The 144,179-nt window shown below is 35.2% G+C and overlaps 2 protein-coding genes and 2 long non-coding RNA genes across 6 annotated transcripts; 3 read left to right on the plus strand and 1 right to left on the minus strand.

Moving 5' to 3' along the window:
• The first annotated feature begins 2,395 nt into the window (after positions 1–2,395).
• On the plus strand, positions 2,396–61,092 carry BPHL (biphenyl hydrolase like). 2 transcript variants are annotated; one of them, XM_074270642.1, is made up of 7 exons: positions 2,396–2,509; positions 15,252–15,355; positions 17,794–17,960; positions 22,575–22,728; positions 24,957–25,088; positions 29,643–29,766; positions 58,547–61,092. In XM_074270642.1, exons 1-7 carry the CDS (start codon positions 2,421–2,423, stop codon positions 58,632–58,634), a joined length of 858 nt encoding a protein of 285 aa, XP_074126743.1. In that variant the 5' UTR covers positions 2,396–2,420; the 3' UTR covers positions 58,635–61,092. The 2 variants fall into 2 exon arrangements, with proteins under 2 accessions (XP_074126743.1, XP_074126753.1); XM_074270652.1 differs by lacking the exon at positions 2,396–2,509 and adding an exon at positions 13,971–14,198.
• On the plus strand, positions 48,016–56,838 carry LOC141544453 (uncharacterized). Its single transcript, XR_012482607.1, has 2 exons — positions 48,016–48,568; positions 56,255–56,838. It is a non-coding gene; the product is annotated as an uncharacterized LOC141544453 (long non-coding RNA).
• TUBB2A (tubulin beta 2A class IIa) lies at positions 59,833–63,929 on the minus strand. Its single transcript, XM_074270629.1, has 4 exons — positions 63,613–63,929; positions 62,158–62,266; positions 61,718–61,828; positions 59,833–61,091 (listed from the first exon to the last, which is right to left on the minus strand). Exons 1-4 carry the CDS (start codon positions 63,667–63,669, stop codon positions 60,031–60,033), a joined length of 1,338 nt encoding a protein of 445 aa, XP_074126730.1. The 5' UTR covers positions 63,670–63,929; the 3' UTR covers positions 59,833–60,030.
• Positions 63,930–78,797: 14,868 nt separating this feature from the next.
• LOC141553159 (uncharacterized) lies at positions 78,798–86,967 on the plus strand. 2 transcript variants are annotated; one of them, XR_012485294.1, is made up of 4 exons: positions 78,798–78,892; positions 79,651–79,700; positions 83,435–84,099; positions 85,165–86,967. It is a non-coding gene; the product is annotated as an uncharacterized LOC141553159 (long non-coding RNA). The 2 variants fall into 2 exon arrangements; XR_012485292.1 differs by lacking the exon at positions 78,798–78,892 and having other exon boundaries at positions 79,597–79,700.
• The last annotated feature ends 57,212 nt before the right edge of the window (positions 86,968–144,179 follow it).

Below are 144,179 nucleotides of genomic sequence, written 5' to 3' on the forward strand. Positions count from 1 at the left end.
ATAAAATGAGAAATACATTGCTATATTAAGCAGAAGTGTTCCAAAATTAGAGAATTACCCAAATAGAGATTTAATGCCTTCTCTCATGTAATACATAATGAAATATTTTTGTTTAAGAGATGGACATAAACATTCTTCCAACACCTGGGAATTCAAGTCTGACTGAAATCCCATTGAAAACCACTTGTTCTAAACATAGGAATTTGGGTTTGTTTTTAAATTATTATTCCTACTAGTGAAGTAAAGATTTTTGTTTTAATTGTTTAAGAGGAAACCAAGAGGAAAAGATTATAAGTAGAAATTCTGATGTTTAAATGTCAGTAGTTGCAAAGTAATTCAACTTGTACTTAATGTTCGTAAGAAATCTAAAAACCAAAAAAAAAAAAAAAAAGTAAAACCCTCAAAAATCAAAAACCAAGTAAACAAAAACTTATAGGCATTTTGAGAATTTACCTAACAAAATGCATACAGTAACTACATAACTGCAATTACAAAATAATTTACAAATTATTTTGGCACATGTATAGAATGCTCTACTGATGCAATTTTATCATGTGAGAGGGCTTGGACAGTCTCCTTCAGCTAGAGTTGTAGTGATGTGTAATGGAAATTACTTGGAAAGAACAACATGAATAGACATTTTTTAACTAATACCAATTTGCTAACCATATTGAGAGAAGAAATCTTTGTATTGATTGGGTAGCTTGATATATGAGTATAGAATTTAAGGGGAGATAAGCTTTAAAAAGGACTAAAAGCTAAAGAGACCCCGCTATTATTTTTGGCTGGCCAGCTCTTGGTTTAACTCCTTTGCTCATGAAGATTACTTTGCAGGTTGTGTAGATGACTGATTATATAGGAAGTGTAAAGGGAGAGATTGGAAGCAGAGAAAACAATTAGACCATTGAAAAAATAAAGATGGGGCAGCTAGGTGGCGCAGTGGATAGAGTACACTTAACACTGCCTAGCTTAAGTCACAACCCCAACTGCCCTCAAAAAAATAAAGACAAGAGATTATGTTCAAAACTATTTGTTGTAGCAAAAAGCTAAAAGTGGGTTCATGCAGTTTGAGATATGAACAAATGATAGTATAAAAATGTAATGGGATATTATTGTTATGAGAAATTTTTAAATGGGATGGATTTAAAAAAACCGGAGACACCTAGTTCCCAACGGGAGAGTTCATTCATTCTGCTGTCTGGAGTATTCTAATCTGCGTAATTTCTGATTTCTGTTCTAGTCCAGAACTTGGACAGATTCTGGGATGGACTTTTGCATAACTATCATTTAATGGGAAGGGAGTCTTGTCTATAATCAAGATATTACAATCAATATATGATGATGGACTCTGATGGATGTGGCTCTTCAGCAATGAGGTCATTCAGGCCAATCCCAAAAGCCTTGTGATAGAACCATCTGCATGCAAAAACACTTTTTTTGTTGTTTTCTTTTCCTTTTTGATTTTTTTTTTTGTGCAGTATGATAAAAGCTGCTTAGAATAATTGCACACTTTTAACCTTTATTGTATTACTTGTCTAAGGGAGAAAGAGAGAGAAAAATGGAGAACGCAAGGTTTTATAAGGTTGAAAACAAAAAAGAGGTAAAAGTCAAACTATTTTAGTTTGAGCCTAAAAATCATTCCCCTAGATTAACAATATCGAGGGGGCCAAATACACAGAAGCCCCGGATTTCTTTAGTACAGCGGGGCAAATATCTGTTACTCATGCAGATAGGCACCAATTCAGAAATTTTAGTATAGTTCCGCGCTCAGACTTTAAGTGCATCGCTCGGGATCACAGCCAGTACTCTCTGAGGCGGGACTTGGGCTCAAGGAGCGCTACCCCCAGGCCGCTGCATCTGCTTCCCCAAGCTGCTGCTCATTGGCTACGTACTCCCTTTGTATCATACTCTATCTAGCTGAGTGTAAAATTCTTAAGGCGCTTAATTCTATTTAACAGTGCGAGTATACAGTCACGAACACCTTTCTCTTCGAAAACGTTCCCGGAAAAGAGACGGGGCGTGAAGAGGGTGCCTAAGGTTAAGTCTGCCACATGACCCTCCCGTTTCCAGTTCATTCTTTTCCTTCCGGTGGTCATAAATAGATTCATATGTTAATGAGCTAGAAAAAAAAAAAAAAAAGCTTTCCCGAATGGAAGATAATGGCCGTGACTTAGCAGGGAACAAAAAAGGGGGATTTAAAAAAAAAAAAAAAAAAAAAGCCAGGAAAGGCCAAACTCCGAAGACAGGCCAGCCTGTTTGCAACTTGTCTAACTGGGCGGGCTTACGTTTAGATTAGTTTGTACTGGAGGTGTTGAGGAATAATGGATGTCTCCTGCCTAGATAACCAGATGGGGGCGGAGCAGAGACCAGTTGGGAGGAGGTGCCATGCGCATGCGTTTTAAGCAGAACCTGGCGCAGACATGGCGGCAATGGTTAACCGGGCCTCCCTTCGGCTGCGGCTCCTCGTCTCCTGGCTAAAGCCCCGAGCCGTGGCTGCAGCCGCCTACGGGTAAACACGCCTGCCTTCTCCATAGTTAGGGACAAGGAGAGGGTTTTGCCGTTTTGGGGCTGGGGGGGACAGCGTAGTACCTGGGGTTAGGGGCTTCCTTCCCTTTAATCTCTCCCGATTGTGTATAGTTATGGGGGGAGGCGGCGGAGAGCCCTACGCATGCGCGGTGAGGGAACTTGCGCCCTAGCCTGCTTTCCGATTGGCGTAGCCGCGGAAAGGGAGAGACCTCCCCCCACCCCCACCCGCTTGTGCTCGTTAGTGAACCTTATCCGTGTTCATTTTAGCTGGGCTTTTCTGACAGCAAAGTGTGTTGTTGCCTAAGGGGAGAAAACCTTGGATCTTGTTTGCATTTTAGATTGTAAGTTCCTTAAGAACAGGGGCCGTTCACTTACATTCCCAGCCTAGTGCCTGACACTTAGATGCTTAATAAAGTGCTTGTTGGCTGACTGTCCCTTGGACCAGACGTGTAATTTAAGGCTCCCTTTCTTTGCCGTAAGACCCGAGCCAGTCTAGCTCTAGAGCTCTGATTTAGGGAAGAGGCGAAGGTCTGTGTACTTGACCGTGGTCTTGTGTCCCGTGACCCAGAGGAGGAAATGAAATGGATAGTTTATTTTGTTTGTTTTTGTATTTCTACATTAATTAACTACAAAGTATCAAGTATTCTCTAGAGCCATGGAATCTAAAGCAGTTTAGTGAGATAGGCATTTTACTTCTTTTTAATGGTATTTTATTTTTTCAAATATATGTAAAGATAGTTTTCCAGTATTCATTTTTGTAAAAAAAAAAATTTGTGTTCTAAATTTTTCTTCCTCCCTCATCCCCCAAATAGCAAACAATCTAAATATATGCAATTTTTAAAAACATGTTTCCATATTTGTCATTTGCACCAGAAAAATCAGACCAAAAGGGGGGAGGGGAAAGCATGAGAAAAACAAAAACAAAACAAAGCTTGATACACGGATTCTCTCTGGATGTGATTGACATTTTCAATCCCAATTCTGTTGGAATCACCTTGCATGTGATAGGCATTTTAACCTAAATAAAAGAAAAGATGTCTGAGTTTCTTCCCAGAGGAATTATGGGGTTAACTGCTTCTTTTTTTTTTTTTTTTTTTTGCAAGTAATGATACCATGTTAATAATTATGTCTTTTGATGTTCATTCTTTCAATCTTTCAGTTATATTGACTTCTTGATCTCATGGACCATAGCATATCTGCCCCTTCTACACTCCCTCTCAAGTCTGTCCAAGCTCATGTTCATCTCTTCTGTGACACTTTCCATCCATCTCAACTTATGCTGTTCCTTTTTCTTTTTCCTTCAATTTTTCCCAACATCATTTTTTTTTAAACAGCGGAATACCTATTTTGCACTGGAAGAAGCTGAGATTAGGAGAGGTTAAATGACCAGGCAATGTCTGAGCCAGAATGCTAAAGAAGGCTTATCACTACCTGTCTCTTAGTGCAATGAATTCTTTAACTAGCGTGGTTCTTGAAGACTTTGTGCACCTGAATGACTTGGGTTGTTTTTGAGCCTTCCCAGTGGGTACAGTTGCATAACAGATATATTACTAAGATATATTGTCTTGTAGTGAGTGCTTGAATTAACTAAACCTTTGGTACAGACAGCCAAAATCCCTACAAATATTTATGAAGCATCAGGTTTTTTGCCCCTCACAGTGCTAGGCAGAAAGTCCCTACTGTTAAGAAATTTATATCCTATTAGAGAAAGAATATGTACATAAAGTTAAAAAATACAAAGTAATTTCTGGGTTGTGGAGAAAACACTGGAAGCTGGTTGGAGGAATCAGAATAGGCTTCCTGTGGGCTACTACTAAATAAAATTAGTCTTTGAATAATTCCAAGAGTATAGGATAGGTCTTTCCTAAACTATTCCATCATTTATTCCCTACCTTGTAAGTATCAATGCTTCATGAATTCTAACTTCATATAAGTTATTTTCATAGTTATAAATTATTGGGATTTTAATATAATTATTTTTACGTTTCAGCCAAAGTAATCTTTATTCTGTTTATTTTGAGTTTGGCTGGTTAACTAATAAATGGATCATGGCACTAATAAGACTACAGTTAACATAGTCAATCTTCCCACTTGGTGGTTTTATCTATTCCATGACCACTAACTGGATCTTTAATTCTTGAGTAATTAAAATTTATGAACTTTTCTGTTTTATTTTTACGAGATGGTCAAAAAGTAAAATATGTACAAAATCAAAAACCCTCACCACTTAGTTCTTAAACTTACACACCTCCCATGAACTCCATTGGCATGAGCCTTCTCTTCTTTTTCCCTTATAATACTTCATTTGATCTCATCAGCACCCACTGATTTAATTATCAACCCTGCTGATGATTTTCAGATTTATCTATCCCGCTTCAGTCTGCCTGCCCCAACTCTCTCCCCATTCGCCCATTTTTTATTCAGTCACTGAAATGATTTTTCTAAAGCACAGGTCTGATCATGTTAGCTCTCTCTGGCTTCCAGGATCAAATGCAAAATTCATTAATTGGCATTCAAAGCCCTTCATAACTTAGCTCCTCCTACTTTTACAGTCTTTTAACATATTACTCCCTGACATATTACTCTTTGATGTACTGTGATTCAGTGACTCTGATCTACTGGCCAGTTCCATAAACAAAATGTTCCATCTTTTACTTCCAGGCATTTTTTTTTTTTTTTTTGGCTGACTCCCATGCCAGGAACATTCTCCCTTCCCCATTTCACTTACTGACATCTTTAGCTACTTTAAGGATCAAATAAAATCCTACCTTCAGAAAACCTTCTCCAACTCCTTTTAATTGCAGTGCCTTTCCTCTTAGTTGCTTCTTATTTTTTCTGAATATAGATTTTTTTTTGATAAATATTCATTTAATGTTATCTCCCTTGTTTTAGGTTGGAAGCTCCTAGAGGGCAGGGACTATTTTTTTTAACCTATTTCATATCTCCAGTGCTTAGCATAGTGCCTGACACATAGTAGGCACTTAAATAATATTTATTGATTGACTGAAATCAATGAAAAACCGTGTAGAGAAGTTCTTATTTAGAAAGAAATTTAGAGATCATGTAGTATGTAGCAGAACAGAAATCTCCTCTCCCTTTCTTTAAATATCTCCAATGAGAAATGATTTATTACTTCTTAAGACAATCCATTCCATTTATGGATAGTTTTGATTTTGGGGAGTTTTCCCTTACAGCAAGTCTAAATTTCTCTCTTTGCAACTATTACCTTTCGCATCTACTTCTGGCTTTTAGAGCCAAACAAAACAATATATGTTTTGTCTATTCAAATAAAATGTAAACTTTCTGAGGGATAAGAATATTTCATATTTGGCTTTCTGTCTCAGACACTTCAGAGTGGTGCCTGGTACCTAACAAATGTTAATTGATGTCACCTGTTCAATTATCTCTTTTGTCAAAATACCAGTTTCAGCTTTTCCTCATTCTAGTCACAAAATGCGCTAGTTTTGTATCTCTTATCTTGGCACAGAATTGACATTTGAGAATAAGCAAACGGTAAGACTTTTTATGTCTAAGTATGACTTTCTGCAGTCTCTGTTTGTAAAAATATGTGGCAATGTCTTCCCCTAACCCCTGTTAACTCATTCAATGTCCATTTGAGCAGCTTATTTTATTTTGGATCTTATCTGTTCTAGGTAGCCATCTGGTTCTTGGAAATATTTTCCTTTGGGAATTCTGGAATAGGCCTAATCTGCTTCTCTGGTCCCAATTTACTTATAGGGGTTCTTTAGTTAACTAGTCATGGAGCTAACTTTATTAACAGCAAGTGATATGACCACCAAATTAAAAACCCATAATTCAGTTTTTATGTTCCACTTGCTCTTTCTGTTTTTACCTGAGCCTTGTATCTGATAATGGTATCTACTAGCTGAAAGAAGAATCTTAATGAGCTCTTCTCCCTCTTAATATTATGAGACAGAGACTTCAAAACAAAAAAAAATTTGGAATTCAAAATCTTATAAAAAATGAATGTTGGAAATTATCTTTACATGTAAATCATACCATTTACAAATGGTACGAAAGGAAAAAAATGCCACTTACAAAAAAAGAATCAGACAAGCAAATGTATTCTTAGATTATATGTATTAAATTATATCAATTATACACTAAATTTTTCACTTTTGATCTTGAAGATAATTAAGAACAAGACTAAAAAAGTAAAAAAAAACACTGAATATCCTTTAAGTTCAATTGAATATACTTTAAAATTTTTCTTCCTTTTCTTTCTTTCCTCAAGAAGGCAAACCATCTGATGTAGGTTATACATATGTAATTATATTAAATATTTCTACATTAATTATGTTATGAAAGAAGAAACAGCAAAGCCACGGGAAAAAAAAAAAGTGAAAATTGGTATGCTTCAATCAGTATTCTGACTCCATAGTTCCTCTTTGGATGTAGATAGCTTTTCCCATCATATCATTGTTCTTAATAGAAATATTTGAAAGCCAATCATGTGGGTATTTCCATCCATCTTAATTCTTATTGTAATCTTGTTTCTTTTCTCAACATGAATTTACTACATTGAAGTGACCTTATAAATGTGATAGTAAGATAACATTTTCCCCATTGAAGTTGAAACAAAGTGACCATAATTTCAAAGTAGTAAAATTTAAAAATTAAGGTCTTTTTACTTGCATCCTAATATAGTAACTCAGAGATGCAACAAGATTCATCATTTAAAAACAAAAACAAAAAACCACAACACTTTTATAGTTCATCTACCCTTGTGATAGAAGTTTGCTATGAAAAGAAAAAGGAAGATCTGTTTTTTTTTTTTTTTTTTTTTAAATGATCAAGACTGTCTCTTCAGAAAAGAAATAGCACAATGGGGAAGCTAGGTCAAGAGGCTCATGCCAACACCTTTGCAGTTCCCTCAACCTTTCTAGGAACAGATATCAACCTAGAGCACTTCTGGAATCACATTCCCTTTGAGTAGCACATGGCATTTCCCTTGAATGATTAACAAAATAATTCAGGGAATCATTCTTGAAATAAAAACTCCAAACAATTTCAAAATATAATCCCAAGAATGCTTACCTCAGATATCAAGCTTCATTAATCACATTTTAGGATTAGGTACAGTCATTATCATTATTTCTTGTAGCAGCAGATAACAATAAGCACACACAAGATGTTATTTTAATACATCCTACAGAAGAAATCAGTCATTAGAAATTAAGAAAATAATCACATTCTTTAATTGCACACAGTGAATACTTGATTGATAATTCATTTAAAATCTAGGGAAGCACTGGCCACTATAGCTTCCATGCTGATGGATATCCATTTTTTAAGGAATTACATATTAGCCTCCAAGGCAAACAAATACAATCTTTTAATCTGGGGCTTATTAATATTTAGTTAAATATTCAACTCATTCTCCAGATATAATATAATTTTCATAACCAATCTATCAGATTTTTTAAAATTCTTCATAAAAGTAACTTGTCAGCCCTCTCACTTCAGCTACAAGAGATCCTAGTTTCTCATTAAAAACTACTACATTATTGTAGAATTTCACAACCTGGCTATTAGTAAGGCTGGTAAGATTTTTTTTGACCTTGCCCAAATAGAAGATTAAAAAAAAAACCTGATAAATCCCCAAAGAACTTCACATGCAAAAGAGAAAAGGTCTCTGGTCCTTTTTTCAATCAGTTAAAATATTGTTAATTTTAAGGCAAAATATATTCAATTAAATATTTAACAGTTTTTAAATATTATGGCCACATTCTCTAATAGCTCAGTTCATTAATAGCATCCAGAACAAAAAGAGGAGTTAGTTAGTACATCACTCTTGAGATGTCATTTTTCAAATTTTTATCATTTATTATATAATTATTTCCCCACAATCATAATACAAGAAAAATTAATGGTCTAATAATAAGTAATAATATGGATTTTTAAATTAATGTAAAACTTGTTGCCAGTCAAATAACTTTTTTTGAATATGCTTCCAAATCATCTTAAATGAAAAATTACTGTATGTGTCAATTCAGTGTTATATATTAATTTCATTAAAATATCAGTAGAGAATAATTTTGAAACAAATTTTTCTTATTCATGACATTTCTAGAGCACATCACTTTAATGCCAAATATCAAGTATATTTGCATTTAAGTGTGATTTATTTATAGAGGATTAAACATCACAGTTACCTAATTAGAATACATTTCACTTTAAATGAAATAAGACTACATTACAATTTAATTTTTGGACAAGCCCAATCAAATCAAATCAAATCTAGATTTAAAATCACGAATGGTATTCAAAATCTCAGTTTTCCCAAGGACTACAAGCACCCTAAGTTTTTCATAAGGTCCACTATTTTCAGCTACTTTATTTCTAATGATTTATGATGGCAGTCTCATTCTCATCTTCCAATTCTGGGACTTAAGCAGCTCTTGTAAAATATAAAATTGTAAACATAATGATATAATTGTAAATCACTCACATAAAGATTGAACCCTTATGGTACTTTCAGTACAGATATTTATTATGCTATATATTAAATTTATTAATTTTTATAAATGTCATAATTTGATAGAATGTTATCAGTCTCAGTATTTGGCTTAGTTTTAGTGTGGAACTCAAGTAGGTGGTTATACATGTGCAATCATATTAAATATTTCCATATTAATCCTCATTTAATCTAACCCTTTGATTTTACACATTAGGCCCACAGTTAGCAATTAAATCAGGGGATGTTTTAGGATCATAAAACGTTAATGGTGAACCTCTGAAATCATTTAGTATAACTCCCTCACTTTATGGGTGAGGAAAATGAGCACCTTGCTATGGACTGGGATTTCAATGGTTCCTCTTGGTGAGGAAATTCCCTTTATCAATTCAGATTTATAATTTGCCATTTATTGTCTTTAAGAGAGTTATCTGGGGGCACCAAGTGCCTTGTGAATTGCTATTATATGGAGTTATTAATTGAGACTAAAGGACTAGGACCATGGAGGGCCTTTTGAGTTCAAGTGGGGAGAAGACGGGCTCGGCTCTTTGGATACTCACTGGGAAAGGCCACGTTGGCAGCAAAGTGGAACTAATGTTTCAGTCACACTTTAGTAAGGCACAGGATGTATAGAAATAAATGGTGATGAGTGACAAAGGCAGAATGTGGGGATGGGATGGCATGAGGAAGAAAGCAGGCAGTCAATAAGGGAAAGAGAATGGGGAGAACAAGGGGCAAAAAGAATTGGGAACTCAGCCAGTAGGGATTCATAGGAGAAGGAGGAATGTTGGGGGAGAGAGGGAAAGTTTGAAGAAGTTTACGGGATTTGGATGGAAGAAAACATCAGTTCATTAAGATCCACATCATTTCAAAGTTAGCGGCAACACCTGATGTTCTGCTAGTCTTTGAATGGCAGGAGGTTATTTGAGGCCTCCAGATCACAGGCAGTTAGCAAAGCCAAGGGATCAGTACAGCAAGGCCTAGCTGGCTTTCCCTGGTGTAGTACATAGTCTCAGGAAATTGCTTTTAGTAATTTATGATTTAACTTGCAAATAACTATTCTGCTCTCTTCATCTTTGGGAGAATCTGTAAATTCTAGGTTCCCCCTTGAAATCTTAACTTCTTGCCTTTGTTACTTGTTACTAGTTTTTTTATAAACTTACTACATTAATTAAAAGGAGAACCAGAAAGAGAATTTTAGCACAACTTGCCTTAAACAACCAGTATGTGTTAGGGGCAGGATTTGGGCATAGGTCCTCCAGAAATCAGCTCTGTCTACTTAGCATCCATAAACTCTCTTATATGTAAATTATTGATGAATGTTTGTTACACTTAAATAAATTCAAAGTCTGGTGCTTTTTCACTGCCTCTAGATATGTTTGAGTGAAATAAATAAGCCCAAGCCTAAAAAATCTAGTTGTTGTGAAGCATTTTAATGAATAAACTGTGAAGGAAAACAGATTCCCCGTTTGCCTTCCACTTAGTAGGCCTTCAGTAAATATTTGTTGGATCCATGGATGTTGACATCTATTTATTGTTATTGTTACATAACATTCTAGTTTTGGAACTCTGAAAAAACTCTAAATCTCAGCTCTGGGAATTGTTATGTAATCATCTTCCTCAAATAAGCAATATTCTTTCCATTTCCAGTTCCCTTAACATTATTTCTTTAACAAAGTTGCCCAACAAGCTGAGAAACAGCAACTGCTACTGTTGCCTACTTTTCTCTTGCAGTCACAAAACACTCTAGACTTACTGGAGAGACAAGGAGTGTAGAAGAGGTAAAATGTAAAAATCTTCAGGACTGAGCATACCTTTCTGCAATCTGTATTTGTCAGGCTGTGTACAAACTGTTAAGGACATAGTATGAAATGGCAGAGGTTGTGGATGATGATCCAGTTTGGGAGAATTAGGGCAGGGTGAAAATGATGAAGTTTTTGATATAGACTTGTAAGAGAGGAAGGAAAAAAGGTAGAGATTGAAGGAGAAAAAGATAAAGAGAGAGATCCCCTTTTAAAAAATGTTCCCTCTAAAATTACAAATGATTACCAACATTACATATTTTCTACTAAGCTTCCACTTCTAATTTCAGCTTGAGATTTGATTTTTTATAGAAAAAGTTTAAACTGTCATAGAATGATTATTAAGTTGAGTGGTTTTAAATGTTTTAAAAAAATAAAAAAAATAAAATATGTTCCCTCTCCCTTTTTGTCCTATTTAGAAAATTAGATGTCTTATATGTGATCTCATAGATACAGAATTGGCTGTCACATCAGACAGCATCTAGTCTAAATTTATTTTGCATATGAGGAAACAGGCCTAATCCTAAGCCTTAAGGGAGAGATTAAATGATTTGCCCAAGCTTATGTAGGCAGTAAATTTATGTGGTTAGAGTCTCACTTCCTGTATCTTATGAACTAGTGCTTTTTCTGCTACATCTTGTGTTAAAGTAATAAACTCTTATTATAGATCCAGCAAAACTATAAATTCCTTTCTATGCATTCATTGCCCTTCATCATTTCATACCCTACCTTTGTGGGCTTACTACACTTTCCTTCTATGTACTTCTACTACTTTCTTCTACCACTACTTGACTTCTATGTAATGGCAAGCTCCCTGTGGTCTCCTGCTCTTGCTTTATCTGTTTCCTATTTCTCAATTCTCTCTTCAACCTCTCATATATTGCCCACCACTTAAAACCTGATTTCTCTGATGCCCTACCCCTCTTCCTTCATTATATCACAGCCTCCTCAAATTTCATATAATATTCTGTTTACATTTCTATAAAGCATTTATATATAATTTGCATTGTAGGTATATGTTTTGTGTTACAATCCCATGAGTTCTAGGAATGTAATCCAACTTTTGTTTGCTTTAAAATTTTAATATCCCTACAATAGCCTGGCACAATGTTTTACAGGTGCTTAAAAATGTTTGAATTGATTTTAATGAAAGTTTATCATGTGGAGTGTGCCTTAATTTAATTTTATTTTATATAACATACCTAAGGTCTCTATAATCTTTTCAGCCAGGAAATTATTTCTAAAGCTTTGACAGTCTAGTGGTGCTAAATGAATCCCTTCTCAAAATGTTTTTCACTGCATAAAATACATTATAAAAATAATAATATTTAATAATAATAAAAATAATAATACATAAAATAAGTTACAAAGGAAATCAATTGTGTTGAAATATAGTTATCAAGATAGTTTTCTAAAAGTACATGGATCCCAGGCTAAAAACTTTCTGTTCTAAAATATGTAAAATTAAGTGTTGGAAAGGTGCTATATTTGTACTTCACAATTTATTTTATACTTTAAAAGTAAATGTAATAATATTTTAACTCAGTCATTTTTCCTGTTTTGTTTTCTGTAGCTAATCCATTTTATTTAGTTGTAGATGATTTTAAAATCTTTATGTATTTATTGTAAAGTATTTATTTACATTGACTTCGAAGTTCTCAAAACAATTCTATTCAGCAAATATTTATTAATGTTAGTTTTATAACATATTAAGGACATAAAATGAGTAGGTTATGGGCTGGATAATTACTTGGTAGTTGGTTAGCTACTGTCATTTAAAAATAACTTTTTCTTAGACTTTTTGTAGAAAATGAACTCTTAATCATTTACTAAATTTCATTATCTATTACTCTCAAATCATCTTTTTGTAATTTTGCTGAAATTCTTAATAAAAAAATTTCTGTGAAAATATATTTGTATTATTTTCTTAATGGAATTAGTTGAAATTAGAAGAAATTATGTTTTATTTTTAAAATGTTTTAATAATTGTTTAAGGGAAAACAATATGGGGGACATATTTTCATGACAGAAATAGGAAGGACAGACAGGAGAAATAGGGAATAAGAAGATTAAGACTGATTCTGTATCATTTTCTTGCTGATCTTATTTACAATTAATTGATTTTGTCCTGTAATTGTTTAAATTACGGTTCTTTGTTTCTGAACTTAGTTCAGAAATCAGTTAGCCTATAATGGGTTAATTAGAAATATAGCTCTCTTGCTAATCACTGACATATTCTTGCCTTAAGGAATTTTACTAGTATTGAAAAATATGTGAGAAAGTAAGAGGGCAGGGCCTTATATCTTATCTCCATCAAATTATACTTGAAGGTCTGATTTGCTGTCCAAAAGTTGGGGCTACTCACTGGATGATAAGTACTTCTTAGTTTCCTGACATAATGGGGAAAGGATCATTGCCAGCCCCCATTATCAAACTTACAACCAATCACATTGCTCTTAATCCCATAATGTCATCTATCCTGTTTTCTTTTGTTAAATTCTAATTGTGACAGGAATTAAGACTGAAAGTTACATTTAAGGCATTTGGTTTTATATACTTTGATAAATCCATTTGAAATATACTTTTCACTAGAACTGACCCCATGTGTCATTGATAGACCCATTGAATAATCACTCTGGAATTTAACATAAGCATTGTTGGGTATTTCCTCCCCTTCCTTGTCATTAAGACTGGAAATTGAGTTTCACATACCATTGTGATATAATGAAGGATAGAAAAGAAAAACAATATCCAGGTGCCTGCCACTTTGAGTTCATCCTTGTCCAAAACTATCCTGGAGTAGAATTATGTTATCTCCCTTCCTGCCTATACCCTCATTAGAAGTCCCTATATCCAAGAATGGTCCAAATCCCTTCTCTGACAGGAGCTGAGCCAAGATTGTTAAATACTAGGTTAACTCCTCTCCTGGCTCTCTCTCTCAAGTAAAGACAAGAGCTGTAAAATGTTAGACTAATTGCCTTCGAAGCTTCTAGGTCCTGGTTGCAAACCCTTTAAAAGTTCTCTGCCTCAGTTCCTTATTGTCAATGATTTTTGAACATGAGTTCTATTCAGTTGGTTAGCCTAAACTCTCCATATTAAAAAGATTAGTTTAGATCTGTCTTTCTTCAGTTTCTATGGCATTGCAGCATGTCATTGCTTTAGGGCTAGCCTCAAAATCATTCTGGGACCCATACAAATAACCTGTAACCCTTCAGAAATCCTTAATCCTCTCTTCCAGGTTGCCTGGACTTACTGGCCCTCAAGAGAATCAACACAGTGATTATGGCACTGAATATATTTCTTAGGACCTGTCCCAATCAAACTCAGTATTCCTACCTGCCAAGAATAACCTCAGGGTTTCTGCCTGGACACACACATCTAGTTATGCAGTGGTGCCAAAGCTTTGAGTTGAATTAAGTGACCTCTGAGGTCCCTTTTCATTTTAAACCTAGTTCAGTCACTTATCACTTGTCACCAAGAAAACTCCTATAATCTAATTGTTCTAGCATTCAGTCTGTTCCTCTCTATCCATACTCTATATGGTTGCTAGATTACTATTAATAAAACAAAGGCTGAGTATCCTGTTTTAAGAAGCTCCACAGCTCTCTTGCCGTTCCTTTAAATAAATTCAATTGGGCATTTAAAGTCTTTGGCCATCTATGAAGGATAGACTTCAGGCTATTTCTTCATTCTTAATTGGAATTCGCTTCCTTTTTTTCCTCTTTAGGTAAGATACTTAGCGATTGTGTGATATGGTAGACACTGGCACAGAACCACCCAGTATGGCGTGCTCTCATCAGAGAAGGTGCTGTGCTCTGTTAGCAAAGCAGAATTGAACTAGCTACAAGAAAACACGAAATATGCAAAATTAAAGAAGCTACCCCAACTGATCATATGGACTATTTGTGTCCAATTTGTGGCAGAGCATTCTGAGCTCAGGTTGGTTTGATCAGCCATAGTCAGGCACATTGTCACTCAAATTCTAGCAGTGATGTCATTTTAGTTGTCTTGGAAAACAAAGAACAACAACAGTACAGCCTCAAACTTGACCAATTCCTCTCAGCCCTTAGTTCTCAGAAATATACATATCTATGTTGCATTAAATGTTTCTCCCCAAGAGAATTTAAGCATCTTATTTTATCCCTGTATTCTAAGACAGGACCTGACAAATAGTAGGTGCTTACAAAAATGTTTGCTGAGTGAATAAAGCAAAGCTTTGGAAGTTTCTTATTTCAGTGGAGGTCTTTTTACTGATTCCTCACTCTCTGTCATTCAGTGCTCTTTTTATTAACAGAGAAAGAGAATTAGATTCAAAAAAGTAAGAATTAATCCTTGCTAAGAAAAATAAGAATTGATGATTACTATAATATATAAAACAGTAATTTTGCCATGTTAATTGATACTAATGAATAATTTTCTTTTGTGGATGGGAATTGTTCTTCCAGTACCTCAGTAATGTCTGCTAAAGTGGAAGTGAATGGTGTTCACCTGCATTATCAACAAACTGGAGAAGGAAAGCATGCAGTTTTGCTACTTCCTGGAATGTTAGGTGTGGCATTTGGACTTTCATTAGAACTCTTTTATTTGCATGTTTTAAAACACAATATGATTATAGTTCTATTTGCCAAATATTATCACTTTCATCATCTTCAACAAATTTTTATTAATGTTTTCAGCCATGAAATTAATGTTTTAGAAAAATATGTGACTTTCTAAAGTGTTTGAGACTTTTTGAACACTTGATTCTACTATTAGAAATAACAGTAAAATATTAATTATCCAGAATTCTTTCTGGGAAAGGGAATAGAAAATCATAATTAATTAAAATTGATACTTAAATGATGGTTAAACACCAAGCCCTTTCAATTCTAACCTTTATTGAAAATCTAAAATATTAAACTTTTGCCTTTCCAGAAAAGGAATGGAATCAATATTTTTTTGGTTAAAGAGAATATTTCAGAACTCAAGAATTTTTTTGGAAAAGAATGTTAAAAATTGTTTTTATACATGGAAATTTTATACATGGAAATTAGAGGAAACTAATGTGCATATGAGACAGAACCTTCGGACAATAAGAATTTCTAGTGTGGTTGCTAAAACTCTTGATTTGTAATCAGAAAACAAGAGTTCAAATCTCCATTCTTCAGTGGACAGGGGAAATAGCATTGATGTAGTCAGAGAACTTGGGTTCATATCCCACCTCTGATAACTATCTTGGTATAAATCACTTTATTTCTAAGTCTTAGTTTCCTCATTTATATCAGAAAGGATGTTGGATTAGGTGGCTTTTAGGATACAGCCCAATTCTAATTCCTGTGAACAAGAAGAATAGATTGTGTTTTGAGTTAGTAAGTCATTTGTCACTGGAAGTGTTCAAACTATTAGATTCCTGCAGTAAAAGGATTAAATTAAGGATTCTTCTAAGTTAAAATACTGTGATTATTACAAGCAATGATCATTTTTTAACATTTGATTTTTTTGGTTTTGGTCAGTATATAGCCGTAATTTTATGGGACATTCTATGAAAGTAATCATCAGATCAGTACATGATTATATTGATTTTAAATAGTGTTTTAAGCAGCTTTAATACAGTTTTTGAAGCTTCTGATGTGAAAGAAAAATGCTACAAAGTTCCACAAATATCTGTGTCAGGGAGTAACTAACTTAATATTTTTTTGGGGATTGATCTTGAGTGAATGTCAGTTAGAATTACCCTGAGAAATTTTTGGCATGATTCAGATTCAAATTCAGATTTCAAATGTGGAATATCTCTTAGAATGAATAAATGAAAAAAAAAAAAGAATGAATTTTTTAAAAGTGGAATATATACTTTAGGACAGAATCAGATCCAAGCTTCCACCAGTATAGGTAGCAGTATTGAGGTAGCAGAGTCAGATAGCATCTATCTTTAATTATGATATCAGTAATGGTCTACAAATAGATTTTCTGAAGTTAGGATAGATAATATATAAACAAGGTAGAATGATCCCCTGGTACTTATGATAGCCGAGTATCCTGGATAGTACATTTTGGTAGAATATCCAAATTTAGAGATTGGTACCTATTTATGGATTGGTCTGTGAGGGCTCACACAGAAATGAAATAGAGTTATTTTTAATTCTTATTTGATATCAGTTTGAGTTCTTCTAGTTTGTATTTTTACACAAATCTGTGAAAAGAGTATGAAAAGTATGATTGTAACCAGAGGCCAGACACCCTAAATATGTTGGTATTAATGTCAAGCATTGACAAATAGTGACAAAAGCTGAATAAATAGGTTGGGAGTGATAAGAATTCACCTCACTGTAGTTTCAAGAATATCTTGGTATAATTTTGCCTATTGGTATATATGAATTTGCTCAGCTTTCTCTCTAAGAGAGTCTAAAAATGTTAGTTTTCTCTAGTTTCTTAGAACTTTTCCTTTTAAATATTTTAGCCAGTTATTACCAGGAAAAAAAAAAAAAGATAATGTAAGGCTAGCCCAATTTGCATAGTAAAATTTTTCTGAAAGTTTAAAAGAGGGCATTCTCATTTTGAAAACTATCTCTTATTTATCAAATTCTTAATCATATAATTTTGTATGTCATTTTGTTGAGAAGCATCCTATTTCTGGTAACTACTTTAAAAATTTTTCAGTGTAAAATTATGTTAGTGCTGTAACTCCAGATCTGCTTTTATTCTGTTACAATAATTCTAACCTAAGTAAATCAGGATTAGTGATTATTCAAGGTCCTGAAAAGATACAGGAAGTCATTAAGGAACCATCAACTAACTCCTCTAAAGAACTGTCTTTCTCAAAATAGCCATTGGGGGGAGCCCTAGACAAGATTGTAGAGTAAACAAATAATCCAGGGAATATCTATTTATGATGACACTAAATTGCAGTTAGATCTTTATTTTAAAGATGTTTCTGTACCTATCTTTAAAAAAAATGCTTTATATATAATTAAGTTGCTAATTTGTGAGTAACAAAGTGACTATTTTTAGGAAGTGGACAAAGTGATTTTGGACCCCAGCTCAAAAACTTGAATAAGCAGTTGTTCACAGTAGTAGCCTGGGATCCTCGAGGATATGGACATTCCATCCCCCCAAATCGCGATTTTCCCGTGGACTTCTTTGAAAGGGATGCAAAAGATGCTGTTGATCTGATGAAGGTAACGGGATTGGCAAGGGAGGGAAGAAAGAACTTTTTTCATTTGACTTTTGTTCAACTCTGTCTTAAAAAACAGCCATCTATAGTCAAACCACTCAAGATAGATGATTGTCACACTAAAATATGAGTAGAAGAAATATTCCACAACTTCCATTGGTGGTTACAAAGGAAACACTTCTTGTAGTTCTGCCCTTTAGAATCAGAAAATAACATCTATTATTTGGCACATATAACTGATTCATATATTAGAAGATTTTATACAACATTTATATATTTTTACTTAATGAATATAGAATCAGAAAATATAATAAATTTATGAACTTTGTAGATATCTGTTAACCAGATCAGCTGGAGCCAAACAGAGCCAGTCAGAGACAGGAGAGTCAAGATGCAAACAGAAGTTTAATTTCAAAATGAGAAAAACAGCCCCCAAGCAGACATACATGTGTTGGAGCTCTGCCCCTAGTAGAAGTAGGGGGATGGGGATGAGCTGAGATAGTGTAGGGAGATCTCAATAATTCTATCTGTGGCTGCAAAGAGCAGCAGCCCTGATAATGACAAGTAACAGTAACATTGTGATAAATTTGATTCATAGAAGGACTTTATACTTTTCCAAGCTCAGAGACCTGATGCTGGGAGGAAACAATTCTGGGACTGTGTAGGGGCTAAATTCATCCACCGTGCAAAGGATTATTGTTATGCCAGGCTCAAGGCACAGCCTGCTTGCTGAGCCTTAGCTCTGGGAAAGAGGGTATCTCCAAATATCTTGACATACCTATTCCGAAAAAGAAAGCTGCCTTTTCAATAAAAAAGCTTTCATTCTAATCATTAGTACTGAAGTTTTCCTCAGCTCCAATATGATCAAATGTAGACCTTTTGTTTTTAGTGTTTTCTTCTTATTTAAATCCCTTTTACTTATTTTAGAACATTTCCTTTGTTTCTATAAAGGGCTATCTACAATAGCACTATCTCTTTCTTCTTTCCTTTTAACTTTTACTGTCTGGTTTCTTATCTCATAATTTGGCAGAAATAGCTCCCTCCCAAATTACTAAGGATCTCTTAACTGATAAATCTAATTGTCTCTTCTCTGTTCTTATGATGTTGAAAGACCTCTGGTACCTCACTGGATAGAGCTGTGGTATTAAAATCAGGAGGATTTTAAATAAATCTTAAATTTAAATAAATTTTAAATAAACCTTTAAATAAAATAAGTTCAAATTCAGCAGAAATACCTTCTAAATCTGTGATCCTGGACAACTCACTTAACCACTGATTATCTTAATTTCCTCAACTATGAAATGGGGATAATGTGGTAATATTTGTATAATGCCTTGAGTATACTGTCTGGTACCTGATAAATTCTATAAAAATGCTTATTCTTCCTTCCTCATTTCTTAAGCTCTTTTTACCCTTCAACACTGTTGATCACCCTTCTCCTTGATGCTTTCTTTTCTAGGTTTTCATGATTATTCTCTCTTTGTTTTCCTTCCTACCCATCTGATCTTTCCTTCTCTGTCTCCTTCATCCTTACCATGAATGTTAATATAAGGATTCTCTGAGGATCAATATTGTGCCTTCTCCCCTTTATACTGTTTTATTTGGTTGTCTCATCAGCTCCCATGATTTCATGATCATCTCTATGCAGATCATTTTCAGATCTACTTATCTAACTCTGTCTTCTTCTATCTTGTCTCATATCTACATCTTTAAATATATTGAACTGGATATTCAGCAAACTTTTTCAACTCAATATATTCAGTACCAGGACTTCAGCTCCAAGATTTCTGCTCTTCCTAACTTCTCTACTATAGTTGAGGGTCCTTCTAGTCACTCAGGCTCAAAGCCTATGTGTCATCTTTCAGATTCAATTTCACTTACCTATCAAGTCCTGTTGTTTCATCTTCATGATATTTTTCATATATACCCCCCTTTCCCTCTGATTTTGCATCCCTTTAGGGCAGGCCCTCATCCCCTCATGATAAGACTATTGATAGCCTGCAGGATAGGCTTCTTGCCTCAAATCTTTCCCCACTCCAAGTCATCCTTAAATCATCTGTTAGGGATAGGGAATGTCCAATCTTCAGACTACATAAGAACCTTCAAATCATTTGCTAAGGCAATCACAGTAACTAACCTCTCTGCTTGAGTTCTGTAAGTTGATAATCTTGTATTGTTTTTGAATGATGTTATAAATATCCAAATGACCTTTGGCAGAAGAAAAAAAAAAAAAGTCCTCCACCCCTATGTTAAATTGATCTTCCTAAAATGCAGATCTGATTATATTATCCCCTTCTCCTCCAGTCAACTCCAGTGGTTCCCTTTTACCTCCTGGAACAAATATAAAATCCTTTGTTTGACTTTCAAAGCCCTTTATATCTTGGCCCCTTCCTTCCTTTCCAGTATTCTTAGAACTTATTTCTTTTCAGATACTCTTTGTTCAAGTTAACTCTGGTATCCTTGGTGTGGCTGACCTAGGACATTGTCTACTAGCTCAGTGTTTTCTCTGGTTGTCTCCTAATGCCTTTAACATACTCCCTCCAGATATCTTTCAAAAACAGTCCTGCCTTCCACCAGAAACCTTTTCCCAAGCTTCCTAAACCTTAGTGATTAAGATTATGCCCACATTATCCTATATTTATCTAGTTGGGTCTTCCACATTAGTCTATGATCATCTTGAGAGCAGGGACATTTTTTGCTTTTCTCTGTATCATAATGCTTAATACAATGCCTGGTAGTGTATGCTTAAAAAAAGCTAGTTGAGCATTTCACTTGTTGAGTGATTAGTCACTTCATAATTACTTGTTCAGAGGGAATAAATTTGTTATACTTTCTGTACAAAGCAGTTTCCCTAAACCTTAGGAGATGCTGTAGTCTTACCATAGCTTCTTATTTATGTAGGGGAAAAAAATGTATAACTATATCAACATTGATAACCTAACTTTATGTTCTACAAAGCATTTTACTTACATAAGTCATTACAAATGAGTCTTACTAGATTATCCAGAAAAGCCATAAGTGACTTGTCCACAGTGAAAAGCTACTAAAAGTAACTGACATGGGTTTTGTCCTCATCTTTTCTGATGTCCCTCACAAAAATATTTCAGTTGACTGGAACATGTGGTAGGTGTACCCATGGATTACAGTTAAAGGGCAACTTCCCTATTCAGTTTACAACTATCTTTAGTAACTTCTGTTTTGATCTAAATTCCTGTTCTCTTTGGGCAGTAAGTAATTATAGTCTGTCCTCCAGAGACCCAGCTTGCCAGTTTTCCAATTTCCCCCTAGATAAGGAAAGATTTCTTGTAAAACATTGAACCTCTTAGTGCTTAGGTAATATCCCTCAGGCAGTTTTTTTTTGTAAACAGGCATCTAGGTTCAGACCCAGAAAAGTGTTAATATGTTTCCTTTTACTAATGGAAGCTGAAACTTCCCCAAACATGCTATTACTGGTAGGAGCTACTTCTAAACCTGACAGGAGAAATAAACTCCTTGTCTAAAGAAAACTTGAGTCAATAAAAATTCTTGTTTGTTCTTTCCTTCTTTCCCTTCCACCTCATGCTAAAGCTATTGCCATTTTACTACATAAATAGAAAAATTAATTTTCTATATAACCATTCTTTATGACTTTATCATGTCCCCTAACCTTTGACTTTTATATGTAACCTTGGGGAATAGTGGGGAATTTTAGACTTTTGTTTTATAATAATATATAGAGGGTCTGAAAAGAATGATTTTGTGGCATATATCATTGCTTGTTGTCAGAATTAAAGCCAAAGATTAGAATTTCACTTATGCAAATATACAAAAAATTCATAATTTATAATATTACAAGGGGTTTTAGGTCTGTTTAAATTTATGGGTTTTTTAAAAAGAGCAAAGATTTTCCTTGTAGATATATTTAATGAATTCTTTTCAGCTACCAAAATAATTTGTATTAGATGATATATGCAATGTATTTTTCATAAATATAGATATTACCTCAAACCCAGAAATAATCAAAAGCACAAACTAAGGTCATTCTAGAGTCCTAGAATTCAAAGAAACTAGAATTTGTCCCAGAATTTTTTCAGAAAGAAATGATTGGAATGTAACTAATTATAAAGAAAGCTATAATACTCAATTGTATCAAATCAAAGTTGATGTTGAACATGCTATTTTGATTGATGCTCAAAAACTTCTTCCTCTACTTCGATGAGTCTTCTTTTATGATTTAATTCTATCAGGTGTTCTCTTTTCAAAAAAGTAACTTGTAGCTCTTACATTTTACACATATGGGCCTAATTTTCAAACATTGTAATTCACTAAAACTCCCAAATAACTATCTTATTTACCTTGAAAAGATGCATGCTTGTATGAGCAAGGATTTAAAAGGCTTTCTTGTCTAAGAACTATTTCAGTAAACTCCAGATTCCTTCTCTAAGTAAGAAAGACCATTTTTCTGCTTACTCTTCCCTTTAAAAAATTCTTTTTTTTTTCCCTAGCCCAGGATTATTCATGAAGTATCCAAGCACTTAGATACACTCAAGTAACTGGAAATTAGGAAATTTTTTCTTCTTCGCCAATACAGCAGAAAGACCAATAACTTCTACTGTACATTTTGTTTTACCAATCACAGACACTGAAATTTAAAACAGTTTCTTTGCTGGGATGGAGTGATGGTGGGATAACTGCACTCATTGCAGCTGCAAAGTACCCATCTTATATCAACAAGTTGGTAATTTGGGGAGCAAATGCCTATGTTACAGATGAGGATGAAATGATTTATCATGGTAGGTTAAATAAATTTCCATAACAAATGAAGCTGTTCTCTTTCCATCTCATTTTTTATCTATGGTAATTGATCTTTTAACACCTGTGCATCTTATTCCCTAGTTTTAAAGTAGAAATAATATCCAAAAAATAATTACACTAGATCAATGATTTAAATTTTGCATTTTTTTAATTTTGAAAGTATAATTAGGAAAAGGAAGTATGAAGTGGTAGAAAGTAGGCAAACCTTAGCGGCAGGAAGATCTGGTCTCAAGCCCTGCCTCTCAGACATAGAAGTTGTTAGTAGATTATTTAACTTGGTATTCCCCAGCAACTCTTTTAAACTGTAAATTACAAATAAATTGCAAATAGTCCCCTGGTATCATCAGTAAAGAAACAATACATAGAAAGATTAAGATTCTCCTAAGATCATATAGAGGAGAAATAACAGAGCCAAAATGCTAGGATTTAAACTCAGATATTTTCATTCCAAATCCAATTATAATTATCCCTCTCCTATTACCATTAAGGAAAGGGCTATGAGTTCCTTAAATGAAAAGCAACCATTGAAATTGACATTATACAAATTAATTATTTAGATGTTTGTGATAGCATACATTCTTAAAACCAGTGGCTCAATTATCAATTAAAAGGTTTCCTAATTTATTTATCCATTTAACAAATATTAATTAAATACCCAAGATTCAGAAGACCTGGATTCAAATCTTGGCTTTTCTACTTAGTGTTGGCAATCTTATAAAGTCACTTAACTTTCTAAAAGTTTAAATAGGGTCTTTAATACATGGGAATGACACCTTTCCCGTTTTGTTATTTGTTCCATCAGGCATTTCATATAACTTAACATCTGGTAGGTCTTTAACTGAAATATTCCATTCAACTCGATTTCTTCATCAAAAAAATATATATTGAATAAAATTATGTCCAAAGTTCCTTTTGATTTTAAATCAGTAATTATGTGTGCAAATCACCACGCTAGGCAGTGAAGATTTAATTTTGAATTATCTTCTAGCCTTGTTCCCCTTCTCCCTCTTCATCTCCCCCCAATTCCCTGATACCCATCCCCACCCCTGAAATCCCCCCACCACTTTCAAATTGTACTTTTGGACATACAGACTTTAAAATGTGTTTAGATATGTACATTTATTCTATTAACATATTTATTGAATATTTGTTAGAAGGCTAACACTGTGCTGTGCATTTTATACTTTTTTATCAGTGACATGGAGAATTCGTATAGGCATTGTCCATTTTTAGATGGTGGAGAAGAAGTTCTTTTTCAGACTTCCATGTTAACTGTATTCAGTTAACAATATTCTGGCTCTTAAATATCTTTATTATTACGGAAATTTGTCATTGTAGTTTTGTGTGAAGAGCAAAAGAAGCAACTGAACTTGACTCTTTTTTTTTTAAAGAAATGTAACTTTTTGTTATAAATTTAGCCTCCTTATGTTATATACCCTCTTGTGAACAGTTATAGGTAGGTACTTTGTACATGTATATTTCTTTGGTGGTAAGAAGTAGTTTTTGTTCTTTTTTTTCTGTATTAAATACTATATTAAAATAACTAGGTCTTTAAAAAGTCTTTTTTAAAATTAAATTAAGACTATTTCAGAATTGTGATTAAAATGTCATCTCAGAAACTGTAAATATTATACTTTTTTCTATGTATCTTTTTTTATTCATTTTAAAAACAGGACTCATGACACAAAAAGGTGAAGAGCCTGCCTTCTAAGTTATTGAAGCCAGCATCAAGAATCCCCATTATAATATCTGTCTCCTTTACAAGTAGTTATACAGCCTGTTTTTGAAGGCATCTAGTAAGAGGGAACTTGTCTCACTATACCTTAATTTTTTAAAAGTTTTTAATGAATTTTATTTTCCCCAAGTGCATGTTAAAACAATTTTAAGTTTTGAGTTCCAAATTATTCTATCCCTCTCCCCTCCTGAGATGGTAAGCAATCAGATAAAGTAAACTAAGTCTTAAACATACACACACACACACACACACACACACACACACACACACACACACACACACACACACATATATATATCTTCCCCTTTTACTCAAGTGAGAATAATTAAAGACATTTTTTCCAGTATAGTATATTCAATATAGAAAATCTATTCCAAAGACTCAAGGGTCTTTGTTTTAGGCCAAAGTTTCCTATTTGTAAGTTACATATTACAACTAAGTTGTTGTTTCTTTTTGGATTTTTTTTTTCAGGTATCAGAGATGTTTCAAAGTGGAGTGAGAGAACAAGAAAACCTCTGGAGGCACTATATGGATATGAATACTTAGCCAAAACCTGTGAGAATTGGGTGGATGGAATATTGCAGTTTAAAGATCTACCAGATGGTAAGTTACATGAAATGCCTGATAAAACAAATAACAAAATAGAAAATTTACATATATTAAATATCCCATTTAAACCCTTAGAAATAGTAGAGAAAAAGCTGCCATTATTATCTTGTAATAATTCATAGGTCTTTTTAAAACATAATTTCAGTAATATTAAAAATGGTTTGTAATGTTCTTTTGTCCGGTTTTCCTGGAAGTCTCTGGGGGGGCAGCCGTCGTTTCAGTTCAGTAAGAGCCAGGTGTTAAAGTCCAAATCCTTTATTGTCTCCTTACCTGGAGCTGGTCAGCTTTCTTAGAGGCCTTCTGGAATCTTGGATCAGTGGAGAAAATGAATGAGGAGAGCCTGCCACCAGGAGCCTGATCAAAGATCAAATGAATCCCCACCTACCCACCCACATTGTAAGCTCAGGTCCTCCTGACTTCAGGGCTGGTGCTGTATCCACTGTGCCACCTAGCTGCCCCACATTGTAAGCTTCTTAAGGACAGGGACTGTATTCATTGTTATCCTTAGTGCTTAGCATAGAACCTAGTAAATAATATGCACTTAATAAATATTTATTGGATAAGATTGGAAAAAAGATTAAAGCTAGACTGTGGAAGTCATGAAATTTCAGGCTTAAGATTATGTCTTAGACATAATGGGGAACATCTTCTAACGTATCTTATGCAGAGAAATGACTTGATCATTCAACCTATACCTCAGGAAGATTATTATTTTTTTTATTTAATAGTTTTTATTTACCAGATATATACATGGGTAATTTTACAACATTGACAATTGCCAAACCTTTTGTTCTGATTTTTCCCCTCCTTCTCCCTCCATGGCAGGTTGAACAATACATGTTAAATATGTTAAAGTATAAATTAAATACAATATATATATATATATATATATATATATATATATGTCCAATCAGTTGTTTTGCTGTACAAAAAGAATCAAACTTTGAAATAGTGTACAATTAGCCAGTGAAGGAAATCAAAAATGCAGGCAGACAAAAATAGAGGAATTGGAAATTCTATGTAGTGGTTCATAGTCATCTCCCAGAGTTCTTTGGCTGGGTGTAGCTGGTTCAGTTCATTACTGCTCTATTGGAACTGATTTGGTTCACCTCATTGTTGAAAATGGCCACATCCACCAGAATTGATCCTCATACAGTATTGTTGTTGAAGTATATGATGATCTCCTGGTCCTGCTCATTTTACTCAGCATCAGTTCATGTAAGTCTCTCCAGGCCTTTCTGAAATCATCCTGCTGGTCATTTCTTACAGAACAATAATATTCAGGAAGATTATTTTGACAGCTCTGCAGAGAGATTAAAGATTTTGTAGGCTACTGCCATGGATAAGGTGAGAGGGGCTGAGGTCCTGAAATAGTAACGCAGCCATGAATGGAGAAAAAGGGACAAATACAAAAGATAGAAAGGTAGAGTTGATATGACTTGGTAACTCATTGGATATGAGAGATTAGATAGAGGGAAGAGTCAAAGGCTATGAAGTTGGGATTCTGGGAAAGATAGTGGTTCTTTTCTCTTCCATTTAATCTAAAAAAGAGAGGTCATATCTCACCCTATGTTATTTTCACCTCAACAGCCACTTCTGAGTTAGAACAAGACTTCTCTCTTGTATCCTTTTGAAGGAAAAAATTCTCATTAAAGTATATCTCTCTGCCATAGTTGTGATTTTTTTACCTTTCCATCTCATCTTTTCCCCACTTGCTGGGTGTTCTGTAGTATATATTTATAACATTATAAATTCTGCTTATGCCCCTTTTTTCATACCCTTCCCCAAAATCACCCTTTGGATTTCCTCACCTGAGAATTGCCCCAGAATACCAAATGCTCTTCTGTACCTAATCTTCTTAATAAGATATACCTTAAAGAACTGTTTTCTAATTTTTCTTATTACTCATTGATGTCAATGAGGTCAATTTTGCTCTCTTGTATTAGAAACTTTAGGTTGTTATCCATGTTTTGTACATTTGTATATAGGATTCTGTGCCATTGCTTTTATTGATGATTTTTTGCTTGAATTTTTTGAATCTTGCGAATTGCTTCTTTTTTCTCTACATCGCAGCTACTCTGTATTGTATCTAATATGGTAGACTTACACAGGTAGGTTCACTCTCTTCATTGCCATTTAAAATTCTCTTGATTAGCTTTGTAAGAATCTAAGCAAATACATTTTACAAATCCTTGCCAGATCCACTCCATTTCTGGCCAAGAACTCTTCTATGATATTTTAAGCTATGGTCCAGAAATCTAAAACCTACTCTTGGATACTGTCTTCTTAAAAGCTGTTTTCTTCTCCCTTGTGTTGTTATCTATAACTAATAAACACTACAGATATTGTCTGAATGGACCAAACAGTGGGATGATCACCTCCCTAATCTTGTCTATTATTTCAGGCTTGCATTATTGGTTTTTGTCTATTGTCTTATACTACTGACTTACTAAACTTTAGTCCAAAAGAGCTTTATATCTTTTTCATATTAGTTACTCTTTTAATTATTTCTCCTTATGTTGTATTCGTGAAAAAGGTAATACACCTTATTTTAAGAAATTGTTCATTTTTTAATGTTACTGTGGAACATCTCCCTTCCCTTTAGGTAATAGGGGCAGAGTTTACCATCTGAGGTCTCTGATTTAATATCATCAGAGGTACATGCTATTCATTCTTTCAAGGGACATCTCCCTGAGTTCAAGTTATTCTGAGAGACAGTGAGATAGAAAAAGAGAGAATTATTCATATAACCTAATTGTAAATTAGTAGTTCCCAGGAGAAATTTTTAACTTCTCATCCTAAAATTTCAGAGACATAGCATAGTCACTGAAATGCAAAATCCTTGAGAGTCATCCTACTATATACATTGATCTTAAGTAATAATATGCTCACAGATGATACTATTGACTTAATTTAGAAAAAAGACTTAGAAAGTACCAGCAGCAGTGATAGATGGCAAAATAAAAGTTTTTTTCAATTCTAAACAGATGGAAGGAAGGTGGTCAGAAGTAAGAAGAAAGAAGTTATTAGCCATGGTGTTTCCAGGAATTAGTCTACTGCTGATCAGACCCTTCATCCAGTTATACCAACTGTAGTGTGTATATGTGTGTGTGTATGTGTGTCCATGTATATATTGGCACAGTAGAAGGAGGACTGGGTTTGGAATCAAGAAGATTTATCTGATCTCAAACACTTACTAGCTATATGATCTTGGAGAAGTCATTTAGCTCTGTTTACCTTAGTTCCTCATCAATAAAATGAGCCAGAGTTCACAGTTTTGAGAGGACCTAAAACATTACTTTGGCCTTTAATTTTACTTAAGTTTGAGTTACATATCTAACAACTGAGTTGATATACTATTGAAAGAAATGAATTAGAGTCATATTAGCATTCTAAGTACAAATGAAGCAACATAAAAGAGCTTATAACTAGATGGAAGGACAGCTCTAAATCTGACATGTGAATTGGCATGATTTCTAACTCACTGGATAATTCATTGATATTCTGTGTCTGCTTATGAAGTTGCTTTCTTAAATGCAGTTCCGGCTGTGCCATTTATTCTGCTGATTCAGGTTTTCTTTTTGTGCTCAGCCATTTTTCTCATTATCCCCTCCCCCATTTATTTTTAATATTTTTTCATTCATATTTTTCATTTCATTCATTAACATTTTTCATTCTTGACTTTTATGATTCTTTGCTCTCTGTAGCTCTCACCTTTTTTGGACTTATGATTTTCTTATTCTTATTAATTATTATCTGATTTCGTTAAATACAGCAGTTAATCCATATGAGCATATCTTATATGTCTTCTAAACTGCATTGCTTCTAGTTCTTTAATTGTTTCAGTTATTTTATGTTGTTTTATGATTTTCTTGACCTTGCTCATTTTCCGTTATAGTTTTTGTTGTGTGTATATTGGATTTCTCTAAGTTTCTCTTCCTTCTCTTTTGGACTTCTCTATCTTTTGTGGGTTTGTGACTTTTCACTCTGCTTTTTTGGATAAAAAATCTTTTCTCTTTCTCCTTAATCTCCTTGATCTCTCTGTACCAGATGACACTTTTTCATTTAGTATCTGTGACACTCCATGCTTGTGGTTCACCTCCTTGCTTTCTGACTACTGTTTGTCTTGATTTTTCTGATTCCTTATCATCTTCTTGCCCCTGCTTCCTATAATCAGATAAATTTTATTTGTGCCATTGTCACAGAAAAGCACCAAAAATGATCCTGAAGCTCATTAGGTTACTCTAAGAAGGATTTAGATTGGGAGGAAGAGGTAGAGGTGCCAAAAAGAAATTCCAGATGTGGGTGTTCACAAAGTCATGTAAAACCTTTTTTTTTCTATGAAACATAATCAGGGATACAAAGTTTTCCTTTACCCAACCAGCTAGGAATCAGCATTTGCTACAATTCTAACTAGTCTATTAGTCACTAGTAGTAATAATGTGGAGAATATATGTGCTCCCAAGTAAATTTCCTGTAATGACTAGCATTTAAATAATTGATATTGGTTATAGTTAGAGCATAATTTTAATTTCATTTGTTTTTCAGGTAACATTTGTCGACATTTGTTGCCCCTTGTCAAGTGTCCTACTTTAATAATACATGGTGAGAAAGATCCTTTGGTTCCACGTTTTCATGCAGATTATATCCATAAACATGTTAAAGATTCATGGTAAGTCATTATTCATGGTTTTAATAATCCATTGCTAAATGTATAAGAAGAAAAATTTTTAAAAACTGTTATAAGGAAAAAACACAGTGAAAAAGATTAATATTGTCAGTACTGCTTTCTTTAAATTTTTACAATGAATCAACCAATAGCATTATCTAGTGGGCTTCAAAACATCCTCTTCTTTGTGGGTCTTGGTCTCAAAGTCTGTAAACTGCATTCAAGTACCACCTCTGAAAAAATATTATTTGACCTTGGGAAAAAATCTTGGGGAAGTTTTTTAACTTCTCAGTGGCCTCAAACAATTCTCTGTAAACCCATAAGTTACAGAGTAGGAGCTGATCAGCATTGGCTGGGGAGGCTTCATGACTGGGCATTCCTTATACCAATGAACTCACACAGGTCCAGGCCAAAAACAAAAACAGCAGTATCCATGAAAAGCAGCCCAACTGCCTTCTAGGTAAAACTATTTAGAAAAGCATGTCACTCCTTTGAAGGCTTAATCTCTGGTATGTATGGACAACATCCACGTTGTTTTGTTTACCTCATATTCTTAATATTATCAACTCTGTTTTGGCTTCAATTACTGTTTATTATCTGCAATAACTAACAATATATGTTTAAAAGATATTGGGGAAAATATGTATGTATATTGAAGGCTATTTTTTAAAAGAAATAAACATTTTTAAGTAAGGAAAAAAAATGGTTGTTATGTACTTATTTCTTCAAGAAAATTCTACTACTGTGAACCTCACTTTAACATTTTTTCTCTTTTTCATAGTATATTTAAATATCCTCTCTTACTGACAATTAGATGTTCTTAAGCTTCGAAATTATATGATTTGGTTTTTTTAACTCCCACGATAAATTCAATGTAGTCTCTTAAAATTTTAAGTTCAATAGGAATCAGTTTGCAAAATAAATCTACTGTAGAAATTCCATTCTAGATCTATTTTCTAGCAGCAGAATAAATTGATATACTGTACTCAAAATTCAGATTTTTTTAAAATAAGAGTTTAATTTTGGAAGATAATTTTCAAATTGAAATATACCCTGAAATAAGTTTTGAGCATATACCACTAAATATCCTAGGAGATAATCTATGAGCATATACCATTAAAAGTTAAGAGTTGCCTTGCCATTAAAAAAAAAAAAGGCTTTGAAATAATATTGTGTTGACCACCCACTCCACCATGTAGGCCTTCCACATCATATAGCAGAATATGATAGTCACTCAATTGACAATCATTTATTAAATGCCTATTTTATATATATATATATATATATATATATATATATATATATATATATAGAGAGAGAGAGAGAGAGAGAGAGAGAGAGAGAGAGAGAGAGAGAGAGAGAGAGAGAGAAAGTACACAGGCACTGTGCTAAGCAATGGGGATACAAAGAAAGGAAAAATAAAAATATCCCTCCTCTCAAAGTCTCATTAGACTGTCCTATTATAGTCTAATGGGAAAGACAACATGCAGACAGATATATATAGGATAACTTGGATATAGTCTCAGAGGGGATGAGTAGGTGGCATAGGGGATAAAGTGCTAGACCTGAAGTCAGGAAGGCTTGTCTTCCTGAATTTAAATCTTATACTTTCTAGTTATATGATCTTGGCAAATCATTTTACTCTCTTTGCCTCAATTTTGTCATTTGTAAAATGAGTTGGAGAAAGAAATAGCAAATAAACCTCTTTAATATCTTTGCCAAGAAACCCCCAGAGAGTAGATGTGATTGAAAACTAAACATCAATACAGTCTCAGAGAGAATGCCTTGAGACTCAGGTCTGGCAATAGCTTTTTGAGAAGGTAGGACTTTGGCTGAGACTTGAAGGAAAGCAGAGAAACAAGAAGAAATAGATGAAGTGGGGGAGTATTCCAAGCATGAGAAACAGCCACTAAAAGTGCTTGGAGATGGGAGATGGAGCATCAGTGTGAAAAGAATCAGTGTCATGAGACTACAAAGGATGGGAGGGAGTGGAATAAGGTAAAGGAAGAATGGAGAGATAGAAAGGAGCCAGGTTATAAAGAGCATTAAAGGCCAGAGGATTTTATATTTGATTCTGAAAGAACTGAACTAGAGCTGATTGATTGTGGGGAGGGGAAGAGGTAATATGGTTAGACTTTAATTTTAGGAAGATACATTTGATAACTAAGTAAAGGATTGGAATGAGGAGGAAACTAGACTAACTAGAAACCTGTAGCAATAGTCTAGGTGTGAGATGATGAGAGCTTCCATTAGAGTGAGTGTTAGAGAAGGAGATGAATACAAGATATGCTAGTAAAATAGAAACTGTAGGACTTGGCAATTTACTGATTTGGGGATTGAGAATGAATTTTAGACATGTTAAGTTTAAGAGGACTGTAAGATATGCATTTTGAAATGTCTAAAAGGCAATTGGATTTGAGAGACTGGAGGTCAAGACAGATTAGAACTGGATAAATAAAGCTGAGAATCATTTGCCTAGAGATGATAATTTAATTTATAGGAATTGAGATCCCCAAGAAAAATAACTTAGAGAAAATGAGGGTCCAGGATAGAGCCTTGGGGGACACCTATGGTTAATGGGTGTGACATGAATGAAAATACAGTAAAAGAGACAAAAGGAGGGGTCAGGTAGGTAAAAGAAAAACCAGAAGAGAGCAATATCATGAAAATCTAAGCAGAAAAGAGTATCAAGGAGAAAGAGGTGATTGACAGTACCAGAGGTGGCAGAAAACTCAAAAAGGATGAGGGCTAAGAAAAAGTCATTAGGTTAGGCAATTAAGAATTCATTGGTAACTATGGAGAAAGGTGCTTCAGTGGAAATATGAAGTCAGAGGCCAAAAGGCAGAGAGTAAAGAAGGGAATGAGAGAAGTGTAAGTAGAGGCAGCATTTGTAGATAGGAGGGGGTTAGCCACCAAAAGGAGGAAAGATATAAAATGATAGGAGAGAGAAAGTCAGGGTTTTTTTGATGGTGGGGATGGAAATGGGCAAAACAGAAGAGATGGCGGTAGTTTTTTGATCCATTTTTAATCCAAAATGAAGAGTTAAATTACTAGTTACCACATTATATTTTTGAATTTTTTTTAAATAAAAGAATACTATACCTCTCTTAGAAGACTTCTAAGATTCTTCTGGTTCTAGATTTATCATCTAAATAACAACAAGGGCATATTGAAAAGTCATTTCACCTACTAAGATGGCACAGAATTATAACAAGGTCCCAGTATATTTATTAACATGGTAGTCTAATTACAATCACAATTTGAACTGTGGTATATTAAGGTAGACTAGGAGTCAGAAAGCCTAAATTCTAGTCCTATAGTTTTTATTTACTGGCCATTTGATCTCAGGCAAATCTTAAGTTCACTGAGCTTCATTTTCCTTATGTGTGAAATGAGGAAACCATCTGCCCTTTCTATTTCAGAGGATTTGCGATGAAAATCAAATGAATGATTTTTTGGTTAAAAAAAAAAAAAACCTCTTTGGAAACTATAAACCACTCTATAGGTATGAGGTTTTATGGTTCTTATTCTTTTTTTTATTATAGCTTTTTATTTACAAGATATATGCATGGGTAATTTTTCAGAATTGACAATTGCAAAACCTTTTGTTCCAATTTTTCCCCTTCTTCCTCCCACCCTCTCCCCCAGATGGCAGATAGACCAATACGTGTTAAATATGTCAAAGTATATGTTAAATACAATATATGTATACATCTTCATACAGTTATTTTGCTGCACAAGAAGAATCGGACTTTGAAATAGTGTACAATTAACCTGGGAAGGAAATAAAAAATGCAGACAGACAAAAATAGAGGATTGGAAATTCTGTGTAGTGGTTCACACTCATTTCCCAGAGTTCTTTCGCTGGATGTAGCTGATTCAATTTATAACTTCTCTATTGGAGCTGATTTGTTTCATCTCATTGTTGATGATCTCCTGGTCCTATTCATTTCACTTAGCATCAGTCATATAAGTCTCTCCAGGCCTTTCTGAAATCAACCTATCATTTCTTATACAACAATAATATTCCATAATATTCATATACCACAATTTATTCAGCCATTCTCCAATTGATGGGTGTCCACTCAGTTTCCTGTTTCTGGCCACTACAAAGAGGGCTGTATGGCTCTTATTCTCAAAAAATTTATGATATATAACAAAAATAAATTTTGTTTAACACTTTTATCAGGAACTTGTCTAACAGCATAGATCACAAAATCTGTAGATGACACAAACCTAAAAGGAATAATTTACATGCTAGATGATGGGAGTCAGGATCCTGACTACTAATAGGTTATAACATTGAGCTTAATCTTATAAAATTTAATTTAATATAAATGGTCTTAAAATTGTTGTTGCTGTTGTGTGTTCTTCATTCTTGAAGAGGACCATGGCATTAGGGAAGTGATACCATGATATGCAAATGAATTGTATTTAAGTGAGGAAGGGCTGGGTCATCAGACTCATTTTCCCCTCTGGAAAAAAAGTGAAATCTGAGTCCAGTGGCAAGATATAGGTCAGGATGACATGGTTTTATCCTTCGTTTCAAAAGCTAGTTTCGCAAATACAAGATGGAGGATGACAAAAAAAGTTTGTTTGGAAAATATTAGGGATTTTAGTGGACTACAGATATATGTATGTGTGTAGATATACACATCTCTGCCTCTGTCTCTCTGTATATCTACATATGTATATATCTCAACACGAACATAAGACATTCAATAAAGGGAGGCAGGAGGGAACCTCATGCAAATCAGCTTTATGCTACATTAAGGGAGGAATAGTTTCCAAAGGAGATGAATAGTCTTTAGTGTATCTACTATCAGATGAGGCCACTAGGTGGTAAAGTAGATCTAGTACTACATCTGAAGTCAGGAAAACTCTTTTTCTGAGTTCAAAAGACACTTACCAGCTGTGTGATCCTGGGCAAATCAATTAGCCCAGTTTGCCTCAGTTGCTCATCTGTAAAATGAGCTGGAGAAAGAAATGGCAAACCACTCTTGTCATTGCCTAGAAAATTGCAGATGGAGCCAAGAGGAATCAGATATAATTGAATGATTGAACAACAGCTGTCAGGTGATCAAAGTTAAGGTAATGTATTCAGTTTTGAAAGTTATATTTTAGGATTTCCATAAATTGGTGATCATCCAGAGAACAGCAACCAGGATGAGTCAGGACCTCAAGTTCTTGTCATAACATGGATCAGATAAAAGAAATAATGATGTCTTAAAGAAAAGAAGATTTAGAGAAACTAAATCTTTTACTATATCTTTTTTAAGGCTTTGGCTACAGGGTAGCAGCCAGCTGATATAATCTGACAGTGCCATTTTGTTTCCATTAGGTTTTAGGACTAGACTTAAATTTGACAGCTACATCAAGTCTAACTACCTTGTATCTATACTTCTATACTCAGAATGAGTCATAAGCCTTAGTTACAGAACAAAAGAAGGTTACCTTCTTAACTAGGTGGCGAAGAATAAACAAAGGGCCTGTGTTTCTATGGGCAGCGAAGTGGGTAGAGCGCTGGACTTGGAATCAGAAAGACTCATCTTCATGTGTTCAAATCCTAGCTCAGAAACTTAATAGCTGTGTGGTCCTGGGCAAGGCACCTAACCCTGTTTGCCTCAGTTCCTCATCTGTTAATGAACTGGAGAAGGAAATGGCAAACCACTCCAGGATCTTTGCCAAGAAAACTTTGGGCTTATGAAGAATCAAACATGCCAACACAACAATTTGATTTCTGTTCTGCTTTTTGATAATGCTGAGACATTTTCTAACTATAGGCTTGAAGATCCCTGGGCTAGGAAAAATTGACAATCTTCCTGTATTGCTCCTAGAACTTGTCTTATGCTGGGAACTAATGGATATAAGGGATACACAGGTCTATATCTATCACAAAAATTTATGAGAAGTAAGATTAAATCTGTACAATCCAGGCTTTGGCAAATTAAATACATTATTACAGATTCCTTTGACAAGTGGAAAAGGCAGGGTGGAAGGGAGAATAAGAACTGGGAGGCCATCCACATCCTTCCCTTCCTTTTGCCTTCCATACATTCACATTTTTGACCAGAGTTCTGGCCATCCAAGCCAGTAGTCCTCTTTTTTTTTTTTTTTAATTTAACATATATTCTATTTTTATTTATTTTATTTTTATTATAGCTTTTTATTTACAAAATATGTGCATGGGCAGTTTTTCAGCATTGACAATTGCAAAACCTTTTGTCCAACTTTTCCCTTCCTTCCCCCCACCCTTTCCCCCAGGTTGACCAATACATGTTAAATATGTTAAAGTATAAGTTAAATGCAATATATGTATACATGTCCAAATAGTTATTTTGCTGCCCCCAAAAAATTGGACTCTGAATTAGTGTACAATTAGCCTGTGAAGGAAATCAAAAATGCAGTGGACAAAAATAGAGGGATTGGGAATTCTATGTAGTGGTTCATAGTCATCTCCCAGAGTTCTTTAGCTGGGTGTAGCTGGTTCAGTTCATTACTGCTCTATTGGAACTGATTTGGTTCATCTCATTGTTGAAAATGGCCACATCCATCAGAATTGATCATCATATAGTATTGTTGTTGAAGTATATAATGATCTCCTGGTCCTGCTCATTTCACTCAGCATCAATTCATGTAAGTCTCTCCAGGCCTTTCTGAAATCATCCTGCTGGTCATTTCTTACAGAACAATAATATTCCATAATACTCATATACCACAATTTATTCAGCCATTCTCATTGAGGGGCATCCACTAGTTTCCAGTTTCTGGTCACTACAAAAAGGGCTGCCACAAATATTCTTGCACATGCAGGTCCCTTTCCCTTATTTAAGATCTCTTTGGGATACAAACCCAGTAGAAACACTGCTAGATCAAAGGGTATGCACAGTTTGATAACTTTTTGAGCATAGTTCCAAATTGCTCTCCAGAATGGCTGGATGTATTCACAATTCTACCAACAATGTATCAGTGTCCCAGTTTTCCCACATCCCCTCCAACATTGCGCATTATCTTTCCCTGTCATTCTAGCCAATCTGACAGGTGTGTAGTGGTATCTCAGAGTTGTCTTAATTTGCATTTCTCTGATTAATAATGACTTGGAGCATCTTTTCATATGGCTAGAAACAGTTTTGATTTCTTCATCTGAGAATTGTCTGTTCATATCCTTTGACCATTTATCAATTGGAGAATGGCTTGATTTCTTATAAATTAGAGTCAGTTCTCTATATATTTTGGAAATGAGGCCTATATCAGAACTTTTGACTATAAAAATGTTTTCCCAGTTTATTGCTTCCATTCTAATTTTGTCTGTATTAGTTTGTTTGTACAAAAACTTTTCAATTTGATATAATCAAAATTTTCTATTTTGTGATCAATCATGATCTCTAGTTCTTTGATCATAAATTCAATAGTCTTTTTAACTTTTATTTCTGCCTCTGGGTTTGAGATTGGGAAACATCTCTCCTCAGTCATTTTCATTTGCTCCAAAATTGATACTACCCCCACTGCCAGGCCTCCTTCCTCACTTTTTGGTATTTTTTCTTCTCTGCTAGTGTGCTCTTTTCAAGTTCTGCCTCCATCCCCAAAGTCCTGTGAATCATCCTAACTTTGAATGTGTTACATAATTCCAAATCCTTATGTAGGTCCAGGACATTTCACATTACTCCCTTCTCCCTGCAGAGAAGGAATTTCATGTATAATAAAAATTATTTCATTCAACATGTATGACCACTTTGGAGATAAACAATTGTTCTTCTAGATATTATATTTGATATAGAGTTTCAGAGAAGTCTAGACTATTTAGCCTGGAAAAAGAAAAGACTCAGAAGGTGCTAGCTATCCTGAATTATTTAAGGGTTCCATATAGAAAACAGGTTATTAAATTTGTTCTAATTTGCCCTCAGAAGGAATAATTAGGAATAGTGAAAATTGCAAAGAGCCAGATGTCAGCTTGTTGTAAAGAAATTCTTCCTAACTGTTAGCACTACCTAGAAGTGAGATGGGCTGCCATGGGAAGAATTGAATTCTCTGCCCCTTTGCCCAAATAAAAATGTTCAAGTCAAGGCTAGTCAATCTCTTTTTAGTATGTCATAGAGAAACTTCTGTTTCAGGTATGACTTGTACTGATTGGCCACTGAGAAGCCTTCTATCCTTCCAAATTCTATGATTCCATGATGCTAAGTATTTGAATAAGAAACTATAGCTGGAAGTTACAGGAAGGCAGATTTTAGCTTAAAGTGAAAGGAAAAAGAGAATTATCCAAAAGTAGACTGAGTTACTTAAGTAGGTAATGGGGTCCCTCTTCCTTTGAGTTCTTCAAGTCATTCATAAAGATTTTTTTTAAAAATTTTAAAATAGTATTTTATTTTCCCAAATACATGTAAAGATAGTTTTCAACATTCATTTTTGTAAGAATTTGTTTTATATTTTTCTCCCTCCCTCCCTCCCTTACCTCTCCCCTCCCTAAGAGAGTAAATAATCTTATATAGGCTAAATATATGCAATTCTTTTAAACATATTTCCATATTTGTAATGTTGTGCAAGAAAGATCAGACCAAAAGGTTGAAAAACCAAGAGAAATAAAAAACAAAAACAAAACTAACACACAAAAAAGGGAGAAGGATACTATGCTTTGATCCATATTCAGTCTCTATAGATCTCTCTCTGGATGCGAAGAGCATTTTCCATCCCAAATCTTTTGGAATTGCCTTGAAATGTACTGTAATCATATAAAAATATATATACAGAATAAATGCAAAGTAACTTCAGTAGGTGATGAAGGATGGGAGGAACTAATAATTTGATCAGGAAAGGCTTCCTGTAGGAGGTGGTCCCCTATCTTCAAAGGCTAATAGGCAGAGATAAGGTGAGAACATTCCAGAGGAACAGAGTTGAGAGATGAAATGTTATATAAGGGTAACAGAAAACCAGCCAGTTTGTCTGGAACATAGTAGTGCTTTATCAGTCTAGAAATATGGGTTGGACCCAGACAGTAAAGGGCTTCAAATGCCAAACAGAGGAGGTTGTATTTATCTTGAAGGTATGAGAAATCCACTAACATTTCTTGAGCAGATGAGTACCATGGCCAGACCTGTATTTTGGAACTATCAATTTGGCGCTTGTGGGTGGGAAGGATTAGAGAGACTGGATGAAAGGAGTCCAACTAGATCATTTGGGCATTAATCTAGTCCAATGGTATCAAGTTCAAATAGAAGTGTGAATCACTAGACTCTACTTAAAGATTTCTATAGCCCTAATACTGATTTTAGGCTGAATATTTTACACACATACATATATGGATATGTGTAAAAACATATGTATATATGCATGTTTATATATTATGTCATGTCTATGTGTATGTAACATTTGTGGTATTCTCGATATGTTATCTGCAGATATATGTATGTAGAAACCTACATATTATTAATATAGCAACATATTAAAATCTGATATTCTAATCTGGTTCAGGCTATACCTGGGAGTGTTCCAGGCCCATTCTTTTAATACCTTTTATCCCATCAGTAGATGATGAGGCTCTGAACTAGAGTAATGGCTGTATTAATATGAGGAAAGCTGTGAAAGATGTAGACTTTCAGATCAATAATAAGTGAGGACTCCTGATTAAATACTGACTGAATGAACTAAATGGACTCTCTCTCTTTCTTGAAAGTCTTAGGAAACCAGGTCTAATTAATGTGTCACAGTAGATACTGTATTTTATCATAAAGAGATGAAACATAGAAGGCCAAATAGTAAAGCAAGCAGGAACCCTATGGATAATTTGAAACAAAGTTAATCTGAGGTCATATATCTTATGATGTTTGTGTGTGTGTGTGTATGTGTGTGTGTGTGTGTGTGTGTATCTTCCATATTGGAGAGAACAAGAAAAGCAAGATGAGTCCTGACAGTGGTTTGAAGTGGGGGTCCAAAGAGTCAGTCCAAAATAGGTCAAGGTGTGGCATCCAGATATTCACGATAAAATCAGAGTTGAGAAGTCTAGATGGGTCCAGATATTTTAAAGTTAAACATAAGAATGCCAGGTATCGAGGGCAGAAGTCAGCATCCAGGATTAAAGCTAAGTATGAATGAACTGAGTGCTCACAGGGACCCTGGAAATAGTATCTCAGGTACAAGTGAATGAATTCACATAAGAGGGATAGAACTCTTGATCCTCAGAGAAGAGCTGATTCCCTTCTTTCCTCCTTAGTTTAGGCATTCAAGAACTGACAGATGGATAGACAGGTAAACTGAATGCTTGTGGGAAGTGATTTATGGCCCAGGAAGGCCTAGGTTTTTTGGAGTGTTCTGACATAGCTAGAGTGAAGATGAGCTAGGTGTCCTGTGGACATGCTCTGAATCCTATCCTATGAAGTTCAGAATCTGGAGAAGGGCCACTTCCTGTGGCATCCTAGGAATTCTCTGAATTGTTTCCAGCTAGCTGGTAGAAGCCAAGGCCAGTCAGTAAGCACCCACTCTAGCCTAGTCTAGACAGGACTGAGCTGAGCTTCAATAGCTTACTAACCCAGGACCAATTTGTAAACATTTTACATTAAACCACCTGGGGATAACAGAGACCAGTATGCTGGCAGAGACAGAGACACTGAAGAAAGTATAGCTTCCCCTACCCACCTCTATGAATCCAGATCATCCTTAGGTCAGTGTGTGATGGATGATCCCACTCCAGCTGCCCTTAGAAATACTCGTTACCACTCCCTACCACCACCACACCCTCCCTTCCCAGTACTATTTTTAGCTGTCTTTAGTCTCAACCATTAGCTTCTATGGTTAGAGTAAAACAGTTCAAAATTCCACTTATGGTCATGTTTCAAGGTAGACATGAAACAGAAATAAGCAAAGGCCTTAAGAATTTGAGTCTTTTGGTTTAAAAAAAAAATCCATCTCTTCCCCTGAACTAGTATTAGCTTGATTTTTGCCAAAAATTGTTCCATTTAAGACAAAAAAATTGAAAAGTCATTATAGTTTGTAAGTAAGTATTGATAATTATAAATATTGCATTTACTTGCAATTATTTCATTGTACAGGGTTTGAATTGTAGTAAACTCATATAAAGATGACAAGCAAAGTTTATCTTAGACTTTGGTAAAATGACCTTTCTGCTTACCTACTAAACTAGTATTCTAGAAATGGTTACTATTTAGTACTTATTTAGGTAAAAGTAAGAGATAGTGATAATTTTCTAAGTGAGTTAATTTAAAGCAATTTTTTGCTGTTAATTCAATAAATGTTTCCTTTATAAAATATTGTAGTAGAGATTTTATGATATGGACAGTGAGGTGGCACCGTGGATAATATGCTGGACCTGGAGTTAGGAATACTTATCTTCCTGAGTTTAAATATCCAGCCCTAGACACTTACTAGCTTTGTGATTCTGGGCAAGTCATTTAACTATTTGCCTCAGTTTCCTCATCTGTAAAATGAGCTGGAAAAGGAAATGGCAAACCACACTAATATCTTTGCCAAAGATGGGATCACAAACAGCTAGACAGAACTGAACAACAACAAAAGAGATACTGTGAGGGATATAAAGATGAATAAACTAAAGTATCTGCTTTCAAAGAACTTAAAATTTAGTAGGGGAAATCAAACATCGACAAATAAAAAAATTGAGTATTAGTGATATGAGAGTTCAAAAGTGGGAGATTTTTTCAGTTAGGGAAATCAAAAAAAGTTTAAGAGAGGGGGGCACAGTGGACAGAGAGCTGGGTCTGGAGTCAGGAAGACCTGATTTCAAATTCTGTCTCAGGCACCCACTCACTTTGCCAGTCTGAGCTAATCACTTATCCTCCGCTTGCTTCAGTTGTCTCAATTGAAAATGGAGATAATAATAGCACCTACCTGTGAGGACTCTTGTGAGGATCAAATAAGATAATATTTGTAAAGTATATTTCTAAAATATTAGCACAATACACAGTACAAAGCAGTGCCTATTTAAATAGTTGTTGATCATTCACTTAGGCTTGACTTTTTGTGCCCTCTTTTATCATCACACATTGGACCTTTGACCCAAGATCCTTATCTTCATATGTCACACATTTTAATACTGTCCATGGGCTTTTCTTGGCAAACTGATTTGCAATTTTTTTTTCCTCCAGTGGATCTCCTTTTGTCAGAACTTTCCTCTGTGACTGTCCATCTTGGGTAATCCTGAATGACATAGCTCATAGTTTCAATGAGCTACATTACCCTCTACTATGACAAAGCAGGGGATGGTCTTTATTTAGTTTATTTAGTACTTTATTTAGTACTATTTATATAGTACTTTATTTAGTACTATAATAAATGCAAATTAGTACTCCTTTTTTCCCTCTTCTTACTAGTCTTTCTACTACTGCTTGTACTAGTAGTGAAAGCATTTGAATTATACAGTGAAGGGTAGACTTTGGGCAGTTATAAATCAAGAAATCATTCTTACCTATGAATGAAACCACAGTGGAAGGAGGGAAAGTATGGTATGGTTCACACATTGCCCCATCATAAAAAATGGTAACTTCCTTCAATCATGTTTGTTCATTCAATCAATTCCTGCTCCTAGAGCTTTCTTATCCTAGGTTGTTTATCAACTTAATAGCTTTGCCTCATTCTTTAGAAAGAACTTCCTACTTTGAATCCCTGACTACTAATAATACCTTTGGTCAGACAGAGTGGTTTTGATCTCTCCATGCTGTGTTACACTGGACATATCCTGACCCAGCCATTCTATCCCAGAAGAAAACAGTTTCATTTGTGAGGAGAGGTGGGAGCAAAAACACAGTTTGGAAATCTGAATCCAATGTGACTCTCATATAGGATATGTGTCTCTGGGTTAGGTATCAGTGGAAAGGTACCTTGGTGGTGCAGAGGATGGAGACCAAATATGTTAGGGTTAGTCATAGCACCTAAGGTCATATTCTTATTCTTTTTTTTTTTTCAGGATTTAATGGGTCTTTTTTTTTTATTAAGTCTTTCTTAATTTTTTTATTATGGCTTTTTATTTACCAGATATATGCATGGGTAATTTTACAGCATTGACAATTGCCAAACTTTTTGTTCCAATTTTTCCCCTTCTTCCCCGCACCCACTCCCTCAGATGACAGGTTGACCAATTCATGTTAAATATATTAAAGTATAAATTAAATTCAATATATGTATACATGTCCAAACAGTTATTTTGCTGTACAAAAAGAATCGGACTTTGAAATAGTGTACAATTAGCCTGTGAAGGAAATCAAAAATGGAGGAGGATAAAATAAGAGGGAATTCTATGTAGTAGTTCACAGTTGTCTCCCATAGTTCTTTCCCTGGGTGTAGCTGGTTCAGTTCATTACTTCTCTATTGGAACTGATTTGGTTCATCTCATTGTTGAAGAGGGCCATATCCATCAGAATTGATCATCATATAGTATTGTTGAAGTATACAACAATCTCCTAGTCCTGCTCATTTCACTCAGCATCAGTTCATATAAGTCTCTCCAGACCTTTCTGAAATCATCCTGCTGGTCATTTCTTACAGAACAATAATATTCCATAACATTCATATATCACAATTTAATCAACCATTCTCCAATTGATGGACATCCATTCAGTTTCCAGTTTTTGATCACTACAAAGAGGGCTGCCACAAACATTCTTGCACATGCAGGTCCCTTTCCCTTCTTTAAAATCTCTTGGGATATAAGCCCAGTAGTAACACTGCTAGATCAAAGGGTATGCACAGTTTGACCACTTTTTGAGCATAGTTCCAAATTGCTCTCCAGAATGGCTGGATGTATTCACAATTCTACCAACAATGTATCAGTGCCCCAGTTTTCCAACATCCCCTCCAACATTGCGCATTATCTTTCCCTGTCATTCTAGCCAATCTGACAGGTGTGTAGTGGTATCTCAGAGTTGTCTTAATTTGCCTTTCTCTGATTAATAATGACTTGGAGCATCTTTTCATATGGCTAGAAACAGTTTTGATTTCTTCATCTGAGAATTGTCTGTTCATATCCTTTGACCATTTATCAATTGGAGAATGGCTTGATTTCTTATAAATTAGAGTCAGTTCTCTATATATTTTGGAAATGAGGTCTTTATCAGAACCTTTGACTGTAAAAATGTTTTCCCAGTTTATTGTTTCCCTTCTAATCTTGTCTGTATTAGTTTTGTTTGTACAAAAACTTTTAAATTTGATATAATCAAAATTTTCTACTTTGTGATCATTAATGATCTCTAGTTCTTCTTTGGTCATAAATTCATTCCTCTTCCACAGGTCTGGGAGGTAAACTATCCTATGTTGCTCTAATCTATTTATAATCTCATTCTTTATGCCTAGGTCATGAACCCATTTTGACTTTATCTTGGTGTATGGTGTTAAGTATGGATCAATACCTAGTTTCTGCCATACTAATTTTCAATTTTCCCAGCAATTTTTGTCAAACATTGAATTCTTATCCCAAAAGCTGGGGTCTTTGGGTTTGTCAAACACTAAATTATTAAAGTTATTGGATTATTTTGTCCTTTGAACGTAACCTATTCCACTGAACAACTAGTCTATTTCTTAGCCAATACCAAATGGTTTTGATAACCTTTGCTTTATAATATAACTTTAGATCTGATACAGCTGGGCCACCTTCATTTGATTTTTTTGGTCATCAATTCCCATGAGATTCTTGACCTTTTGTTTTTCCATATGAACTTTGTTGTTATTTTTTCTAGGTCATTAAAATAGCTTTTTGGGAAATCATTCTAGCTTCCCTGGCTTCCTTCAAAATTCCAACTAAAATCCAACCTCCTACAGCAAGCCTCTCCCAGTCTCTCTTAACTAGTGTCTTCTATTATTTCCTATTCATCCTGTGTACAGCTTGTTTGTTCATATCTGTTTGCCACTTGAGAGTTTAGTACTTAATGAATGTTTTTTGACATACTAAGGATTTATTCTATATGAAGGATATATTCTATACATGAAGTGACAGAGGGCCATTACAAATTTTGAGCAAAGTTATATTTCTGATAAGGATTTATTAGAAAGATCCATTTAGGCTTGGTGTGATATATAGGAAAGACTGAAGTGGGGAGAGACTGGAGGAAAGGAGACCAGTTAATAGGTTACTGCGATAGTCCATCCAAGTGAGAGATAATGATTGACTAAATTCAGAGACAGGAGTAGGAAAGGAGATAACATTGTAATTTTGAGTAGCAGCTCAGAAGTTACACAATGCTAGACTCAGAATCAGAAGGCCTGAATTTAAATTCTACTTCAATATTTCTTTAGCTGTGTCCTTTAACCTCTCTCAACCTTGGTTTCCTCATTTGTAAAATGGGGATAATAATAGCACTTAGTGTTGTAAGGTTGAAAAGAGGCAATATATGCACAAAGCACTATATAAGTGTTAGTTTTTTGGGAGGCTGCTATTGTAATGCCTTTTATATTCCTAGCTTAGCATAGTGCCTTATACATGTAAAATAAATATTTAGTGAAGTAAATTGTATTCAGTTCCAAGTGCCATATATATTTTAAATTTTTATATATTTATATATATATACATATTTATAAAATATAAATAATTTTACATTTTATGTAAATTTATATAATAAATTTATTAAAATTTAATTTTTATATATTTTTATTTTTAAAGCATATGCATGGATAATTTTTCAACATTAACCTTTGCATAGCCTTGTGTCATATTTTCTCCTTCTTTCCTCCACCCCGCCACTAGATGGCAAGCAATCCAATACATGTTATATATGTTAAAATATGTTAAATCCAACATGTATAAACATATTTATACAATTCTCTTGCTGCACAAAAAAAAAACATAAAAAGGAAAATAAATGAGTAAGAAAACAAGAAAGCACCATATTTTTATAAGTACATTGATAATCTTGAGTGTGCAGAGGAAGATGAACAAGATGATCCCTTGACAGAGCATGTCATATAAAGATCAATTGAATGAATGAATAGATGGAGGAATGAAAAAACATTACTATGTGCTTTCTATATATAAAACACTGGGCTAAGCTTTGTGATACAAATGTAGAAAAGGAAGACAGTGGCTGCTCTTAAGGAGTTCACATTCTAATAGAAAGAGACAACTCATAAAGCAGATTTCATCTGCAATTCAGATAGAAAGACTCGGTGATTCCTAGAGTGCATTGGCACAAAGCTAATAGTAATGTACCTCCTTTCCATCAATAAAAACCATATCCTTTTCTGACAGTGCCAAGGACTTTGTGGTGAGAATTTATTTTCTGAGTTTCTTGCTGCACATATTCTCAAGGATTCTTCCCATTAATCATGGCTGAAAGGGTCACAGTTGGTGATATAGGAGTTTTTTGAGTCTTGGATGCATAGTCCTGGTTGTTTTCCTTAGAAAAAAAAAGGAACTAGAAGGGTACAAGATTATTGAAGGTGAGGTAAAGATCATCAATTTTAAAATTTAGGGAAAAACATAATAACTATCTTCAAGTATTTGAAGGATTATTAAAGATTTAAAGAAAGAATAGAAGAAATATTAAAATTGATCCTGGGACATGAAATAAAAAGCAATAGATGGAACTTGTAGAATGTCAGTTTATACCTCAAAATACCAATCATATATGTAGTTTTGAGTTACTATTGAATGGGATGGAGAGCAAAGTTGCAAGGGTTAAATATAAATGAGCATTTATGCTCTCTTATGAAAGAACCATAAGGCTATTTTAACAGTCAGCAAAATAAGTAGTCAAATGATTCACGCAAATCTATTAAAATGAATTTGTTAAAACATTGAAAATAATTTATAGGTTTTATGATTGGAGAATGACTGAATACATTATTCTATGCTGGTGTAATGATATTTTTAAGATGGTTCATTAATGCCTCTTATCATTACTGCTATTTCCTAATAATTACTTTCCAACAAAACTACCCCTCATTACAAGATACAGTTAATCAAAGAAAAGCAATATGTTGATGATATCAGGTACTATTTGGCACATTTCATGCCAATAATCTAAAATCTCTTTACAAAGAGGAGAGCAGTATGGTTTATCAGTTTTCTAGAATGATTGCATAATATAATAAAACATCATGTTGTTATAAAAACTTATAAATATGAAGCATATGATGAGATGTGAAAAGAGGGTTAGATTTGAAGTCAGAAGACCTGTCATCCCATTTCTGAAACTTGTTTTCTGTATGACTTTGGAGAGGTTATTTAAGTAAACTATTTTGAACTCCAATCTTCTTACTTGTGAAGTAAGAATTTTTTTTAATTTATCATTTACTTACTCTATCTCTAAAGTTTCTTTTCTAAATCTGGGATCCCAAATGATGGAAGGTAGAATCAGCAGAATTGTACCTCTGTACATATTGACTACCATTAAGTAAAAAGGAGAGAAGGAAATCATAGCCTAAGCTGTGCAGTTTCAAATAACTCAGGAGAGAGAATAGAACAGAAATATCATCTCTTAATTCATTTGAATTTGTTAAATTTTAAGATTTTTGTATTAGATTTTTAATTCCTTTTTTGCATGCTTATTTGATTTTTTTATTAATGGTTATTTATAATAATTAGTATTTATATTGTTCTTTAAGGTTTATGAAGAGCTTTATATGTGTTATCTCATTTGATCTTTACAATAACTCCGTGAGATAAATGCTAGTATGTCCATTTTTACCAGTGATAAAAATGAGGCTGAGAAGGTTATGACTTGCCCAGATTGTACAATTTGTAGCTTGGCACAGGCTTTGAACGTACACCTTCCTTACTGGCAAGTCTAACACTCTATCTAGTGTGCCGACCTAGCTGCCTCAGCTCTTAATATTTTTAAATGTATTGAGTAGTTGAAATTACAAAGCGGATGTCATTTAAATTTATACATAGGCCATGCATTGGTGTTGCTGTGGATAAAATCTGGGCTTGGAATCAGGAAGTCTTCTTCCTCTTTATGATTCAAATGAGTCACTAGATACTTAATGTTATGTAATCCTGAGCAATCATGTAATCTTGTTTGCTTCAGTTTCTCATCTGAAGAATGATAGGAAGAATGAGAAACTACTTCAGTATCTTTGCAAAAAAAAAAAAAAAAAAAAAAAAAAAAAAAAAAAATATATATATATATATATATATATATATATATATATATATATATATATATATATATATATATTATATAGGGTCACAAAGAGTCAACAAACAACAATTGGTAATGAATAATGTCCAGTTTGGGATAGTTGCTTTTTTAGTGAGTAGTGAGGAAATTGTTAAGATGATCCTTAGGATTTAATGTATTGTTTGTCCTCATCAGTTTTATTCCTTTGCTCCATTTGCAATTATTTGCCTTAAGTGAAAATTTGCCTTAATATGAAAAAAGGAAAGATGGCATTATAGAACTTTAGTTTCTTCTGCTTTCAAGATGAATGTCTTAGAATCATTGTAGGATTTACCCAGAAGCAAAGTAACCATTGTATTTAATGGCATAATGAGCTGTTTTTCATTTATTTTCCTGTACTAGAAATCTCCTGTTTATTCTCAGAACCCTATTCATTTTCAGACAATCCTTATAGGTATGCTGGATCAAGCAGTATAATCACAAAACTCAAGGAAATCTACATAGGTTATTTTTGTTGTGTGAGGACATGACAATGCCATGACATGCAAGTGAATTGTATTTGAATGAGTGACAACTGTGCAAAGTCACCAGCCTTCTCCTTTCAACCTATCTGGGTCCAGTGGCAAGATACAGATCAAGAGGACTGAAGATGAGCCTGGATTCATGGGACACCTTGACCTTGGTCTTTAACTAGTTTGATCGAAGCCACACCCATTCTTTGATTACAGGTAGATAACAATAGAGGCAAATAACTGCCTCTTTCACCGGGTCAGAAAACCACAAAAGTAAATAAATAAAAATAAATATTGGAGAGGAAAACTCAGAGTTTCTGGCCAGAAATGATTGCCATTTGCATTCATTCTGAGTCAGTCAAGACCCAAATAATAACCAAATGGGATCTATGTAAAACTCTAAAGTGGGCAAAGTGCTTTATATTTACTTTCTTACTTAATTTTCATAACAGCTTTATGAAGTAGAAAATACAAGTATTATTATCACTGCTTTACATGTGAGAAAATGGAGGTACAGAGGGGTCAAATATTTTAAAACTGGTTCTCACAGCTGAGTGATATATGAATCTAGAACTCTCTTGATTCCAAACCTTTCCTTTCCTTCATTTCATTGTGCCATCATTCTCAACTCTAAGTAGCTGTAAGATCTAGTTACATGCCTTTAGCATAATAATGTGAACATAGTTCTGAAGTGAAGTTTATTCACCTTTTGACAACTATATAATTATAGCTATATTCTTTTATGTCTTCAAAGGAATACAAAATAACAGGCTCTTTTTAAAGTCAAATTCAGTCTTTTGTCTGAACATGATGGTACTACAATAAGAGCCTTTGATTAATAAAAAAAGAAAAAGTATTAAGAAAGGTAATTTTATCATATTTTTGTCCTTTCATTCCAGAGGTCAGCTGTATTCTTGAATAAGACATATATCTTAGAACCATGTTATTAATTTTTTTCATCTCCCTTTATACTCTTTAAATTTATTGAGGACCCTCACAAAACTTTTATTTATATCTATTGATATTTACTGTTCACTGAAAACATCTTAGAATTATTACAAAAATATTAGTTTAACTTAAAAGACTTCTTAAAAGGAAATTAGGGACCTTCCCAGATCATATTTTGAGAATCACTTGCCTAAGAGGAGTGCTTCCCATCCTTTTTTAAGAAAGGAACTATTTTTATTTCTTCCCCAAAGAGATCATTAGAGTGGGCAGGTGTAGAATAAATAAACAATGAAATGTACCTAAATAAAGCAGAAGAGGGAATGCTGTCCTGGTTTTGTTTCTGTCTTTGCTAGAAATCCTGGCATACAATAGAAAGAATAGGAAACAAGATACTAAAATCTGTAATAGGTTTGGAGATCTGCCAGGTAAAATTTTTAAGAGCTATTAAGTGGAGACCCATACCAAAGTTGACGATTGAACTAGGTCTAGGGATTATACACCATTCCAGAGAATGTCATACATTTTAGATTCTGTGGACTAGGGAATGACCCTGAGTTTACTGAGACTAAAGTAAACCCTCTCATTCCACCAAAAAGTCCTTGCCTAGTTTTCATTGAGGGCAGCTGCAATGGATAGCATGCTGGGCATGGAGTCAGGAACACTCATGTTCCTGAGTTCAAATCTGGCTTATGACATTTCCTAGCTGTGTGTCTCTGGGCAAGTTACTTTACCCTCTTTGCCTCAGTTTCCTCATCTGTAAAATGAGCTGGAGAAGAATATGCCAAACTAGTCTAGTATCCTTGCCAAGAAATTTCCAAATGGGGTCATGAAGAATTGGACAAGACTGAAACAACTGAACAACAGCATGTTTTCCTTGATCTCTACCACAAGCTTGATGCATTTTCTCTAGTGTCCAATTTCCAAATAAACCAACTATACTTGACTGATTTCCAGCTATTATAATTTAGATATCAAGCTTCCATTTGTTTAGGAGACTTCCAAACATTTTTTTCACCTTTTTAAAGTAATTCATAGTAAATAAAACCTTGAACTTATCGAATTTTTCTTTTATCAAAGAAAATACAATTCATTCAGACTGCATTTGAATTTGACTTCCTACTCAAAATCCTATTGAAAGTAAATATCTTAACAGTACAGTGAAGCTTGTGAATTAAAAAAAATGTGTTATGACAGCTGCAGAAACTACTTGCTCAACAGAGGGTTGCTTAAGGCTGCAGCAGTTTTGTAGGCTTATACATATAATCCTGCAGAAGAATCCTTTGCAGTTCTCTATAGCAATCTATGCAGATTTAAATTTCTCCAAGACCAGACCTGTTTTGCCTGATGCCAGAGGGCAAAAATAGTTATAGTGGTTGAAGTTGCAACGAAACCAATTACAGCTTAATATTAGAAAAAATTCCATATGAACAGCTGTCCAGCACCAGTGTGTCCTGATTGGCTTAGAAGGTATGTATGGTGAGCTCTCTTATCATCAAAGGTATTCAAAGAGTAGCTAGATGTCCACTTTATAGAAAAACATTGTAGAGGAAATTTCTGCATGAACATAGGATTGGATTTGGATTCATATTAGTTCAACAAATATGGGGTTGCAATATGATAAATACTGGCTTATAGAGAGGAAAAAAGTTATAGGATTATAGACTAGATAGAGTTGAAAGAGACTGAGTCATTATATAATCCAACCCATTCATTTTACAGATAAGCACACTTGAGCCCTTGGAGGTTGGGTGACCTACTTAATGTCCCCCAGTTTCTAAGTACTAACTGGCAGAGTTGGAAAATTTCTCTTGCTCCAAATTTCCCTGCATCATCCTGCTTCTGTTGTTTCATTAAAGGGGTTTGCCTTAATATGGAAAAAGATTACCTCTTCAAGTGAAATAGGGATGAAGGAGAAACTATTGGCAGAAGATAGACATCTGCATAATGTGAGATGAGAAACAGAGAGGGAACTCTCTGCATATGATCTTAATTTTTCCTTTCTTTCTTAATATTTCTGTTATCATCTGATAATTTCACATTCAGACCTAGATGCAGAGTTCCCTAATATCCTCCTTTGAATCCAGGTAGTTTTCATATTACTAGAAACTTTGTTATTTAGTTGTGCTTGATGCCTAGTGACCACATTTGGGGTTTTTCTTGGCAAAGATACTGAATGATTTTGCCATTTCCTTCTCCAGGTCATTTACAGACCAGGAAACTGAGTCAGACAGACTTAAATAACTTGCCCAAAGTCACACAGCTAGTAAATATGTAGGGTCATATTTGAACTTAGGAAGACGAGTCTTCCTGATTTCAAGCTTGGTGCCATGTAGCTGTCCCATTATTGGAAACTAAAATTCACCCTAAAACCTTTTTCTTTCTTGTTCTCTCCTTGAACTTACTGAAAGCTGGCTTCCTTCAGATAATAGGCACTACCCTTCCTAGCACTGATTGATTCATTCGCCCAGACTCATTGAATTATGGGGGATATTGGATTTATCCTTGATCCCCATTGCCACTTCCAAATACTGCCTTTACCACCCTCGCTCAGTTAACTTTCCTTCTTTTATGTTCAATACATAATTACAATCCAGTCAAGATTCTGGTAGCTGTTGTCTGCAGACCCCCAGAACTTTCTCCTTTTTCCTTAATAAGTTCAGAATTAGTTTACAATCTTATTCTCCTCTCCAATTCCTACCATCCAATGAGTATTGATATTGATACTTCCTCAAATACCCTTATCCCCAACTCTTCAATTTACTCCTTTCTCATATTTCCACACAGTTATACACAGAGAACAACATACCTTTTATCATACTATCACCTATAAGTCTTCTACATGCATGTTCATGAACTATGAAATTTCTTTGCTCATACTCGGTTGCTATTTCACCTTTTCCTCTACCTTGTAACTCCAAAGCCCATTTTTTATCTTTACTTTAACCTCCCCTCATCCCTCAGTTCTTACCCAGGCCGTGATCCCCGTACTGATTATACTCTCTTCCCTTTCTATCTTGACCTTCTATTCTCCCCTGTTCCTCATTTCAAATCACTTAAATACCATTTGCCACTATTTCTTCCTTCACCCTTATTTCATATAAGAGGTATCCTTTCCCCTTCTAAGGCAAGTCTTTCTACATACACAAATGATCCCATTCCATCTCATCTTCTCTAGCAGATTACCCCTGATATTATCCTTATTCTATCATTAATCTCTAATTGCTCCCTCTCTATTGGCTGCTTCACTACTGCTTATAAAGATGTTCATATTTCCCTGATCTTCAAAAAACCTTGAGTTGATCTATCCATCCCTGATAATTATTGACCCATATTTCTCTTCCCTTTTGTGACTAAACTGTGAGAGGTCTCTTTATATAATATGTGCTTCCATTTCCTTTCTTCTCACTCTCATTCTTTACAGAATGGCTTCTGAACTCATCATTCCAGTGAAACTGTTCTTTCCAAAGTTACTAATCTCTTAACTGACAAATCTAATGACCTTTTCTCAGCACTCATCCTTCTTGACTTCACTTCAGCCTTTGACATTGTTAATCATCCTTTTATTCTTGATATTCTCTTCTGTGTTTTCTCTGTTCTCTCTCTTGATTTTCCTACCTAACCAACGACACCTCTTGGTAGATCTTAATCCATGTCACCCTCACTAATCCATCTCCTAGCCTCTATCTTGGTCTTCTTCTCTTTTTTTTTTCACTATTTTATTTAGTTATCTCATCAGCTCCCATAGATTATCATTGCTATGCAGATGGCTCTCAGATATGTTTGACCAACCCTAATATCTCTTTGGATCTCAAGTCTTGAATCTCTGCCTTTTATACATTTTGAATTAGGTATCCTGTAGATGTCTTATATTTAACATGTCCAAAACTGAATTCATTATCTTTCCTTCCAGACTCTCTTCTCTTCCTAAATTCCCTTCTATTATCAAGGACCCATTATCCTCCCACTCACCACCATTTGCAATCTAGATGTATTGCAAATACATTGCAAATAAATCCTCACTCCCTCTCCTTATACTATTAGTGGTTAAATTCTGTTGTTTCCCCTTTATAATACCTCTTGTATAAGTCCCCTTCTCTCCTATGAGAGCACCATCAATCTAATGTAAGTCCACATCACATCACCTCACTTAGACTATTGCTCCCTATTACGCCAATCCATTCTCCACTCACCTGTCAAATCCATCTTCCTAAAGTTCATTGCTTTCCATATCACTTCCCTGCCCTAGTTAGTCAACTCCAATGACTCCCAGTTCCCTCTATAATTAAATATAAAATCCTCTGTCTTTGAAAGCCCTTTATAATGTGAACCCCTCTTACCTTTCCAGTCTTCTTACATCTTATTCCCCTCAACACACTTTCTGGCCTCTTTGCTGTGTCTGGCACAAGATGATCCATCGCCTTACTGAACATTTGTAGTGATTCTCCCGTTTTCTTTAAAAGCTTTTTTCATTTCTGCTTCCTGGCTTCTGAGGCTTCTTTCATGTCTCAGCCCAAATGCCACTTTCTTCAAGAAGTCTTTGCCAATTCTCAATCTTAGTGCTTTCCTTCTAAGAAGACTGCCTCCAATTTATTCTGTGTCTTGTTTGTTCATAGTGGTTTGAATGTTGTTTACCCCTTTAGACTGTAAGCTTCTTAAGAGCAGGAGTTGTTTTTTACTTTTCTTTCTATCCTCAATGTTTTAGCACAGTACTTGACACATAGTAGGAAGCTCAATAAATGTTACTTGACTGACTAGGGTGTGGGTGGGTGTTTATGAAATATAGAAAGTAAATATAATAAAGTAATTTCTGGAAGCAGAGAATGCTAATAATTGAGAGGTAATGGTAAGGATAGAAGAAATAAAGGGGAAAAAAAGACCAGAAACTAAGAAAAACGTTTAAAAAAGAAAAAAAAAATGCATGTGAGGAGGACATTCAAGGGGAGGGGGAAAGGAATGAATTGGGGTTTTTTTGAGTAGGTGTGGAAAACTGAAACTTTTAGATGTGAAATTGAGAAAGTAAATTCCAAGCATTCTAAGGTGAGGGAAGAGGCAGTCTCTACAAAGGCATAAGGATGGGAAATCTCAGGTCAAATTTTGAAAATTGTTAGTAGGCCAGTTTGTCTGAGTGTGTGAGGGGGAGTAATATGAATTCTGTCTGGAAAGTAGGTGGGAGCCAGACTGTGAAGGGCTTTAAATGACAAAGTGAGAAGTTGGGTTTTTTTGTTTTTTTTGTTTTTTTTTCCCTTGAAGTAGTAGGCAGCTTTTGGAGATTTTTCAGCAGGGTAATAAAATCGTCAAACCTGTATCTTAAAAAGTTATTTGGCCGATTAGAGAGAGGAGAGTCTGAATGCAGGGAGGCCAAATAGGCTACTCTAATAGTTTAGGGAATGGGTAATGACCTGAATTAGGTTATTATCTTTGTGAAAAAAAAAAAAGGGATATGTTGTAGAGATAGAATTTATGACTTAGCAACTGATTGAATTGGAGAGGGACATGAGGGAGTAGGAAGCTTCAGAAGTTAATGTGAGGATAATTTTGATATCCCCTACTTAAATTAATCACTATTTAGTTTGTTATGATTTTATGTTTATCATAACTTGTATTTGTGAATTAAGCACAATAGGATTTTTAGGCAATTTTTTTACACTTAAATACAAAATGAGAAAAGCAAATATGTATAGACACACATACAACACACACACACACAAATATATATATATATTTCCTCATACACATATATGACCTTCCTTCTTTCCTTCCTTCCTTCCTTTCATCCTTCCTTCTATCCTTTCCTTCCTTTCTTCCCTTTTCTGTCTCTGTCCACATAGGAAATCATACTAGAGTACCTATGGGTACTCTGAATAAATTTGCAAAAACCTCATTAAGATATCTTGGTGCTAAAACCATTTGGTATTGGCTAAGAAATAGACTAGTTGATCAGTGGCATAGGTTAGGTTCACAGGGCAAGATAGTGAATGAAAATAGCAATCTAATATTTGACAAGCCCAAAGATCCCAAATTTGGGGATAAGAATTCATTATTTTACAAAAACTGCTGGGAAAACTGGAAATTAGTATGGCAGAAACTAAGCATGGACCCACATTTAACACCACATACTAAGATAAGATCAAAATGGGTCCATGATTTAGGCATAAAGAACGAAATCATAAGTAAATTGGAGGAACAGGGGATGGTTTACCTCTCAGATTTGTGGAGGAGGAAGGAATTTGTGACCAAAGGGGAACTAGAGATCATTATTGATCACAAAATAGAAAAATTTGATTACACCAAATTAAAAAGTTTCTGCACAAACAAAACTAATGCAAACAAGATTAGAAGGGAAGTAACAAATTGGGAAAACATTTTTACAGTTAAAGGTTCTGATAAAGGCCTCATCTCCAAAATATACAGAGAATTGACTTTAATTTATAAGAAATCAAGCCATTCTCCAATTGATAAATGGTCAAAGGATATGAACAGACAATTTTCAGACGATGAAATTAAAACTATTTCCACTCATATGAAAGAGTGTTCCAAATCACTATTGATCAGAGAAATGCAAATTAAGACAACTCTGAGATACCACTACACACCTGTCAGATTGGCTAAGATGACAGTGACAAATAATGATGAATGTTGGAGGGGCTGTGGGAAAACTGGGACACTGATGCATTGTTGGTGGAGTTGTGAAAGAATCCAACCATTCTGGAGAGCAATCTGGAATTATGCCCAAAAAAGTTATCAAAATGTACATACCCTTTGACCCAGAAGTATTTTTATCTTATATCCCAAAGAAATACTAAAGAAAGGAAAGAGATCTGTATGTGCTAAAATGTTTGTGGCAGCCCTTTTCATAGTGGCTAGAAACTGGAAAATGAATGGATGTCTATCAATTGGAGAATGGTTGGGTAAATTATGGTATATGAATGTTATGGAATATTATTGTTCTGTAAGAAATGACCAACAGGAGGAATACAGAGAGGCTTGGAGAGACTTACATCAACTGATGCTGAGTGAAACGAGCAGAACTAGGAGATCATTATACACTTCAACAATGATACTGTATGAGGATGTATTCTGATGGAAGTGGATATCTTCAACATAGAGAAGAGTTAATCCAATTCCAATTGATCAATGATGGACAGAATCAGCTACATCCAGAAAAGGAACACTGGGAAATGAGGGTAAACTGTGAGCATTGTTTTTTGTTTTTGTTTTTGTTTTGTTTTGTTTTGTTTCTGTTCTGAGATTATTTTTACCTTGCGAATACAATCCTTCCTTTGCAACAACAACAACAACAAAATTCGGTTCTGCACATATATATTGTACCTAGGATACACTATAAGTTATTTAATATGTATGGGAATGCCTGCCATCTAGGGGAGGGGGTGGAGGGAAGGAGGGAAAAAACTCAGAACAGAAGGGAGTACAAGGGATAATGTTGTAAAAAAAAAAAAAAAAAATTACCTATGCATATGTACTGTCAAAGAAAATGTCATAATTATAAAAATTAATTAAAAATAAAATTAAAAAAAAAAGATATCTCATAAGCCATCTAGTCTAATCCCTTCATTTCACATATGGCTTGGGTGAAAGAGAATCTAATGTAAGAGGAAGGAAAATTGGCAGAGTCCTAAAACTACTAAGAGGCAAAATAGAATGAAGATCTAGAAAATGATTTCACATTTAAGTGATTGCTGGCAACACTGGAGAAAAATTTCCAGGAAAACATGTTAAAAGAGTGAGTTGTTAGCAAGTAGGGGCAATGAATGTAGAAGTAAAGCTTAAGGATGGCATCTTTCAAAGGAGCAAGGTGAGATTCAAGATGACGGAGAAGGGGAGATGATCTTTCATGCCCCTTCCAAATCTAGTAGTGTGATTCTAAGAGATTTTGTGTGTGTGTGTGTGTGTGTGTGTGTGTGTGTGTGTGTGTGTGTGTGTGTGTGTGTGTTTTGACCAAACTTCCAGCTTTGGGATTGAAGCTAAGAAGCGTCTAAGTTCTGCTTCTAGCTTTCCCACTGTTCAACACCAGAAGCCATTTGTTAGCTGATCTTAAACATCTATTTGAAGAATCAAGAACACAAAATCTCATCTGGCTTTAGAAAAGTCACCATAGTTTCCCTTTTCATTATTTCTTTCCTTCCAATCAATTTCATGGCTGAAAAATTTCTTTTACTTGATGATGCATAACAAATACAGTGTTTACTTTGTATAATACTCATATTGGGGGAAGCATTAACAGCCATCTTACTAAGCATACTTTCAAGAATTTGTTATGAACCAAGTTATTCTGCATCCACTGAAAAATTAGTACAAATGAAAGGTTTTTTTCACTATACATCAAGGTTTCTTATTCTGAGGTCTGTGAACTTTTAAAATAATTGATAACCATATTGCAATATAACTGATTTTCTTTGTAATTCTATATATCCTATGTTTAAAAACTTTATTCTTAGGAATCTATAGGCTTTACCAGTCTGAGAGTTTGACATTAAAAAAAAATATGTTAAGAATGCTATTTATTTTTGTTCAATAAGTTTCTCCTCTACTTTGTGGGCCTGAATGCAGTATTTTATGGGCTCATTAGACATTTCATGATAGTTAAAAAAGAATTAAAATTGCAAATCACCCAAAGGGCAATGAAAAGGTGCATGGTGGGTGCGAGCAGGTTGCAACATGCTACCTACCAACCAAAACTCTCCTATTATATGACCAAGTCAAAAGATTCTTTAGAAATCATTTAACACAACCTTACTTTATAAATGAGAATGCTGAGTTTCAAAGTAAGCTGTTGTGACATCATAATAGTATGCAAAGCCGAGATTCAAACCCCTTTCTTGACTATATATGTTATACCATGCTGCCTCTAAGATGTGGATAATAGCAGAAACTGGCCAGAAAACAGTGAAACAAAAGATAACCTGTTAAGGTCAACAATGGTATCCCTCAATATTGTTTATAGAGAGAATCAAGTAGTTTTAGAATGAAAAGGGATGCCAAAAATCTAGTTCTATTCATCTCTGAGTAGAGGACTAAGAATGCAAAAGAATTTCAAAAAAAAAATATAAAGCTCAAGAAAGTACAGTCTGTTCTGATGGAAAGAACTATATCAATAATCAATTGATTATTGATATTATCAAATCCTGGTCCTTTGAAAGCATTAGGTTATGATGAGATCTTGGCTTTGTGGATTTTTTACTTGCTAAGTAAATGCTTATTTTTTTTTTAATATTCTCTCTTCTTTAGGTTACATCTCATGCCAGAAGGCAAGCACAACCTGCATTTGCGCTTTGCAGATGAATTCAACAAATTAGTAGAAGACTTCCTACAGTAAAAAAAGAAAAAAAGAAAAGTTGGGCAAAATCTTTCCGAGTTTTACATATAGCCATCTTTAAACCATATAGTAAATTACCTTTCTTTTAGAAAAAAATAAGAATTATCAGGATCAATCATGTTTATGAGCACACTTTAATTTTGTGGCAATTAGTTACCCCATTCCCCAAAAGTAAATCTTGCTAATAAAATCTATTAAATTGTTTAATAATTCAACTGTTCCAAAACCTCCATTTCTTCCTGTAAAATCCCTTTAGTTCTAAATAAACTGTTGTCAATTGAGCCATTTGTTTTTCATGTCTGGTGTATTACTGAACTAAACATCTTGAAATTATGCTATGTAATTCTTCTAAAATTTTAATAGTCTCACAAAGAGAATGCTGATTTTTGTTACATAAGGGATAAGAATGCTGTTACATAGTATATTCTTTTACTGCTGCTAGGATTTCTTTGTTACATTTAAAAGTATGAATAAAGGAGAAATGAGTTATAACATGGCAAATACAGTAACTACCTAAGATTATGTTCATATCACTTCTCTAGGCCTCAGTTTCCTAATCTATAAAATGTGGGGGTTATATTTCTAGTCTAAGATGTCTTTCAGCTCAAATCAGTCAACCTGTGTTATGTCTAAGCAAGTCTCATAACAGGGAGGATTACAGGGAGGAACCATTTGACAATTCAACCTCCTCCTTTTCTTCTGAGTCCCTAAGTTCTCTGGGAAACCCCAGACATTATTAGTAATTTGATTTTTTCTTTCTTTGTAAAAACAGGCTCAGGAGCTGTGTTAATGACCTTGGCATTCACTTCCTGCCTCCACTCTGACCTACAGGGTCCAGCAACAAGTTTACTTGCCCTATTCCAGGCCTGGACAGAGCAGGCCAGAGCTGACCCTCCTACTGTACTCTTAGTTAAGTAATAGTTTTATGAGGTGGACACCAAAGCTTGTGGGGCTGATAAAAGGAGAAGAGATGTAGGGGAGAGACAGGTAAGAATAAATACAAAATATATAAAAGGAAATTTGGGGCTAGGGAGGGCATTAGCAACTGGAGATATCAGGAAGAGACTTTCTCTAAGAAGTAGTACCTGTGTTGAGCCTTGAAGGTAGGCATAAATTCTAAGAATCCTGCTCATTTATTTAAAAGGGTGAATAAAGGAAAAGCGAGTTATAAAATGAGAAAGAATAATCGAGACAAGGCTTTGGATACATGCCTTTTATGAGTATAGGTATTTTAACATAGATATTACCATAATTTTAAAGTGTTCCACATTATTACATCAACAGTGAACTTCTGACAGTGGCAAAACTGAGCACCATATAGTATACAAGTGGAAAGACCATGCGTAAGCACAATAGTATACAGTCCATTTAAGATGTATAATGTATTTGGATGTTCCTAAGCCTCATCCTCCCCCTCCTCCTCCTCAAACTCCCCTTGCTCATCAGCAGTGGCATCCTGGTACTGCTGATATTCAGACACCAGGTCGTTCATGTTGCTCTCTGCTTCGGTGAACTCCATCTCATCCATGCCTTCCCCAGTGTACCAGTGCAAGAAAGCCTTGCGCCGGAACATGGCCGTGAACTGCTCCGAAATGCGCTTGAACAGCTCCTGGATAGCCGTGCTGTTGCCAATGAAGGTGGCGGACATCTTGAGGCCGCGGGGAGGGATGTCGCACACGGCCGTCTTCACGTTGTTGGGGATCCACTCCACAAAGTAGCTGCTGTTTTTATTCTGCACGTTGAGCATCTGCTCGTCCACCTCCTTCATGGACATGCGGCCCCTGAAGATGGCGGCCACGGTCAGGTAGCGGCCGTGGCGCGGGTCACAGGCGGCCATCATGTTTTTAGAGTCGAACATCTGCTGGGTGAGTTCAGGCACCGTCAGGGCACGGTACTGCTGGCTGCCGCGGCTGGTCAGAGGGGCAAAGCCCGGCATGAAGAAGTGCAGGCGGGGGAACGGCACCATGTTCACCGCCAGCTTGCGCAGGTCGGCGTTTAGCTGGCCTGGGAACCTCAGACAGGTGGTCACTCCACTCATGGTGGCAGAGACCAAGTGGTTGAGGTCTCCATAAGTGGGAGTGGTCAGCTTCAGGGTTCTGAAGCAAATGTCATAGAGAGCCTCGTTGTCAATGGAATAGGTCTCGTCTGTGTTCTCCACCAGCTGGTGGACAGAGAGGGTGGCGTTGTAGGGCTCCACGACAGTGTCTGACACCTTGGGGGAGGGCATCACACTGAAGGTATTCATGATTCTGTCTGGGTACTCCTCCCTGATCTTGCTGATGAGCAGGGTTCCCATTCCAGACCCTGTGCCGCCTCCCAGGGAATGGGTCAGCTGGAAACCCTGCAGACAATCACAGCTTTCTGACTCCTTCCTCACTACATCCAGGACAGAGTCTACTAACTCTGCCCCCTCTGTGTAGTGGCCTTTGGCCCAGTTATTCCCTGCACCACTCTGGCCTGGAAGGGGAAGGAGAAAGAAGCCAAATTAGATGTTGAAATATTCTTGAAGGGCATTTTCAGTTCTCTAATTTTTATTATATTGAAAAATATGGTATTAATTTCATAGATACAGATTTTCTGGTTAATATTTCTTTAGATCAGAGCTGGGAATCCTTTATTTTATGTGTCTGTGGTGGTAGTAGTAGTGTAAATTGAAATACTCCAAAAATACCTAAATGATTTTTTGAGAAAGAAAAAGATTCAAATCAATTATAAAAGAGAATCTATGGAGAGGAGAAAATTCACAGAAAGGGAGAAAGGCAGACAGTAAGTAAAACAACTGTTTCTATGTGCTTTGTTATCACTGTCTCTGAAATGCCAGCTAGCTAATTTTACTCAGTATTTATTGACTTTTAACAATTTTTTGTCTAAACCTTTAGAAGTTTTACTCTAATGTTTGCTTCTACAGCTTAATGAGAGTAGGAGTGGGAATTCTTCATTGGTTATCAGAAGCAGTTACCCCATAGGCTAGATGAAATCTAGTGAAGGAGTGGTTAGGCTTGTGAACTGATGTGTCACACCTCGGCTTGGCTGTAAGAAAGAGAATGAATCACATTAACTAATCCCAATTTATGATTACATACCAAAAACAAAGTTGTCTGGCCTAAAGATCTGGCCAAATGGTCCAGATCTGACTGAGTCCATTGTACCAGGCTCCAAATCTACCAGGATCGCTCGAGGTACATACTTGTTACCTGTAAGAAGAACAAAAGCCAGTGTTAAACATCTAGTCAATTTTTTCAATCACCAGAGAGAGCTCAATGCAGTTTCTTTATCAATATTGGCTGGAGAAAATTCTAGGATTTGAGAAAAAAAATTGGTAGGATTATTTTTTCTGTTTAAGAAAAATCAAATCTATATAATCATTGCCAGCTATATAATATTTACAGAATTTAAAAGTACCTTCTCAGGAACTACTCTCATCATGATTCAAGGAACATATCTTTAATTTGTTTAATTTCTGTGTTGTTCATTAGTCATAGTATGTAAAAATTAGAAAAGAAAAATATACAAAAATAGTTACCAGCTGCTTCATTATAGTATACGTTGATTCTCTCTAGCTGCAAGTCACTGTCTCCATGGTAACTGCCAGTGGGGTCGATACCATGTTCATCACTGATGACCTCCCAAAACTGAAACAGAGAGGTTTTTGATGAGTACAGTTAAGAGAGTAAGAAAGACATTTCAATGTCATTAAAGATGGCCCCTTTTTTCTTTTTCCTACCACCTTCTTGGAACAGTGACCACTCTGGTCAGACAGTTAAAGACACTATTCCAAGGAGGAGACAGGCAAGAACAAAATAGGGCATTTCTATAACCGCCAGCAAGTAAAACCGTGGAGGTGTTTGGATAGCTGCAGAGCTTCAGCCATGTTATACTGAATATTTGAAACACAGGTACATGGCATGGAAGAAGCAGCAGTGAATTTTTCATTTCCTTTTTGAGAAATGGGACTACGTGACAGCCTAACAGTGAAGGCTTATGCTACTTTAGACAGTCAGAAATGAACAGTATCAGCAGCGCTTCCTACAGTAAAATAGCCTCGGTTTGACATTCAGTGGCTAATGCCCAAGGTTCAAGGTCTGACTGTTCCAATGATCATTGGATCTTGGCAACAAACCCCACCCAATCCATCCAAGAAACACGATTTTTATTCCACTGACCTACATACTGATTTAAAAACTGTCCACAGAGAGCAAGCACGGGGGAAGGGCAGGCAGGAGGCTGGGCAGGGGGCTGAGGAGGAGGGGAGCTCCGAGACAATTTAGTGGTTTCTTTAAGAAGGTTGTTTAATCTATTGCAAATTCACAGCAGGAAAGGGGTGAGGCAGAGGGTGAGCAATATGGCGGTTTGGGGAGAGACCACATCTTTGGCAAACGTACAAATGCCAAGCTATAACACCACTCCCCTCGTTAATTCACAGACATGATTATAATAATTACACTACCTCAGAAGGATGATCCAAGCCTAGGTCTTCAGATGTAACGACAATGTGCCCGTACTAAGGAAATCTGTCTAAAATATTTCTAACTATATGAACCCTTAAAATATCAATCTTAATCGTAAACGTTAATCACAATCCATATTGGCCACTCTGCACCTGAGTGCATGAGGGTTTTTTCATGGAATTTATACATGCGTGTATACGACACGCATATGTACCAGAATATGTACATGTGAATGATGAGTTTCACAAGTCACCGGGTAAATATTTCACCGAAATTAGCTTAGATAAAATTACGAACAAGCAAATACAGGTACGTCATCAGACAACCGCAGAGAAAACACAAAGGCTTAAATGGACTTGGGGGGTTACTATTTTTTGGAGCTCAGACTCTGCCTCAGGGGAATTAAGGCGCAGGTTGAGCCTGGCCAGACCTTGGGCGTGAAGGAATGCACAAATCCCCAGGGTCGGCGGCGCTTCCAGCCAGCCCGCAGCCGCCACCCGGCACCCACTCCCCGACCCCACCTGCCTCACCTTGGCCCCAATCTGGTTGCCGCACTGGCCAGCCTGGATGTGCACGATCTCCCGCATGGTGCCTGCTTGCGAAGGCGATTGTTCGTTCCCCCAGCCGGCCCTGGCTCGTGCTGATGCACTAGCGCTCCAGATCCAGAGGCTGCAGCTGAGAGCGGCCGAGCCCCGAAAGGAACCTTTTATATGGGGGGGCGGAGGAAGCGCGTCTGCGTCCCGCCCCTTTCATTCACACGCCAGCCGCCAGCCAGCCTCAGTTCTCCCTCTCCGCCTCTGCGCGCAGCCTGCCTCGGTGAGGTAATGCGCTAGCCGAGAGGCGGTCGCGAGCCCCTCTCGGCGCAGGGCGGGTCCGGGTGCTGCATTGTCCCGGGCACCCGGGAGAGGCGAGGGGTGGGGCCCAGTGGGGAGCAGGGGACGCAGCTAACAAAAGTGGGGGTACGTTTGGCTATTAGGGCGCACGAAACGGGGAAAGGGGTACGGATCTGCGGGCAGCCGGGACTGCATTGAGGGGAGGGGTCTCGAGCTAGGCGTGGGCGGACTGCAGTGAAGGGCCTAGCCTGAAAGCCCCTCCTCCTGGGCATATTCCACCCCATCCTGGCCGTCTTCCTCCACAAATAGCCCGGATCTTTCCGCGCTGCTGCCCCCAACCCTCTCCAATGCTTTCAGCTACCTCTCGGAGGCAGGGGGCCTGTCTGGTACCTTGGCCCCAGACCCGCAGACCCAGCCTGACTGGGGACCGTGCTCTTTCCTGTCTCTCTTCCCCACCCCCTCTCCACTCCCACTTCCTCCTGCTTGCCCCTTCACTGGACTCTGGGCCCCGCTGGGGATCCGAAAAGGTGGAGGACTGCGGGTAGCCAGGATTTGGTGCCCCCGGGGAGTGAGGGCCGCGAGCAGCCCCGTGAGTGGGCGCAAGAGGACGGGGTTTTTTAAAGCAAAGCTGTGGACGGACTGGGGAAGCGTAGGTGACCGCTCTCCCCCTCCAGGCTAAGTCAGACCGCCTATGGGAAAAACTAGAGACTGTGACCCCGCTGGGGTGGAAGGGCTGGTGGTGACTTGCTTTCCCAAATACGGGCGGAAAAGGAGGCCTTTGCAGGTGCTAGGGTTTGACACCTGATTCTTAGGATGTTCCTTTCACTTGGCCAGGGAGAGGGAGCTGAGCCAGAACCCTGAGGGGAGAGTCCGGAAAACTGGATCCGTGTGTGGAGGTGTAAAGAGTGCCTGTTTTAAATCGGGGGAGAAGAGGCGAGGCTACCGAACTGCAGTTGTGGAGAGGGCGGGGGGCGGCCTCCTTTCCAGGGCCGGGTCCGTAGAGCAGTAGAGCAAGTCAGCAGCTGATCTCCGAGTCACCACTGACCACTTTGAACTAGTCTTCCCCTCTTGCGTCTATAACTATAAAATGCGGGGCGATGCCTACCTCCTTAGCTGTGTTTTGTGAGTACAAGATGAGAGGGTATGGTGAAATAACTCAGCTTTTAAGGTCGACCTGGTAGTTCAAAAGATTCCCTCTAAAGGGCATTCTGATTTCCCCCTACCCCACCCCTAATTATTGCCATTCCTTCAGTCTTGACTTTACTTTGTATAACTTTATACTTGTTTACTTGAATGTGTCCTTTCTTTGAAGGTGGAGACTTTCTTTCTCCTTGTATCACCCAACAGTTTTAGGCGCTTAAATATATTTGTTAAATTGCCGTGTTAGTGATTGTACAATATATGGTACTTCCACGTGCATGTTCAAAGTATGTCAGGTACATAAGTGTTTAATAAATGCCTGTTTGACAAACTTGATTTTTTTATTTGGCAGATATTTTATTAACTACAGAATTCTAGGGAAACCGCATAGGGAAGAGGTTTTGGGAGTAAAGAAATGGGGGGGGGGGGGGGCAAATTCTGTTTCTGATACATCCTTTCTGTGCCCCAGGCAGATTTCTAATCCAGTAAGTTGTTGATAAATTGCCAATATACAGTCAATAGGAGTTTCCACACTGAGGGTTCCATACCTTAGCAAATGACAAGCCTCAACCCATCCTTACTGAAAAGGAAAAAAAGTTCCAGACACGGGGAATGCAAAGATAAAAAATGACGTAGTTTCTGCCCTCAAGAAATACAGGAAGATAGTTGATCAATGATGGACAGAAACAACTACACCCAGAGAAGGAACACTGGGAAGTGAATGTAAATTGTTAGCACTACTGTCTATCTACCCAGGTTACTTATACCTTCGGAATCTAATACTTAATGTGCAACAAGAAAATGGTATTTACACACATATATTGTATCTAGGTTATAATGTAACACATGTAAAATGTATGGGATTGCCTGTCATGGGGGGAGGGAGTGGAGGGAGGGAGGGGATAATTTGGAAAAATGAATAAAAAAATAAAATAAATTTTAAAAAATTAAAAAATAAAAAAAAACAATATACTTTACTGGTAAAAAAAAAAAAAGAAATACAGGAAGATTTGTGACATAATAATTGGTATTTATATGTCACTTTAAAGTTCTTACATTATCTTATTAAATATTCATTACAAATTGTATGAGGTTAGTGCCCTGGATATGACTAATCCGATTTTACAGATGAAGAAACTGAGGCTCAGAAAGAATGTGATTTTCTCATGGTTTGAAACCATCTTCTAACTGTATAAATATGTATACATATATTGGATTTAACATATATTTTAACATGTTTAACATATATTGGATTACTTGCTATATAGGGAGGGGATGGAGAAAAGGAGGGGAAAATTTGGAACACAAGGTTTGCAAAGGTCAGTGTTGAAAAATTATCCATGCATATGTTTTGAAAATAAAAAGCTTAGAGGGGCAACTAGGTAGTGCAGTGGATAAAGCACCAGCTCTGAAGTCCGGAGGGCCTGAGTTCAAATCTGGCCTCAGACACTTAACACTCCCTAGCTGAGTGACTCTCAAGCAAGTCACTTAACCCCAATTGCCTTAACAAAAAATAAACAAACAAATAAATGAATGAATGAATAATAAAAAAGCTTTAATTTAAAAAAAAAAAAAAAAAAAAAAAAGGGCTTAGAGTCAGGAAGCCTGGTTTTCCTGAATTCAAATCTAGCCTCAGATACTAGCCATGTGACCCTGGACAAGCCACTTAACTCTTTCCATCTCAGTTTCCTCATCTGGAAAAAATTGCTACAAAAGAAAAGAAGAAAAGATATTGCAATATCTTGCCAAGAAAATTGTATACGAGGACATGAAGCGTTGTACATGAGCGAAAAGATTGAATAACAACAACATGTAAAGAGCTTTGCAACATTAAAACATGTAAACAATAGATATCAATTATTAATACTTTAATAATTTATAATAAATACTTTGATAATACAGTATTATTAATACTTTTGGGATTCTCTAAGAGGGCTTATGGTGGCTATGTTTCTCCTTTCTTCTGTATTGAAATTTACTTTATATTCCATCTTTTAATCTAAGTCCTAAGAATTCAAATAATTAATAAACTTTTTTGGCATAAAAAAAAAAGAAAAAAAACTTCATTTTCATAATTTTAATCCTAACACTATTCACTGTAACAAAGATTCCTGATTCTAAATTAGGGTATTTTCTATTTCCCCCACTCCTTTAATGTACTCATATTAGTATAATAGGAAATGGACCTGTGACTCCCTTTATCAATATAATACAATCTCTTCTTTGCATTTTATTTTTAGAAAGAATTCTAGAGGACTAAGAATTTCAGTGCTCACAGTCACATAGTATATATCAAGCAAAACTTGAACCCAGAACTTCCTGCTTTCAAGCTATCTCTATCCAGAATATCTTGCTGCTTCTCCCGGAGTATAACAGCATAAGAAGGTTGAAAGGATCAGGCCAAAAAAATAAAAAAATGTTCTACCGGAAAATCAGAGGGAGAGATTTCAAGAAGAATAGGAGAATAAAGATAAGAAAAGCCTTCATGGAAAGAAATGATAGTACCTGAACTTTATTCTGAAGGAAGAAAAAGATTTAAAGTGGCAGACATTAGGCAGGAGTCCATTTCATGTCAGGGAAATGAACTGTACAGATTCCCAGAGATAGAGAACAAAACCAAAATGGAGAATAGTAATTTCTGTTAACTAGAGCATAGAGTACTTGAAGGGGAATTAGCATGAAGGCCAAGAAGTTGCTATTTTATCCTATAGGCATTAAGTTCCAGATCATGGGTTCTTAACTTTTTTTGTTTTGCTTTGTGCTGTGGATCACTTTGGCAGCTTGATAAAGCCTAATACTTCTGTGGTTTTTTTATCTACATTCATTGTGGAAGGAAATGCTGAATATCAGAAGTTAGCAAAAATAGAAATGTATATATTTCACTATCCAAGTTAATAAATGCTCTGAAATCTTAACCAACTTAAGAACTTCTAGATTTAGGGGAATTACATTATCAAGAATTTCGAAAAGGATTGGCTGAGTGGTTTTTGAAAAATCATGGAAAATAGGAGGCTTACTCCCTTTTTGTAGTACAAATATCCCAGGTTTAAAAAAAAAAAAAAAATGGGAAGGGTTAAGTCTACAAATTACAAGGTGGTGAACTTGACTTTGATTCCTTGTAAGGTTATAGAACATATTAAAACAATGGTTTGTGAGTGGTTTAGAAGTGGGAGTTATGATCACAAGGAGCCAGCATGGTTTCAATAAGAACAGGGCTTGCCAAATGAACCTCACTTCCTTTTAAAATTAAAAACTTTTTTTTTTTTTTTTACAGAGTTACTGGTCTGGTAGATCAAGGGAATTCTACAGACTGGATTTTAACATCAGTCATCTGTCTTTACTGACAAAATGGAGAGATGTGGGCTGGGTTATAATATTAGTGGACTTGGTCCAGCGTCTTTGGAAATGTTTTGATGACCAGAACAAAAGAATAATTAATTTGGAGAAGAGTCCCTGGTGGGATGTCCCAGATATATATTCTGGGGTTTGTGCTGGGTAACATTTTATCAATGATTGATGAAGATAAGGATGGCAGACTTATCAAATTGACAGATGACAGATACAAAGCCCAAAAGATTAGTTATCATAAATAATTAACTAGATAGTTTAAGTCCAGTCAAATTACTGGACAGATGAAAATGATTTTGAAAAGCTCAGCTTGCTAGATTTATTCCATATTCCTATTTATATACACTGTATTTCACCAAAACTATTTCTATAACTCGGTATTCTATCTCCAGTATCCTCCTTACTAATAATGTACTTAACTGCCTTCTCACTTCTGCTGCTAGAATTCCTAGCTTCATAATTCAGTTCGGATGTTTTCTCTGTGAAAGCTTGCCTAATTCTCCCTACCACCATACCAAGTCCAAATTTTTTCTATTTATATGTTATATCCACTTATAATAAAAGCTCTTTGAAAGCAGGAGTAATTTTGTTTTGACTTTGTCTCAGTGGTACTATCAATGTTTAACTTTTGTTGATTTATGTTATTGAAATTTAATAGGAATAAGTTTAAAGTCCTCTGTAATATTTTTCCCCTCTGTAATATTTTTTTAAGACTTTGTATTCCAGTTTTTCTCCCTTACTTCCTCCCTCCCCAAAACAGCAAGCAATCTAACATAGGTTAAATATATGCAATTCTTAAAACATGTTTCCATATTTGTCATGTCTACATTTAATTTTAAAAATCACTAAACAGTTCTAGGTACCTCAAGCCGGTCAAGCAATTATTAAATTTCTACTATGTATAGGTGAGAGAGAAGGGGCAGAGAGGAAATGCAAAAGAAACAACAGAAAAATCCAGTGCCCTTAAGAAAAATACATTCTGTTGGAATGGCAAGGAACTATATCTGCAGAAAAATAAACACATAATATATGTGTACAGAAAAATGGGGTGGGAGACTTTAGAAACAGGGAGATGAAGATCCTGGATAAGTAGGACTTGAGCTGGAATTTGAAGGGAGCTGAAGGAAGATTCCAGGAAGTGTATTACAGTGGTGGACCTTTAAAGGCAAGGAGATGGGAGTTAGAATATGCAGGGAACTAGCAGGAAGGCCTGTTTGGCCAGATCACAGTGGGAGTAAAATGGAATAATACACAACAAGCCTAGAAAGGCACCATACAGTAAAGGACATTATGTTCCAAATAAAGGAATTTATATTTTTATCTTGGAGGCCAGAGAGAGTCTCCACTGGAAGTTTTTAAGCAGGAAGCCATGTGCTATAGGGATATCATTTTGACTGCCCTGTAAAGAAAAGAAGATGGGAGGTCCTTATTAAAGCAGGGAGATTAGTTAGAAGGTAGTACTACAATTCAAAATAGATAAATTCCCAAACTATAAGATAAGGAAAATTTTTTCATGCTTCCAGAAATGAAGAATTCACTTACCAAAAAGCAATTAATAACAAAATTTTTCTTTTTTTTAAAAAATCATTTCTTGAACTGGATATTGTTATTTTTTTTGTTTTTTAATTTTTATTTTATAATTATAATTTTTTTGACAATACATATGCATGGGTAATTTTTTACAACATTATCCCTTGCACTCACTTCTGTTCCAGTTTTTCCCTTCCTTCCCTCTACCCCTTCCCCTAGATGGCAGGCAGTCTTATACATGTTAGATATGTTATAGTATATCCTAGATACAATATATGTGTGTGGAACCGAATTTCTTGTTGCACAGGAAGAATTGGATTCAAAAGGTAAAAATAACCTGGGAAGAAAAACAAAAATGCAAACAGTTTACACTCATTTCCTAGTGTTCCTTCTCTGGGTGTAGCTGATTCTGTCCATCATTGATCAATTGGAACTGAATTAGATCTTCTCTTTGTCGAAGATATCCACTTCCATCAGAATACATCCTCACATAGTATTGTTGTTGAAATGTATAATGATCTCTTGGTCCTGCTCATTTCACTCAGCATCAGATTGATGTAAGTCTCTCCAAACCTCTCTGCATTCATCCTGCTGGTCATTTCTTACAGAACAATAATATTCCATAGCCTTCATATACCATAATTTACCCAACCATTCTCCAATTGATGGGCATTGATTCATTTTCCAGTTTCTGGCCACTGCGAAAAGGGCTGCCACAAACATTTTCCTTTCCCTTCGTTAGTATTTCCTTGGGATATAAGCCCAGTAGTAACACTGCTGGATCAAAGGGTATGCACAGTTTGATAACTTTTCAAGCATAATTCCAGATTGCTCTCCAGAATGGTTGGATTCTTTCACAACTCCACCAACAATGTATCAGTGTCCCAGTTTTCCCACATCCCCTCCAACATTCATCATTATTTGTTCCTGTCATCTTAGCCAATCTGACAGGTGTGTAGTGGTATCTCAGAGTTGTCTTAATTTGTATTTCTCTGATCAGTAGTGATTTGGAACACTTTCATATGAGTGGAAATAGTTTCATTTTCATCATCTGAAAATTGATTGTTCATACCCTTTGATCACAAAATGTATTTTTCAAGGAACATCAGGGAAGATAGCATAAATTGGAAGTCCAATGGGCCATAAATCTAGCAAAATTTCATGTATTTTGAAGATAAGAGATGCCTATTTGAAAAGAAAATAAACTTTGAAAAGTTTACAAAAAGATACAACACTTACAAGAAGTATTCAAACAACAGACTATATAGCCCAAAAAAAGATATGATCATTTAAAAACAATTGGAAAACCCCCCACAATTTTAAAGAGATGTATTATTGCTTAAATTATGAACTGGAAGGGGAAAAATGTTATCAGGGAAAGAGAAGGAGTTACCTGATCTAAAATAAAACTCCAATCTCCAGTAAAGGGAAAGATAAAACTAAAGTAGCCTGTGTAGTTTTTAATAGAAGAAAAAGTAATGCTGTTAAGAAGAGTTCAGACAAATCTGGATTAATAATAGAAATAATAAGATTTAGACAGCATGTATTCTCTTCAGCTATAATGGCTGAAGAAAATGCAAATCTAAGAATTATAATGACAGGCTAAATTCCTCTATCCAATCCTCCCCAAAAACAAAATAAAAAATTACGAATGAATTGAAAATTAGAATCCAGCAATATGCAGTGTACTGGAAACATTTGATCCAGGAAAATATTAGAAAATTTTTTTTAAATATCATGAATAATTTTAATAGGAGGTGAGGCTTAGTTTGCAATTTAAAAATTTACAAAAGGAACTAACAAGTAAAATTTGAGCTAAAGCTTTATTTTATTCAATCTTTCCTTAGATATTTTTCTGGCTGTATAAAACTGGTCTGTTTCTCAGGGTTCCTCATCTGTAAAAATGGGGGTGATGATTATTTTCTCCACAGGGTTGTTATGAGAAAAGCACTTTGTAACTTAAAATTCTGCTTGGATGTGAGCTACGGCTGTTTTTTATTATTGCCTTAATCATTAAAAACCAGTGGCATTAATCAAAGAAAATAGAATTCAAACTAGAAATAGGTAAAGATATGCTAAAAAGTGCTATAAAATAGGAATTTATCCATCTTAAACATATTTGCATCTAATAATTCTGCAACAAAATTCAAGAAGGAAAATCTTAGTCTTGTAAAAATAAATAGATTTTTTGAAATAATAAATCTATAAGGAAATAGTACATATTTATGAGACTAAAATTACATATTTCAATGCAACCAAAGGACATGAACAATTTACAAATGAGAAAATAAACTAATAACTACATGGAAAATTGCATAAGCTTTATTAGCAGAGAAGTTCAAAGTAAGACTCCCTTAAGATACTATCTTTAGAGCCAGGAAAACAATATACAAAGTGACTACCACAATATAAATGGAAATAAACGCCAAAAAATTAAAAGTAAATGTAACAAAACTATAAAGATAAAATTACTTTTATTTTCTTAAGCATTTTTAACATATTTCCATTATTAGTCATGTTGTGAAAGAAAAATCAGAACAAAGGGAAAAACACAAGCAAACAACAAAAAAGGTAAAAGTAGTATCCTTTGATCTGCAGTCAATCTCCATAGTTCTTTCTCTGGATGTGGATGGCATTTTCTATCCCAAGTCTATTGGACTAGGCTTGAATTATTATATTACTGAGGAGAACTAAATCTTTCATTGTTGATCATCATATAATATTGCAGTTACTGTATATAATTTTCTCTTGGTTCTTGGTGCAGTGATCTTGAAGATTGTTTTTTTAATGGAGTGGAGAGTTCTCAAAATTCTCAACAAGAGGACTTGGATTGGACACTTGTCAGGATTCTTGTGGAGAGGGTTCCCATTCAGGTTTAAAATGAGACTATATAAACTCTCATTAGGTCTCTCTAACTCTGGAGTTCTATAATCGTGTTTTGATTGTCTTCCTGACTCTGGGGCTGGTGCTCTATCCACTGCACTATCTAGCTGCCTCTTGACTGTCTTTTAGAAAAGTCTACGATTGCTCCTGGACTTTTCTTTGCTCCTAGATAACATTAAAGAATGTTCTTTTAAACAATGACCTTCTAGAAAGAAGACCACTCTCTTTGTTATCTAACTCAAAAGAAAAACAAAACAACAGAAGAATAACACATTCAAAAGAATAACTAGAGGAGACTCTAGGGTTGTGTAGAAGGGGAGGATAGTAATTTATATAATAGAAGGATATCTACTGGTAAATCCTTTGGAGTATACCTCATCTCTCACTTTATAGGTGGCTCCGTACTTGACATATGTCTAAGGATACCTACATATATTGTTCTGAAATCCAAATCTGTTTATTTATTTACTTATTTTTGATGGAGCAATGGGGGCAAGTGACTTACTCAGTGTCACACGGCTAGTAAGTATTAAGTGTCTGATCCCAGAGCATACTTTTTTTTTTAAATCATATCTCAATCCCACTTTTCAGCATATATTCTGAGAAAGCACAATATAAGGAGAAAGAAAGGCCTGTTAAAGGAAATATAACCAATAGTAAAAGCTACATTCATCTATTTTCCATCAAATGAAATATGTTATCTTGGGGTTATATGTTTTAGGTGTTCTGCTACTTTCCATTTTAGATGTTTAATAACAAATGTATAAAACAGCATTATTTTATCCTTAAATTATTGCTTTTACTATGATAAACACCAATCAGTACAATTTCCCACCCCAGACTTCCAAGAGTTCTTTAAAGATATACTACATTCACATTTTCTCATTCTTTTTCTTTTGTTTCTTTTTTTTCCTTAAAATTTTATTCATAGCTCGTATTTTTAGTGTCACTTGCATTTCCCAATTTGGTCCTTTGTTTTCCAATATTTCCCTAGGTTTCTTAAGATGAAACAGAAACAAAAAACATCATCTTTTACAAGAATATCCAGATATGTTCGATGATGAGAAGAAGGAAATAGAAATTGATTGAACCCATTCTCTCTGATATGTCATTTCCTAGTCCAATCTTTTAGAAGAATAGGAAAAGTTAACTAGTTCCTCCTCTCCCTTTTCTCTCACTCCTCTATCTATAGCCAAGATTTTCTCTCCCACTCCTTTCTTCTCTCCCTCTCTTTTCTTCCCTCTCTTACTCCCTCCTCCCTGCTCTCCCTCTCCCCCTTTGTCTTTGTTTTTCTCTTTCTTTTTTCATAATATGATATGCAGAGTGACCTACATATGAAAGATAAGCAAAACCAAACAAGAAAATAATAAACTCCAACTAATTTCAACTCTTCTGTTCTGCTTTTCCTCCAGAAGAGATTCAGGGAAGAATTGCTTTCTTGCTTTCCAATCCCTTGCTTTCTGATCCAATCTGGATCAGATACATCCTAAATGTGATACATAAAATTTAAGTGAAATGATTTTGAGTTGAGTAAGTAATAAGGCATTATAGGATATGGAGGAGAATAGGCTTGGCAAAATTGGTGTGTTTCATGTAGGTAATAGAGGCCTGAATTTTTCTTCAGGCAATTTTCTTGGTATAATAATAAATATTTAGCTTTAAAAAAAAAAAGAGGATTTAGTCTCATTCATTTTTATTTTGATCTTAGAAAAGGCAGAACTTTGATTGCACAAGGGATCTAGAGAATCAGTTACTCCAGATTTCACTTGGATTCCTATGAGACTAATCAAAAGCAATTTTGCCAAAGTTATACATATTCCAAAGAAATATTGTTTTGTGTTCAAAGCAATATTTAAAAACTCTTTTAAGACTCTGAATATCTAGGCCTAATTTAAATATTAGAATTCTCCCCTCCTTCAGTTCTAATTGCATTAAAAGTAATGATAATTTGCCATAAACACAATGTAACTTTCAATTGCATTTCATGGAGTATATTAAATCCCAATATCACTATACGTATTGTTTTCTGATATATTCATAGCTTCCTGATCTATATCATGTGGTTGGACCCAGATAGCTCTGGAGGAGAAAATGAGGTGGGTGATCTTGCACAGCCCTTCCTCACTTAAATTCAATTCACTTGCATGTCATGGCATCACTTCCCTAATGTCATGGTTCTCTTTAAGAATGAAAAACAAACAGCAACTTAAGTGTTTCATTTAGTTGATGCTTTTAGATAGTCATATTAAAGAATTGCTTTCTCCCACATATGGAGAGGTTTTTGTTTACATTTTCTGTAAATGACTAGGATATAGGATATTATAAATTCTCAGATTCCCCTTTTCTCTTAATTTCCAGATCAGCTTTTGAGGGGTAAAAGCAGATAATGCAAGGGAGTTGGACATAGGTATGGAGAGCATGTCTTTAATCAGTAGAGTTGAGGACAAGGTAGAGAAGAAGACAAGATACAATTTAGTATATGTATTTAAGATAGTCTTGATTTTATTCTATTGGTTTTCTAACCTCCTAAGGTCTTCTAGGACTTCTTAAAGGGCCACTAAAACTAAGCAATTAGAATGGAAAGTTGGGTTTCCAGGACAGTTTAAAGAATTAAACAGCTGAGTAATTCATGATAGTCCAGTTAAACCACCATCCTGACTTGTTTCTTCCCCTACTTTTCAGTTTCATCATTTTGTACTCCCTGTACAAGTACTGATCCATTACAACATACTGGTTTTGAATACTCAGTCCATTCAATTCAATAAACATTTATTAAGCACTATGTGACAGGCACTATGCAATGGGGATATGCAAAAAAGGCAAATAATGATCCCTGCCTGGAGGATTTTATAATCTAAAGAGGGACACAAGTAAACAAAAACAATTAATCCTTCCACAATGAAGAGATTAGAGACATGCCCATCCCTGTGTTCTAAAAAAATCTGAGTAAAATTTTTGTCTTTCCCTTAATATCAGAGAAGTCTGAATTATCATGGTATTAAAATATGTTGGTATTATACAATATTATACATATATTTTATATACTTCTGAGTTTTTAAACTTTTCCTGTGTCATTTGCATCTTCCACAAAATTAATCCCCAAATTCCTATTTAATTTCTTATGGTAATCTGTGATATATTGAAACTGAGATGGGGAAAGTTGAGATGTGGAAGAAATAAACTGTGTATGTAAAGCAACATACATGCAGGACAGTTAGGTGGCACGGTGGCTCAAGCTCTAAGTTTACTTCAGTAAACTGATTCCTCCTGACTTCAGGAAGACTTGAGTTCAAATCTGGATGAGACACTAGCTTTGTGATCACAGGCAAATCACTTAACACTGTTTGCCTCAGATTTTCATCTGTAAAAGAAGTTTGAGAAGGAAATGACAAATCATTCCAATATCTTTGCCAAGAATCCCCAAATGGGGGTTGGGCATGACTGAAACCACTCAAGAACAATCATATATAGGATGGATAGGAAATTACTAAAAGTGGGGAAACACTGGGATTTAGGAGGTGGGAAGGCTTCCTGTAGAAGATAGGATTTTAGCTGAAGGTTAAAGGAAGCCAGGAAGATCAGTAGGTGGATAGAGAAGAGAGAACATTCACATTTTGTCTGTCTCTATATCCTGTAGAACTAGCTGGTCTGAACACAGAGTTCCCACTGGCAACAAAATGGCTAGAATCTTGAATCAACTCCAAGAATCTTGTGAGGGAGTCTCTGACTGGATTTCAGCTCAATGTCATAATCTATTTTATGAACAAGAGGTTTGTTACAGGTATCAAAGGATTATATTAAATTTTAGGGACAGGATGGGGACATTTCCCATAGACTCTCTAACTTATTTTGTTGTCCATTTTACCTTTAGAGCAAATAGAAAAACTATCAATACTGTTGAGTCTTTGCCTAATTCAATAATCAGATTATATATGATATGATCCTTTTATTTTAGAATCAATATTTCCTAAAGTGTAATTGTAATATTCTTGTATTTTTTTTCTTGGAGGTCTTTGGGCAAGATGCCAGGACACTGTTGCTGATAAAATGGGTATGATTGGGTCAACATCAGAGACATATTGAACTTCAATTGTTGCTCTAATTGCTGTTACTACTATGGCTACTGTGATAAGGAATCTTTCTTTTAAGTCTGAGTAGAACATGAGTTGATTCTTAGTTCATCTTCTTCCCTAGCATTTTTAGTTTATCTCCTTCCCTATCTCCACATTCGGGGAACAGTCTATGCAAATTCTGTACTTCCTAGCTCTAGACTAGTGGTTTTCAAAGTGTGATTCAGAGAATCCTGAGAGTCTCTGAAATTCTTTCAAAGAGTCTACAAATTGAAAATAAGTTTTTATTTTTAATATGGCAAATATCTGTAAATATAACCAATATAAACAAAATTTCTTTGGAAGATCCTTAAGCATTTTTAATAGTATGATAATATTAAGTTTAATAATATAAAATACTGAGAACAAAAACCTGAGAACCACTGCTGTAAATTGCATAGCATTGACTATTTTTTTTCTGCCCTTCCATTCTACCTCATCCCTACCCATCTTGAAGCGTAAAGGTTTTTCTATTAGGAGTAAATGGCTTGTGGTGAGTTGTGGTAGCAGTAGTTGATTGGGCTTGAGTGACTAGCCAGAACACAAATGATTTAGAGCTTTATGGAACTACTAAGGCTAGAAAAACAACAGACATTAGACATTCACCAATACAGACAGGTTATATTCCAAGTTTGTGCTTTTAAGTCAGTTACCTGGAAGTAGGAATGCATAGGAAAAATGTTACAAATTATGGCAAGACTCCTGAACTAATCCACAAAACCCGTAAGACAGTTGAAATGTTATAGGTTGGCAATGAAAAAAATGTTTTCAAACCATTGTGTTTGTACAGTAATTTTATTTTTAATACACTAATACAAAAATTAAAGAAACACTAAATTGAATAAGAAATTATATCTTTAAACAGAGTTTTCAGACAAAGAAATTGAAACTATTTCTAGTCATATGAAAAGGTGCTCCAAATCACTATTGATCAGAGAAATGCAAATTAAGACAACTCTGAGATACCACTACACACCTCTCAGATTGGCTAAGATGACAAGAAAAGATAATGATCAATGTTGGAGGGGATGAGAGGAAATTGGGACACTGATACATTGTTGATGAAGTTGTGAATGGATGCAACCATTCTGGAGAGCAATTTGGAACTCTACTCAAAAAGTTATCAAACTGTGCATACCCTTTGATCCAGCAATGTTTCTATTGGGCTTATATCCCAGAGAGATCATAAAGGAGGGAAAGGGACCCACATGTGCAAAAATGTTTGTGCCTAGAAAATGGAAATTGAATGGATGCCCATCAATTGGAGAATGGCTGAATAAGACATGGTATATAAGTGTTATGTAATATAATTGTTCTATAAGAAACGGTCAACAAGATGATTTCAGAAAGGTCTGGAGAGACTTACATGCCCTGGTGCTAAGTGAAATGAGCAGGACCAGGAGATCATTATACACGGCAACAAGAAGACTATAAGATGACCAATTCTGATGGATGTGGCTCTCTTCAACAATTAGATGATTCAAAACAGTTCCACTTGTGCAATGATGAAGAAAGCCATCTACCCCCAGGGAGAGGACTGTAGGAACAGAGTGTAGAGCACAACATAGCATATCACTCTATCTGTTGTTATTTGCTTGCATTTATTTTCTTTCCCTGTAATTTTGTATACATGTATACATATAAGGCCATTGCTTCTTAAACTATACTATTAGAATATAAGCTTCTTAAAAACAAAGGTTTGTTGTTTTGGTTTGTTTTTTTGTCTTTAAATGCCCCAACACTTAACATAGTGCCTGGTTCAAAATAGGCACTTAATAAATATGTATTGACCAATCTGGTTGCTGATGAAATTGTGCAGACACCGTGCTAATTTCTGGAGTCTAAAGCTTTCATGCTTTTTTTTCTGACTCTAAAGCCAATAAAAACATACTGATCTTCTTGGATACATTATGGGACATCTGCTTTTGGAGTTCAATCAGCTCAATCAATGCTCAGGCTGGAGTGAGGTAAGGCTGAATTTTTTCACCAAAATAAGCAAACAAGTCAAGTGATTGGTAAGAGGGAATAGTCAGTAAACTAGACAGGGATAAAAAAATAAATAAAAGAGATAAATTATTTTAAAAAGAGCATGGCAGAGTGGATGGAGTAATGACTTGGAGATAGGGATCTGCATTTGAATTCTACTTATCCAGGGGCACTTACCCATCCATTTTATTTTTCTCTAGCTCATTTAACATATTGAGGAACTGAATCAAAAAGGTTAGGTGTCTTGACCAGGGTCACATAACTAATAGTTGTCTGAGACCACATTTAAGCTCAGGGAAATGTCTTCTTGAATCCAGGCTCAGCACTCTATCCACTTTGTTACTTTTCTATTCTTTTGTCATCCATTATATAGAGATAATATTACACACTTGATACTTTTTAGGGTTCTTATAATGAAAGTACTGTGTAACCTTAAGTTACTATACAAATGTAAGTTATTTAATAAGAATGCGGGATGAGGAAGGTAAAAAGGCAAAAGTTTTGCCTGGTTTCTGAAGCAAAAACCAAGATCTCTCATGGGAGAGAAAAATGTGCTGACTGCATCTTTTGGTGAAGAACAGCCTTTAAATGGATGACTCAGGGATTCCAGAAAGTCCCACCTCCAAAAGGACAGCCTTCCCCGGCCTTAAAGAAACAGGTTTTGTCAGCATAAAATCTTGAAGATTTTCACTTTGAAGATCTAGGAGTAAGCCTAACAGAAATAATATTGTTCCTTTAGGATCATCAGCATGACCTATCTCTATGGATCTGGACAGACTCTGTTTACTAGTAAGTGTTCTCTGATTAAAATTAAATATCCCTTGTTCCTTCAATGGTGTTTTATATGCAATGGCTTCTGATTATTCACTATCACTCTAAGCTGAAATAAAGGCTTCAGTTCCCTAATATATAAAATTAGAGAACTGGAATTGCTGTTAAAGGATTCCTATTCAAATTCTGGTGCTGCTACTTCCCACTTGTCCGAGCATTTCTCAGTCTCTTTTGAACATCTTCCTCCAGGTCATACACACTAACTTTGAGTGTCTTACAAGAGTCTGTCCTGAGTCCTCTTATCTTCTCTACTGTCTTATTGGTGGGTTCATTTTCCTTTGAACTCCCAAGAGTTCAGTGATCCTCTCTATCTTTATCAAGCCTTAACTTCTCTAACTTTCAGTATTACATCAACTGCTAACTGGATTTCAAACTGGTTGTCCCAAAGATATTAGAAACTCAACATATCTAAAACAAACGTTTTCTTTCCTCCTAATTTTCTCACTTTTTTGCCTATTTTTCTGCTATTGTCAAGTGTCATCATCCTCTCAGTTATCCAAATTTGCCAAATGCTGGGCATATAAAAAGGAAAAATAGAGCACTTTCCCCATCCCCAAAGAACTCACTTTGAATGAAGAAGATTACATGTAAATTACTCTAAGTTACACAAGATATATACAGAGTGAAAGTAGAGCAAAAGTAAGGCAAGGTCTTAAGAGTACCTCTGAAAAGGGTTAGGCTTATGATTTTTAATACTGTTAGCTCAAATACCCCTCCATTTTGATATGTTTTGATTAATTGATTTAGTGATTGACTAGATAATACTGAGATACTAATTAACTTCAATTAGATTTTTCAAAGGGATATTTATTGGAAGGATACAGCAAGAATAGAGGTACAAATATGTATTTTCAGATTCTCCCCTAAATCACTTCAGTCTCTGGGGAAAATGGATTCAAACTTAAAAGTTAATACTACAGAACATTAACCTGCTAATCTCACTGCCAAATGTGGCATAGACACTGATTCTTTTCCTCTTGGATGCCATCTGCTTTACAGGATCAAGCATATATATGTTACTGGATTCAATTTTTGTAAAACTCTGGCATGGACTCCAGTTACTAGACCTTTGATATTCTTCTGAATCATAATACTATATACTTAGTCCATCTATTTCCAATCTACTCTAGCTCCAAAGGCCGAGAAAAATGGACACAAGGGGGAAAAAAAGCAATAGGATCATGTGTTTAAGAGGTTTATGTCTTTTTGTCCACATGACATGAAGAAACTTACAGTGTATGCTGTAAAGTCTACAAGAAAGATTGCTTCAACAGTCATCAAAACTATTTGGTATTGGATAAGAAATAGACTAGTTGATCAGTGGAATAGGTTAGGTTCACATGACAAAATAAGGAACAACTGTAGCAATCTAGTATTTCACAAACCCAAAGATTCCAACTTTGGGGATAAGAATTCATTATTTGACAAAAACTGCTGGGAAAACTGGAAATTAGTATGGCAGAAATTAGATATGGACCCACACTTAACACTACATACCAAGATAAGATCAAAATGGGTCCATGATTTAGGCATAAAGAATGAGATCATAAATAAATTAGAGGAACATGGGATGGTTTACCTCTCAGATTTGTGGAGGAGGAAGGAATTTGTGACCAAAGGAGAACTAGAGATCATTATTGATCACAAAATAGAAAATTTTGATTACATCAAATTGAAAAGCTTTTGTACAAACAAAACTAATGCAAACAAGATTAGAAGGGAAGTAATAAACTGGGAAAATATTTTACAGTTAAAGGTTCTGATAAAGGCCTCATTTCCAAAATATATAGAGAACTGACTCTAAATTGTAAGAAATCAAGCCATTCTCCAATTGATAAATGGTCAAAGGATATGAATAGACAATTCTCAGATGAAGAAATTGAAACTATTTCTACTCATATGAAAGAGTGTTCCAAAACACTACTGATCAGAAAAATGCAAATTAAGACAACTCTGAGATACCACTACACACCTGTCAGATTGGTTAAGATGACAGGAAAAAATAATGATGAATGTTGGAGGGGCTGTGGGAAAACTGGGACACTGATGCATTGTTGGTGGAGTTGTGAAAGAATCCAACCATTCTGGAGAGCAATCTGGAATTATGCCCAAAAAGTTATCAAACTGTGCATACCTTTTGATCCAGCAGTGCTACTACTGGGCTTATATCCCAAGGAAATACTAAAGAAGGAAAAGGGACCTGTATGTGCCAAAATGTTTGTAGCAGCCCTTTTTGTAGTGGCTAGAAATTGGAAAATGAATGGATGCCCATCAATTGGAGAATGGTTGGTTAATTATGGTATATGAATGTTATGGAATATTATTGTTCTGTAAGAAATGACCAACAGGATGAATACAGAGAGGCTTAGAGAGAATTACATGAACTGATGCTGAGTGAAATGAGCAGAACCAGGAGATCATTATACACTTCAACAATAACACTGTATGAGGATGTGTTGGAGAGAGATCTCCATTTTATATGATTTCTAAAATGGCATGGTCACTTCCTTCCAAGATTGCCATCATATCTACTTTTGTAAAAAGTTTCTTCTTACTTATCAGAATCATGTTCAGAATAGCAAGTCTAAATTGCTGGATCCCTGAAATTCCTATGACTCCCTGAAAAATAAAATTCATAATTATGTTCTCCAAAACTGTTCTTGAAGCCTCAAAATCAGTTGATATAGAGAAGTATCTTTTGGTTATAACACTAACCCTGGAATTCCTCTCAAGGTTAGTGATATGTTCTTTATTCAGCTATATATAGGTCTCCAATTTTCCCCTTGGTTGTTCCTTTTATTCATGGGAAGTCTATTTTATCTCCAATATTCTGCACTTGAAGTGGGAGAGAGGACAAATAGACACAGAAAAAAAAGTTCTTTCTATTCATGGGAAGTCAGAAATATAGCACTATTTGTTATATAGTAGAGTAGGATTTTATAAGTACTTTTCTCACCACCCTTTTTTATTTTTAATTTATTTTTCTCACCATCCTTTTAAATGTAGGGAATTAGAAAACCATAAAACCATTGACAAAGTGATGATCAGCTCTGAACTAGGGAAAATAAATGTTACTAGATGGGTGAAAACTTTCATCAAAAGGGCTATAGGAAATATGTCAAAGGAAAAAGAACGGAGGTTTTGTATATGGAATAAAAGAATCAGAATAGTGTGAAAGTCATGAAATGTTAGCTTTGTAATTTAAGAAGCAGGGTAAATGATAGTCAATGAGTAAACAAATAATTATTGATCTCTATGTAGCAGACCCTATAGAAAAAGATCATAGCTATGGGCTTAAGATAATGTCCCTTCCTTTAAGAAGTTAACAGAAAGAAATGACATGTACATGTGAAAGGATAAATAATAGTAATGGATGGTTTTTTTTAATTATAAAAACTAAAATTTGAATTGTTTGCTGTATTTGTATATTGTTCAAAGACATAAATCTGTCTCAGCTGTTTTAAGTAAAGGCTTCCTGGAAGTAGCTTAAACCTGCAAATGGGGGCTCAAAGAAGGTAGTTGAGAGAACTTTTGTAAGATGTATAATTAGGGAATTTACATAAAGCTTATTTTAATTCCTTGACCAGAATATGTTTTGCAAAAAGTCTTTAAAAATTGTTACTGTTGCTAATGTTTATAAAGCCTGCTTCTAGCCATTCCATGACTAATACTTCCTGTCTGGTGTTTTCTAGGTGACTCAGGTCCTATTTCCACCCTCCATCAAACCAGCAGAATGACATGGTTCTGAACCAAGCTGCCAAATACTTCATACATGTCCTTGCTTCATGTAGGAAAAAAGCAAGTTTCCATTTGATAGTTTCAAGAAGAAATGTTCACTGTATTTTAAAGAAAAACATATTTCTAGTTCCAAACGTATCAAATGTTGGCTTCCTTTTTAAAACAATGTACAAGACCAAAGGAGGGAGAAATGGAATGTATAAGGTACCCTCCTCCCCTGTGTCTGTAATACTGCTTGCCTTTCAAAATAGTATTTGTTGTTGTTATTGTTCATTCATTTCATTTGCACCAACTCTTGTGATCCCATTTGGGATTTTCTTAGTAAAGATATTAGAGTGGTCTGTCATTTCCTTCATCAACTCATTTGACAGATTGAGGAACTGAGGCAAACAAGATTAAATAAATGATTTGCCCAAGCTCACACAGCTAGTAAGTGTCTGAAGCCACATTTGAACTTAGATCTTCTTGAATCTAGGCCCAGGACTCTATCCTCTGTACCATCTAGCTTTCCATAATATTATCTAGTTGGATGTTAAACTTTGTTTTTTGTTTGTTTGTTTTTATTTTTAGTACACATTTGTTTTTGAATCATGTTGGGAGAGAAAAATCATAACAAAAAGTGAGTATAGTATGTGTTGATTTACATTCAATCTCCTTAGTTCTTTTTCTGGATGCAGATGGCATTTTCTATCCAAAATTTATTGGGATTGTTTTAGATCACTGAACCACTGAGAACAACCAAGTCTTTCATAGCTGATCATAGCACATTCTTGCTGTTATTGTGTATTATGTATTACAGGTTCTGTTTGTTTTACTCAAAATCAGTTTGTGTAATTCTTGCCAGATCTTTCTAAAATTAGCTTGTTCATCATTTTTATAGAACAATAATATTCCCTTACCTTCATATATCACAACTTGTTCAGCCATTCCCCAACTGATGGTCATATACTCATTTTCCAATTCTTTGCTACATTTTTGTACATGTGGATCCTTTTCCCTCCTTTATGAAGGAATTAACTGAATGAAGGCATTCTCATGGGAAACTACATCTTAATTGTGACTTGAGACTTTATAATAATAATAAATAGAGCCGTAGCTAAAAGTTGCAGGAGTTGTCCCCTGTTAATTAGCATTTAAATACTTCTTTTAAAGGTGATGATGGCTTGGAATATTCTTATGGGAAAAGTTTATTATTATTGACTTTTTATTCTTTTGTTTCTGGGTTAGATTTCCAATTAGAATATAATCCTGGACAATGGGAGAAAAGATTTAGCTGGGAAGTGGAGGCTTCAGGAGCTTCTACATTTAGGCTATTTAATATAATTTTTTGCAGTTTATGCTTTGTACTTTTTTGCTAACACACTTGTCAGATGGAAGATAGAAGTGTGAGATGGTACCTCAGAGTTGTTTTAATTTACATTTCTCCAATCAATAATGATTTTTAGAGCATTTTTTTATATAACTATAGATGGCTTTAATTTTGTTATATGAAAACTGTCTGTTCATATCTTTTGTCCATTTATGAATTGGGGAATGTCTTGTATTCTTTTAAATTTGACACAGTTGTTTATATATTTTAGAAATGAAACTTTTAACAGAAACACTGGGTGGGGGGAGAGGATTCTGGGAAGATGACTGAGTAGGTTGGTTAATTTCAAGCTCTCCCAATTTCCCCCACAAATAGAACAAAATTGTGCCTCAGATAGGAACAAAGACTGGTGAAAAACCAAGAAGGTTTCAGGTAAAAGAAGGGTCCTCCTGATACAACCCGAGAAGATCTGAAGAAAGACTATGTTTAACCTATGTGAAGTACAAACACCTCCAGGCTGGCTCCATAGAAACATCCAGTTGGGCTAGCTAGTTGAAGATGGAACTACAGCCAGAAGCACAAAGATTTTCACCTTCTAGACTGTGAGTTGGGGACCAGGAAGATAAAGTGAACCTTGGTTAATTGGGAATACCAGGCGCAGCTGTGATCCAGGACCAGATCCTAGGTGAAAAGGTACCAGCAGCTGATGAATGCAGAAACAGCAGTGGCAGAGACACTGCTGGATGTGGGCACTTGCAGGAGGGTGGAGCTCTTGGTTTGGGGATCCTACTCAGAGTAGAGAGCTGAAGCTTGAGGCATCATCTCCCCCATCCCATGATTAGAGATGCTTACACTAATACCTCTTATTAAAAAAAAAAAAAGAAAGAAAGAAAGAAAAGAAAGAAAGAACCCTACCATTGAAATATATCAGGGGAACAGGGAAGGTTGGAGTTCATCTTCAGAGGAGGATACTTTAGTAAAAGAAAAAAAAAAAAAAAAAGCTTCTATCCCAAGGAGTAGTGTGAAAAGGCTCCTGGTCTGAAGAGAATAAATAGAAGAACTCAAAAAAGAATTATAAAATCAAATGAGAGACATTGAAGAAAAACTAAAAAGAAAAATAAAACCTATCCAAGAAAAATAAGATTATGAAAAAAAAAAGTTAACCAATTAGAAAAAGAGGTATAGAGTCTCAAAGATGAAAATAATTCTTTGAGAATTAGAATTGGGTAAGGGGAAGTTAATGAAGTATGAGAGGCCAAGAAATAACAAAACAGATTATAAAGAATGAGAAAATAGAACAGAATGTGAAACATAAGAAAAATGACAGATCTGGAGAACAGATAAAGAAAAAAATGTAAGAATAATTAGACTGCTAGAAAGTTCTGACCAAAAAAAGAACCTTGTCACAATAATACAGGAAGGAAGGAAGGAAGGAAGGAAGAAAAAGAAAGAAAGAAGAAAGTTTGTCCTAAAGTGATAGAACATCAGGGAAAAGTAGAAAGAGAAAAAAATCTATTAATCACCACCTCAAAGAGATCCTTTGTGGAAAACACACAGGAATATTATTGGCAAATTTTGAAACCCCCAGATCAAATAGAAAATTTTGCAAGAAACAAGAAAAAAATTCAAAGCCACAATTAGATAAATTTATAAATAATTTTGTTAGATATGATATTTTTTATCACAAGCTAAGCTCTTTTGATTATTAGAAGAGATGATTCTAGGACATGCAGTCTTTTATTGTAGCTGCTGATAAGTTTTATACAATTCTAATTGTGGCTTGTGATAAAAAATATCATATCTAACAAAATTATTTATAAATTTTGAATGAGAAAACATGGACATTCAATGAACTTGCAGATTTTCAGGATTTTCTATCAATCAAATCTGAACGTAACAGAAAATTTAACATATAAGAGGCAATATGAAATATCACTTTTAAGGAACTTAACCCATATGGACAAACTGTTTAAACATGAACAAATTATTTGCGCTTTTTCTATATGTATATTATATGTTTAAGATTCCTATCAACAATAGGATAGTTCAAAAGAAAGATTGTAGAGTTAAGACAAAAATAATAATCATTCTATACATGAGGTTCAGAGAAAGAATAGACAAGGAAATTTGAGGTGTGTAGAGGGCTTATAGTTCTGAAAACCTATATCAGGAATGGTTCAACAGGTAACATTTTATATCTATATCTATATCTATATCTATATCTATATCTATATCTATATCTATATCTATATAGATATATGCCATGAAGGATATAGCACCCTTCAAAAATCTATAAAGAAATAATGGTGTGGGGAGGGATGGGCAAATGGGGAAACAAAGGGTGAGGGAAGAAAATGGAGGAATCCTTGGATGAGGGAAGGTTAAGTAATAGCAAGGCAAGTTATAGAGCAGAAGTTTAAAGAGGCAGCAGGGATAGGAAAAGATGTGTGTATATGTAGATGTGAGTGTGTATATGCATGTATATATCTACATTTGTATACATAAATATATTTTTTCTTAATTGTAACTTGCTTGGGGATGATAGCAGGATAAAAGAGGGGAAAATAAAGTAAATAAGGTGCTTAGCATGAAGGGGGAGGGAAACTGTTTCCTTTACTGAAACTGTTCCCTTTAAAATTAAATTGTGTCCCCTTTTTGATCTGAGAGATCAGGCTCTCCCAGGCTCCAAGGAGTCAGAGAGAGGGTCCATCCTCTCAGGATGAGAGAAGCAACACTATTCAAGGGCAGATCAACTCCCATTGATCTTTTTGAAATTCTAAATTCTCATTCAATTGAGAAATTTTTGTCTGATCAATTCAGGCTGTCCCAACTTCTCACCAAGAGCTACCCATATAATAGGTTTCCTTAAACTCACTACTTGCAGAAGCTCAAGCAGTTTGCTAGGACCCTGCCTGCTGAGAAGGCATTCTCTTTTCAGTGCCAGACTCCATTTCCCTAATAGGACTTTGCCACTATAGAAATCAGTCTCTTAGCAAACTGACTTCTCAGTGCCAACAATAAACTTTTATTTTTGCCAATTAATAATTCAGGGTTTCATGAATTCTTTCATGGAAAAAGGGGACCAAAAGGGGATTTTAACAATTCTCTGATTGCCATTAACCTCATCAAGCAGAGAACTAAAAAACAATTTATAAGGAAGTAAAGAGAAAAAAATGGACATTCATGAATATAATTTCTTCTACTAATATATATACTTTCTTCATCTGGTAATCTATTATACATTTTGAATGCTCCCTGATGTTCTGCTGGGCACATAACAATGTTCTCTTTTGTTTTGCTTTATTTTGTTTTGTATTTCTTTTCCATTTTTTCCTTTTTCCTTACTCTTTTTTGAAATAAAATAATTTTTTTAAAAAATTGGCTGTAAAATTTTTTTTTCCAGATTTGTACTTACTTTTTAATCTTGTTTGTGTTGGTTTTGTTTATGCAAAACCTTTTTAATTTAATGTAATGAAAGTTATCCATTTCACATTTCATAATATTCTCTAGTTCTTTGGTCATTAATTCCTCCTTCTCCAAAGATCTAATAGGTAAATTATCCCTTGTTCTCCTAACTTGCTTATGGTATCACTCTTTATGCCCGAATATGTACTGGAGTTTGGGGGTTTATCAAAAACTAGATTATTATAGTCATTTATTCTTATGTCCTGTATATTAGCCTAATATTAGCCTATTCCACTGTGTATGTTAAACTTTCAATGCAAAAAATGGCTAAAATTTTGAAGATAGGATGAGGGAGGGCAGTCATACTAATGTACTATAAGTGGATTTCAATGGGCCTAATCATTCTGTAAAGCAATTTGAAACTCCTAAAGACCTTAATACATTATGTATACTGTATACCCTTTAACCTAGTGATACTACTACTGGGACTATACCCTAAAGGAATAGGAGAAGGGTGAAAAGGGCCCATATGTGCAACAATGTTCATAGTACTTTTTGTTGTAGTACAGAATTGGAAACTAAGGGAGTATTATCAATTGGGGCTGACTATAAAAATGGTAAGTGAATATTATGTCAAAAGAAATGGCAAATATGACAGATTCAAGGAAACGGGATGCCTTGGATGAACTACTATACAGAATAATGAACAGTACTAAGGAAGATTTATAGAAAAATTGATAGAAAAAGAAAAAGGAAGGAGAAATGTCAATGAAATCTTAAATACATAGTAGAAAACAGGAAATTCAGAGGAAGACACAAATAGGACAGTTTTGGAAAGGATGCATTAAATTTATTATATGCTTTAAAAAAAACAAACAAATCCAAAGCTACAAATAATAGAGATTTATGGTTTAACATACAAATATATTTTCTTGCTCTTTCTATATTGAAGTATTCATGTTTTGCTGATGTTTATGAACTTTTCTTTCTTTTAGAGAAACTTCTTCATCTTCATTTCTAATGCTAGAGGGCTCCCTTTGCAAAGAACACCCTCTCCCCTCCCTGAATTCAGTTCCTCTTAGAGCTTTATGTATATCACATGACTCAGGGCTGCAAGGTCGATAAAGGATACCCTGATAACTGGATAAAACCAGCTGTCTCCTACTTAAGAGATTAGTTTTGGTTTCACTATTATTCTATAGGTCTTATTTCCCTTCCCATCCCAACTTCCCTATCTCTCTTCAGTTAAGCAGAGGCATTAATTTCTCTCTAGTTTCAAATGGTTCTCTAACAATAAATTAAAGGTGGCTTTCTCACTTTGTCAATTAAGAGAAGAACATGGACCTAGGGTAGTTTAAATAGATCTCTGAAATATAAAATGTTCAGTTATTTTTATAATCAAAACAAATAGCCGTGTCTTTTCACACCATATCTTCACATCACCATTCCAAACAAGTCTATAAATTGTTCATTCTCCTTATATCATCAGTCAGTTGGGGATTCCATTTTATCTTTTCAATTTAGAAAAAAAAATCATAGCATATAAATTTGAACATTCAATTTCATTGAAATGTGGATGAATGGGTCATAGAATAAATATGTTCAAATTTTCTTTTCTTAAAGTATGAAGATCATAATGAAGAAGGGACCCCGAAACTCTAAAACTCCTTGAAGGAGAGAGTCTCCTTGAACATTATGTCTGTGGGACCCCATCCCACAGAAGAAACAAGATAAACAGTTTCATTCTGTTATTAGGTGGGATTGGTTCAGTCCTGAGCTAAAAGAATTCCAACCCTATTCAATTAAAGATCTTCTATTCAATTCCAACTCCATCCACCAGCCTCATGAGGAGGGGGTGCAGGCCTTGGATTGTAGCCAAAGACTTCCTTATAAAAATGGCAATTTTAAACTCATTTCTTTGCAGAAGTCCTGACATGCCAGCTATGCCGTGCTTACTATGCCAAGGAAACCTCTGCCCACTGGAATAATATTCTCTTTCTGTGTTGCTCTCTCTATATCCTCACCTATTTCCCTAACAAGGCTTTTTGCCTCTCTGTTGAGATTTCTCTAAACTTCACTTCTCTGCTAGAACTCCTCCACTGAAGAAATCAGCCTTTCTATTCTTGTATAGTAACGTCTGACTTCCCAATGCCTATAGTAAACCTTTTTTTTTTTTTTTTTAATCAATCTAGCTTTTTTGGGTCTATAAATGCCTTTACAGAGAATCTCTGTGCTACCAAAAGGAGGTCCCCCAAATCTCCCTACCTTTGCACAGAATCCCAAGGGGGTGCAGGGGAGCCAAACCTCTCCATTTGGTTCCCTGAACCCCAAACCTGCCACTAGACCTTATCATTTATCTCCCTGATCACCAGAAACCCTAATCTCATTTTAGTTCCCTAAATCTAGACCTTATCCTTTGGTTCCCTGGCAAAAGGGAACCCCCAAACCTAAACTTCATCAATAAGACCTAGACCTTCACAACTTCCTGTTAGGTTCTTACTAAGTACTAATGAGATATTGGGTTTTTACTAAGTGCTAAGTCAGTATTTGACAATTCTCTAGTTCCGGCCTTTCCTGGAGAAGAGCTTGCATGCTTAGGAGGAGCAAGCTCATTGGTTGAAGTACTTCTTCCCAGAAGCCCTTGGATTATCCCACGCCCATTCTCTGGGAGGATAAAGAGGGCAGCTCTGGAAGAAAAAGTTAGTCTCTGCTTTAGACCAGGCTTGACGCGGCTCTCTGCAGGAAGGGAAGTCACTTCTCTGGACGAGAGTTAATGGCAACTGTCTGGAGACAACGGTTCTCTATAGGAAGAAGAATCTGTTCTAGAGATTTGAGTTGACACAGAAGATCTCCTCCCAGAGAACGATCGATCGGCAGCTTCTGGAGACAACAGCACATTACAACTTCCTAGTTCACAGAAAGGCACAAGAGCTCCGGAATTGGCAGCATACCTTACCTAGACCACTGATCCTCTTTCCCTCTTAATCCCATATCCATCATCTGTTTAGGCAGATCCATTGAAAAAGGGGACAACCATCCCACCAATGCCACTCATAGTCAACCTAGCCAAAACAACAAGATACCCTGAGGTAGGGACAGCATGACTCTGAAGGTTCTTCCAGCACCTCCTGGTGGTGATTTCCTAGATTGTTTCTCCTCAGACCCTAATGAACACAGCCCCAGGACCCTATCCCCAAAAGCTTTCAGAATAATAATACTTTCATCCAAGTATCAAATGTATATCAGAAACTGATGATTTTTATCAGTGGAAATCATATTAAATCGGCAACATTATTATCTGCCTTGTGTCAGTATAGCTTAAAGACTATAGGACATTTCCATCTGATTTGCAGCTTAAGCTGGGATAAGGTATTAGTGAGAATTCAGAATTCATCTTCCATCAATGAACTAGGGACCATGTGGATTGGTACCTTTGGGCTCCAACATCCTTTCTGCTATCTTCTCCTAAGAGATCATTATGAGGCATTACTGCTAATTCTGGGAATGAAGGTATTAGCTATTCTGTTCAGACTGAAGCAAGATCTGAAAATAGAATGATTGGTAAACTCTATCTCTGCGATTTAAGGACACAAAAAGCAAATGTAATTAATTGCCCTGTCTTTCTGGAGTTTTTCCTTAAATCCTCCCTACAAGAGAGGAGCCTAAGGAAGCTAACTATTTATTGCTAATTTTTTATCTAGAAGTACTCAACACTGATTGGGTATATCCCCAAATTCCATCCTTTCCCTCTACTCCTTGCTCTTTCATTTCCACTGTTCATGCTTCCTTTTTATAGAAAGAAAACTAATAGCTGCTAATTCTCATTGTGTGGTTAATTTTAGCAACATCAATAGAGATTTTGGTTAAATGGAAAAGTTTGTGTAGCAGGAAAGAGATAAAACCCACAAAGATGTATCAGAGTTAATGATTTCTCCCTCAGAATCACAAGCCCTTTGGTGTCTCTGTGAGGTGATAACAAGGAGAGATGCTAATTAGAGAGAAATTAATAACCCGAAGTGAATCAAGAGCCCCATAGCATATAATAGTATAGCTTTGAGAAATAGGTGGGATGAGAGTCAGGGGGGCCTTTCATTGCGTGTGTATACATGTTAGGGCCAGAACTATGAACTTGAAACCAGGATGCTTACAAGGTACTAAGTGGAATTGAGCAGACAATGGTTATCTAGTTTAGCATGGTGCTTAAAACTTCTCTAAATTCAGTATGATTGATTTAATCTTACAACAAATAATGGTTCCCTAGAGATCAAATAGCATATAAGCTAAGAGCCTCAGCTAGATTCATTCAGAGGCAGAGAAGACAAGAGAACCCGAGGCAGGAGCTTAAATTCTCAGAGGCTTGGAGAGAGAGCTAGAGAAGACAAGCGCATTGGAAGCTCTCAGAGCCAAGGAGACAGAAATTCATTTCACCTTCAGTCAGACTCCTGATGGTTGTCCTGGCCTCCTGCACTTCCCCCACTGAGATCAAGGCCAGTCTGAAAGGCTCTCCAGAAAGCTGCCCAACCCCAGGAAGGAGATAATAAAGGATTTGGACTTTAACACCTGGCTGCCTCCAGAGATCCCAAGAAAACCGTATACTACACTAACATAGTTTACAATTTACCTTTATTTGTAAATTTATACACTAGGGCACTCTATAATACTTGCTTTAACCTATGGCAACTTTTATTCACCCTACTTACTATGGATTTAATACAATAAGCTCTGAAATTCTACTACACTTCTACTCAAAACAATATACACAATTTGCATACATATGTATGGATGTGAATATAAATATATACAAATATGTGTACATTTACACACATCCATGTACATGTATACAATGCCATATGTATACATATGCTTATGTATATATGCAAATATGTGTTTGGATATATTATTACAGATTCTGGTATACAGGAATTTAATTGGTGTGTTGTTTAGTTGTGTCCAACTCTTCATGGTGCCATTTGGGGTGGTCTTGCCATTTCCTTCCCCAGATCTTTTTACAGATGAGGAAACTGAGGTAAACAGGGTTAAGTGATTTACCCAGGGTCAATAACTGGGAAGTATCTAAGGTCATATTTGAGCTCAGTGAAATAAGACTTCCTAACCAATTCAGAACTTTGTTCTGAAATTAAATATTTAACTTTCCAGTTCTTTTTGGGCCACAAATCCCTTCCTTCTCCATAGATCTGATATGTAAACTATCCTTTTGTTCTTCTAATTTACTTATAATATCACTCTTTATGTCTAAATCATGAACGCACTTCAATCTTATCTTAGTATAGGATGTTAGGTGTGGATTAATGCCTAGTTTCTGCCATAATAATTTCCAATTTTTCCAGCAGTTTTTGTCAAATAATGAATTCTTATCCCAAAAGCTAGAGTCCTTAGCTTTGTCAAACACTATATTACTATAGTCATTGACTATTTTGTCCTGTGAACCTAACATCTTGCAGTAATTGACTACTCTATTTCTTAGCCAGTACCAAATGGTTTTGATGTCCACTATTTATAATAAAGTTTTAGGTCTGGCACAGCTAGGCTATCTTCATTTGCATTTTTTCACTAATTCCCTTGAAATTATTGACCTTTTTGTTCTTCTAGATAAACTTTGTTATTATTTTTTCTAGATCTGTAAAATAATGTCTTGGGAGTTTGATGGCACTGAATAAGTAGATTAATTTAGGCAGTATTGTCATTTTTATGTCAACAATAACCTCCATTCCCCCCCCCACTTCTTTTTAAACTCTTCTCCCTTAATCCCCAAGGGGATAAAGACCTGTTTGCACTGAATGGGTTAAACTGAGTGAAGACTTCTCATGGGAATATGGCCTTGACCTATGCTATAATTATGTTTTGAGACTTTGTAATAACAAACTGAGCTACAGATAAAAAGGTGTAGGTGTTTGATTGTTTTGGATGAACATTACCCCTCCTGTTTCCCCCACCTCCTAAGTAATGTTTAAGTATGTAATGGGTAAAGTTTTATTTCTAGTATTCTTTTGTTTCTGTGTTTTATGTGTTTAGGGTGTAAGCCTGGACTGCCCCAGACAAAGGGAGAAAAGGTGGTGGTTGGGAGCTTCTGCTGTAGGGACTATATAATCTTGTATTTTGCAGTTTGTGCTTTGTACTCCTCTAACGACAACTTGTTTGTTGGGAGTTGCTCTTTCTCTTGAGATCATAATAAATGCTTTTTTTTTTTTTGCTTTTTTATCTTGAGAGTTTCTATTTTAAATTGGGTTAGGATCCCACAATTTTGGGGGCTCATTCCAGGATATTTCCTGTTTGTGAGGGATCTCTCCCATACTAAATCCTTGAGCAGGCACCCTCCAGAGAGCTCTCCAGTGATCCTTAGACTCCCACTCTGATCAGGTAAATTCCTGAAAAGTAAAAATGAAAGTAGGCTAGTAAAGTAGCTCAAAAGATAAGGCAGATGAAATACATTTGAAATCAGTCAAATAAGTTGTGCACAACCCAGAAGGGGCAAGTAACTGGTGAGGGGGGAGATATTCTTAAATGGTTAAGAGGACTTTCCCTTTGCCAATAACTGGTAACAGATTGGGATTTGGAGAATGTAAGCAGTTAAAGTCTATAAAAGGCTCCTATTTCCCTTTACCATTGGGAAACTCTTAGCAATTAGAGTCCGAAAATGGATTCTCCCATTTTCCTTTGGTAAGATCCAGTGAGTCCTCCTTCAAAGAGGATAAGATACTGTGAATCTTGGAAAGGATCAATCTTAAGGTAGCTCGCTCTAAAAACCTATCTAGCCTCCCAGGAAGATAGCCTGTTTCTGAAGAATTGGGATGAAGTACCAAAATATATTGAGATTAAATACTGTTGTTTTGTTTAGGCAGGTGCCCAGTTCCTGGGAGAAACAGTTGATTCCCCACCCCCACCCTGAGGGCTAGGTGTAAATTCAAAGGAGCCTTCAATAACCAGCTGACCAGCTAAGGGTTTGGCTCTAGATTCCCCCCCACCCCATCCCATGCTTCCATCCCAAGGAGTTTGGCTCTAGATTCCCCCCCACCCCACCCCATGCTTCCATCCCAAGGAGGGGCCTAGAACGGGCACTAGATTGATTTAGAAAAGTAGTTTGTGTTTGTGTGTTTGTGAGCTTGTTTGTCTTCTGTGTTTCTCTCAGTCAGCAGAATTACAAATGAAAAGATCTGCCTATTTGGGATTTTAAAATGCTTGTTTTATACATGATTGGACTTATGGAAATAGCTTTTAGTTAGAGAGAGGAAGGACTACTTTTGAGGTAGGCAAAGTTTTTAACTGCCTCCAAAAAAAAAAAAAAAAAAAAAAAAAAAAAAAAACTGACATATTTCTGTGGACCTAGAACTGGCCAATTTGGGTCTGCAGAAATAGTTAAAGTTATAGAACTGCTTAAACATTTTAGCAGATTCTGGGGTTTTTGAGACTAAGTTTTAAGTTGCTTGGCAAAATCTCTCAAGCAATTTAACTTAAATTAGTCCATTGTATTTTTAATACTATTTTTAAAAGTAGCCTAATTTATATGACTAAAAGCCTTCTGAGGTCCTGAAGCTGAAGCTTACAGAAAAACTTCAAAAGGAAAAAAACACCCTCTGTGATTTTTTTCAAACTTCTCTCCCTTGAAGAGGCTTGTGGAATCTTCCTAGCAAGGCTGCCATCCTTCCCTGTCCTGGATTCTTTTGAGATTTGTGCTGGTACCCCATCATCTTCAAAATGGCCCCCAGCATTTCTGACATGGAGGGTAGGCTAGTCACTGAGTCACAGACCTGCAGTCGTCCAAATTTCTCCAACCCCCTCCCCCAAGGTCCTTTTGAAAGCCAGTTTCTTAAAACCCTTCTTGCATGTTCTGCCCTCTTTTAGATATATTTAAAAGGGCAGTTTTCTGCCACTTTAAATTTTGGAGCTGTGTGTATTTATATTGGAATTCTGCTTCTGAAATTGTATGAAATAATTACTATTAACTAGTGAGTGTTAAAATTGTGAACTTGTTTATTCTAGTATAAGATTTTAGAAATATGTATGCACTGATATTGAAGTATTGTTACTAGAAATTTAAATCTGTATTTGATTTGATTTTAAGTTAAAAAATTTTGGTTCTCTGGTAACTTATCTTTTTTTTTTTTTTTTTTTCCCTGAGGCTGGGGTCAAGTGACTTGCCCAGGGTCACACAGCTAGGAAATGTTAAGTTTCTGAGACCAGATTTGAGCTCTAGTCCTCCTGAATTCAGGGTTGGTGCTCTATCCACTGCACCACCTCCCTGCCCCCTCTGGTAATTTATCTAAAGTGGTATATTTGTATCTCCTGATTAGGTGAAATATATTTAAGCTACTATGTTGCTCGCTAAATTGAACATTGAACAATTTTTTAAAATTATACAAGTTGTGATTTAACATTTTGTCACCCCAACTGGATATATAGTATAAATTTTGTAAATGTGGCCCAAAGTTATTTAGATTTTACCTATATTTTGAATCTTAAGATTTGTCTTGCTATTTCCCTTTAACAAAGAAGTAAAAAAAAGAAAATTTGGCATATAGAGATGTATAATTACAAAAAAAATTGTATCTCAAAAGTGTGTATTATATCTAAAGATAAATAAGAAGGTAGAGGGAGGTGTCCCTCTGGAGAGAGGGAGTGTGGCTCCAAAATATTCAAATTAGATTTTAATGAAATGACACCAAAATTGTCATTTGGGAATGGGTAGAAGCTTTCCCTTGAGCCCTGCTGCTTTAAGAGGGGTTAGTGTAATAACAAGAATTAGTATGAATTAGTAGTGACTTGATTCTGATAAACGAACATATTTTATATTTAAGATTTCATAAGAAATAATGAAGAAAGATTGCAAATTGAGTAGCAGTTTTATACCCTCATCTATCCTTATCAGGGAAAATGGAAAGAATGAATCAGATTTTTAAAAAATGGATTACTAAATTGATGTTAGAGACTGACTTGCCTTGGACCAAATGTTTGCTTATTTCTTTGTTAAAAAATCAGAACTGTTGCCAGAAGTGATCTGTGACTTTCCCTATATGAGATTGATTTATTTTATTTGGGAGAAAAAAGGCAAAGCCCTTTTATTGAAACAAAGGAGAAGTTTGTGTTTTTGTTTTGTTTTGGTTTTGTTTTTGTTTTTTTTTTAATAGCTTTTTATTTACCAGATATATACATGGGCAATTTTTCAGCATTGACAATTGCAAAATCTTTTGTTCCAACTTTTCCCCTCTTTCCCCCCACCCTGTTCCCAAGATGACAGGTTGACCAATACATGTTAAATATATTAAAGTATATAAGTTAAATACAATATATGTATACACGTCCATACAGTGATTTTGCTGCATAAAAAGAATCGAACTTTGAAATAGGGTACAATTAGCCTGTGAAGGAAATCAGAAATGCAGGCAGACAAAATTAGAGGGATTGGGAATTCTATGTAGTGGTTCATAGTCATCTCCCAGAGTTCTTTCGCTGGGTGTAGCTGGTTCAGTTCATTACTGCTCTATTGGAACTGATTTGGTTCATCTCATTGTTAAGAGGGCCATATCCATCAGAATTGATCATCATATAGTATTGTTGTTGAAGTATATAATGATCTCGTGGTCCTGCTCATTTCACTCAGCATCAGTTCATGTAAGTCTCTCCAGGCCTTTCTGAAATCATCCTGCTGGTCATTTCTTATAGAACAATAATATTCCATAATATTCATATACCACAATTTATTCAGCCATTCTCCAATTGATGGGCATCTACATAGTTTCTGGCCACTACAAAGAGGACTGCCACAAACATTCTTGCACATACAGGTCCCTTTCCCTTCTTTAAAATCTCTTTGGGATATAAGCCCAATAAGTAACACTGCTGGATCAAAGGGTATGCACAGTTTGACCACTTTTTGAACATAGTTCCAAATTGCTCTCCAGAATGGCTGGATGTATTTACAATTCCACCAACAATGTGTCCCAGTTTTCCCACATCCCCTCCAACATTGCGTATTATCTTTCCCTGTCATTCTAGCCAATCTGACAGGTGTGTAGTGGTATCTCAGAATTGTCTTAATTTGCATTTCTCTGATTAATAATGACTTGGAGCATTTTTTCATATGGCTAGAAATAGTTTCAATTTCTTCATCTGAGAATTGTCTGTTCATATCCTTTGACCATTTATCAGTTTCTTATAAATGAGAATCAGTTCTCTATATATTTTGGAAATGAGGCCAAGGGATAAGATTTTAACGAATTATGTATTAGCAGTGTCCTCTTCACTTTTAGCCCTAAGGAAGCAAGGATAGCTGGCCCAAATAACACCTTTGTAGTTTGCAATTCCAGAAGAGTGGGTGCTTACTAAATCCTGCAAGAGCAGAGTGGAAGGACCTTACAGATGACTGAGATTAGAGTTTGGAGGCTGAGAACATCAGGGTTAAAAGACCTTTGGAGCAGCCTCAAGAATAGATTGTTAAAGAAAATGTATAATCTGTAAAATTGACAATGCAAATAGAAATGTTTTGGTGGGAGGGGAGATTAAAAGTGCTTAGAGAAATTTTAACAATATTTTGCTGTACCTGTTATTTATATTTCCAGAAAAGTTTATAGAGACTCCTCGATTGGAGGAATTTGAATTAACGTTTTTTAGGATGAAGAAATTATTAATGTTAATTCTGATAGAGTTCTTTAATGTGAAATTAGGACAGTATATTCTATATTCTATGTGAGTTTTAATTGGTTGTATTGAATCATTTTAAAGTTGTCCCCATTGTTTAGGGAAATTATGAGAACAATGGTCTACATCTTTGTCCCTTTGAACATGGTTAATGCCTGAATATGTTTTGATATAGATTGGTTATTGAGAATCTTAAAGTAAAATGATTTATGTAATATTGAATTTAAAACCCATCTACTTAGATATGAAGATAAGCTGTGAATTTTCTAAAATAAAGCTCTTACTGTTATCAGTATAAGATAATAGTTAATACTTATTTAGGACAGGTGATCCTTGAGAGCTAAATTCACCTGATGATTTGATTAATGAGATTTGCTATTTGAGATAAAATCTCTAGTTGATATTATTTAGAGTTTTGAATTCAGGTATGATTGATAGATCATCAAGCCAGTAATCTACCATCTGAAAGGAATATGCCACAAGCTATTCAGAGGAATGATCCTGATGTTACAGATAAAGGTTACTATCTACGGAAGAGTTGGGATGATAGCCTTGGCTTCCACTTAAAGTGGGACCTTCTGACTCAGTGTCCCAATGGTGTTCCTTTGAGTAAGAAGCCATCTGATTATTTCTGAGTCTGGCTATAAGGTGGAATTGTTATTGCATATAATTAGCTAAGGATGTTTTATCCTGTGATGTATATGCTCTCAGGCTGAGGCTTAAGTTTTGATGCAATTATAATCATGAGCCTGATTTTTCCTCTTATAGAAAATTTCTATAATCAGGGCAAGTATTCAATAGAAGCTAGGAGCACAATTCAAGTATGTAAGATGTTGCAGTTTCTTATCTGAAAATATGTGGTCATTATATCCTAAATAAGTAGGTGAGTATTTGCCTTAGTCATCGTTCTATTGCTAAATACATATATTTGTCTGTTTCTTTTAATAATTACTAACCAGATGACAAAGGCACTGTATTTGTTAACAGACCAGGTCACTCAAACTAGAGAAACAGTACTCCAGTATAGACTAGTATTAGACTACTTGTTGTCTGGAGAAGTGTGGGGAAATTAAATTTTTGCTCTGTGAAAATTGATGATAATGGACAGATAGTGAAGGAAATTGCCAGACATCAGTAAATTGGCCCATGTTCCATTCCAGACCTGGTGCTCACTAATGTAATCTACGATGTGGGGTTTGCCACCAAATGATGGCAGGTACCAAAAATTAGGATTCAGTCATGTGAAGAATTCATAATGGTTGTTCTCTTTGGCAAAAAGTAGATTTGTTTTGGGGGAATAGGTTACTGAAAAAATGAAGGGATATAATAGACACCGGGAATGGTAAATATGAAATAGAGTTGGGAGAGCATATGAAAGACAAGTTCCTCAGTGGAACTCATAATTTCCCAGTAGAAAAGGAGTTCCCCATGAGGTTGGGGCATGCCCTTAGTTATCAGATTAAATCCTTAGCACCCTAAAAGAGTTAGCTGTGAGGAGGAAAAGTGAGGTTGAGGAGCATAGTGGAGTTAGGGGAAATAGTGTGTGGTTTGGGGGAAAGGAAAAGACACTACAAGACAGGATGCTGTGATGGGCTGACACAAAGGAAGGTAGCAGTCATGGGATGGCTCATAAGTTAGTTTTATAAGAAAAATTTAACCTCAGGGACGTGACTAGGATTTCCACAAAAGAAAGATTGAACAACCTGGAGGGGGAGGTCCAATTAGACTTGGAATATTAAAAGGATGAGAATGGACCCTAGTAAAGAAAAAAAGGACAAATCAGGTCCAGAGGGATTGGTGATTGAGAATAAGACGGTAGAGATCTTCAAAGGACAATAAATAAAGAGGAGGGATTGAATGGTATGAACTGAATGAAGACCTCTCATGGAAATGTGGCTTTGTTCTAGCTCTAATTGTGACTTGAGACTTTGTGATAACAAGTAGAGTTATAGCTAAAAAGTTGCAAGTGTTGCATTGTCTTGGATGAAAAAAACATTTCCCTCTGGTTCCTCCCACCTCTTAATAAGCATTTAAGCAATGGGCGAAGAGTTTATTTACTAGTATTCTTTTGTTTCTGGGAGAGATTTCTGCATTTAGGGTATAAGCCTGGACTCCCCCAGACAACGGGAGAAAAGGTAGGGAGAATGATATCACAGAGAGCCTCTGTGATAAGGTCTTGCAAAGGGGAGACATTACAGCTACTTGCTGCTTTTAAGAGAGATAGTTTACTTCTGGGGAGACAGGAGTTAGGGGGAGTTAAGGAAGTGGTGTGATGCTAGGCTTTTCTAACAACCAGGTTGACCAGCTAGCCATTATATTAGATTACTTCTCAACATTCACATTAGAGTTGCATATAATTCTATATTGTATGACCAAATACGTAGTTCATATGGAAGCCCATGCTGGACTCCATCCATCAGAAACACATGTTATGTTTTCTGTGTGCTTTTCTGCTGCACCATCTGGCTATACACATGATTTCCCTACCTAACACCCTGGTGTCATATTTCATCCTGGTCATTAGCTGATATTTCTATCATTTCTGCAATGATCCAATATCACTTCTACCCTCCTACTCTTCATATCCATTGTGAGTTGCTTGAAATCACTGAAACACTGACCTGAAGTCCTTTGTTGAGTATGTGATTGGCTCCAGCCCCTAAAGAGAAAGGTTCCCTAGCTGGTCTCTATTTCTTTGAAGCCCACATAGAGACAGCATTAGATAAAAAGTGGGCTTCCTCTGGATACAGCCTTTCCCTAATGTTTGGGTAAAGGCAAACCTGTTAAGTTTCCACCAACTTCAAAGGAATAACAATACACAATATAGCTTCTTCATTTGAATCTAGATCCAAATAGTTCTCTCCATGCCATTATCTGATACCAAATGCCTATTTGCAAAAACAAGGCAATTACCTTGTAACACTTCCTTAACTCCCCCTAACTTCTGTCTCTCCAGAAGTAGACTCTCTCTCTAAAAGCAGCAAGTAGCTGTAATGTCTACCCTTTGCAGGGCTTTCTTTACCTCTCTGCCTTTCAACATTGTCAATCATCCTTTTCTCCTTGATACTTCCTTCTCTCTAAATTGTCAGGGCACTTCTTTATTCATATTCTCCCCTAACTTGTCTTACTATTCTGACTGTTTCCTTTGCAAGATTTTCATTTAGCCTGTGTCTTCTATGAGTGATCCCCGAGGCCCTGTCTTGGGGCCTATTCTTCTTTTATATAATTTCTTTTTGTAATCAGATACTCTGGATACAATTATCATGTATATGAAGAAGATTCTTAGATCTCTTAGATCTGGCCCTAACCTCTCTCTTGACCTCTAATCTTGCATCTCTAACTGACTTTTAGACATCTTCAACTGAATGTCCCAGAATCATCTTAAACCCAGCATCCCCAAAATGTACTCATTGCTTTACTCCCCACAAAAAAAAGGGGAAAAAAAAACCCTCCTCCCTGATTCCTAACTTCCCTGTTACTACTGTCAAGGGCATCCCCATTCTCCTAGTCACCCAGGCTCATAGCCTAGGTATCATTCTCAATTTTTCTATTTCTCACCCTCCCACTTCCAATCTGTTCTCAAGTACTGTTGATTCTGCCTAAACAGTGTCTCTTGGAGAGGACTGTGGGAACTGAGTGTGGTTCACAACATAGCATTTTCACTCTTTTTGTTGTTTGCTTGCATTTTATTTTTTCCCATTTTTCCTATTTGATTTCATTTTTTTTGTATAGCAAGATAATTGTATAAATATTGGATTTAACATATATTTTTTACCATGTTTCACATATATCAGATTACTTGCCATCTAGGGGAGGAGGAGGGGGAAAGGAGGGGAAATTGGAATACAAGATTTTGCAAGGATTAATGTTGAAAATTATCCACTCATGCATATGTTTTGAAAATAAAAAGCTTTAATAAAAAAAAAAGAAAAGAAAATGTTTTTTTTAAAGACAATCTTAAAAGTAAAAAACAAAAAGCAATGTCTCTTGCATATGTTCCCTTGTTTCCTCTGACACTGCCACATCATGCAGGCCCTTATCACTTCATGCCTGAACTATTGCAATAGACTTCTGGTTGAGGATGTCAGGGAACAGAGCTAACTTCTAGGGGAGACAGTTACTATGGGATGATAGAGATGGTTTTGTCTCAAAGACAAAAAAAATCTCTCAAGAAGAGCTCCAGGGATACCTAATCCCGAGTTCACATTTCTCTATAATAGTATAGATCTTCATCTTGCAGCTATACTTGCTGACAATTGCTCATGGATAACTTGTCTGTGACATAAACTTACTTTTGTTCTCAGTATACTCTCTAGAGTGAAATCTCATACTTTCAGCTGAGTTTTCTTTTATTAGTGGCTCTGTTCACTGTGCAATCCAGATTGCCTTCATCCTCTCCATGGGGATCACCAAGGTTTCTGTTCTATGGGGCATCTGTGCTCACATTGTTCTTTCATGACTTTAATGAATACTGAACTCAAAATTGGCCAAAACTACTATCCATTTCTGGCTGGCAGCATTCAGTTTAGCACTTGTCAGGGGATTGTCATCCATCCATATTTGGAACCTTGCCCCATAATATAATCTCATAAATTTCAACTATAGTTAAAATAATAATAACAATATGGCATTTATATTTATATAATGCTTTAGGATTTGTTAAACACTTTGAAAGTATTATCTCCTTATTGTCACAACAATCCGGGTAAAGAAGTATTATTATCTCCATTTTATAGTTGAAGAAACTGATGCAGACAGAGGTTAAGGATTATGCAGCTACTAAGTATCTGAGGTCAAAATTGAATTCAGGTCTTCCTGTGTCTAGACCCTATTCATAGAGTTACCTAACTTCCTGTTCAGTTCTTTTAGTGGTTCTTTCAATATGAATTCCAGCACAATTATTGAGAAATTTATCTATTATCCATCAGTCTCACTATATATCTACCTCCCTTTCCAGGCACACAATATTGATGATGCACTTTTACAATTCCTGAATGTAAGTTATGGCACCAGTGTTATTACACTATACCCTTTTTATTCTACCTACCATGTACCTTTCTGTTGCTTTTTGAATGGCCATCAATTTTCATTCCTCTAAGATTGTGAAATTTCATGATTTTCAGCTTGGTAAACATGAACAGGGAAGTCATTTCCTCACTCATTAAGTAGTCTATTATGTGCAAGATTTGCTAGTCCCTCTTTCATATCCTTGTGGAGTGGTGAAGAAAGTAACTATCATCAACTTCTCTTTAATACATTGGGATGTCTGGGAATGAGAGAGGCAAATGATGCCCCACAAATGCCACATCTACGGTTGTTAGTGGCAGAGATAGGACGGGAAATTAGGCCATGAATTGTTTGTCTAGCTTTTTATTCTGTTTGTCTAGCTTTTTATTCTGTTTGTCATTAGATATGCAAAGTTGTGTTGCTATTAAATTGATATTTTTTGTTTTTTATGAAACAAAATGCACTTATTTGTGTATATGCCTATTTATTTCCCAGAGATTTCCCAAAGGATAGAGACTGCATAAAGCTGCCATTTTCCACATCTCTTACCATCTGACAGCACATTTTCTGGGATTTCACGTACAAGCTGTTTCCTAGGCAACCACCATATAGCCTGCAGAAGAGTCTGCATGAAGAGGAAAGGGGGGGAGGGGCTCTATCAGATTTACACTCTTCCCTTAATTTCCTGAGTTAATAACACTGCAGATCTTTGCCTTTGCAGTAGCAACAGAATTCTTAAAGGCTTATCTCAATTATTTTGCTTATAGAGTCCAAATAATAGCTCATTTAGGATTTCTTCTATCACACTCTTTAGTCTGATTATATTGATTTTTATTTTCTAGCCTTCCTTTTCCTTTAGTCTCAGTCCATACATTAATTTCTTCTCCCAGGTGCTAGGGGAACTCTTTATTAAGATGAAACTGTGCCCTTCAAAATGAGCCTCATCCTCTATAACCAGGGAGTACTGCAGAGGTTTTTTCATTAACCTTAAGAAAAGATGGTGCTTAGATTTAAAAGTGAGTACCCTGTCACAAGGAAAAGACTAAACAATAGACTCCAGGATTTTAGAGCACAAAGTGACTAGAGATCATGGATACCAACCATAAGAATGTTTGTATGTTCATAAACTATCAATTTTGTTGCAGATAAGTCTGCTTATTCTTTTTTAGTTTGGGGAATATCTTTGTCAATAGTTGCTGAATCTTAGAAAGGGAAGGCTTGCTTTTTCTACACTAGTCATAGAAGGGAAGAATGTGTGATGTTATAATCCTTGTTTTGTGTTGGGACCCTGGATATACTAGAATCAGCCAGAGTCAGGATAAGCAAAGTCTTTATTCTTGGTCTTTTGCATTCGTGGTCAGTGGTTTAGATCTAGCAATCTCCACACCTCCTTCCTCTCTCTCCACCGCCAAGAGAATGAATCCTCCTCCTCTTCCTACTCCACCCATTGATCTCACTTCCCTTTCTTTGTCCACACCCACCTATGGAGCGTGCACAGAATAGTTAAGTAGGGTCATCCTCCTAACATGTGGTAATAGAGAATTGTCCAATTGGTAATTAGCCTTAAGTGCTCGTTTATCCAAGTGCATCTGCTCAGTTCTAGCCCTCTACAGTTTTGGACTTCCATGACCAAGGTTCATTGTTGGGGGCAGCTCTTCCCTACATTATATCACTTTGTCTTGCTCTTCTTTCCCCCACTCAGTTTTCTATCCTCTGATGTAAGAAAAGTCCCTAATTTCCATGCACATAGTCAAGGTAACAATGTGTACATATCCCCTTTGCATCACTCCACAACTTACACTTAGACTCAAAGTTGGATCCCCAGAGGGGGTGGTTGCTATCTTAGATTCTATGGATAATCCTATGATAACTTCTTCTAGCACCATAGTTTCTGAGTCCCTATCAGTGTGTTTCCTGTTGATTATGTAGACTTAACTAGCTTTTAGCAACAGCATTTCCAATATGTTAGAAAAATTGGTACAAAAACTAGATTGGAACTGAGGCATACAAAGGAACTTGTGTGGCAAAGGGATAACTTTTAAGTCCCTAGACTAGAAGACTTACCTACATTTAAGCATTTTTTTGCATTCTCAAGCTGCCCTTCTATGCAGCTCTTTGTTGGGGAGGCCACCTAGCTGGGCTCCAAGCATCTACTCCTTTCTTGAATTCAAAGCCAAAACATTTCTCTTTACCCTAGAAGGGTCACTTACTGAATCTGTCTTTTTCCTAAAGTGATTCTCTTTTTACATCTGTGTCTTATCTTTAGTGAATCAGTCATCTATTAGTTGGATAAATTGGTTCCTATTTATTTGGTATCTCCACTAACGTGGTTATGGACAGGAAAGGGGAAATCTTCCTCATCAAGTTCTAATCATGGACATGATTTTTCCTCCATTTCAGATTCCAACTCTTGAAACTAATATCCTCAGCTCTTGAATTACCTAAAATCCTTCAATGGATTCTAGTGGATTGATGGAACTACAAAAACATCTTACTGTTTTTATACATAAGTCGAATGGCACTTAAAAGATTTAGTCATTCATAAGATGCTTCCTCATTTGTGTAAATTGCCTTTATCCATCCAGTGGCCACACCCTACCATCCTCTCAAAGTGATTGAGAACTTATTTGTATATTTTAGTGGAATTCTAGGAAAATTCCTCACCTTTTTTTTTTTTTTTTCCCCTTCTGTTGATCGATTATTTAATTCTGTAACTATGCCATTTGGAGTGAGAAAGAAACAACCTTCCTTACATCGATTATTTACTTGGACTTTTGTGATAACATTAATTGAAGCGGAAAGGTAAAATTCTCTCCCTTAGAAATGTATATCAAAGAGAAGGCAACTTTTATTTTATTTTATAGAAAAATGTAAAACACAAAGGAATTGAGATAGCTAATAAATAAACAATACAATTCTCTTCCCTTTCAAATGCAAGAATGTGTCCTGAACTCCAGACTCCAGTGCTACCTTAATGGTTTAGATTCAATTTGTAAGGAAAATTAATATAGAGTTGTTAGAAAGGCAATCTTTGTCTGACTACAGATCAAATCATATTATTTTCCTTTTTTTGATTTTTTAAACTTTTGTTCTGTTTCTTCTTTAGTGACATGACCAAATAGGTTTTATATGATTGCACATGTATAACTTATCTCAAATGTTTATTCTTTTAGAAAGTGGGGAGGGAAGAGAAGAATGAATAATATTTGGAACTCAAAACATTTTATAAAAAATGAATGTAAAAATTTGTCTTGATGTATAATTGGAAACTATAAAATACTTTAAAAAAAAAAAAAAAAAAAGACAATCCTGTGCATTACCGTGGGATCTTCATTGTCTAAATAATGCAGAATAGTAATAGGGGGCAAAGTTCAAGGTTTTTTTCTCCATCATATTTGTAGTCCAGTCCCTTGATACATCTCTACCTCTGGGAATAGAATGTAATTATTTTCTCTCTGTGAAGCTATGGTTGTCAAAGAACTACCCTTCTTTTTTCTTCAGATGACTGGGTCCTAGATGTCTTTAGGAACTTGGCATGTCCAGGAAATTCCTCCTTTTCTGTCCAGGGGGCTGGGCTTCCAAGGTGATGTTATTAATAAGCCCTACTATCTCTTGTTGCCATCCCTAGAATCCATGAATGAAAGCATCTGTGTTTGCAATATGGCTGAAATGGAGCCTTTTCAGGGATTTCTGGCAGAGGCTTTACAAGTACACATGTTCCCCCACCTCCCAGAGGAACCCAGTCACATCTTAGATTTCTTTTCTTGGTTAAGCTTTCTTTTTACAGTTTCTGAAATTCTGAAATTTCTGAAATAGTGAACAAATGAACAAATAGTGAACAGACTAGGAGATATCCTCTGTCCTTTCCACAAGGAAAAGGAATCAAGTCTGAAAAAAATGGCTCATCTACTTGTAACATTATCAAGCTAACTTGATCAATTAAGAACACTGGGTAAAATGGGAAGATATAAAGGTTTTGTAATAGGGCTATTCTCTCTCCCTTGCAATAAAAGAGACTCACTAAAGTATTTTAAAATATACAGAAGCAAACAAAGGAAAGCCCAAAAGGAATTATAGGCTAACAGGACAATTGTGAAAATTATAAGTAGCATTTATTATATATTTAAGGAATGAATGGTCTGAGCTCACTTTCATAGAGCTAGGTCCACTCCTATTTCCTACCCTCAGATTTTAGAGATTGGGATGTTTTTTCTCTAATGCTTTCAGTCCAAGTCCTCATTCCAGTGTCTCTCTCTCTCAAGAATATTAATTAAAGAAAATTAATTTAGTCAGCCAGTCTTAAGTAGTTTTTAGATAGGGGATTTAAATAGATAGCTAGGTGTCACAGTGGATAGAGTTTTGAGGCTAAAGCCAAGGAGATTCATCTTCCAGAGTTCAAATCTAGCCTCAGATACTTACTAACTGTGTGACCCTGGGCAAGTGCTTAACCCTATTTACCTTCATCTGTAAAAATGAGTTGGAGTGGGAAATGGCAGATTACGCCATTCTTTTTACCAAGAAAACCCCAAGTAGGATTATGACTGAAAAATGGCTAAACAGCAACAACAACAACAACAAGATTTGCTAAAGTGGTACAGAAGAAAAATTGTATAAAAAATATTCCTCCCAATGTCTGTGACATGCTCTCTCTCTCTCTCTCTCTCTCTCTCTCTCTCTCTCTCTCTCTCTCTCTCTCTCTCGTACATACAGAATTCAAGTAGAAGGAAAAAGAACACATATGGGATGGGAAGAATGCACATTTTCTGGTTGCTGGAAGTCATTTTGTTCCATTTCTGGAATGCTCCAGAAGTTTCCCTTAATCATGATTAATAATCTGTATCCAGTTTGGTTTTGGCTCATGATGCAGATATTTTTGGTCCAGAGGCAGCGTCTAGAATATCAATTGGTAGATGAAAAGTTTGACATCTGGATCCTTAGAAAATGGAAGATCCTTCTTGGGTCGGGTTAGGGAAGAGAGATCTGACCAAATCTGGGTCCCGGAAGTTCCTCTTCAAGAATATATTGCTTTCTAGAATCCCTTAATTTTCTTACTTCACTTGATAATTTATAGACAACACCTAGATATGTGGCCAAGTTTCCCATTTTATTGGAATAGATTTCCTGTTTGGACATATTTTTGTCTCATCCAATGTTTTTTGAAGATTTTTCAAACTTCAGTCTACTGATTGATTTAAACCTATTCACACCCAATTAAGGTATCATAACTAATTGGGTGGCTTCAACCCCACCCTTATACTTAAAAGGAAAAAAAATGCACATAATAAATGAATCTTTTTTTTTTTTTTTACATTTTCATGTACAATTCTATTCTTCTATTCTATTTTATATGTAGAAATTCCAATTTTACTTGGTGGTTGTTAGATTTAAAATTTTTTTAAATAAAAAAAACATAAAGAATTTGAGGCAACCATTTGTTTAAATTATGTAACCATTTAAGGTTATTCAATTAATTATGGGTGTGCCAGCCTGGAGTAAACTGCATTCTGCTTTCATGAGCAGCTCTCTCTTTAATTATAAATATTAATTAGGTTTCAACATATAGAGATGTGGGCAGCTAGGTGACACAGTAAATATGGTACTGAGTCTGAAATAAGGATGACTCACTTCCCAAGTTTGAAGCATTTGCTAGCTATATGATCCTAGGCAAGTCACTTCACCCAATCTGCCTCAGTTTCCTCAATTGCAAAATAAGCTGGAGAAGAAAATGATAAACCACTCCAGTGTCTTTGCTAAAAAAACAAAAACCTCCAAATGGGGAACAAAGACTAGGACACAACTAAAAATTGACTGAACAAATATAGAATTATTTTCCTATGTGCCAAATGCAGCTTGAAAATGTGATGTAAATACTAATATTAGTAGAGAAATAGTATTCATTCTGAATTATATTCCATTAATTTCACCTTCAGTTTAAAATTACAATAGATAAAATGTTTGTTTTTTTTTTACTCTAAATATTTTTCATCTTCCTCTCTGCCTGTCACAATCCTATTCACACTTAAATTCTTATGTCAATTTCTGGCTATTCCATTAATCATCGCAGACAAAATAGTCTTTCCCTTCTCTATACTTATTGCCTATGCCAATCATATAATATAATGGAATGAACACTGTACTGTGAGGCAGAAGATGTGGGTTGTGGACACAGCTCTGGACATTTACTAACTGAGAACTTTGACCAAATCACAATTTCTCACTTAATTTCAGTATTCTTATTTATAAAATTAGGGATAATATCAATCAACCAATAAACATTTATTAAGAACTGAGCTAGGTGCTGGAGATAAAAAAAGATACAAGATGTCAACAAATACATAAGAAGTAAACTATATACAAGATAAATAGGAAACATTTAACAGAGGGAAGGCCCTGGGATTGAGAAGGGGTAAGGGAAGATTTCTTGAAGAAGGTGGGATTTTATTTGGGACTTAAAAGAAACTGGGGAGGTCAGTAAATAGAGTGGAATGCAGAAAAACATTATAGGGAAAAGGGACAGCTAGTGAAAATCCTGGGAACTGATAGGCAAAAGCCAAAAGGGAGCTGTGGAGACTAAGATATAAGACTGGAAAGGTAGAAGGGAGCTAGGTTATAGAGGGATTTAAATGCTAAACAGAACATTTTGTATTTGATCCTGAAGGTAATAGAAAGTTACTGAAGTTTACTGAGAGGTGGGCAGTAGGAGAATGATGGGTGTGTGTATGTGTGTGTGTGTGTGTGTGTGTGTATGGTGTGTGTGTATGAATAACTTATTCAGCCATTCTCCAACTGATGGGCATCCACTCAGTTTCTAGTTTTTTTGCCACTACAAAAAGGGCTGCCTCAAATATTTTGCACACGTGCTTCCCCTTTCCTCCTTTAAGATTTCTTGGGCAATGTCAGAAGGGAGAAGGAAGTGTATTTGAAAGAAAGAGAGCAAAGGGGAAATTGACAGGTTTTGGCAACAGCTTGGACATGGGAAATGAGAGATAGTGATGAATCCAGGATATGAATCTGAAGGTCCTGAAGGGTGGTGTTGCCTTCTATAGTAATGGAATATAGGAGTAGGGAAGGGTTCAGGGAAAAGGGAATGAGTTCTGTTTTGGACATATTGCAATGTTTACTGTACATCCATTTCAAGATATCTAAAGGCAGTTGGAGATGCAAAATTGGAGGTCAGCAGAAAGATTCAGGCAGAAAAGATAAATTTTATAATCATCAACATAGAGATGGTAATTAAATTCATGAGAGCTGAGGAGATCATCAAATAGTAGAAGGATAAAAGAAAAGGACCTAGGATAGAAACCTGAGGAACACCTATGTATAGAGTGCATGGTCTGGAAGAGTATCCAGCAAAGGAAACAGAAGAAAACATAGGTAGATAGGAAGAGGAACAGGAAAAAGTGGTGTCCTGAAAACAGAGTTAAGAGAATAAAGAAGGAATGACAAACAATGTCAAAGGCTGTAGAGAAAGGTCAAGAAGATGAGTACTAAGAAAAAGCAATTAGATTTGGCAAATAGGAGATCAATCATTAGTAACTTTGGAGTAAGCTTTTCCATTGGAATGATAAAGTTGGAAGCCAAATTGTAAGAGTTAAGAATAGTGAAAGCAGAGAAAGTATAGACACATATTATTGATGACCTTTTTTTTTTGAAACATTTAACTACAAAAGGCAAAAAAGATAAAAGGATGATATATTATTTATATTTTTTTGTTTGTTATACTTAATAGTATTTTACTTTTTTTCAATTACATGTAAAGATAGTTTTCTTTTTCTTTTTTATATGTAAAACCAATGTAGTCATACATATTTATATAATTATTTTGCTGCACAAAAAGTATCGGATCAAAAAGGAAAAAAAATGAGAAAGAAAATAAAATTCAAACAAACAACAACAAAAGAAGTAAAATCTTATGTTGTGATCTACAATCTCTTTGGTTGCAGATGGCTCTTATCATCACAAAATTATTGGAACTGGCCTGAAACATTTCATTGTTGAGAAGAGCCAAGTCTATCAGAATTTATGATCATAATCTTACTGTTGACATGTACAATGATCTCCTGGTTCTGCTCATTTTATTTAGCATCAGTTCATTTGTTCAGGCCTCTCTGAAATCATCCTACTGATCATTTCTTATAGGACAGTAATGTTCCATAACATTCATATACCATAATTTATTCAGCCATTTTTAAACTGATGAGCATCCACTTAGTTTCTAGTTTCTTGCCACTACAAAAAGGGCTGCCACAAACATTTTTGCACATGTGGGTCCCTTTCCCTCTTTTAAGATCTCTTTGGGACATAAGTTCAGGAGAAACACTGCTGGATCAAAGGGTTTGATAACCTTGTGAGTATAGTTCCAAATTGCTCTCCAGAATGGTTGGATCTGTTCAAAATTTCACCAACAATGTATTAGTGTCCCAGTTTTCCACATCCCTTCCAACATTTGTCATTATCTTTTCCTATCATAAAGATAGTTTTTAATATTCATTTTTGTAAAATTTTGAACTTTTTTCTCCCTACGTCCTTTGCTCCCTCCTCCCTAAAACATCAGGCAATCTGATATCGGCTACACCTATATAATCACTGGAAAATATACAACCATATTAATTATGTTGTAAATAAAAATCAGAACAAAAGTGAAAAAAAACATGAGAAAGAAAAAACAATTAAAAAGTGAAAACAGTGTGCCTTGATTCAGTCTCCACAGTTGTTTTTTTTTTTTCTCCCCACAGATGGCATTTTCCATTACAGTCTATTGGAATTATCTTGGGTCACTGTGTACCTGAGAAGAGCTGTGTTTTATTTTTTTCCCCCAGGATAGGTGAGACATAGATATGCTTGTAAGCAACAGGAAATGATCCAGTAGGCAAGGAGAGGTTGAAAATAATTAAGAGTATATTATCTATCTTAGAGTATTGTGAGGACTGGGACAAAGAACATGTGGTATATGATTATAATGGAATGTTATGGTACTATAAGAAATGACAAGCAGAATGATTTCAGAAAAACTTGGAAAGACTTAAATGAGCTGATGCAAAATGAAGTGAACAGAACTAGAAGAATGTTGTATAGTAATACCAAGATTGTGCAATGAAGAATTGCAAATGACTTAACTCTTTTCAGAAATACAATGATCTGAGACAAGAACAAAGTATTAATGATGAAGCATACTGTCTATCTCCAGGGGAAAATATTGATATTGTTTGAATACAGATAGAAATATGCTAATTTCACCTTCACTCTTTTTTCTTGAGTCTTCTTGTACAAAAATTACTAATATGGAATTGTTTTATAAGATTTCACACATGTAACCTCATTTCAAGGAGGGAAGAAGGGAATAAGAGAGACAAAGAGAACTTGAAGCTCAAAACTTAAAAAAACCCAAAATGTTAAAAAAAATTTATTTTAACATTTAGTTGGGGGAAAGTATTTACACACAGAGTTTTGAATTTGATATTCCAAAAGAGTTAAATAATAATCCTTTTTCCTTCTGAATAGGTCTGTTTTTGATGTAAGATACCTTAGATTTTTTTTCTGTTTTTTTTTTTTTTTGTTCAATCTTTTGACTTAATTTTACTATTTCTTTTTGTCTTGTGGAGTCATTTAACTTCTGTCTGGTTCATTCTTAATCTTGTGAAATCACTTGCATGAATAACATTTTGTATCTCTTGTGCTCAGTTGTTAATTTTCTTCCTAAATCTTTCTTCCAAAATTCTCATTTCTTTTCCAATTCTTTTTTCTGTTAGACTCATTTAATTCATGCTATTATTTGAAAGTATCATTTTAAACTCTTGCATCTCTTCTAGGAATTCTAACTGATCTTATAGGCAAGTTGCATTTTAGTTTGAGGCTTTGATTTTATACGTTTTCAAGTTATTCTTCTCTTCTAGATTTGTCTTGGTATCATAGTAGTTCTTTATCTTTTTTATGTTCCTTCATTTTTTTCAGTGATATACTCTGGACTACTCTGTGAGCCTACCTATGAGGTTTGGGGGCTGAGTCTTGTGATCTGGGTCCCTTTGGAAGATATACCTTCCCCCATGCTACTGTCTTAAGCAGTTGACTGAATGAAAGATTTCTGGTTAAACCCTGCATGCTCCAAGCCACAACCTTCTAACCTGAAGAAGTGAAAAGAAGCTAAGTCAGAGAGAACTTTTCTGGCCATCATATACTGCTGACATATCTTAGAACTCTGCTTCCTGAGTTTAAGCTTTTGGCCCTTTGGGGTTTACCTTGCTTTTGGGTTGGGCCTAGGCCTGAGTCCATGATGGACTCAGGCATGTTCCTAGCCTACCTTGGAGCTCTGAGCACATGATTCATGCATCCAGATAACTCTGATTGGGATCAGAAATGAATCCAGGATCCAATCTGGGTCTCTCCATACTGCTGGTCTAGCAAAGAACTCTGAGCATTGACTATCAATGATCCTGGCCCATCCATATTCCATAGTTTGTGACCTGATAATTTGCCTGTAAATTGCCTTTGTGTTCTTGGACTAGAAAGATGACCATATCATTTGTAAACATTTTTCCCCCTTCAGGTATCCAATCACTATTCAGCCTAGTACTCTTCTTAACTCTTTGTTAAAGTAGTTGTGGGAAGAGCTGGTCTATATTGTTTTTTCCTACTCCATAATCTTAATTGGTTCTCCAACAAAGGGTTCAATTATCATATCTACACAGATGACTCCCAGATCTACATATCCAGTCCTATTCTCTTTCCCGAGTTCATGAACTGCCTATTGGACATTATGAATTGAATGCCTCAAGCATCTCAAACTCAACCTGTCCAAAAGAGAACTTATCATCTTTCCTTCCAAATCCATTACTATCTTGAATCGCCCTATTACTGTGAAGTGCATTACTGACTTTCTAGTTATTCAGGTTCAAAATCTTGAGGTCAGCCTTGACTCATCATTCTGACTCATCCCATATCCCTTCAAATCCCAAATCTTGTCATTTCTATCTCTAGTCTATATCCCCTTCTTTGACTCATACAGCCATCACCCTAATTTAGGCCCTTATCACTTCTCATGTAGATTATTATTTTGTTCTTCTGTCATTTCATTCAAGTCCCACTCTTATGATCCCATTTGGAGTTTTCTTGGCAAAGACATTTGGCAAAAGGTAGCCATTTCCTTTTTCAGTTCTTCTTACAGATAAGAAAACATAATTAAGTGTCCTGCCTAGGGTTATATAACTATTAAGTGTCTAAGGATGGATTTAAACTTAGGAAGTTTTAATCTTTCTGACTTCAGGCCTACTGCTCTATCCAGAGACTATTTCAATAGCTTTCTATTTGTTCTCACTGCATCAAAATACCGACCATTCCAAACCATTCTCCACACTGCCAACAGAGCAATATTAAAAAAAAAAAAAATCAGCTTTGACTATGTCACACCTTCTCTGTAAATGCTAGTAGCTCTGTTTCATTTGGAATAAAATAGAAATTTCTCTGTTTCATATTTAAAGTTCTTTATAACCTGGTACCACCCACATTTTCAGTCTTCTTATTCATTAATCTCTTCAATATCCTCCAGCTACACTGGCTATTATCACCTATTGCTGACACACACTATTCCATCTTCTTCCTCTATGCTATTTCTTAGGGAATTAGTTGTCTCCTTTGCCTGGAATCTTCCTCTTCTCTGCCTTTTGGAATCCTTGGCTTTCTGCAAGATTCAGATCAAGCATTACTTTCTCCAAGAAGCTTTTTCTAGTTAATATAGTCAATAGTCATCACAGCACTATAGTTACTCCCATTAAGCACACTTCAGCATACTATCCAGTCCGCACAGTGTAACATCTACACCCACTGAACATCACACCTCAGCTACACCTACTAGTCACAATAGTACCATAGCTACAATAGGCATCCAAATCACCACAGTAACAACTGCTAATTCCAAGAATATTTCCTAAGCCATTTATCAAATACTCGTACCTGTCCCCAACAATAACCACAGCTCTTTATCATAACTCATGACTATCAATCCAAGTATCTTTCATCTGCTAGGTCATCATTGTTGAGAAATCCATGTTCTTTCTTTGATTCCACATCTTGACAAGGATTTTTACTCTTCCCTAGAAATCCCAGCTCTTCCCATTACCAAAAAATGAAGAATTCTGTTAATGATCTATTGCAGCAAATCTACAAAAACAAAGCATTTGTGAGTTTTACCTGCTCCAATTCAGAAAGGATTCTGTGATTACAGACTGTATATCCTGATCTTCCCAATGGGCAGCATTATAGCTAATAAAGTACAGAATATGCTTGCTGAGAATGTGAAGAAAAATTGCATATACAACCTGGTTATTTCAACATCAGATATAATTGTTCATGAGTGGAATTCTAAAGCCTCATCTACTGAATCTTTTGTGCATGAATATGGCATTGCTTGGCAAGTTTCCATTTTGTTGCTTAGGGATATTTCAGTTCTGCTGGAAATGTTGTAGACAGCTAAAAAACTTTCTATCTCAAGATTCTTACCATCCCATAAATGAATACACTTGCCTGCTCATAGCAATCATGGATGATATGTGGCCCCACATACAGCCCCAGGATATGGTTCCAACAGCTTCTCTTATGCAAACCTGGTGACCACTTCTGATAATCAATAGAGGAATGGGGAGCCAGGTATGTATTCACAACTAAACACTGCTGGGGGCACTTCCTCCATATCTTGACCTTTATCCCTCCCCATCCTGGAAGGAAGGTCAAGAAGGTTGAGTGGGTAGTGTTCTGGGGACCCCTTCTCTGAAGGCTCCTTAGACATGGTCCTCATAATCCATTTCCAGACAAAGCAGGGACTGCTTTCCTGTCCTTACGCCTTGTCCCAAAGGACAGTGATGATTCCTGATAGATGGAATGGAACCAGGATGGGTTTGGAAGGGACTGAATAAAACAGATGACACCTATACACACCCACAATCATTTATCTTAATGATATTTCTATGATTCTAAGAGAGGTAGAAATGAAGTGAGAAGGGAAATTATTATTCTTATTATAGGATTTTCATTTTGTAGATAAGTAAAATGAGATATTAAGGTTCAAATAACTTGGCCAGATCCCAAAAATTAGTGGCAGAGAATTATGTTTGCTCAGAGCTTTATTCCAGGGAGGCATACATAGTGAACTAAAAAAAAAAAAAAAAAATGGAAATTTTGTAGGATGTTGAAAAAAATAATGTATAATGGTAATACATGCTTTCACTTTGGAGAACAGAAAGGAGGCTGTTCAATAGGAGCAACACAGTAAGACCACCAGAAAACAGTGACTCTGCCATATAAGAGTCACAAGATGCCAATCCTTGTGTGCCCTGACAATATGTATCCTACATATAAGGTTTTTTTATGCATCTACTCTAGTCATACAAGCTTTTTCATGGATTTCTTTATACCAGTGTTCCCTAAGTGTGTCCATCCTTCCCACTGATGGTGTGTCTATTTGTGAAGAGTATGCACCTGGTTTGTAGGGGGAAATATTTTATTACTACTTTTCTTAGAGTTATTTCATTAAATCCTTCTTTTGAACTAATCATATTCTCAGATAGACTATTATATTAGGTAAACATTGAAAAAAGCTCATGATCTATGGCTTTTGCAAATATAAATACACAGAATATATCAATACTGGAGTAAATTTTTTTGGACAACTCATTCTATGAGTTGGACAGGACAAATACAACAAATAAAAGATTCTTCTCAGAACAAAAGCATAGCAATTTAACATACTTCAGTGATTTCAACATGCATTTATTAAGCATCCTACTATTTGCAAGGCACTCTACTAAAATGATTTAAAAATGAAAAACAGTATGTTGTTTTCCTTCAAGGAATTTATGTCATCTTGGAAAGTAAGATAACATATATATATAAATAACCTGATATTTTAGACTAGTTAATTCTAATTGTAGACGGATAAAGAAAAGTTAGTTATTTATCTCTTGCATTTTCTTGTCACAGTCAGAAAGCTTAACTGTCTTTCTCCCTTGAAGATACTGCTCATCCCCTCCTCCCTATATCAGGAAGTGAGAAGGCATGCATTTTAGAGATTAAAGGTCGGAAATGTACACCCAGTCTCATGAGTTCCTTTCCTCAATTAGTTTTTCCAGTCCATGAAAATTATTTGGTTCAACTAAAACACAGTTATGTCTGTTACATGTCTGTGCATGATTATGAATTTTATTCATTTAAAAAATAAATTCTGGCTATCTAGAAGGGCTGTATAGGAGTCAAAGGCATAAACAATCCAGATCACTGTTGAAATCAATAGTTCAGTATTTTTCCAATATCCCTTTAAGAGTGATTATAAGATTTTTGTTGTTTTAAAATAGAAACTGTTTATTTCAAAGGGATTTTGCAACAAATACAATTAAACTCTCAGTAGCTCTCAGTCACCATTCTGCTTTCTTTCTTCATTTTCATAGGCATTAATGCCTACCTCTTCACAATCTTTCTCCATGGTTGCCATATCTTTCTGAGCCTCAGAAAATTCTCCTTCTTGAATGCTCTTACCTACATAGAAGTGTACAAGTGCCATCTTAGCATATATCAGGTTAAATCTGTGATCCAAGCAAACATAGTAATCTCTCCATGTTACTTAACATGAAGAATGCTTACTGCACCTTGGCCAGATCTCTACCAGGTAACATGCTGAGTGGCTGATAGTGGATACTAACATTTTTTAAAATTTAAAGAAATTTTTAAAAATATATTTTACTTATCCTCAATTATGTATTAAAACAATTAATTTTTTTAAAGTTATGAGTTCCAAATTCTATCCTTTCTTCTCTTCTCTCCCCCTCACCCTCCCTGAGATGGTAAGACATCAGAAATCAGTTATATATGTGCAATCATGTAAAATATTTCCATATTACTCATTTTGTACAAGAATATTCAAAAGAAAAAGAATGCAAATAAAAATAGCATGCTTCAGTTTATATTTAAACATCAATTCTTTCTTTAGAAATAGTTTGCTTCATCATTAGTCCTTTGGAATTGTCTTGGATCATGATAGTTTTTTGGTCTGTTAAGATTTTTTTTATTAAACCTTTTTATTTTCAAAATATATGCATGGAGCATTGCAGCTTCCATGCATCTGGGAATCTTCTGTGAGTCTCTTAGGCTAGCCTATCCTGGTTGCAAGCAGGTGGTATGGCAGATTTGCTACAAAAGGCAAATTGTAAACCACTGAGTTCCAGAAGACCTCTGAACCTAGCTGCCAATACCCAGAACTAGAAATTAACCTATGGCAAATTAAAGCAGCTGTCATTCCTTTGCATTAAACAGACCTCAAGCCTTAAATAAATGAATAAAAAAACCAAAAAGAATTCTCATCATAAACACCATAAACAGGAGAGAGAGAGAGGAAAAAAACAGACCTCAAATCCTGAGGCTTCTAAAGGCAAAGAAACTCCAGATGAAGCCCCAAAGGGAGACATGAGCTGGTCCCCATTTCTTAAGGTTTTTTTGCAAGTTTGCATAAAGAAACTTAAAAGAGAGAAGAAAAATAGGGAAATGAAATGAGATCATAGCAAGAAGTAATGGAAAAAGCATATAATGCCCTATAAAAGAGATATGAAAAAGACACCAATTCACTGAAAAACAAAATTTGTGAAATGGAAAAATAATGCAATGAACAAAATACTCAACTGACCAATTACAAAAGGAGCTAAAAAGGTAATTGAAGAAAATAATACACTAAAAATTAGAATTGAACAAATGGAAGTGAATGTCTCAATAAGACTTCAAGAATCAGTCAAACAAAAAACAAAAAGAAAAAATAGAAGAAAATGTGAAATATCGCCTAGGAAAAACAACTGACTGGGAAAATAGATCTAAGAGAAACAATCTAAGAATTATTGGACTTCCTGAAAGCCATGATGAAAAAAAGAACCTAGACATTATAAAAGAAAACTGCCCAGATATTATAGAATCAGAAGGTAAAATAGCCATCGAAAGAATTCACTGATCATCCTGAAGGAGACCCCAAAATTAAATTCCCAAGGAATATCATGACTAAATTTCAGAACTATCACACCAAGGAAAAGATATTTCAAGTAACTAGAAAGAAACAGTTTAAATACCAAGGAATCATAATTAGGATTACCCAGGACCTAGCAGTTTCCATCTTAAAGGATCAAAGGGCCGGGAATCTGATATTCTGAATGGCAAAAGAACTTGCATTACAGCCAAGAACAAACTATCCTGATAAAATGAATATTATCTTTCAGGGAAGAAGATGGACATTCAACAATATAGGCGAATTTCAGTTATTTCTAATGAAAAGACCAGAGCTGAACAAAAAATTTGATCTCTAAACACAGAACTCAAGTGAAGCATAAAAACGTAAAAAGGAAAGAACTCTTGAGAACTATATTTCTGTTATGGGTATACTTAGAGAATGTGACTATAATTTGATTTCATTATGATAATATGAAAAAGAAACTAGAGGTAGAAAGGGGATTGTACTGGAAAAAGAGGAAAAAGAAGGTAAAATAAGGGAAATTACATCTCACACAGAGGCAAAGAAAACCTATTGTAATTGAGGGAAAGAAGAGAGAAGGATGAGCATTGTGTGAATCTTATTCTCATCAGATTTGGCTCTAAAAGAGAATCAGACATATTTGGTTTCACAGAGAAACTTGTTTCACTTTATAGGGAAGTGGATGGAAAAGGGGGAAAAGAAAGGGAAAGACTAATAACAAAAGGGAAAATAGAAGTATTAGGGGGAAAAGTATTAAAAAGAGGGAGGGACTCTGAAAGAGGAGGACTATTTGAGGGAGGTGGTCATCAAAGACAAAATACTGGGAAAGGAAAGAAAAAAGATGTTAGGGTAAATAAGATGGCAGGAAATACAGAATTACTTATTTTAACTGTGAATGTGAATGGGAAGAACTCTCCCATAAAACGAAAGTGGATAGCAGACTGGATTAAAAGACAGAATCCTACAAGATGTTGTTTACAAGAAATACATTTAAAGCATAGTGATACATACAGAGTGAAGATAAAGGACTGGAGCAGAATCTATAATGCTTCGGGTGAAGTAATAAAAGCAGGGGTAGCCATCCTGATCTCAGATCAAGTAAAAGCAAAGATAGATCTACTTAAAAGAGATAAGGAAGGAAACTATATCTTACTAAAAGGTACCATAGATAATGAAGCAATATCAATACTAAACATATATGCACTAAATGGTATAGCACACAAATTCCTAGAGAAGAAATTTAGAGAGATGCAAGAAGAAATAGACCACAAAACTTTACCTTGCTCTCTCAGAACTAGATAAATCAAACCACTAACTAAATAAGAAAGAAATTAAGAAGGTAAACAAAATGTTAGAAAAGTTAGGTATGATAGATCTTTGGGGAAAATTGAATGGACACAGAGAGGAGGTTATTTTTTTCTCAACAGTTCATGGAACATATATAAAAATTGATCATGTGTTAGGGTATAAAACCCTCAAAATCAAATGCAAAAAGGCAGAAAAGTTAAAAAAAAAGGAAAGAAGAAAATCAAATTGTTAGTCTCAAAAATGAAAAGGGAGAATTTTCCACCAATGAAGAGGAAATTAGAGCAATAATTAGGAGTTATTTTGCCCTACTCTTTGCCAATAAATGTGATAATCTAAATGAAATGGAGGCATATCTACAAAAATATAGATTGCTCAAATTAACAGAAGAGGAAATAAATTATTTAAATAACCCCATTTTAGAAAAAGAAATAAAACAAGCTATTAATCAACTCCCTAAGAAAAAATATCCAGGGCCAGATGGATTTAAATGTGAATTCTACTAAATATTCAAAGAACAAATAATTCCAATACTATATAAATTATTTGAAAAAATAAGGAAAGAAGGATTCTTACTTACCAAATTCCTTTTATGACACAGATACGGTGCTGATAGCTAAACCAAGTAGGGTGACAACAGGGAAAAACAATTATAGACCAATTTCCCTAATGGATATTGATGTCAAAATCTTAAATAAAATGTTAGCAATGAGATTACAGAAAGTCATCCCCAGGATAATACACTATGGTCAAGTAGGATTTATACCAAGAATGTAGGGCTGATTCAATATTAGGAAAACTATCAGCATAGTCAACTATATCAATAACTAAACTTACAATAATCATGATTATCTCAAAAGATGCAGAAAAAGCATTTGATAAAATCCAACATGGATTCCTATTAAAAACATGAAAGAGTATAGGAATAAATGAACTTTTCCTTAAAATGATCAGCAGCATCTATTTTAAAATATCACCAAGTATCATATGTAATGGGGACAAACTAGAACCACTCCCAATAAAATCAGGAGTGAAACAAGGTTGCCCAATATCACCATTACTATTCAATATTGTATTTGAAATGTTAGCTTTGGCAATAAGAGAAAAAAAGAAGTTAAAGGAATTAGAGTTGGTCATGAGGAAACTAAATTATCACTCTTTGCAGATGATATGATGGTATACTTAGAAAACCCTAGAAAATCAACTAAAAAACTACTAGAAACAATTCACAACTTTAGAAAAGTTGCAGGATACAAAATAAATCCACATAAATCATCAGCATTTTTATATATTACCAAAAAAGTCCAGCAGCAAGAGATACAAAAAGAATTTCCATTCAAAATAACTGTTGATAGTATAAAATATTTGGGAATCTATCTGCCTAGGGAAAGTCAGGAACTATATGAACACAACTATAAAAACACTTTCCACACAAATAAAGTCAGACCTAATCAATTGGAAAAATATCAAGTGCTAATGGGCAGGCCGAGCAAATATAATAAAAATGACAATACTATCTAAATTAATTTTATTTAGTGCCATACCAATCAAACTCCTAAGAAAATATTTAACAGATCTAGAAAAAAATAGTAACAAAGTTTATCTGGAAGAACAAAAGGTCAAGAATTTCAAGGGAATTAATGAAGAAAAATGCTAATGAAGGTGGCCTAGCTGTGCCAGACCTAAAATTATATTATTAAGCAGCAGTAATCAAAACCATTTGATACTGGCTAAGAAATAGAGTAGTTGATCAGTGCAATAGGTTAGGATAACAGGACAAAATAAGCAATAACTATAGCAATCTAGTATTTTACAAACCCAAAGACCCCAGGTTTGGGGATAAAAACTCACTATTTGACAAAAGCCTGCTGGGAAAATTGGAAACTAATATAGAAGAAATTAGGGCTCAGCACACACCTAACATGACATACCAAGATAAGACCTAAATGGGTTCATGATTTAGACATAAAGAATGATATTATAAGCAAATTAGAAAAACATACCTCTCAGATCTGTGGAGAAGGAAATAATTTGTGTCCAAAGAAGAACTGGAATTCATAATTGAATACCAGATAGATAATTTTGATTATATTAAATTAAAAAAGTTTTTATACAAACAAAATTAATGCAGACAAGATGAGAAGGGAAGAAATAAATTGGAAAATCAATTTTACATTTAAGGGCTCTAATAAAGGCTTTATTTCTAAAATATATAGAGAATTGGCTCAAATTTATAGGAATCCAAGCCATTCTTCAATTGATAAATGGTCAAAGGATATGAATAGACAATTTTCAGATGAAGAAATTAAAACTATTTCTAATCATATGAGAAGGTGCTCTAAATCACTATTGATCAGAGAAATGCAAATTAAGACAACTCTGAGATACCACTACCCACCTCTTAGATTGTCTAAGATGACAGGAAAAGACAAGGATGAATGTAGGAGGGAATGTGGGAAAACTGGGACACTAATACATTGTTGGTGGAGTTGTGAACAGATCCAACCATTCTGGAGAGCAATTTGGAATTATGTTCAAAAATTTATCAAACTGTGCATACCCTTTGACCCAACAGTGTTTCTATTAGACCTATATTCCAATGAGATCCAAAGAGAGGAAAGGGACCCATATGTGCAAAAATGTTTGTGGCAGCCCTTTTCATAGTGTCAAGAAACTGGCAAATGAGTGGATGCCCATCAGTTGGAGAATGGCTGAATAATTTATGGTATATTAATATTATGGAATATTATTATTCTATAATAAATGATCAGGGAGATGATTTTAGAAAGCCCTGAAGATACTTACATGAACTGATGCTAAGTGAAATGAACAGAACCAGGAGATCATTGTACATGACAACATCAATATTATACGATGATCAATTCTGATGAACATGACTCTTTCCAACAATGAGATGATTGATGCCAGTTCCAATGATCTTGTGATAAAGAGAGCCAGCTACACCCAGAAAGAAAACTGTAGGAACTGAATGTGGATCACAACAAAACATTCTCACTCTTTTTTGTTGTTGTTCACTTGCATTTTGTTTTCTTACTCATTTACTTTCTTTTTTTTTGATCTGATTTCTCTTATGCAGTAAGAGAATTGTATAAATGTTTATACATATTGGATTTAGCATATATTTTAACATATTTAACATATATTGAATTGTTTTCCATCTAGGGGAGAAGGTGGGGGGAAGAAGGAGAAAATCTAAAACACAATTCTATTCAAGATTCAATGTTTTCAAATTATCCATGCATATGTTTTGAAAATAAAAAGCTTTATTAAAAAGCATATGCATAAATAATGTTTAACATTCACCCTTACAAAAGCTTGTATTCCAAATTTTTTCTCTCCCTTCCCCCCACCCCCTCCCCTAGATAGCAAGTAATCCAATATATGTTAAACATGTGCAATTCATCTACACATATTTCCACAATTATCATGCTGCACAAGAAAAATCAGATCAAAAAGAAAAAAAATGAGAAAGAAAACAAAATGGAAGCAAACAGCAACAAAACAGTGAAAATGCCATGTTGTGATCCACACTCAGTTCTCTCAGTTCTCTCTCTGAGTTCAGATGGCTCTCTTCATTTCAAGACCATTGGAACTGTCCTGAGTAACCTCACTGTAGAAAAGAGCCAAGTCCATTACAGTTTATCAGCCCATAATTTTCCTATTGCCATGTACAATTATTTCATTTCCACTTACTTCACTTAGTATCAGCTCATATAAGTCTCTCCAGGCCTCTCTGAAATCATCCTGCTGATCATTTCTTATAGAACAATAATATTTCATAACATTCAAATACCATAACTTATTCAGCCATTCTCTGATGGGAATCCATTCAGTTTCCAGTTTCTTGCCACTACTAAGAGGGCTGTCACGAACATTTTGTGATACATTTTGTGATCCTTTATAATTTGAGTTTGAACTCTAGTAAAACTAGGCCATCCTTCATTTGCATTTGTTTCATTAATTTGGATCATTATATTGTTGAGAGTAGTTAAGTCATTCACAATTCTCTATCATGCAATATTCTTACTCTGTACAATATTCTCCTTGTTCTGTTCACTTCATTTTGCATCAGTTCATGTAAGTCTTTCCAGGGTTTTTTTTAAATCATCTTGCTCATTATTTCTCATTAGTATTATTATTTCTATAGTAATAATATTCCATCACAATCATATAACACAGCTTATTTAGCTATTCTCCAATTGATGGGTATCCCTTTGATTTCCAATTCTTAGCCACCACAAAAAGAGCTGCTATAAATATTTTTATACAGATCCTTTTCCCTTTTAAAAAAAAGTCTTTGAGATAGACTTAGCAGTGGTATTGCTGGATCAAAAAGTATACAGTTTTATAGATCTTTGGGCATAACTAACTAGATTCTGCATTTACTTGGTAGAGTCATGATGACAACATTAAAATCTTTGGGTCCCACATCTCCAGGTTGCAGGAGGCAAAAGACCACATATCTAGGCTGGTGTTTAATTAGCTACACAATATGGTTTGCATACCTATGCAGGTATGTATCTTCTGATACTGAGAGCTACTCAAGTAGGTCTTCTCAGAAAATTGACATGTTTCCAAGTAGCAGGGAATATTAGACTTAAGGACAAAAGACCAGATTGGAATGGCATTCTCTCAGGTCTAAATTAAAGGCACTATCCAAATGAAGGAAAGTTGTGGTAAAGAAAGCAATTTGACTGCTAAGATAGTTTAAGTTAGGTATTTGATGTCCACATTCCTTGAAAGATATTACAAATGGTTCACTTTCTACTAAGAAAACACAATCTAGTGCTTAAAGGTAGTCAATATAAGATTGTAAGTCTTTATCACAGCTGAAGATATCTGAAAGGCTAGGTAAATGACTCTGAATAACACATAAGTAGAATGGCTGCTGATCATAAATTGAAAACACTTGTAAATGTTATGTTGGTTTGAGAGTAGGAGAGAGGAAGATTTACCCAGGTGGAATGCAAGCTGTCAGAGGCTCTTTGTTTTATTGGCATAGTTTTTGAGAGGGCAGGATTATATTTATTGGTTGATGATGTGCCAGAGTAGGATTAAATAAGAGAATATAAATGAAAGTCCTGTTAAGAAGAAAAGGAAGGAAGGAAGGAAAGAAGGAAGAAAGGAAGGAAGAATGGAGGAAAGAAAAAAGGAAAGAAAAGAGAGAAAGGAATAAGGAAGGGAAAAAGAAAGGAGGAAGAAAAAGAGGGTGGAGAAAGGGAGGGAAAGGGATAGGGAATGAAGGAAGTGAGGGAAGAAGGAGGGAAAAGGGAAAGAAGAGATAAATGAAGGAGAGAGGAAAGAGAGAAGAGGAAAAAAGGAAAGATGAAGGAAGAGAGGAAGAAGGGAAGGAGGAAAAGAGAGAGGAAATGAAGGAAGAAGATAAAGAGATGGAGAGGAAAGAAGGGAGTGGGGAAAGGAAAGAAGGGAAGAAAAGAAGAAGGAAAACAAGTATTTAAGTACCTACTGATACTGCTGGATACTTTGCTAAGAGCTTTATACATTTTAATCTTGTTTTATTCTCACAATAACCCTGGGAGATGAGTAATATTATTATTTTAATTTTAAAGTTAACTTTACTAACTTAGTAAGCTGTAAAATGCTTTATTATTATTATTTACCAATACATGTCAAAAAAAAAAAAAAAAAGTGATAATAGGCCAATTTGAGATTAAGGGTTCTATTTAGGACTTCTGGCCAAGATGGCAGTGAGGAGGCACAGAGCTGCTTGAGCTCCGCGTTTTCTCTCAGAATTTACTTCATGACAAGCCTCAGAATTAATGCTTGACCGGAAAAGAAACCCAGAAATCATCACCAACAGAAGACATCCTTGAAATTCACCAGAAAAGGTCTCTGTCTGCTTGGGGGAGGGGACGAACAGACTGGGCACAAACTGAGGGAAGCAGCCAGAGCGAGGCAGGCAGCTCACACTGCTCAGACAGGAGGGGGGAGAGGTGCGATCTCTGCCGTTTCTGCAAAACAACCTTTAACCCAGTGTGGATATTCCATCTTGGCAGTAAGCCAGGATCAGCAGAGAAGGTGTAAACACCAGAGATAAAGAGTAAAACCCCAGAAATCTAGCGTCTCTTGGGACCCAGCCACCCCTACCCCCACCCAGAGTGACTCAGAGTGTTCTTAGAGCCTCAGAGTGCAGACACAGCACAGCCATCTCTGTCCTGTTAGTGCCTCGCTGCTGTCTCCTGCAGTCTGTAGAGCAAGCCCGATAACACCATCCAGCCCCATCCCCCCCCCCAAACAGACCAATTGTTTCTCTTGTCAGTTTGTTTTCTTCTATTCTCGCTCTGACAAAATGAACAAAAAATTTAAAAGGGCGCTAACCATTGACAGCTTCTGTATGGAGAGAGAGAGAGCAGACTTCAAATCCTGAGGAGACTAAAAGCAGACTGTCTCCAGAGGAATCCCCTAACGGGGATTTCCTAAGGATCTGCTTCTCAATACACAAAACTCTCATAGAGGAAATCAAAAAGGCTCTCACAAGAGAGCTAGAAGAGAAATGGGAAAAGGAAAGGAAAGCTTGGCAAAAGAATCTAGAGAAGTTATCCCACGCATTTAAAGACAGAGTGGATAAAGAAAACAAATCATTGAGAAATAAAAATAGTGAGTTGGAAAAAGAAAACAGCTCTCTAAAAAATAAAATTGATGAAATGGAAAAAAATTCCATAGAAGATAAAAACTCAATTGGACAACTACAAAAAGATATTTAAAAAGTGAGTGAAGAAAATACATCACTGAAAATTAGAATTGAACAAGTAGAAATGAATGACTCAAGGAGAAACCAAGAAGTAGTCAAGGAAAACCAGAAAAATGAAACAATTGAAAAGAATGTCAAGTACCTTATTGGAAAGACAACAGACCTGCAAAAATGACCATCCTTTTCCAGGGAAGAAGATGGACATTTAACAAAATAAATGAATTCCATCTATTCTTCATGAAAAAACCAGATCTACACAAAATGTTTGATCTTCAAATACAGAACTCAAGAGATCTCTAAAAAGGTAAAAAGAAATCTTGAGAACTATATTTCTGCCATAAAGATATGTAAAGAACACATGTATAATTTGTCCTAGAAACTAGAGGTGGAAAGGAAATTATATCATAAAAAAGGGTAAAGTGGTGGTACTACATCTCATGAAGAGGCAAAGGTAAGCTATTATATTTGAGAGAAAGAAAGGAGGGAGATGAACATAGTGTGTATTAATAGACATATTCGATTTATGGTGAAACTTCTTCCACTTCATTGAAAAGTGGGAGGTAAGGAGTAAGCTAAGGGGAAGGGAATACAGAAATTGTGAGGAAAAGGGGTAAAATAGGGGGAGGAACTTTAAGGTGGAGGAGGGATACTAAAAAGGGAAGGCTGTGAAAAGCAAGTGGTGCTCACAAGTTTAATACTGGGGAGGGGGGTAAGAGGGAAGGAAAAGAGAAAAGTATAAGCAGGGGTTAATGGATGGCAAGCAATATAGAATTAATCATTCTGACATAAATGTGAATGGGGTAAACTCCCCCATAAAGAGGAAGCAGTTAGCAGACTGGATTAAAAGTCAGAATCCTACTATAGGTTGTTTACAGGAAACACATCTGAAACAGGGTGATACATTCAAACTAAAAGTAAAAGGGTGGAGCAGAATCTACTATGCTTCAGGCAAAGCCAAAAAAGCAGGGGTGGCCATCCTCATCTCAGATCAAGCAAAAACAAAAATTGATCTAATTAAAAGAGATAAGGAAGGGCATTATATCTTGCTAAAGGGTAGCATAGATAATGAAGCAGTATCAATATTAAATATATATGCACCAAGTGGTGTAGCATCTAAATTCTTAAAAGAGACATTAAGAGAGCTGCAAGAAGAAATAGCAAAACTATAATAGTGGGAGATCTCAACTTTGCACTCTCAGAATTAGATAAATCAAACCACAAAATAAATAAGAAAGAAGCCAAAGAGGTAAATAGAATACTAAAAAAGTTTGATATGATAGATCTTTGGCAAAAGCTAAATGGAGATAGAAAGGAGTACACTTTTTTCTCAGCAGTTCATGGAACCTATACAAAAAATGATCATATACTAGGACATAAAAATCTCAAAATCAAATGCAGTAAGGCAGAAATACTAAATGCATCCTTTTCAGACTACAATGCAATGAAAATTACATTCAATAAAAATCCAGGGGAAAATAGACCAAAAAATAATTGGAAAGTAAATAATCTCATGCTAAAGAATGATTGGGTGAAACAGCAAATCATAAACATAATTAATAACTTCACCGAAAAAAATGACAATAATGAGACATCATACCAAAATGTGTGGGATACAGCCAAAGCAGTAATAAGGGGAAGTTTTATATCTCTAGAGGCCTACTTGCATAAAATAGAGAAAGAAAAGGTCAAAGAATTGGGCTTACAACTAAAAATGCTAGAAAAGGAACAAATTTAAAACCCCCAGACAAACACGAAACTTGAAATTCTAAAAACAAAAGGAGAGATTAATAAAATTGAGAGTAAAAAAAAAACTATTGAATTAATTAATAAAACTAAGAGTTGATTCTATGAAAAAACCAACAAAATAGACAAACCCTTAGTAAATCTGATTTTTAAAAAAGGAAAGAGGAAAAGCAAATTATTAGTCTTTAAAATGAAAAGGGAGAACTCACCATTAATGAAGAGGAAATTAGAACAATAGTTAGGAGCTACTTTGCCCAACTTTATGCCAATAAATTCAATAACTTAAATGAAATGGAAGAATATCTTCAAAAATATAGCTTGCCCAGATTAACAGAGGAAGAAGTAGTCTAAATAGTCCCATTTCAGAAAAAGAAATAGAACAAGCTATTAACCAACTCCCTAAGAAAAAATCCCCAGGGCAAGATGGATTTACATGTGACTTCTACCAAACATTTAAACAACAACTAACTCCAATGCTATATAAACTATTTGAAAAAATAGGGATTGAAGGAGTCCTACCAAATTCCTTTTATGACACAGACATGGTACTGATACCTAAACCAGGTAGGCTGAAAAGAGAAAAAGAAAATTATAGACCAATCTCCCTAATGAATATTGATGCTAAAATCTTGAATAAAATATTAGCAAAAAGACTACAGAAAATCATCCCCAGGATAATACACTATGACCAAGTGGGATTTATACCAGGAATGCAAGGCTGGTTCAATATTAGGAAAACTATTAGCATAATCGACTATATCAATAACCAAATTAACAAAAACCATATGATCATCTCAATAGATGCAGAAAAAGCATTTGATAAAATCCAACATCCATTCCTACTAAAAACACTTAAGAGCATAGGAATAAATAGTCTATTCCTTAAAATAATCAGGAGCATATATTTAAAACCATCAGTAAACATCATATGTAATGGCAATAAACTTGGACCTTTCCCAGTAAGATCAGGAGTGAAACAAGGTTGCCCACTATCACCATTACTATTCAATATAGTACTAGAAATGCTAGCCTCAGCAATAAGAGCCGAGAAAGAGATTCAACGAATTAGAATAGGAAATGAGGAAATCAAACTAGCACTCTTTGCAGATGATATGATGGTATACTTAGAGAACCCCAAAGATTCTGCTAAAAAGCTATTAGAAATAATTCAGAACTTTAGCAAAGTTGCAGGATACAAAATAAATCCACATAAATCCTCAGCATTTTTATACATTACCAACACAATCCAACAGCAAGAGATACAAAGAGAAATTCCATTCAAAATAATGGTCGATAGTATAAAATATTTAGGAATATATCTACCAAAGGAGAGTCAGGAATTATATGAGCAAAATTACAAAACACTTGCCACAAAAATAAAGTCAGATTTAAATAATTGGAAAGACAGTAAGTGTGCTTGAACAGGCCGAGTGAATATAATCAAGATGACAATACTCCCTAAACTAATTTATTTATTTAGTGCTATACCAATCAGACTTCCAAGAAACTATTTTAATGACTGAGAAAAAATAACAACAAAATTCATATGGAAGAACAAAAGGTACAGAATTTCAAGGGAAGTAATGAAAAAAACATCAAATGAAGGTGGCCTAGCTGTACCTGATCTAGAACTATATTATAAAACAGCAGTCACTAAAACCATTAGGTATTGGCTAAGAAATAGACTAGTTGATCAGTGAAATAAGTTAGGTTCACAGGACAAGATAGTGAATAAAATAGCAATCTAGTGTTTGACAAACCCAAAGATCCAAACTTGTGGGATAAGAATTCATTATTTGACAAAAAATGCTGGGAAAACTAGAAATTAGTATGGCAGAAACTAGGCATGGACCCACATTTAACACCACATACTAAGATAAGATCAAAATGGGTCCAAGATTTAGGCATAAAGAATGAGATCATAAATAAATTAGAGGAACATAGGATAGTTTACCTCTCAGACTTGTGGAGGAGGAAGGAATTTGTGTCCAAAGGAGAACTAGAGATCATTATTGATCACAAAATAGAAAATTTTGATTACATTAAATTTAAAAGCTTTTGTACAAACAAAACTAATGCAAACAAGATTAGAAGGGAAGTAACAAATTGGGAAAACATTTTTACAGTTAAAGGTTCTGATAAAGGCCTCATCTCCAAAACAAACAGAGAATTGACTCTAATTTATAAGAAATCAAGCCATTCTCCAATTGATAAATGGTCAAAGGATATGAACAGACAATTCTCAGATGAAGAAATTGAAACTATTTCCACTCATATGAAAGAGTGTTCCAAATCACTATTGATCAGAGAAATGCAAATTAAGACAACTCTGAAATATCATTACACACCTGTCAGATTGGCTAAGATGACAGGAACAAATAATGATGAATGTTGGAGGGGATGAGGGAAAACTGGGACACTGATGCATTATTGGTGGAGTTGTGAAAGAATGCAACCATTCTGGAGAGCAATCTGGAATTATGCCCAAAAAGTTATCAAACTGTACATACCCTTTGATCCAGCAGTGCTACTACTGGGCTTATATCCCAAGGACATACTAAAGAAGGGAAAGGGACTTGTATGTGCCAAAATGTTTGTGGCAGCCCTTTTTGTAGTGGCCAGAAACTGGAAAATGAATGGATGTCCCTCAATTGGAGAATGGTTGGGTAAATTATGGTATATGAATGTTATGGAATATTATTGTTCTGTAAGAAATGACCAACAGGAGGAATACAGAGAGGCTTGGAAAGACTTATGTCAACTGATGCTGTGTGAAACGAGCAGAATTAGGAGATCATTATACACATCAACAAATGATACTATATAAGGATGTATTCTGATGGAAGTGGATATTTTCAACATAGAGAAAAGCTAATCCAATTCCAATTGATCAATGATGGACAGAATCAGCTACACCCAGAGAAGGAACACTGGGAAATGAGTGTAAACTGTTAGAATCTTTTGTTTTTCTCCCCAGGTGATTTATACCTTCCAAATCCAATTCTTCTTTTGCAACAACAATAACAACAACAAAATTCGGGTCTGCCCATATATATTGTACCTAGGATATACTATAACATATTTAATATGTATGGAAATGCCTACCATCTGGGGAGGGGGTGGAGGGAAGGAGGGGAAAAATTTGGAAAAGAAAGGAGTACAAGGGATAATGTTGTAAAAATCATCTATGCATATGTATTGTCAAAAAATGTTATAATTATAAAATTAATTTAAAAAAATTTTAAAGGGTTCTATTTAATATAAATACTCAGTTATCTGTAAGGCTAATGGTAAAACCAGAAGCAACAGTTGCTTCCTGTAACTGTGGAATAAACTAGTTATAAACCTTATTTGTCTTAGGTCCCTGTATAATTATTTATCCCCTTTAATAAAGTCTGGGTTTAAAGAAAAACAAAAAAACAATAAGGTAACAATGAAATTTTAGGGCTTACTTTGGTAAGCATTGACTAGTTCAACTACTGCTGACTCATTTATTGTCTAGAAAGATCCTTGCATTAGTAGTCTTTTTTTTTTAAATTCAGTAGTATTTTGTTTATCCAGTTACTTGTAAACATAGTTTTCTATTATTCATTTTTTAAGATTTTGAGTTCTAATTTTTTTCCTTCATCTCTTCCTTCGTCCCTCTCCAAGACAGTAAGAAATCTGATATGTGTTATATATGTACAATTATTTTAAACATATTTACATATTAGTCATGTTGTAGAAAAAAAATCAGAACAAAAGGGAAAAAAAAACATGAGAAAACAAAGAAAACAAAGAAAAAATTAAAATAGTGCTAGCACTAGTATTCTTGCTCTGATCAGAGAAGTTTCTCTTTTCCACTTCAGAGATCTGTTTTCTCAATTTCCCTACCCTTATTTACCTCCTCTTCATCTCCCTCCCATCAGATTGAGGGTTGAAATACTGCTTTCAAAGTCTCTGTCTTCCATTTGGGAAAGCAGCCTTTCAAATACATTCTTAATAAATACACCCAGACTAATATTGCCTGTGTTTGACAGTAACAATTGCCAGTTTAAGAGACAAAGTAACTGTTTAAAGAAAAGTGAACAAATTTGTAAGAAACACTTTGTCTTGCAAAGGGTCAGAGAGCCTGAAAAAAGAAAGGTGTCATACTGGCTGGAATATTGGACCTGGGACAAAAGTTTTGAGTTCAAAATCTGCTTCTGACACTTACTAGCTGTGTGATCCTGATCAGGTCATTTAACCTCTCTATGCATTAGTTTCCTTATCATTAAAGTTGGAATAAAAATAGCATCTACTTCACAGGATGGCTATGAGTATTAAAATGAAATAACATATATAAAACCTTTTACAAATCGTAAAGTACAGGAATCCTTCTCCAACCCCTTTTAATTTCAGTGCTTTCCCAGTGTTATTTCCTAATTTATCCTGAATATAGTTTGTGTTATATCTATCTATCTATCTATCTATATGTATATATATATATATATATATCTGTTGCAGGTTGTCTTCTCTATTTGCGAATTCTCTGAGAGCAAAAATTTTCTTCTGCCTCTTTTTGTATTCCCAGTGTTTGCCATAGTGCTTGGCACATAGTAGGTGCTTAATAAATGTTGATTTACTTTTTTTATTGATATAAATGCTAGTTATGATTTGCTATTCTTATCATTGCCTTGAGGTCTGAAGGCTGGGGTAGATGGATAGGTAGGTCCAGCAGCACAGCATCTATCACACAGGTTTTGGTTTCTTAACTCTGCTGATTTAATGGTGTTGTTTCCATCTTCAGCCTTCCCAATCAACTTCTGGTCTTTCTCTTCCCTTGCTCTGCCAGTGCAAATCTTCCTGGATTTTTCTCTCCCACAATCCCTTAGTATGAGAGAGACTAGCTTACTCAATTAAAATCAGTTCCAATCAGTCCCAGAGTCAGATGCTTACTAGTTATGTAATGCTGAGCAAGTCACTCAACTCTTTTTGCCTCAGTTTCCTCATCTATAAAATGAACTAGAGAAGGAAACAGAAAACCATTCAAAGATCTTTGCCAAAACCCCAGATGGGAACATGAAGAGTCAGATAGGACTGAAAAATGAACAATAAAATGAAGGAAGCTAGAAGATAGAGATGAAGAGGAGAGCATTGCAGGCATAGGGAAAAGCTACTGAAAATTTCCAGAATTAGGAGATGAGATGGACACTCATTTCCAATACCCCAATCTCCTTGGCAATGTCAGACAGACAGTACTATATAAGAATAATTGGCTTCTGACCATGGACAATATGCAGCTAACAAGGGCTACTTATAAGGAAGGCCTAGAATGCATTTGCTAGAAGACCAGCTTTTGTAAATCTGGTCAAAGGATTTTAACTGAAAATGAAAGGGAAAAACTGCTTACTTAAATCCACTAAGCTATATTGAATAGAAAACAACTTGAATGTGGGACAACAAGCCAAAAAATTATCAGACAAAAAAAGAAATCCAAGAAAGAAGCCAACAATAAAACCCACATATCCAGGTATATAAATGCACAAAGTATAAGTAACAAGCCCAGTGAAGGAAAGGCTCCAATGTCAGGAAGTAAATTTGATTTCATAGATAGGAATTACAGCAACTTGGTGGGATGAAACCCATGACTGATTTGGATATAGTTTATTCAAAAGGGACAGGATGGCTAATAGGGAAGGTAAAATGACACTGTATTTAAAATATAAGTGGAAATACAGGAGTCAGAGAAAGGAATGCATTTGAGTGAAAATCAACTGAAACAAGAACAAAAGATAATATCATTAGAATTGACAGCAGAGCACCTGGAAAGAAAGAAGAAATGGATGAAGAATATGGGGAGATTCTTTATAAGGAGTGAATCAGAAGCTTGCAATGTAGGCATAATAGAAGGGATGGAGAACTTTGATTATCTAGTATCTCTAAGAACATGATCTTATCCATAAATAACACAGCTTATAATTTGTTGATTTGCTTTAATATCAATTTCATTTTTCATAATGTGGGGTAGTGAATAAGGGGAATGTCTATTCTAATTTGATTTTTACCAAACAAAATTGAACTGATTACTCAGATAGAAATAATGGGAATTTTATGTATTGGCTACTTATACTTCTTTCCAGTGTTTGTGATATTGGTTGTCATTGTTTCATTCTTTTTTAGTGGTATCTGACTCTTTTTGGTTTTCTTGACAAAGATAATGTAGTGATTTGTCATTTCCTTCTTCAGTTCATTTTACAGATGAGGAAACTGAGACAAATAGGATTAAGTGAAGGAACACACAGCTAGGAAGTGTCTGAGGCCAGATTTGAATTCAAGAATATGAGTTTTCCTGATTCCAAGCCTGGCACTCTATCTGCTTCACTACATAGCTACCTAGGATCAAAATCTCCATTTTATTTGGACTTCTCACTCTGCCTAACCTCATATATCCAATTAGTTATCAAAACTTTCTGTTTTCACCTCTACAATATAACTCTCACATCCAACCCCTTCCTTCTCTTCCCTCCCTCCCTCCCTCCCTCCCTCCCTCCCTCCCTCCCTCCCTTCCTCCATCCCTCCCTCCCTTCCTTCCTTCCTTCCTTCCTTCCTTCCTTCCTTCCTTCCTTCCTTCCTTCCTTCCTTCCTTCCTTCCTTCCTTCCTCCCTTCCTTCCTTCCTTCCTTCCTTCCTTCCTTCCTTCCTTCCTTCCTTCCTTCCTGTAACTGATTGTGCTTTAATCTGGATGTTAAATTATCAAGGAAGAAGCTACAGTTATCAATGATGGTATCATTCTGCTCAACCCCCTACACAGTGCCCTGCACCGGGCATTGTTCACTGGGTATTGAGGATCAATTCTAGCTTGCCTGCTTTCTACCCCCTGTGATACTATAATTATCTCAGCTCCAGTATCTAAGAAATTACTGATAATAGCTAAAATTGATAAGTGCTGCCCTTCCACTAAGGGCTGTATTGCTAGTTTCTAAAACTTTTCAAGAGCCCCCTAGATCTGTGAATAGAGACTGTGCTCACGATATTCCCCTATCAGAAATTAACCATTTTAAAAAGACTCATTCTTGCGTGTCTGACCAGAGACCAGAGAAAAAATTTTGTTTTTATATGAACAAAGAATAAAGTATTTTTTTAAAATGAAAGTTTTCAATTAATGTCAGTCAATAAAATTCAGTCAGTCAGTAAGCACTGGTTAAGTTCTTATTATACAAACGGACATTGTGATAAGTGCTAGAATACAAAGACAAATGAAAAACAAAAACCCAGTCCCTTCCCTCAAGGAGCCCATATTTTTTGAGGAAGACAGTAGGTAAATGATCAGGTACATAGATGCATGGATATATGTATATATACATACTAAAATACGTACATATATACATATATATGTGTGTGTATATATATATATATATATATATATTTTTTTTTTTTTTTTTTTTCACAGAGTAGAGAAAAATAATCTGAAAGGCGGAGGCATTCACATTTAGGAGACTAGGCCAGAGCCTCTTATAAAAGTTGGGATCTGAGCCAAGTCTTGAGGGAAGCAAAAAAAAAAAAAAAAAAAAAAAAAAAAAAATCACAAATTAATGATAAAGAATAATAGGAAATCCATGCTTCTATACTATAAATTTTTCAAAAATTATTTTTTGCATTTTGTTTTGAAATAATGGATACTTCTCAACAAATACCCAAACAATACTCTATCTCTTCAATAAAGAAATACTTCCTTCATAAAGAAAGGTGTCAGAATTTGTAATCAATGAACAACACAAATTCTTTTATATTCTGGAGGAAATCCAAATTCTTTCTTCATGTGAATCTATTTTCTACTAACCCTTCCTTTCCCATATTCAAACTAATATTCTATGAATAGAATTCTGTCAGAGACTAACTGAGGAGCCAATGAGTTTATTCACAATGATGGTGGAGGGGGAGGATTTCCCAAATCATCACAGGAAAGGTTAAGAATGACAAACACTTCACCTTATGACCTCCTCAGCCAAAGAAAAGTGTCATCTGGAATTGTCTCTCATGAGGAGAAATATACAATTTATATCAAGTGATAGCCAAACTATCTTTACTCCAGAGACCTGTCAAAACTGCCAGGGGAAAAGAAAAGCAAACAAAAGAAAAGAGGTCCAAGCTAATGATGATGGAAAATATCTAGGGAATCTTGTAGACGATACTAATTATCTGGTTACAGACTGTATAATAATATATCTTGATTGTTACAAAAGCAACATTTGTTTAAAGAAGAAGAAACCTTTACCTTTTGCCCCCCCTTTCCTCCGACTCCCAGATTTATCTCCATGTTGTGAATTGAATTGTATTGTGATTAAATTTCTCCCTGGAGAATAGATAAATTTAGATAGAGAATGTGAAATAAACAGGGAAAATGGGAATAAATAAAAGTTAAAAGTGAAGATAGTAAGTTTGATACTAGAATAACAAAGTCATTGTGTATCAAAATATGTTTTTTAATTTGGAAAATCTTATCAAATTCTTCATGGAATTTCCCTACCTCCTCATCCTCTAGAAATAATATTGATACACAAACTCCAATTATTTTCATGGTGATCTTTTTTTTTTTTTTGAATCCTTGTCATGAGGACTGCAATAGATAATCAAATGACCTAAGAAATGATGATTCTTATTCTCTTCTTCACACAATAAAACCAATTCTGCCAACTCCTTTATTTGTCTTTCTCAGAGAACTTGTGCATAACCTTTCCATTTGGAGGCAGCTTCTTTTTTTCCTTTGGTTTTTGTCATTGTGAAATGTCAAGACTGATATGATTCAACTCTTCTGGCAATATGTGTACCATGGGATGAAGGTTTCATAAATAGAGAATCACCCCCAAAGTTAATGTTGGCACACAGTCTACAAATGATATGATTCTTATAACCTTAGATCCTTTTTTCTGTCTCTCTGAAATTAGCATTGCAGAGACAAGAGTGGGTTACAGGAGACTAGAGACAATATTTTGTTTTGTTCTTTGTTTCATGGGTTGCCAGGGCCTTAAAAGTTCATGACTTAGGGCCTGGTGATATGCTTCCCCACATTAGCTATGCTGATTCTTGGAAAGCAGACAATCTATGATTGGAACTGACTTGAAATCTTTCCAACTTTGGTAGAGTCTAAAAGAGCTGTGCTCTATTATCAAAACCTTTGGGAACACAGGAGCAACTTCACACAGTAATGATGAAAGCATCAGACTTTGTGGACTATGTGTTGATTTTATTTATGAAAGCTAATCAAAAAATTTGAAGGAAGTCACTGAAATATGATCTATTTTCAATTTAGCAGATTTATTTAGAGTATCTTTTTACAAATTTACATTAAAATATTTTAACATATAATATATATATGCATATATATGTATATATATGTATATATATATATTAAAAGAAAATATGACACCAAAAAAACCTAAGCAAATTGAATACTTGCTGGGTGAGTTTAGGTACCATCAGAGCAAACATGGTACTGCTGTCACTGTGGCCTGGCATGAAGAAGTGCAAATGGAAGAAGGGTACCATGTTTACTGCCACTTTATGGGGATCAGCATTTAGCTGGCCTGGAAAATGGTGACCTATTTCCAATTAGCAGATTTATTTAGGAGATCTTTTAAATAAATTTTATAAATCCATATTAAATTATCTAAAATTGTATCATATTTTCATTATATCTTATCTATATTAAGAAGAAATATCATACCCAGAAAGCCGAGATTTGTATTCTAGAAATTTTTCCTTAATAGCCAATACAAATATATTAACAAACAAATATATTTTGAATTTTAAGTTATATTACTTAAATTTGAAAAAAAATGTAAGTGAAAAATTATTTCAGCCAAGGCAACATGAAAAACATGATAGTACATTATGTGCCTCCTGGATTAATCATTTATTGAAAAAGAGATAAACTTTTCTGTTTTTAAATTTACCAATGATTTTTCAGTTTGAAAGGGAGAAATTCAAAGGAAGACAATTAAAAATTTGCCCCTATATAATATTAATAGCTATAGAAAGCTATTATTAATAAATTATGGGATATGAATGGATAGTATTGTGTCATAAAAGTGATAGCTATGACAGTCAGAACAACACCAGGGAGACTCAGATGGACTGAGAGTGTAGTGAGACAAATCAATAGAACAGTTTATGCAATGACCACAATATTGTAAAGGAAAACAACTTTGAAAAATGTAAAAACTCCAATGGATTTAATGACCAACCACAGTCCTAGGGGACTAATCATGAATTATCCTCCCTATTTGTAGACAGAGAGAGATGGAAGAGAGGTGCTGAGTGGCCAATGTACAAATGTGTTTTGCTTGACTCTACTTGTTTGCTACAAGACATAATTTCTTTTTTTAATTTTTGGAAAAGAAGAAATATAAGAGGAATCAAAGGAGAGAATGATAGTGATGATGGGAAAAAAATGAAAAAAGAAAGGAATATTGATTAAACATTTAAAATATACAAAGAAGAGAGAAGACAAAAAGTTCAAAAGGGGGCACAGACAAAAAGAAAAGGGCTGGAATGGTTACTGTTCCAGCAATCTTGGGATATGCCTAAACAGTTCATTAGATGCCTAAAAACACTAAGACTACACTAAATAAAGATTCACAGCTCCATAGATAATTATTTTTTACTGTTTTCTTATATGGAAATGCTCTTTGTTGATATTTATCAATTTCATAATAATGAATAGGATAGCTCTGAATCTAGTCAGGAAAACATGAGTTCAAATTTGACCTCAGATACTTCCTAGCTGTGAGACCCTGAGCAAGCCACATAACCTCTGTTTGCCTCAGTTTCCTCATCTGTAAAATAGATATATAATAATGCCAACCTTCCAGGGTTGTTGTGAAAATCAAATGGTATATTATTTGTTAAAAATTCTTGGCACAATAATTGACTATATCAATAACCAAACTAACAAAAATCATATCATTATCTCAACAGATGCAGAAAAAGCATATGACAAAATTCAACACCCATTTCTATTTAAAAAAAAATTAGTGAGTATAGGAATAAATAGAATTTTCCTTAAAATGATGAGTAGCATCTATTTTAAACCAAGTATCATATGTTTATCTCCATTACATATGATACTTGGTTTAAAATAGATAAACTGGAATCATTCCCAATAAGATCAGGAGTGAAACAAGATTGCCCACAATCGCCATTACAATTCAATATTGTATTAGAAATAGAGAATCCTAGAGAATCTATTTTTAAAAACTACTAGAAACAATTAACAATTTTAGTAAAGTTGCAGGGTACAAAATAAATCCAGATAAATCATCAGTATTTTTATATATCATCAATAAAATCCAGCAGTAATACAAAAAGAAATTCCATTTAAAATTCCATAAAAAAACTATAGATAACAGAAAATATTTGATAGTCTATCTGCCAAGACAAGATCAGGAACTATATGAACACAATTACAAAATACTTTCCACACAAATAAAGTCAGATCTAATCAATTGGAAAAATACCAAGTGTTCATGGGTAGGCCAAGCTAATATAATAAAAAAGATAATACTACCTAAATTAATCTACTTATTCAGTCATACCAATCAAACTCTCAAGAAACTTTTACAGAGCTAGAAAAAATAATAAAGTTGATCTGGAAAAACAAAGGTCGAGAATTTCAAGGGAATTAATGGAAAAAAACCAAATGAAGGTGGCCTAGCTGTACCAGACCTAAAACTATAATATAAAGCAGTGGTCATTAAAACAATTTGGTACTGGCTAAGAAATAGGGTATTCGATCAGTGGAATAGATCAGATCCACAGGACAAAATAATCAGTGACAAACCCCAAGACCTCAGCTTTTAGGATAAGAATTCACTATTTGACAAAAGCTGCTGGGAAAATTGGAAATTTGTATGGCAGAAACTAGGCATTGACCCACACCTAGTACCCTATACCAAGATAAGGTGGAAATAGGTTCATGATTTAGACATAAAGAGTGATATTATAAGCAAATTAGAACAAAGATCTCAAATCTGTGGAGAAGGAAGGAATTTGTAGACAAAGAACTGGAGTTATTAATATTATTGAACACAAAATGGATAATTTTTATTATATTAAGTTAAAAAGTTTGTGTACAAACAAAACCAGTTCAGCAAGATTACAAGGAAAGCAATAAACTGGGGAAAAAACTTTTGCATTCAAGGATTCTAATAAAGGCCTCATTTCTAAAATAAATAGAGAATTTGCTCAAATTTATAAGAATTCAAGCCATTCTCCAATTGATAACTGGTCAAAGGATATGAACAGATAATTTTCAGATGAAGAAATTGAAACCATTTCTAGTCTTATGAAAAGATGCTCTAAATTAGTATTCATCAGAGAAATGAAAATTAAGACAACTCTGAGATTTCACTATACAATTCTCAGATTGGCTAAGATGACAAGAAAAAATAGTGATGAATGAATATTGGAGGGGATGTGGGAAAACTGGGACATTAATATATTGGTGGTGGAGTTGTGAACTGATTCCACCATTCTGGAGAGAAATTTGGAACTATACCCAAATGGCTATCAAACCCTTTGATCTAGTAGTGTCTCTACTGGGCCTATAGCCAAAGAAATAATAAAGGAGAGAAAGGGATTCACATGGGTAAAAATACGTGTGGCAGCCCTTTTTGTAGTGGCAAGAAAATAAGTGGATGCTCATCAATTGGGAAATGGCTGAATAAATTATAGTATATGAATGTTAAGGAATATTATTGTTCTATAAGAAATGATCAGGAAGATGATTTTAGAAAGCCCTGGAGAGCTTATATGAACTGATGCTTAGTGAAGTGAGCAGAACCAGGAGATCATGGTAAATAGCAATAGCAAGATTTATGCAATGATCAATTCTGATGGACATGGCTCTTTTCAACAATGAGATGACTAAGGCCAGCTCCAATGGTCTTGTGGTGAAGAAAGCCTCTACACCCAAAGAGAGGGGCTGTAGGAACTGAATGTGAATCACAACATAGTGTTTTAACTTTTTGTTATTGTTTGCTTGCATTTTATTTTCTTTCTATTTTTTTCCTTTTTTATTTGATTTTTCTTGTACAGCATGGTAATTGGAGAAATATGTATAGAAGAATTGCACATGTTTAACATAAATTGGATTACTTGCTATCTAGAGGAGGGGGTGGGGGTAAGCGAGGGGAAAAATATGGAACAAAAGGTTTTGCAAATGTGAATATTGAAAATTATCTATGCATATGTTTTGAAAATAAAAGGCTTTAATAAAAAAGTGCTTGGCATATAGTAGGTTCAATATAAATGATAATGACTGGCACATATTAGGTTCTGTATAAATATTAGATATCATTATTAATAATAGTAACAAAGGGGGAAAATCTAAACTTAAAATCTTGTTAAAAGTCAAATGTTCTAAATCTGATTCCATTCATTGAGTATGACTTTCTTTGAAAGTTCATAAAGGAAACCTTCAAGATATAATCATTATCCTTAAAATTTGGATATATTTGAAGTCAGGGTAACTGGGTTCAAATTCTAATTCTGTTATTTACTATCTACATGACTTGGGGAAATTTACTTAACTTCATAGTTTGTGCAATAGAGGGGTTGGATTAAATGGTCTTAAAGGTTCTTTCCAGCTCTAAATTCATTCTTTTATTGTAGAAATACTAGGAAGATTTGGATTAAATCAAATTCAATTTTAAAAGATTAAGGATTTTGTTTTTGAAATATGCACAGTAAAAGCAAGAATCTAGCTTCTAACTTCAGCTAGGTTTTGTTCTTGCCTTCACTTCACTTACATGCTAATCAAAAAAGATCTAGGGGAGTCCCTGGAAAGTTTTTTTGGAATACACACTCACATCAAAGATTTAAGAGGAATTGAAAAGAATTTTCTAACTTCAAGTAAGATAATTGTCTAGGTCCAAGAATCTTGAATTAGTGCCAGATAAAGGCAAAGGGATAGACAACCTTCTTCTTGTTGTTGTTCAGTCATGTCTGACTTTTGGGGACTTCATTTGAGGTTTTCTTGGCAAAAATTCTAGAATAGTCTTCCATTTCCTTCTTCAGCTCATTTTACAACTGGAGGAACTGAGGTAAACAGGATTAAGTCACTTGCCTAAGGTCACATAGCCAGTAAGTATCTGAGGCCAGCTTTGACTTCAGGAAGATGAGTCTTTCTGATTCCAGGCCCAACTCTCTATCCACTCTGCCACAGTTATTATTGTATAAATTGTTCTTATAGCTTTGGCCAGAAAAAAATTCTTCTGAATCTGTTTTGTCATTTCAATTTTAGAAAACTCATATTTAAAAAACAATACTGTGGGATATTATTTGTTCTGTAAGAAATGACCAGCAGGATGAACACAGAGAGGCTTGGAGAGACTTACATCAACTGATGCTGAGTGAAATGAACAGAACTAGGAGATTATACACTTCAACAACAATACTGTATGAAGATGTATTCTGATGGAAGTGGATATCTTCAACATAAAGAAGATCTAATCCAGTTCCAATTGATCAATGATGGACAGAATCAGCTACACCCAGAGAAAGAATACTGGGAAATGAGTGTAAACTGTTAGCA

Source organism: Sminthopsis crassicaudata, chromosome 1 (assembly GCF_048593235.1).
Source record: "Sminthopsis crassicaudata isolate SCR6 chromosome 1, ASM4859323v1, whole genome shotgun sequence".
In the NCBI taxonomy this organism is placed as follows: Eukaryota; Metazoa; Chordata; class Mammalia; order Dasyuromorphia; family Dasyuridae; genus Sminthopsis; species Sminthopsis crassicaudata.

Bases quoted from the DNA above. Each gene is read 5' to 3' on its own strand.
- BPHL (XM_074270652.1), top strand. From the start codon at position 14,089: ATGGCACTGAATATATTTCTTAGGACCTGTCCCAATCAAACTCAGTAT. The intron at 14,199-15,251 runs GTGCCAAAGCTT...TTGTTCTTCCAG, and splicing joins ACACATCTAGTTATGCAGTG to TACCTCAGTAATGTCTGCTA. The intron at 15,356-17,793 runs GTGTGGCATTTG...GACTATTTTTAG, and splicing joins GCTACTTCCTGGAATGTTAG to GAAGTGGACAAAGTGATTTT.
- TUBB2A (XM_074270629.1), bottom strand. From the start codon at position 63,669: ATGCGGGAGATCGTGCACATCCAGGCTGGCCAGTGCGGCAACCAGATT. The intron at 62,267-63,612 runs GTGAGGCAGGTG...TCTCTGTTTCAG, and splicing joins GCAACCAGATTGGGGCCAAG to TTTTGGGAGGTCATCAGTGA. The intron at 61,829-62,157 runs GTAACTATTTTT...TTCTTCTTACAG, and splicing joins ATACTATAATGAAGCAGCTG to GTAACAAGTATGTACCTCGA.